Below are 144,179 nucleotides of genomic sequence, written 5' to 3' on the forward strand. Positions count from 1 at the left end.
GGCTTACCAATGCCCCAGCACCTTTCAAGGACTCATGAACTCCATTTTTGCCCCTTACCTCAGAAAATTCATATTAGTCCTTTTTGATGACATACTCATATATAATCCTGATCTCTAATCCTACCTCGAACACCTCAAAACAGTCCTGGAAATCAGTAGTTGCATTTGAAAAACTGAAGTTGGCCATGTGTTCTACTCCGCTGTTGGCTCTATCTGACTTTTCTAAACCTTTTGTGTTTGGAACAGATGCCACACTAGAGCAATACGGGCAGTTCTCATGCAAAAGGGAGGCCAATTTCCTTCCTGAGTTAGGTGTTGGGGCCAAAGAACCAGGGACTTTCTATATATAAAAAGGAGCTATTGTCTTTAATCACTGCAGTGACAAAATGAAAACATTGTTTTCTGGGGTTTTATTTTATTATTAAAACAGACCATGAAAGTTTGAAATACCTCTTGGAGAAGAAGATTTCCACCCCTTTGCAGCAAAAATGGCGTATGGTATGAAATAAAATTATGGAGAAACTCACAAATATGTCTTCAAAATTTTATTGGTTGTCATGGTTTTTGGTGTTCTAAAAGTGTAAGATTTCTTGAATTCACATTTTCACCATGAATCCCATTTAATTAAGAGAAAGAAATCATTGTGATATTCTTTTTGGGGGTGAAATCGTGTTGATGAATGTAAAGAATTACATATTATGTTCAACAGATCACCAAAATATTCCTACTTCTAATTAATTGGCAGAGTGTTATGTCGATGACTCATTGAATCAATACGGTCCTAAAGTTGTAATATTGTTTTCACAATTTAATTTTTGCAAATTCGAGTTGCAATAGAAAGATAATGCTTTGAGAAATATAAAATTCTTGTACATGTTTATGGTATATAAAGAAAACACCATCAAATTCCGTCACGTCACATTCTTTAACTATAGGCTAACTTGGTCTAGAAACCAAGTCAGCTGATTAAGACTACAAAGAGGAGCTCATTGCATTAAATTCCGTATGCAACGAATAATGAGAAACCAAAACAATACGTCAAGCACAAAATGACATCTGTTTCTAAGTCTTCCTTTCTCCTAAACCACAAATAGCGACTTCTATTCCTTAAGTCTCCCGTGACCACGTACTGCTCGTTATTAGTGCCAATGGCTGAAAAGGATGGCATGCTACCCCTTGAAAGTTTTGTAACTTTGGCAAATCAGCTAATTCGCCCACGGAGCGTTTAATGATGTGTTTTTTCAACGGCAGCTGGCTAATTATCCAAGGACCAGTCACGAATTTGATATTTCTTAAAAATTGCATCGTTGCTGCACTATAAGTCCGACTCACTCAATACGGAAATCAGTATCAATTGCAGCTCCATTTTAGCGTATCTTGGCTTTGTGCTACAACCAAAATACAAAACGAGCTGCACAGTTCTTTGCCCCATCTAGGGCTCAGACAGATTACCTACAGTTAACTAACAAATGAAATTAGAAAGCAGAAGCTTTGATCAATCTTTTTTCAAGATAGCTATGATGGCTATTTCCACTTTCATTTGGATGTTCAGTTGTTGGAATATGCAACTTCACTGTCCATTTTTTAGTACTAAACTAAATGAATTAGTTGTTGAATAAATCTAGTAGTTAGGAATAGTTTCACATTTAGTATCTTTTGACATGTTAAACTATTTTGAATTACAATTCTAGATTTGTTGGCAAAAGATTATGTTAGTTTATTTCTTAAATGAGCTCTTTGGAGCCAAATTCTTTACAAAAATTGACCTTCGAACTGGTTATCACCAGATTAGAATTAAACCTGAAGACATTCCTAAAACGGCATTTCGTACTCACCAAGGGCATTTTTAGCTTTGGTAATGCCCTTTAGGCTTACCAATGCCCCAGCACCTTTCAAGGTCTCATGAACTCCATTTTTGCCCTTACCTCAGAAAATTCATATTAGTCCTTTTTGATGACATACTCATGTATAATCCTGATCTCTAATCCTACCTCGAACACCTCAAAACAGTCCTGGAAATCAGTAGTTGCATTTGAAAAACTGAAGTTGGCCATTTGTTCTACTCCACTGTTGGCTCTATCTGACTTTTCTAAACCTTTTGTGTTTGGAACAGATGCCACACTAGAGCAATACGGGCAGTTCTCATGCAAAAGGGAGGCCAATTTCCTTCCTGAGTTAGGTGTTGGGGCCAAAGAACCAGGGGCTTTCTATATATAAAAAGGAGCTATTGTCTTTAATCACTGCAGTGACAAAATGGAAACATTGTTTTCTGGGGTTTTATTTTATTATTAAAACAGACCATGAAAGTTTGAAATACCTCTTGGAGAAGAAGATTTCCACCCCTTTGCAGCAAAAATGGCGTATGGTATGAAATAAAATTATGGAGAAACTCACAAATATGTCTTCAAAATTTTATTGGTTGTCATGGTTTTTGGTGTTCTAAAAGTGTAAGATTTCTTGAATTCACATTTTCACCATGAATCCCATTTAATTAAGAGAAAGAAATCATTGTGATATTCTTTTTGGTGGTGAAATCGTGTTGATGAATGTAAAGAATTACATATTATGTTCAACAGATCACCAAAATATTCCTACTTCTAATTAATTGGCAGAGTGTTATGTCGATGACTCATTGAATCAATACGGTCCTAAAGTTGTAATATTGTTTTCACAATTTAATTTTTGCAAATTCGAGTTGCAATAGAAAGATAATGCTTTGAGAAATATAAAATTCTTGTACATGTTTATGGTATATAAAGAAAACTGCCATCAAATTCCGTCACGTCACATTCTTTAACTATAGGCTAACTTGGTCTAGAAACCAAGTCAGCTGATTAAGACTACAAAGAGGAGCTCATTGCATTAAATTCCGTATGCAACGAATAATGAGAAACCAAAACAATACGTCAAGCACAAAATGACATCTGTTTCTAAGTCTTCCTTTCTCCTAAACCACAAATAGCGACTTCTATTCCTTAAGTCTCCCGTGACCACGTACTGCTCCTTATTAGTGCCAATGGCTGAAAAGGATGGCATGCTACCCCTTGAAAGTTTTGTAACTTTGGCAAATCAGCTAATTCGCCCACGGAGCGTTTAATGATGTGTTTTTCCAACGGCAGCTGGCTAATTATCCAAGGACCAGTCACGAATTTGATATTTCTTAAAAATTGCATCGTTGCTGCACTATAAGTCCGACTCACTCAATACGGAAATCAGTATCAATTGCAGCTCCATTTTAGCGTATCTTGGCTTTGTGCTACAACCAAAATACAAAACGAGCTGCACAGTTCTTTGCCCCATCTAAGGGCTCAGACAGATTACCTACAGTTAACTAACAAATGAAATTAGAAAGCAGAAGCTTTGATCAATCTTTTTTCAAGATAGCTATGATGGCTATTTCCACTTTCATTTGGATGTTCAGTTGTTGGAATATGCAACTTCACTGTCCATTTTTTAGTACTAAACTAAATGAATTAGTTGTTGAATAAATCTAGTAGTTAGGAATAGTTTCACATTTAGTATCTTTTGACATGTTAAACTATTTTGAATTACAATTCTAGATTTGTTGGCAAAAGATTATGTTAGTTTATTTCTTAAATGAGCTCTTTGGAGCCAAATTCTTTACAAAAATTGACCTTCGAACTGGTTATCACCAGATTAGAATTAAACCTGAAGACATTCCTAAAACGGCATTTCGTACTCACCAAGGGCATTTTTAGCTTTGGTAATGCCCTTTAGGCTTACCAGTGCCCCGGCACCTTTCAAGGTATCATGAACTCCATTTTTGCCCCTTACCTCAGAAAATTCATATTAGTCCTTTTTGATGACATACTCATATATAATCCTGATCTCTAATCCTACCTCGAACACCTCAAAACAGTCCTGGAAATCAGTAGTTGCATTTGAAAAACTGAAGTTGGCCATGTGTTCTACTCCACTGTTGGCTCTATCTGACTTTTCTAAACCTTTTGTGTTTGGAACAGATGCCACACTAGAGCAATACGGGCAGTTCTCATGCAAAAGGGAGGCCAATTTCCTTCCTGAGTTAGGTGTTGGGGCCAAAGAACCAGGGGCTTTCTATATATAAAAAGGAGCTATTGTCTTTAATCACTGCAGTGACAAAATGGAAACATTGTTTTCTGGGGTTTTATTTTATTATTAAAACAGACCATGAAAGTTTGAAATACCTCTTGGAGAAGAAGATTTCCACCCCTTTGCAGCAAAAATGGCGTATGGTATGAAATAAAATTATGGAGAAACTCACAAATATGTCTTCAAAATTTTATTGGTTGTCATGGTTTTTGGTGTTCTAAAAGTGTAAGATTTCTTGAATTCACATTTTCACCATGAATCCCATTTAATTAAGAGAAAGAAATCATTGTGATATTCTTTTTGGTGGTGAAATCGTGTTGATGAATGTAAAGAATTACATATTATGTTCAACAGATCACCAAAATATTCCTACTTCTAATTAATTGGCAGAGTGTTATGTCGATGACTCATTGAATCAATACGGTCCTAAAGTTGTAATATTGTTTTCACAATTTAATTTTTGCAAATTCGAGTTGCAATAGAAAGATAATGCTTTGAGAAATATAAAATTCTTGTACATGTTTATGGTATATAAAGAAAACTGCCATCAAATTCCGTCACGTCACATTCTTTAACTATAGGCTAACTTGGTCTAGAAACCAAGTCAGCTGATTAAGACTACAAAGAGGAGCTCATTGCATTAAATTCCGTATGCAACGAATAATGAGAAACCAAAACAATACGTCAAGCACAAAATGACATCTGTTTCTAAGTCTTCCTTTCTCCTAAACCACAAATAGCGACTTCTATTCCTTAAGTCTCCCGTGACCACGTACTGCTCCTTATTAGTGCCAATGGCTGAAAAGGATGGCATGCTACCCCTTGAAAGTTTTGTAACTTTGGCAAATCAGCTAATTCGCCCACGGAGCGTTTAATGATGTGTTTTTCCAACGGCAGCTGGCTAATTATCCAAGGACCAGTCACGAATTTGATATTTCTTAAAAATTGCATCGTTGCTGCACTATAAGTCCGACTCACTCAATACGGAAATCAGTATCAATTGCAGCTCCATTTTAGCGTATCTTGGCTTTGTGCTACAACCAAAATACAAAACGAGCTGCACAGTTCTTTGCCCCATCTAGGGCTCAGACAGATTACCTACAGTTAACTAACAAATGAAATTAGAAAGCAGAAGCTTTGATCAATCTTTTTTCAAGATAGCTTTGATGGCTATTTCCACTTTCATTTGGATGTTCAGTTGTTGGAATATGCAACTTCACTGTCCATTTTTTAGTACTAAACTAAATGAATTAGTTGTTGAATAAATCTAGTAGTTAGGAATAGTTTCACATTTAGTATCTTTTGACATGTTAAACTATTTTGAATTACAATTCTAGATTTGTTGGCAAAAGATTATGTTAGTTTATTTCTTAAATGAGCTCTTTGGAGCCAAATTCTTTACAAAAATTGACCTTCGAACTGGTTATCACCAGATTAGAATTAAACCTGAAGACATTCCTAAAACGGCATTTCGTACTCACCAAGGGCATTTTTAGCTTTGGTAATGCCCTTTAGGCTTACCAATGCCCCAGCACCTTTCAAGGTCTCATGAACTCCATTTTTGCCCCTTACCTCAGAAAATTCATATTAGTCCTTTTTGATGACATACTCATGTATAATCCTGATCTCTAATCCTACCTCGAACACCTCAAAACAGTCCTGGAAATCAGTAGTTGCATTTGAAAAACTGAAGTTGGCCATTTGTTCTACTCCACTGTTGGCTCTATCTGACTTTTCTAAACCTTTTGTGTTTGGAACAGATGCCACACTAGAGCAATACGGGCAGTTCTCATGCAAAAGGGAGGCCAATTTCCTTCCTGAGTTAGGTGTTGGGGCCAAAGAACCAGGGGCTTTCTATATATAAAAAGGAGCTATTGTCTTTAATCACTGCAGTGACAAAATGGAAACATTGTTTTCTGGGGTTTTATTTTATTATTAAAACAGACCATGAAAGTTTGAAATACCTCTTGGAGAAGAAGATTTCCACCCCTTTGCAGCAAAAATGGCGTATGGTATGAAATAAAATTATGGAGAAACTCACAAATATGTCTTCAAAATTTTATTGGTTGTCATGGTTTTTGGTGTTCTAAAAGTGTAAGATTTCTTGAATTCACATTTTCACCATGAATCCCATTTAATTAAGAGAAAGAAATCATTGTGATATTCTTTTTGGTGGTGAAATCGTGTTGATGAATGTAAAGAATTACATATTATGTTCAACAGATCACCAAAATATTCCTACTTCTAATTAATTGGCAGAGTGTTATGTCGATGACTCATTGAATCAATACGGTCCTAAAGTTGTAATATTGTTTTCACAATTTAATTTTTGCAAATTCGAGTTGCAATAGAAAGATAATGCTTTGAGAAATATAAAATTCTTGTACATGTTTATGGTATATAAAGAAAACACCATCAAATTCCGTCACGTCACATTCTTTAACTATAGGCTAACTTGGTCTAGAAACCAAGTCAGCTGATTAAGACTACAAAGAGGAGCTCATTGCATTAAATTCCGTATGCAACGAATAATGAGAAACCAAAACAATACGTCAAGCACAAAATGACATCTGTTTCTAAGTCTTCCTTTCTCCTAAACCACAAATAGCGACTTCTATTCCTTAAGTCTCCCGTGACCACGTACTGCTCGTTATTAGTGCCAATGGCTGAAAAGGATGGCATGCTACCCCTTGAAAGTTTTGTAACTTTGGCAAATCAGCTAATTCGCCCACGGAGCGTTTAATGATGTGTTTTTTCAACGGCAGCTGGCTAATTATCCAAGGACCAGTCACGAATTTGATATTTCTTAAAAATTGCATCGTTGCTGCACTATAAGTCCGACTCACTCAATACGGAAATCAGTATCAATTGCAGCTCCATTTTAGCGTATCTTGGCTTTGTGCTACAACCAAAATACAAAACGAGCTGCACAGTTCTTTGCCCCATCTAAGGCTCAGACAGATTACCTACAGTTAACTAACAAATGAAATTAGAAAGCAGAAGCTTTGATCAATCTTTTTTCAAGATAGCTTTGATGGCTATTTCCACTTTCATTTGGATGTTCAGTTGTTGGAATATGCAACTTCACTGTCCATTTTTTAGTACTAAACTAAATGAATTAGTTGTTGAATAAATCTAGTAGTTAGGAATAGTTTCACATTTAGTATCTTTTGACATGTTAAACTATTTTGAATTACAATTCTAGATTTGTTGGCAAAAGATTATGTTAGTTTATTTCTTAAATGAGCTCTTTGGAGCCAAATTCTTTACAAAAATTGACCTTCGAACTGGTTATCACCAGATTAGAATTAAACCTGAAGACATTCCTAAAACGGCATTTCGTACTCACCAAGGGCATTTTTAGCTTTGGTAATGCCCTTTAGGCTTACCAATGCCCCAGCACCTTTCAAGGTCTCATGAACTCCATTTTTGCCCCTTACCTCAGAAAATTCATATTAGTCCTTTTTGATGACATACTCATATATAATCCTGATCTCTAATCCTACCTCGAACACCTCAAAACAGTCCTGGAAATCAGTAGTTGCATTTGAAAAACTGAAGTTGGCCATGTGTTCTACTCCACTGTTGGCTCTATCTGACTTTTCTAAACCTTTTGTGTTTGGAACAGATGCCACACTAGAGCAATACGGGCAGTTCTCATGCAAAAGGGAGGCCAATTTCCTTCCTGAGTTAGGTGTTGGGGCCAAAGAACCAGGGGCTTTCTATATATAAAAAGGAGCTATTGTCTTTAATCACTGCAGTGACAAAATGGAAACATTGTTTTCTGGGGTTTTATTTTATTATTAAAACAGACCATGAAAGTTTGAAATACCTCTTGGAGAAGAAGATTTCCACCCCTTTGCAGCAAAAATGGCGTATGGTATGAAATAAAATTATGGAGAAACTCACAAATATGTCTTCAAAATTTTATTGGTTGTCATGGTTTTTGGTGAGAAAGAAATCATTGTGATATTCTTTTTGGTGGTGAAATCGTGTTGATGAATGTAAAGAATTACATACTATGTTCAACAGATCACCAAAATATTCCTACTTCTAATTAATTGGCAGAGTGTTATGTCGATGACTCATTGAATCAATACGGTCCTAAAGTTGTAATATTGTTTTCACAATTTAATTTTTACAAATTCGAGTTGCAATAGAAAGATAATGCTTTGAGAAATATAAAATTCTTGTACATGTTTATGGTATATAAAGAAAACACCATCAAATTCCGTCACGTCACATTCTTTAACTATAGGCTAACTTGGTCTAGAAACCAAGTCAGCTGATTAAGACTACAAAGAGGAGCTCATTGCATTAAATTCCGTATGCAACGAATAATGAGAAACCAAAACAATACGTCAAGCACAAAATGACATCTGTTTCTAAGTCTTCCTTTCTCCTAAACCACAAATAGCGACTTCTATTCCTTAAGTCTCCCGTGACCACGTACTGCTCCTTATTAGTGCCAATGGCTGAAAAGGATGGCATGCTACCCCTTGAAAGTTTTGTAACTTTGGCAAATCAGCTAATTCGCCCACGGAGCGTTTAATGATGTGTTTTTCCAACGGCAGCTGACTAATTATCCAAGGACCAGTCACAAATTTGATATTTCTTAAAAATTGCATCGTTGCTGCACTATAAGTCCGACTCACTCAATACGGAAATCAGTATCAATTGCAGCTCCATTTTAGCGTATCTTGGCTTTGTGCTACAACCAAAATACAAAACGAGCTGCACAGTTCTTTGCCCCATCTAGGGCTCAGACAGATTACCTACAGTTAACTAACAAATGAAATTAGAAAGCAGAAGCTTTGATCAATCTTTTTTCAAGATAGCTTTGATGGCTATTTCCACTTTCATTTGGATGTTCAGTTGTTGGAATATGCAACTTCACTGTCCATTTTTTAGTACTAAACTAAATGAATTAGTTGTTGAATAAATCTAGTAGTTAGGAATAGTTTCACATTTAGTATCTTTTGACATGTTAAACTATTTTGAATTACAATTCTAGATTTGTTGGCAAAAGATTATGTTAGTTTATTTCTTAAATGAGCTCTTTGGAGCCAAATTCTTTACAAAAATTGACCTTCGAACTGGTTATCACCAGATTAGAATTAAACCTGAAGACATTCCTAAAACGGCATTTCGTACTCACCAAGGGCATTTTTAGCTTTGGTAATGCCCTTTAGGCTTACCAATGCCCCAGCACCTTTCAAGGTCTCATGAACTCCATTTTTGCCCTTACCTCAGAAAATTCATATTAGTCCTTTTTGATGACATACTCATGTATAATCCTGATCTCTAATCCTACCTCGAACACCTCAAAACAGTCCTGGAAATCAGTAGTTGCATTTGAAAAACTGAAGTTGGCCATTTGTTCTACTCCACTGTTGGCTCTATCTGACTTTTCTAAACCTTTTGTGTTTGGAACAGATGCCACACTAGAGCAATACGGGCAGTTCTCATGCAAAAGGGAGGCCAATTTCCTTCCTGAGTTAGGTGTTGGGGCCAAAGAACCAGGGGCTTTCTATATATAAAAAGGAGCTATTGTCTTTAATCACTGCAGTGACAAAATGGAAACATTGTTTTCTGGGGTTTTATTTTATTATTAAAACAGACCATGAAAGTTTGAAATACCTCTTGGAGAAGAAGATTTCCACCCCTTTGCAGCAAAAATGGCGTATGGTATGAAATAAAATTATGGAGAAACTCACAAATATGTCTTCAAAATTTTATTGGTTGTCATGGTTTTTGGTGTTCTAAAAGTGTAAGATTTCTTGAATTCACATTTTCACCATGAATCCCATTTAATTAAGAGAAAGAAATCATTGTGATATTCTTTTTGGTGGTGAAATCGTGTTGATGAATGTAAAGAATTACATATTATGTTCAACAGATCACCAAAATATTCCTACTTCTAATTAATTGGCAGAGTGTTATGTCGATGACTCATTGAATCAATACGGTCCTAAAGTTGTAATATTGTTTTCACAATTTAATTTTTGCAAATTCGAGTTGCAATAGAAAGATAATGCTTTGAGAAATATAAAATTCTTGTACATGTTTATGGTATATAAAGAAAACACCATCAAATTCCGTCACGTCACATTCTTTAACTATAGGCTAACTTGGTCTAGAAACCAAGTCAGCTGATTAAGACTACAAAGAGGAGCTCATTGCATTAAATTCCGTATGCAACGAATAATGAGAAACCAAAACAATACGTCAAGCACAAAATGACATCTGTTTCTAAGTCTTCCTTTCTCCTAAACCACAAATAGCGACTTCTATTCCTTAAGTCTCCCGTGACCACGTACTGCTCGTTATTAGTGCCAATGGCTGAAAAGGATGGCATGCTACCCCTTGAAAGTTTTGTAACTTTGGCAAATCAGCTAATTCGCCCACGGAGCGTTTAATGATGTGTTTTTTCAACGGCAGCTGGCTAATTATCCAAGGACCAGTCACGAATTTGATATTTCTTAAAAATTGCATCGTTGCTGCACTATAAGTCCGACTCACTCAATACGGAAATCAGTATCAATTGCAGCTCCATTTTAGCGTATCTTGGCTTTGTGCTACAACCAAAATACAAAACGAGCTGCACAGTTCTTTGCCCCATCTAGGGCTCAGACAGATTACCTACAGTTAACTAACAAATGAAATTAGAAAGCAGAAGCTTTGATCAATCTTTTTTCAAGATAGCTATGATGGCTATTTCCACTTTCATTTGGATGTTCAGTTGTTGGAATATGCAACTTCACTGTCCATTTTTTAGTACTAAACTAAATGAATTAGTTGTTGAATAAATCTAGTAGTTAGGAATAGTTTCACATTTAGTATCTTTTGACATGTTAAACTATTTTGAATTACAATTCTAGATTTGTTGGCAAAAGATTATGTTAGTTTATTTCTTAAATGAGCTCTTTGGAGCCAAATTCTTTACAAAAATTGACCTTCGAACTGGTTATCACCAGATTAGAATTAAACCTGAAGACATTCCTAAAACGGCATTTCGTACTCACCAAGGGCATTTTTAGCTTTGGTAATGCCCTTTAGGCTTACCAATGCCCCAGCACCTTTCAAGGTCTCATGAACTCCATTTTTGCCCCTTACCTCAGAAAATTCATATTAGTCCTTTTTGATGACATACTCATGTATAATCCTGATCTCTAATCCTACCTCGAACACCTCAAAACAGTCCTGGAAATCAGTAGTTGCATTTGAAAAACTGAAGTTGGCCATTTGTTCTACTCCACTGTTGGCTCTATCTGACTTTTCTAAACCTTTTGTGTTTGGAACAGATGCCACACTAGAGCAATACGGGCAGTTCTCATGCAAAAGGGAGGCCAATTTCCTTCCTGAGTTAGGTGTTGGGGCCAAAGAACCAGGGGCTTTCTATATATAAAAAGGAGCTATTGTCTTTAATCACTGCAGTGACAAAATGGAAACATTGTTTTCTGGGGTTTTATTTTATTATTAAAACAGACCATGAAAGTTTGAAATACCTCTTGGAGAAGAAGATTTCCACCCCTTTGCAGCAAAAATGGCGTATGGTATGAAATAAAATTATGGAGAAACTCACAAATATGTCTTCAAAATTTTATTGGTTGTCATGGTTTTTGGTGTTCTAAAAGTGTAAGATTTCTTGAATTCACATTTTCACCATGAATCCCATTTAATTAAGAGAAAGAAATCATTGTGATATTCTTTTTGGTGGTGAAATCGTGTTGATGAATGTAAAGAATTACATATTATGTTCAACAGATCACCAAAATATTCCTACTTCTAATTAATTGGCAGAGTGTTATGTCGATGACTCATTGAATCAATACGGTCCTAAAGTTGTAATATTGTTTTCACAATTTAATTTTTGCAAATTCGAGTTGCAATAGAAAGATAATGCTTTGAGAAATATAAAATTCTTGTACATGTTTATGGTATATAAAGAAAACACCATCAAATTCCGTCACGTCACATTCTTTAACTATAGGCTAACTTGGTCTAGAAACCAAGTCAGCTGATTAAGACTACAAAGAGGAGCTCATTGCATTAAATTCCGTATGCAACGAATAATGAGAAACCAAAACAATACGTCAAGCACAAAATGACATCTGTTTCTAAGTCTTCCTTTCTCCTAAACCACAAATAGCGACTTCTATTCCTTAAGTCTCCCGTGACCACGTACTGCTCCTTATTAGTGCCAATGGCTGAAAAGGATGGCATGCTACCCCTTGAAAGTTTTGTAACTTTGGCAAATCAGCTAATTCGCCCACGGAGCGTTTAATGATGTGTTTTTCCAACGGCAGCTGGCTAATTATCCAAGGACCAGTCACGAATTTGATATTTCTTAAAAATTGCATCGTTGCTGCACTATAAGTCCGACTCACTCAATACGGAAATCAGTATCAATTGCAGCTCCATTTTAGCGTATCTTGGCTTTGTGCTACAACCAAAATACAAAACGAGCTGCACAGTTCTTTGCCCCATCTAGGGCTCAGACAGATTACCTACAGTTAACTAACAAATGAAATTAGAAAGCAGAAGCTTTGATCAATCTTTTTTCAAGATAGCTTTGATGGCTATTTCCACTTTCATTTGGATGTTCAGTTGTTGGAATATGCAACTTCACTGTCCATTTTTTAGTACTAAACTAAATGAATTAGTTGTTGAATAAATCTAGTAGTTAGGAATAGTTTCACATTTAGTATCTTTTGACATGTTAAACTATTTTGAATTACAATTCTAGATTTGTTGGCAAAAGATTATGTTAGTTTATTTCTTAAATGAGCTCTTTGGAGCCAAATTCTTTACAAAAATTGACCTTCGAACTGGTTATCACCAGATTAGAATTAAACCTGAAGACATTCCTAAAACGGCATTTCGTACTCACCAAGGGCATTTTTAGCTTTGGTAATGCCCTTTAGGCTTACCAATGCCCCAGCACCTTTCAAGGTCTCATGAACTCCATTTTTGCCCCTTACCTCAGAAAATTCATATTAGTCCTTTTTGATGACATACTCATATATAATCCTGATCTCTAATCCTACCTCGAACACCTCAAAACAGTCCTGGAAATCAGTAGTTGCATTTGAAAAACTGAAGTTGGCCATGTGTTCTACTCCACTGTTGGCTCTATCTGACTTTTCTAAACCTTTTGTGTTTGGAACAGATGCCACACTAGAGCAATACGGGCAGTTCTCATGCAAAAGGGAGGCCAATTTCCTTCCTGATTTAGGTGTTGGGGCCAAAGAACCAGGGGCTTTCTATATATAAAAAGGAGCTATTGTCTTTAATCACTGCAGTGACAAAATGGAAACATTGTTTTCTGGGGTTTTATTTTATTATTAAAACAGACCATGAAAGTTTGAAATACCTCTTGGAGAAGAAGATTTCCACCCCTTTGCAGCAAAAATGGCGTATGGTATGAAATAAAATTATGGAGAAACTCACAAATATGTCTTCAAAATTTTATTGGTTGTCATGGTTTTTGGTGTTCTAAAAGTGTAAGATTTCTTGAATTCACATTTTCACCATGAATCCCATTTAATTAAGAGAAAGAAATCATTGTGATATTCTTTTTGGTGGTGAAATCGTGTTGATGAATGTAAAGAATTACATATTATGTTCAACAGATCACCAAAATATTCCTACTTCTAATTAATTGGCAGAGTGTTATGTCGATGACTCATTGAATCAATACGGTCCTAAAGTTGTAATATTGTTTTCACAATTTAATTTTTGCAAATTCGAGTTGCAATAGAAAGATAATGCTTTGAGAAATATAAAATTCTTGTACATGTTTATGGTATATAAAGAAAACACCATCAAATTCCGTCACGTCACATTCTTTAACTATAGGCTAACTTGGTCTAGAAACCAAGTCAGCTGATTAAGACTACAAAGAGGAGCTCATTGCATTAAATTCCGTATGCAACGAATAATGAGAAACCAAAACAATACGTCAAGCACAAAATGACATCTGTTTCTAAGTCTTCCTTTCTCCTAAACCACAAATAGCGACTTCTATTCCTTAAGTCTCCCGTGACCACGTACTGCTCCTTATTAGTGCCAATGGCTGAAAAGGATGGCATGCTACCCCTTGAAAGTTTTGTAACTTTGGCAAATCAGCTAATTCGCCCACGGAGCGTTTAATGATGTGTTTTTCCAACGGCAGCTGGCTAATTATCCAAGGACCAGTCACGAATTTGATATTTCTTAAAAATTGCATCGTTGCTGCACTATAAGTCCGACTCACTCAATACGGAAATCAGTATCAATTGCAGCTCCATTTTAGCGTATCTTGGCTTTGTGCTACAACCAAAATACAAAACGAGCTGCACAGTTCTTTGCCCTATCTAAGGCTCAGACAGATTACCTACAGTTAACTAACAAATGAAATTAGAAAGCAGAAGCTTTGATCAATCTTTTTTCAAGATAGCTTTGATGGCTATTTCCACTTTCATTTGGATGTTCAGTTGTTGGAATATGCAACTTCACTGTCCATTTTTTAGTACTAAACTAAATGAATTAGTTGTTGAATAAATCTAGTAGTTAGGAATAGTTTCACATTTAGTATCTTTTGACATGTTAAACTATTTTGAATTACAATTCTAGATTTGTTGGCAAAAGATGATGTTGATAGGGTATTAATTATTAGTATTTTTATTGTTAATTTTCCCCTTTGTCCCCGCCAAATATTGTTTTAAATTGTTAATATATACTTATATTTGGTATTTGGGCCTATCTACAGGAAGATGACTGAAAAGTGCTAAAAAGGGAGACCTGTTAGAGAAAATTGCTCAACACGTGGGAGACTTCAAAGAGCTTCAAAAACCTGGCCCATATGCGGCAGAGGGAGTGCATTTCCTTTTGCTGATTAGGAATGGTCTGAGCAAGGGAGTCTTTGATTAGCAATAGGAAACAAAAGAGAAAAATTCGGCAGAGAGCCCTCATTTTTTGTACTTGGACTCCCAATTCGTTGGGGACCACAGAGAGCATTATGGAGTCATTTTGCTTTTAAGAGACAAACGTATAGAGGCGGGAGAGCTTAGTTTTTAGCATAGTTTTTAGTTTTCTTTCTTCTTCCTTGTCAGGTGCACGCCTACTGTTCGACAATATTCCCCAACGGGAAAAACATCTTTTAATTTCTTGCTTTCTAGTGAAAACTTGATGCCTTTGCAATCAATTAATTTGCGTGGAGATTTAATTATGCGGCGTGGCTAAGCCTTTCATCTAGTCAAGGATCAAGTCGACGGCGCAGTCCTAAATATCTGTGAGATCTAATTAGTTTTCACGCGTTTCTTAATTTGTTAATATTTGCACGTTGCCTATTTGAATTTCCATGGGATTATTTTGTTAATTGGATGTCGAGGGCCCGATGTTCAATGTGACTTATTAATCTCCTGCCAAATTAGTCAATTAAATCCGTAACTGTTTGATTGATTAATATTAGTGGCAATTGGCGTGTTTACACACGAGGGGAACGTGCAATCTAATTTAAATAACCCTCGTAGCGTGTTATTGATTGGGGTTAGATTTTTCTAGATCTTAATGCAATTGAAAAATTAATTCCTACTGTCGTACCTAGGAGTATTTTTTGGTTAGGGAAATCAATGGTTGTACCTTGGTTATCAATAAATTAAGAAAAAATTGGTCGTTAGAGTTCGTCGGCGACTATAACTAGCCTATTAATAAGTTAAGTGAATCTCTCTTGCATCAATGATCGGGTAAGTGGACTGTGTCTGAATAGTTGTATCCTTGGCTAGAATTTATCTATTTCTGATTTAATTCCTGCTATATTCGTGCTAGTTAATTATTTATTTTTAGTTGAATTTTTTAATTGTTTTTAGTTTCATTCCGATAAAATTTCCCTTTACCAATTGAAATTTCAAGAGACGAATATCCCTAGTCCCTGAGGAGACGATCCTACTTACCACTGTCTACTATTTAGTAAAATTTGTCAATTAATTAATTCTGGTATATCAAATTAAGCAAACTCTTCGGGAACATGGTGAATCAAGTAACCCATTGCACACCTAGAATCCCTGCTCCAGTGCCTAGGATTAATTATTGACTGCTTTTAGTGGTAGTTAGGTTTTTATTATTATTATGGTACAGGTTCGACACCTGTCAGATTTTTGTTTATTTTTTAAATGAGCTCTTTGGAGCCAAATTCTTTACAAAAATTGACCTTCGAACTGGTTATCACCAGATTCGAATTAAACCTGAACGCATTCCTAAAATGGCTTTTCGTACTCACCAAGAGCATTTTTAGTTTTGGTAATGCCCTTTAGGCTTACCAGTTCCCCAGCACCTTTCAAGGTCTCATGAACTCAATTTTTACTCCTTACCTCAGAAAATTCATATTAGCCTTTTTTGATACCATACTCATACATAATCCAGATCTCTAATCCTACCTTGAACACCTCAAAACTGTCCTGGAAATCAGTAGTTGCATTTGAAAAACTGAAGTTGGCCATGTGTTCTACTCCACTGTTGGCTCTATCTGACTTTTCTAAACCTTTTGTGTTTGGAATAGATGCCACACTAGAGCAATACGGGCAGTTCTCATGCAAAAGGGAGGCCAATTTCCTTCCTGAGTTAGGTGTTGGGGCCAAAGAACCAGGGGCTTTCTATATACAAAAAGGAGCTATTGTCTTTAATCACTGCAGTGACAAAATGGAAAAATTGTTTTCTGGGATTTTATTTTATTATTGAAACAGACCATGAAAGTTTGAAATACCTCTTGGAGAAGAAGATTTCCACCCCTTTGCAGCAAAAATGGCTCACCAAGCTATAGGGAATAGGTTATGAAACACAATTCAAGAGGGCGAAAGAAAACTTGGTAGCTGATGCCCTCTCTAGGAGAATTTCAAAGGAAAATCCTCTGGATAAGGGGAAGGGAAATGCTGCTTCCATATTGGCTTTGTCAGCAATTAAACCAGTATGGCTATCTGAAGTTCTGATTCTTATACAATGGATAGCAAGGCCACTTCCTTGTTGATGGCTCTAGCTCTGAAAGCAATGGAGATGCCTGAGTATTCTTATAAGGATGGTATTATCAAATTGGAGAAGGCAGCGGATTGAGGCAAAAATTGCTGGAGTAGCCATTTCACTTGGCCACCCTCCACCTCAGTTAGCCATTTCACCTGTTGAAAATGGCCAACGAATTTAGCCAAGGTAGAATTGGTCATAATTTAAGATAATTTAATCTTCCAAATACACGTGTAAATTGATACAACTTATTCAAACACGATTAAAAAAGTGCCTTCCTATAATAGGGAGTATGATATGAAATAAAATTACGGAGAAACTCACAAATATGTCTTCAAAATTTTATTGGTTGTCGTGGTTTATGAAGTTCTATAAGTGTAAGATTTCTTGAATTCACATTTTCACCATGAATGCCATTTAACTAAGAGAAAGAAATCATTTTGATATTTTTTTTTTTGGTGGTGAAATCATGTTGATGAATGTAAAGATATTACAGATTATATTCAACAGATCACCAAAGTATTCCTACTACTAATTAATTGGAAGAGTGTTATGTCGATGACTCATTGAGTCTATATGGTCCTAAATAGAGGTGTCAAAATGGGTGACTTGGGCGGGTTTGGGTTGGGTAAAATGGGTAATGGGTATAAGTGAGTCAACCCATTTATACCTATTTAATTAGATGGGTATAAATGGGTAAGTCAAAAAATGAATTGGGTAACCCAATTACCCATTTATAACCCATTTATTTTAATTTTTTGTAAATTCATTTAAATTCATTTTTGCAAACTAAGTTATCAATTTATACCGCTCTTTGTACCCATCATTAGTTTTAAATATTTACTTTTACTATTCAATAAGCCTAATTACCAAATTTTTTTCATTTATACTCTATTTCACAAAATTACATATTATTTAATAATTGAATAATAAGAATATAAAAATTTGAACTAAATACTATAAAAGTTAATATAAAAATTTAATCCAAAAATTTTTAACCCCCAACATTTTTTCCATATATAAATTTAAAATTTCATTTTAGAAAGATAAGAAAAGAGGCTCAAATTTATCATAAATTGGTAATGCTGAAAACTGAGCAAGTTAACAAAATAATAAAATAAAACCAACAAATAATAATAATAATGAAACAAAAGTAGTTAACATCATGACAAAATGAAAAATTTGAAAAAAAATGGGTGGAGGAAAATAAGAGATTTAGGGGAAGAGAATTTTAAATGGGTTAATTGGGTTTGATGAGTTACCCAATAATACCCATTTAATAAATGGGTATTATTGGGTAACCCATTTATACTCATATACAAAAATTTAAGATACCCATACCCATCTATTCATGGGCGGGTATGGATAAATTTAATTAAGTGGGTTGATTTGACACCTCTAGTCCTAAAGTTGTAATATTGTTTTCACAATTTAATTTTAACAAATTCGAGTTGCAATAGAAAGATAATCCTTTGAGAAATATCAAATTCTTGTACATGTTCAAGGTACCTAAAGAACACTGCCACCAAATATATGGGCTTCATTTTCCTGTGCCATAAAATGTCATCAAATATATGGGCTTCATTCTCTTGTGCTATAAAATCGTTTTGTCATATTTGATTGGCTTAATCTAATTCGATACTTCATTTCCATTACAAATTATACACGGAAAAGTAACAAGCAAATTCGAATTACATCGATATGACCCTTCAGAAAACTAAAAAGAGTTGGCCAAAAAAGATATTTGCATATAAATCCTCAATGTTAAGGAGGTCGGCCATTATGGTCCCTAATGTTCCTCCACAAGACAAATTTGGTCTCTGAACTTCTTAATTCTTACCATTTGAGTACAACTAATGGATCGAATTTCGCAATTCCTAACGGAGGTAACACATGTGACTATGTGAGTTAGATTTAGTGCCAAAAAGAAAATTAAGTTGCAATTTTGATCTGTAACGGCTAAAGCATGAATCAATATGTTCCTGAGCATGTCATAACTTTTTTAAGGTAAAGTTTATCATACTAATCTGAATTAGTTTGTTATTTTGAAAAATTATATTGGAAAATGAATAATTTTAAGATCTAACTGGGATTGTTATATAATAATCAAAATCACGGAGAAAGAGTAGTGAACTAAAAAGTGGAATGTAATCCGATTCTCCCAAAATTTGGACCGTTAGATTACAAAATCCATTACAATCATTCTAAAGAATAGTGGAACTTGAAAACTACACTGCAATATAAACTAAAAGTTGGCAGGGACCAAGTTGTGCAAGTCACTTCTAGGTAGTGGAGATACAGTACTCACTAATCATTACTTCACTTTTTCTATAGAAAATTTTAAAAAAAAAAATTTTTTTTGTTATATTTCAAAAAAGACCACAAGGAAATATTGTAGAATTTGGCCTTGTTATTACCCCATTTCAATGGTCTGAGTCGCAACTATTCTTCGGCTAAGTCAACAATTTCTTTACTGTTCTTTTTCCCTCACTGAAACAAATCATTGACATTTTGGTTGAATTAATTCTTACACTCTTTTCTGTTTCTTTCTTATCCTTATAACTTTTTTATCTGCTCCATTTTATTATTCATTTCTTGACTATTTTCCTTTAATTTTTTAAGCGGTGGTGAACGATTTCAATTTGCAAACAAATTCACCAAGACACGTTACAAAAAGCTAGAAAAAAAAGTAAAGACAGTCGTAGCTTTTTTAATGTAACCGTTGTTCAACGGCTTAATACGCGGCAACAAAATTCAAAATCTAATAAAGGTAAAGACAGCTTTTAGTCCTTTACCTTCTCTTGAACTATTTTATCCAATACACATAAATCACTTTGTCATTTGTCAATGTCTACCCATCAAACATTTGTATAGCGACATTATCTCAAAATTTTCAAGCAAAAATGGGCTCTTGCATTAGCAAATGCAGGCCAAAAAAGAAGTTCAAGAGAGACTGCAATTGCATGGAAGAAGATTTTAGCCATGTTCAAGAAAAGCTTGTGATTTCTCAACCACCTTTACCAATTCAGAATCCAGTTTCCCCATCCCCTTCTGTTGCTTCTAGTACTTCATTTTCTTCTGTTTCTGGTGCTAATAGTAGCACTAGCAGTGGATTTTTAATGGCTTCGTCATTATCATCTTCGTCGTCGTGTTCATCTTCGATTCCGGTCTCCAAGGATAGGTCATTTTCCAACGAGTTCTTGTGGTCTTGTGTGAAAGAAAATCCACAAATAATTGGCAGGAATTTGATCAAAGGAAATCTTGAGAAGTCTAATATGAACATGTCAAGTAAAGTTCATCCTTGCAAGTTTGATTTGCCCATCAAACAAGCGATTCCAGAGAGGCATGGGGTATCAACACCAAAGAAAAGAGCTCGAGCAAATTCGCCCACGCTTGTCAGACAAAAAAGCTTCAGGAAAGAGCCTGAACATAAGGTGAGTTCTTCTCCTACATATCAACTTCCAAGCAGAACTTTGATGATGCGATCGCCTTCACCAAGTCGAAGATTCACTGGCGACAGCTTTAGAGATTCACCGATGAATACAACAAAAGAGATTTACTCCAGAAGAGCAGCTGTTCCTAAAGCAAATTCCATTAATCCTATTCCTACATCTTCTTCAATCATGAGGAAAGACAGTTTTAGGATTCCGCCTAGTCCAAGTTATGATCTGGGTAAAAGTAACACAATCTTGAAGAGTAGGGAGGCTTTGATCGCTCAACAGATTGGTTCAAGGAATTCTCCAATTGCCGTTGGACACAAGGAGGAAAACCAAGATGTGGAGTCAATGGTGGTGGAAGATGTTAACAATCCGCTTATTGCCTTGGATTGTTTTATTTTCCTGTAAAATTTGATTCAGTGTGGATATACGCTCTTTATGGTGTGATAATCATGTCTTTTTCTTTTTCTTTATTTGTAAACAGATTGTTAGTAGCATGTTTACTGAAAATCTACAATCACGTAGATGAAACAGAGATCAAATGCAGCTTTTTTTTTTTTTGGGTTGAATTGACAGAAATTGAGTGAATGTCTGGATTTCTTATGTTATTGTAAAACAGAAATTCCCTGGAATGGATGCAAGTCATGCTAAAACCAAGGATTATATTCCTAAATCGATCTATACTTTAGTATTCTTTCATTTGCAGCTATTAGCAGTTGGTTGATCAGTTTACGAGATAAATGAAGCGGACTACTATACCAAATTTTTTTTATTTTAAGAGTTGATGTTGTTGTGGGACTGATAGTTTAGTGATGAGATGACTGCACCAGTATATTGGAACTTTAAACAGAGGGGAAAAAGAAAAGCACAGCATAAGAAGAAAAGGTATTCATCGCCTATTAGATATATTGGAAGCAAATCAGTGACAGTTCATGGCAATGTCATATTTTCACAGTTGCAGTTCCAGGGCTCAAATTTTGCAATAACATTTTAAAGAAAATCAGATTAATAAGGGTACATTAACTTAGGAAAAGACCGTATGTAACTGTTAGAAAGGTTTTCCAAATCACAGAAGCTTTCAGATATATTTATTAATAAATCAAGATTACGGAAAAGAAGAGTAGCAGAAAAGGCACATTGAGTTTTTGTCTTGCCTAATTTGGTACTTTAGTCCTTTTATTTTATATTTGTCTCAATTAGTCCCTGCAACTTTTATTTTCTGCCATTTGCTCCCTTACCTATTCAAAGTTAGCCAACTTATTTCACATAAAAGAGTGACTCTCAAAAGTAAGTAGACAAGAAAAATCTATGCAATCATGGGCTGCTAATTGAGCTATATAATTTTTAGGATATAAATTAAGCCCATGGTCAAGTAGATTTTCATGTAACCTTCTTACAGTTTCAAAATCCATATACAACTTTCTCGTGCTATATATTAAAGTGTCAAATTGATCGAAATCACCCTTCCCAATTGAACACGTTGAAATTTCAGCATTACCTCATTTGAAAACTAAAATGATTGATGCGGCAAGAAATATAAGTGTGTTATAAATTATATTTTGTTCCCTTATAGTTTTGCACTTTCTACGTAAACTTCATGTAGTTTCAAATCCATAATCAACTATGGTTAACGAACAATTTTCATATTGACATTTTGGCACCCTTGACATTTCAATTAATGTCTTTAAGAAAGAAAAATTCCATTACTTCAACACTTTCATTCAAAGCATAGGAGACTTACGTGTAACTTTTGAGACCATAAAAATGTGATGAAACATTAAACCATAGGATGCTAACTTCTAAAGTATAAATTACCCTAATCTGGTATCTTATTCGTGAATTACTAATAGAATAGCTGTTAATAACAACGAAATTATGTGTTTGCATGCTTTTTAGACTTCACTTCTACGCATTAATCCTTTATTATGGTTGAAAATGCCACTATAATATGTTTATTTATTTATCTACTTGTTGCCTCTGAATGGCTTCTAATGGTTTTCTTTGAAGTGCAAATGCAATTTTGGCAATCAAATGTGAGGTACATCGATCCATGTAAATGTGACAATATTGTCTAAATATTAGTCATAGATAAGGGTCAAACTATAAACAATTAAGAAATGGAGGCACCAAATTGGAAGAAGGCCAAAGAAAAGAACTTAAAATTTAACAAACGAGAATTCACATTTTCTTTTTTCCTTTTGTTGGGAGAAGAATTGCCCTTTTATTGCTATCGCCCTTCACAAGATGGCACGCCAACATTCTGGATCATGCTTCGATGCTTTCAGAAACGCACCATTTTACACCTATTATATACTATACCTTAAAAAAAAAAGTTCCTGATAGTTACTTCCAAATTTTATCTGTACCAGTCTGCAGTAACTAAAAACATGAAATTATAGCTGATTTTGTAAATTTTCCGCGTTTACATTCAGAGCCTTTCAGCATAAGAATTTTCAAACTCCTAACTTCAAGTCATTTTTTCAGACCTAGATCAACGACGAAAACCATGAAAAAGGAAGGAAAAAAACACTAATTTGGGAAAAGATTTTGACTTGTGCATACACATTTATACCGCCATAGAGGCTAGTTCATAACTTCAATTCATAACGCTGAGAGACAAGCTTACAAGCAGTGAATCCAGCTCCTTTTACTAGATTCTTGTACTCCTTACATGTCCTCTCTTTCCCTCCAGAAGTAACAATCAACATAGTAACGTCAAAACGAAAACCAAATTTGGACACGAGATCTGTCTTTGGGGATTCCCGAAGTATGGTCTCGATAATTATCACTTTGCCGGAATCAGTCAATAGCAGATTTCATCCGGCCAGTTGTGATGCGCATTCTGCACAAGTAACCTTGGAAGTGGTTATGGTAAAAGTACATAACCCCATCTATCTACAGTAAGATTACTTTCAAAAGTATATTTAAGTTTCTGAATTTTCACTGGCAGATATTCTTTTTCATATGAAAAGGAATTAGGAATTCTTCTTGGATCAGTTTCCAATTGCCCTACATAAAAACGTTGCCAACTGCCAATTTTTCATGCATTCACCTAAATGGCGCTTGATTCAAAGGAATGACCACAACTAGACAGGCAATACTAACAAAATTGGAAAAAAGAATACACTTTAAACTGGGTCATTTGAGAAAAGAAAAGGCAAATTACACTTTACTCCCCCGTGATTTAGTATTTTTGACATAACCCTCCTATGGTTTCAAAAACTATACATAACCCCCTCATGATTTGGATTGAAGTGTCAAAGTGACGGAACTAGTCATTCGTAATGGAGTCACCTAAAATATCAAAAATACCCTTATGTAAAGTCGAAAATTATTTATTAACCAATGGGGGTTATGTGTATATTTTGAAAATAATAAGGGGTTATATGGTAAAATATTAAGCTATAAGGAGGTTATATGATAAAATATCAAAATCATAGGGGGTTAGTGTGTCATAAATTTATAAGGGTAATTTTGATATTTTTAAAAGTTCCGTTACAAATCACTATTTCTGTCACTTTGATACTTTAATCCAAATCATGAGGGGTTTTTATATAGCTTTTGAAACCATGGGAAGGTTATCCAAAAAACACCAAATTACCGGGGGGAAAATGTAATTTGCCCAAAAAAATAGTCAGAAGGCCAAAATCTTACGGTCAAACCAAAAATACGAAAAGCATTGTTCACAGAGACAGTATATACTCAATAATATAAATCTATACTAGCCTCAAACATTAGCAGCAGCAGAACAAAACTAAACAACTTTAAAAAATTGGCTGTGATCAAATCCCCACTCCAATGCTAGATCCATCCCTTCCAATCAGCCATATGCATCTCCTACCATAGACCACAGAACTAACCACCTAAATTGGCTGGATAACTCGGGCAGTGTACAAAATTTTTGCTAGTCTTATAAGTAGTTTAATCTTTAGGAACCTATTACATATCCTATATATATATATAAAAAGGAGTTGTTGTGTGGCTGTTAGATAATTTTCATCTAATCATTTTGAGGGGTACATTAGGCATTTTAGTACCAGTGTACAAGTCATTAATGTTAGGGTACTAGCAGTCTTAGGTGTATTGGTATGTACATTACCCAGCCTACCTTTAGTGGCTTGATGCTTCCACTGCCGATGCTTAGTTGTTTCAGCTTGACTGTGCTAAACAAAATTATCTCAAGTTCTCAACAGCCTGCTATAGTTGACATTTGAATGTCCATGGATGACACGACACGCTCAAGACAGTGAGGGAAAAATGACAGCAGAGCTGAAACAAGCCGTTATCTCAACGGATGCTCTGTTCTTTTAGCTTTACTCTTCCTACAGCTATGGCGGTTATGCTGGTCCAAACACCTATTACACTACCTCTCAGCTGCCTGAACCTGCCTTCTACAACTATTACAAGCATGGTTATGAGCGTAGCAGCCAAGATTATGCTTATTTTATTAATTACAGTAATGTTCAATCTGGGCATTCGCCCACTTCCGGCAGCCGGGCTGGCTAGGTATTTAGCATGGTTTTGAGGGGTACTATTCATGGTTGTTCTATTATGCAATTAGTTATCCTCAAGATGAAGAAAGGCCAATTCAGTGCTGCAATAAGAGTGTTCTATTATGTTCTTGAAAACATTGACCCCATTGGAATTTCTGAGAATAATGATTGGAAACTGAAATAACTTCAAGTTCATGTCATGAAAATTTTGAAAAAAGAAAAAGCCCCCATGTCAGAGCCAGACCATTTCATAGTCCAAACGTTCCTTTTCTGAGTCATTGATGGCTCACCTTAAGGAAGGCAAAGGGTGATGCTTACACTGCCGATGTGTAGCGTACTAGCTGTTGTTTCAGCTTTATTCTTCTAAGCAGCCCTTGCCATTGATGTGTCATTGCTGCAAACCATCATTGAGAAGAACATTAACTCAAACCTTTATTGTGCAAGTGTAACTGCTAGCTTTTTGGCTTCTGAATTTTCCACCAAATGAGTTCAGCTGATGTGATGAATTGGGACATTACAGTGAGCAATTATTGCTTCTTTACTACAATACTAATGGTTGGAAGATGCGGGACTTGTTGGAAGGCATGCATGAACAAAAACTGAAAGCCGTTTGCTCTTCTAGAGCATTTGTTGATCAGTTTTTTTCCTAACTTGCAATAATACAGGCTGTTAACACACATAACGGTTGCATGACTTGCTTAAACTCTATATTACCAAGGTGATCCCCAAAGAGGTAAGGTCCCTTCCACTGTGTTTTTCAGGTAGATCCTATCTGTGTGTATATCGGATTTCTGAATGAAACAATCACAATCTTTTACAGTTTACAAGCTCTAATTATATTTGTAACTGTATTCTTGCAATTCCATGTTTGGCAGCAACTGAGGTACAATTGTGAGGCAAAGGATTTGTCCAGCTCCCGCTTTCTGATCAAGGTACTTTCCAAACCAATTATTCCAATTAATGAATGTATATCGGTGTGCATATATTGATGTACTAGAATTGTAATTATTTTTGAATAACACAATCCCTGTGTTTAATATCCTCATCTTCACTCATTTCTAGTGCCATTAAAAAAATCCTGTGCGACGGTAAAATAAAAACAAATGACTTTGAAACTTTTATTAAAAATGCAATAATTTTGTGACCCTAATCAGTTTATCAAAAACAACAAACTATACCATAGCAATTCTTACAACTACATCACTATTAATTGCATTTTCCGCTTACAAGCTACATCCCTCACACAGGTTACAACTCCCACGCTGAGCGCGGGTGCCATCCCTAGTATACATTTAATGAAAGCAGATTTTTCTATGAAATAGTTTCTGTCTCCCATGTGATACAACCAGTTAACTCATCAATCTCTTCAATTATATACATCACATTTGAATAAGTTATAATTTGATTATAAACCTTACTTTCATATGAATGATACGAACGGAAAAATATCATTCTTATGGCCATGTAAAGCATACATAAATTTGTACGAATATGATTTGTTGCTAAATTACTTCTAAAGGAATCCAGTTTAATTATAGAGCTGACCTTTTGTAAAACGAAAACATGATGGTCTGGAAGTTACGGTCGTCGGACAAATAGCGGCCAAATGTTCTGAACCTTAGTTAACCTGCAACCTTTCACTTAAAAAATTTGCTGAAAAGTCACCTAATTCTCATTATTTAAGGCGGCGCCCCTTTCATTTATATACACATGTTATAACGAACTCTCGTTTAGATGTCGCAAATCTGCAACATTAACACTGAATCAAAATTTTTAAGTCAGTTTTAGTCCAAACTACTAATATGACTGGTCAAAATTTTCTAAGACGCATTGCCCGGGCTCAATTCTAATGTTTCTGGAAAAAAAACCCAGAAATTTAATTCAAAGCTAGTTATACAAGATACAGATATATTGTTAAACAAGACTTCTTACCTACACGGTAGGATGGTAGAGTATACATCAACAATAAAATATTTCGTGAGTATATATCAACAATACAATGTTTAGATGTTTATCATCCCGTGAAATTAAAAGTAGAATTTTTTTTTATATATCAAAAGCGTTTTTAGAAAAAATCAAATTTACTGAGTTTAGAATAGCTTATGTACTTTAAAAAATAAAAAAAAATTAATCATTTTATAATATAAACTCAGTAAAGAGATAAATACATTTCAAAAATCAAATCACATTATTTAACACAATATGTACTTCCAAGTATGTATTAGTACAATGCACTTAAAGCATTCAAATAAGTGCTTTAATTTAAAGGTCTACTACATGCATTACTTTTTTATTAGCTACTAAAATCCCAAACGGGTCCTAAGAAATAAATAAAAAAGGGCAAATTACACTTTACCCCTGTAGTTTAGTATTTTTATACATAACTCCCTTATGGTTTTAAAAACTATACATAACCCTCTCATGGTTGAATTAAAGTATCAAAGTAACTGAATTTACAATCCATAATGGAGCCATCTAAAATATCAAAAATACCCCTATGTAAAGTTGAAAATTATTTATTAACTATAGGAGGGTTATGTGTATATTTTGAAAACTATAAAGCGGTTATATAGTAAAGCATTAAACCATAAGGTGTTATATAGTAAAACATAAAACCATACAGAATTAGTATGTCATATATATTATGTTTATATATTTTGGTCACTTCAACCATTTTAATTTTTAAATAAGTGTAATTTCGATATTTTTAAAGGTTCCGTTGCTAATGATCATTTTCATCGTTTTGACACTTTAATCCAAACTATAAGAGGATTATATATAACTTTTGAAACCATAGAAGGGTTATGTACAAAAACACTGAATTGTTTGGGGGTAAAATGTAATTTGCCCTAAAAAATTGACAAGATAATTTCTTGTCTATTGATTTTTTTTAGCAGATTTCAATGGAGACGATGGTCCAAATCGTCAGCCACCATATAATATATCTATACTGGCTGTATCCAACTTCAACCCTCCCCTTGTTTGCTCGACTAGTGCCCAAGCACTATTTATGGCTTGATGAATATGTCCATGGCCAGATATTTTAGAGATCGATTTCTCTGCATAGTTGTCAAGCTTCAGTGCAAATCTGTTTTTGAACCATGTCGATTCTGAACTGCAAACCATGGAATCCTCTAACAACGACAAAAAATGCCTCTTTGTCGTCCTTCAAAATGGCTTTGAACCTTAATGCATTTGGGTCCTTGGAAAGTTTTTTCTCCAAGGAAATGCTCAAACTCTTTCTCGTGATTTTTTACTCTGAAAGGGTGTAACTTAAACAACTCATCGGGTTTATCCATCCACAAGGATATTGAACTTCGATTAAGAAGCAAAAAGAGTAATTGGTCAATGGTGAAATGTTGCCGTATAAACTTGGTTAGTGTAGCTCTATACCCTACTTTATCATGAGGCAAAAATGATATTTCAGTCCTTGATATTTATGGTCTAGACCCAATTGGTCCTAAATGTTTGGGCCAGGAAAAAATATTGCTAAAGCACTCAATTTAACAGGATGTCTAATTAATAATTGGGTAAATTACAATAACTGCCTTGTGGATTCACTGATTGTCACATCATTCCTCTAATATTTCAAAATATCTACATGACCTCTTTATGATTTTATGTAAAGTGAAAATTTGATGAAAAATAACTTCCATAATGTGATTAGTTGAAATGCCTAACATAGTCTTTATCTAAGTAGTAAATTGAACAACAGTTTGACCCACTTGCATAAAATCATGGGAGAATTATGTGGATAAAAACTAAAATCACATGGAGGGAAAGTGGATATTTATACAAATCAGTGTGGAGATTAAGTGAATATTATGATCATCATGCACAATATTAGAATGTGTTTGGTTCAGTCGCTGTAACTGTGTTAATATTTTCTATCTGTTTTCAACTTTATACAAAATCACAAGAGGGTTATGTAGTTATTTTGAGACTTTGGGGGCCACGTAGCAATATAAAATGCCACAGGAAGATTATATGTAACTTATCCTTAATGTTTTGAGGTAATGGAATGTAATCCTTTATTCAATTTTGACTAAAGGGGTTCCTGATGTTGCACGTTTGCGTAAAAATTTGATGCGGTTCATAAAAAAGTAAAAGAAAACTCAGTTCATAAACAATTAGAAAATTTATGCATTCACTATTCAGTATTCTTGATGGCAAAAGGCCATTTCCTCATACTAGCTTTTTTAAAGTGGCTTCAATTCCTCAACAAAAAAGAACCATAAAACTCAAGTAAAATGACTATTTCAATCAATCAGAGAATGTCCTCTGCTTCTTAAAATTATTCCAGTGTTGGCAACTGGGGACTGGCCAAATATGAAACTAAAACATAGGTCTATGCTTCACTTCATGTAACAAAACCAAACAAAAAGAGCTGCAGATATAAACGCCACAGTACCTAGACTTACTTCGGAATCCCCTTGCTTATGGCTCATATCTGGATGATCAACTCCCTGAAACAACTTGATCAACGTTTTTATGGCTCTCCAATCATCGCTTATATGATAACTCTGCTTCTCTTTTTGGCTGATCAGTGCTTCAAAAACTTGGGCACATTTTGGAGACCGAACTTTCTCCCCAGCAACCATCAACAGAATGGCCACACCATCGACTGAAAGATCATTCAAGAAAACTTCAAAGGTTCTCTCAACAACACTTTTGTCATTTGTGAGCCGCTTAATTGTGTTCAAATCTTCTCTCTGGTGGTAAGAATTCAATCAAATTAGAGTTTATTCGAAAACATGGAAACTTAATTTGATCCACACATAAGAAAGAATATAAGTAATGATCATACATCTTCTAAGGAGCGCAACTCTTGGAGCAATTTGGCCACGGATTCATCTCTTCTCCACTTGAGCTTCTTGCTACAGTAATGAGACCAATTGGTTCATGATGTATCAGCCAACTAAACGACATTAAAAACAATATCGAAATAACACTAGTCTACGAAAAAATAAAAATGAAAAACACTGGCCAAGTGAATAAGAATGTTCGTGTGAATATATGAAAATTGATTGATATCCAATGAGAGACTTTTAAGGTGAACCTTACAAAATTTCAATAAATACTTCTTCCAGTGAATGTTCGTTAAAAAGTTCTCTTGAGTACTAAATAGAGACTATCAACTCAATCTCAAAAAACAAAACTCATAATCTAAAAGCTTATGATGCAGTAATACTCTCACTTTATTCAAGATCATGAGATTCAAAGAATATGCATTGTTAATTATCTTATATTACAAAGGTTAAGTTAAATAGAATATCTTACCTTCAGTCATTTCAATTTTCAATGGGATTTTTTAAAAATTAAAAATCCAAAAACAATTGAGAATGCGACAATGAAAACAGTTTTGAATAAAAAAAAAAAAACCGAGCTTGTTCTGCAATTATTTTTTTTTTTGCGCAGTTTCCAATATTATAAACAAACCTAACCTGACTTTGTCAAACGTCATAGATTCCAAAAATAACTTGTATCAAATGTATGCTTCTTGAATGAGAGCTTATTAAAATGTCTGTTGTGCTGATTCAAATACACAAAGGATTTTTTATGAATTGTTAAAAGATAATCTTCTAAAGTTAACACTTAGACGAATGAAACAAGTAAAGTTTAAACGCTAAACAATTATCTTTTTGTTCTTGCAATTAGAAACTTGGTCGGTACATGAAAATTTTTGTCATAGCTAAAGAATATGCCAACATCAAATTTATAATTACTGAAGTTAAAATGACAAATAATGCGTATTATATTCAGAAGAATAATACAAAATCCCCCAATTATGAAGTATATTTATTATTTTATGAGGCATATGGCCACTGTATTAATTGCCCTAGTAGATAAATTTTTACTAGCTTATCTAAATCAAGAGAACTTGGATGATCTTTTACTGCCTAATAGTTTGTAAGCTATTACAACCCTCCAAAAATAATGTAATTACAACTTCTAATTTAGGACGAAGGTTGCAAAGCAATATTTAGATAGTACACAAAGTTGTACATAAATGTAATATTAAATTAATCAATACCGAAATCCTGCAATAGCGATCTGAAGTTCAGATTCATCTACTCGAGCCCCATGGGATTGAAACAATTTTGTAAATTCAGAATTCAACTCCGCCGCAGCCCACTTCAAAGGCGTGGTTTCATCTACGAATTTACGACGTCCTAATCTCCCATGCCATGGAATTTGAACGTTGACATTCACGCCGAAGCCTGGTTGAAGTAAAACCCTGGCACAATTCATGGCCTTGTTCCTGCATATATAGCATAAAACATTCTTTATGCTAACCTCTGCATATCCCAGATTCAGTGCCTGATCCCTTGTGGGGCGTGACCACCAATCTTTCTCAGTTATCACAGTTGACTTGTTCAGCAAGGACGAAAAGGCTTCTTGATCATCCTTAGAAATTGCTTGTTGCAATAGTGAGTCTAATTCTTTTGAGAATTTGGTTTTCAAGAAATCCCTGAAGTCTTTCTCGTGATTTTTTAGACTAAAAGGTTCAAAGCCACAAATCTTGTCTATTTCATCAATAGGTATGGGAGGTTGATGATCATCATTGTTAGTTGAATCTTCTGTTGATGATCTTCCATCGACGCGTCTTGCTTGATTTGAGTCCATGAATCCAAATCGAAAGCTTTGAGATTCCTTGGTGAGGTCAAGAATTTTGCATATTATTGGTGAGGGTTTCAAGCCGTTATAATAGTAGCTTTGGCAACAAGTTTCGTTTAGGATGAAATTGTACTTAACAATTATAATTGCGGAAGAAGAAAAAGAAAGGAATTATATTTGTTTCAAAATTGGTAGGGGAAAAACCTAGAGACATTTTCTATCCAAAATTTGCTGTATTTTGAGCATATCCACAACCATAATTTTGAAGGCATATATGTTGGCATATTAAACGAATACTCAAAAATAGAAAATTTTATATTATTATTTGACTGTGTTTGAACCAAGTTAAAATTTTAGTAATTCTATTAGAATCAAATTTTATTATTTAGGAATTAGTATTCTATTAGGAAATTTCTTCTGGTTTTCAGTCCATCTATAAATATATAAGTTAAGATTTTGGTTGTCATCCATCTATAAAAATTGGAATACTCAAGTTAAGATTTAGTAATTTGGTTGGAGTCAAGAAAATTCCTGTGGTTACCATCCATCTATAAATAGGGAATTAGTATTTTATTAGAAAATTTCTTATAAACTCGAGTTGCTGTCCATCTATAAATGGAGAATTAGTATTTTACTAGGAAATTTCTTATAAACTCAGGTTGTCATTCATCTATAAATAGGAAATTAGTATTTTATTATGAAATTTCTTATAAACTCATTTTTATGATGATATTTATGTTGTTTTGTGTGTAAATTAATTCTTCATATATATTGATTTTATGAAATTTATCTCCTATAACTTTTTGGTAGAATTTTTGGAGTTCTACAATATCAATTTAATATAGGTTGGAGAATAAATGTATAAAGATTCAATTTACTACAGTTATAGCCATTCGATTTCAGATACTTCCTTTTGGTATGCCTATAAGGAAGACAACTGTCGTTGAAAAAATTTCTTAATTCTAAGCTATTATACACTTAATCAAACCTTGCAGAAATTGCTACCTTACCCAAAGATTTTTGGCCCCTAATCCCAATGTTTTTAAACTCGGACCGGCCAGTGACCCAGAGAGGTGGCCGGTTCACGGTCGGACCGGTCGGACCGGTTGGACCGGCCGGTTCAACGGTTCTCTGTTTTTTTTTTTTTTTTTTTTAGTGTTAAGTACTAAGCAGGTTTTATTCTACACTTGAACTTTACCAACATAACTTAATTTAAGTTATGATAATAATAAATTTTCTAAAAGTTATACATAAAACATGGAATGATAAATATAATTAAAATATCATAATTCACCACAAGTTTTCATAAATTTATTATAAACATAAATAGATACAATCCAAATGTTCACCAATTATCACAAATAAAAACACAAAAAATAAATAAATTAAATATTGAAATTCTTTTACAACCCTTAAAAAAATCCATGAAAGAATTCAAGTTAAGACAAACCATTTGAATAGCAAACTTTTATCAGTGGCATAATAAGCAACCACACCACCTTCACAATTTCATCAACTTAAGCTGAAAAAGTTAAAATTTTATTATAAAAATATAAATCTAATTGCTCAAACTCAAAAAAACTAAAAATTTTTGAAAAACAAATATACAGTTAAACACATAAAAAATTAATTGCTACTAAACATTACTAATTAACATGTTATATTAAATTCAATGATCCTATACCATTAATTATTTTAAATTCAATTATCAATAGCTTCGATTATGTGCCAACTACCATATTTTTGACCAACCCAATGTTATCATTTGTAATTCCAACCCAATTCCTACACAGATGTGCACTACTTTTGCAAAAATTTCATCCTTAATTAATCAAATAAAAATAAAACAAAAATGAGGGAAACATATGAAAATTGAGGGGAAAAAGAAGAAAATGCAAAAAAATCAACTAAAGATAATAATATAGAAGAAAAAACCTTGAAAAGAAAAAAATTAAACTTACCAAGATGTTGGAAAACAACAAAAGTTGAAATTTTCAACTTGTTTACAATCTGCTAAAGATAATAACCTGATAATAATGGTGAAGACTTGAGAAAATCTTGTTGTGGATATTTGGGTTAAAAATGGTTAAGAAGAAAAAATTGAAAAAAAAAATAAGAGAAGAACTTGATGTTTTAATATATTTTTTAGTCAAGTAAAATTCTCAACAAACTTAACTATAGTCTAGCGGTAAGATTGTCATATGCAAACTTGGAGACCCAGATTCGAATCATAGCTATACCATTCTTGATATTTTGTTGAAAGAATTTAAAAAATCGTCGATTCACGGTTCTAAACGGTTCACACGGTTTGTCCGGATTTCAACGGTTCTCCATGAACTTCCGGCTTTAGCATTAGACCGGACCGGTGACATGGCCGGTTCGCGGTCCAACCGGTCGAACCGGCCGGTCCGGTCTGGTTCTGAAAACATTGCCTAATCCACTTAAGTCACGAGTAAAACACTCGCTTCTCTGGCACCTACCCAAAGAAATGGGCTAGATCTAAATATAAGGGTAAATTGCTTATTACCCTCGATTTTACAAAATTTGTGATTTTATGTAAAGTAGAAAATAAAAGGAATGCACGATCAGTTATGGCATTTATAGGTGCGTGTGATAAAATCTTAATATCCATATAATCTCCTCATAATTTGTATAAATATCAATCCACTTCAACCCCTGTGATTTTTGCATTTATCCTTTGGTTAAGTCATCTATTAATTTAGCATTTAAATAAGGGCACTATTGATATTTCAACTAACAATGTTACATAGATATTTTTCGTCAAATTTTCACTTTACATAAAACCATAGAAGAGGTGAAGTGAATATTTTAAAACGTTAGGGGATCATGTGGCAACAGATGAAACCACAGGGGGTTACATGCAATTTACCCTAAATATAATGCAATCACGACTTCCTAGACCAATTATAGCACCAGTCCTAAGTCTAACCTCAAATAACAAATTCAAAAATTAAAACGGCTAAATGGGGTTTGTTTATATTTCAAAACTGCAGATATCATATGCGTAGAGTCCTCCTAAATCATGAGGCAATGAAGGGCCATCCTCTGCACAACGAATTATGAACAAACCCAGCCGTATTGACGCTTCTCAAGCTTTGCTTCAATAGTTTTACCTTTTCTGAACGTTGGGGTGGAAACTTGAATTTCTTGATGCAATTACCACATGAATTTTGTATGTCCTTAAACAAAGCAGAAGAGTGATAAAGCCTTGTTCCAGGAGAAGCACTTGCTTGCCGGCCAACTCTTTGCTGCATGAATCAGTGCAATGCATTAACTTACTTTGTTATAAGAAGCCTAGCAAGACAAAACTCCTAGCTCCTATTGAAAAGAATCGAATGATAAATTAAGGGCATCTATAAGCATATTTTGATGTAATTCAGTTATACTATTGATGGCATGACAAAAAAAGTAAAACTATAAAATGGGGCGGTTAAAAGAATTAGACACGAGAAATACCAGCAATAATAACAAAAGAGACTCATCTACAGTTATGACCTTACTTGAACAGGATCTGTTCTATGGGCTCGTACCTCTGTCCTTGAGTTCTAAGGAGACTTCATCTACAGTAAGAATGGTGGAAATTTTTGTTTTAACTATCAGCAGTAGCACTAAGCAAGAATCCGCGTGATTAGAAATTCAAAGTCTCTCTTACTCAACTTAGACTTTGGAACGTAATATGACCATAATGCCTGATAGTGAGATTAGAGGCACTATAACGATACCAGCATAACTACAATTCAAAGAGTTACCTACAAATTAATACTACATCAACTACAGAAATTGCAGTAGTTCATAGTATTTTTCCGTTTTTTGTAGTCTTCTAGCACGAAAGCAGCAAAATCTGGAATCATTAAGTGAAATACTAACCATGTTACTGGTCTGTTTCCATTTCAGTTAACATGAATAGAACTGCAAAAATTACAGTGACAAAGCTGAATGCTGTCCAACACACAGCAAATCGTGCGCTTGACCATTAACTAGTTTTCAAAAGCTTGGCAGTAAATAAAATGTAATCATCCTGATATTTGACTCTATAGCTCAGATCTGGTTTTAGTGTTAATAGCACTGGCATGCAGAGGACTGGCTCTGACTGGTATTCGACGTAGTGGTACATGGCAAGGTCAGTTGCTGTTTCAACAGCCTTTGTGCTCTGCACTAGTGATCTGATGAAGGCCATTGAATTCCTCTGCCAAAATTTCAAGCACAGACAAAATTTTTTGGCTAAAGAATGCGTTCCATTTAATCTTTGAACAGTAAATATCATTTGAAAGATAATAGAGCAAACCTGTTGAGGAAGACAAAGAAAGGTAATGGATTTAAGCGCTGTTTCCAGAGTTGATGATGACATTAACTCCTGCAGTTTTCCATCAAATCTACAGAAAAGGGCATTCCCTCTGATATAGTACAGAAGAGCATCAAAATATCCCAAAACAAATAAAAACATATATCCTCTTTCATTTCTTTTTAGTGCGCATCAAATTTACTGTTACAAAAGAGAACCATATTTTACAAAGTTTGGTGCAAGATGCTCCAGTTTCTCAATGATGTTGGAACATGCAGCCATTCCTTTATGAAGTTAATACTCTGAATTTAAAAGGCATAAGGGAACAAATTGCAAATGCCTAAAAAAATTTATTTTTAGATAAATACTAATGTAATGAATCTTTAGACATACATATGGATACTTGAATAATGTGTTTAGAAGTTTCCAAAATAAGTTTCTCTGTGAGTATTTCCGATTGTTTATTCCTCAAAAAGAGTTGATGACTAAACAGCAATAGTTTCGATCAGAACTCCAAAATTCAAATTCCTAATTATGCTTCTAATTTAACACACAACGACATGAGAATAGTTGACATAATATAGTCATAGATCTTAGATTGTAATTTGTTCATCAGAGAATTTGATGATGTTGCACTCATATCAAGAAACAAGGGTTAATATAGTGCTTTTCTCCTATTACAGACAATTAATAGAAAATATAGAATGCTCCACAATAAATTGCATTTGGAAAAAAGTTTGAAACACAGGTCCTTCAAGTGAAAGTATGAAGCAACTGCTGATTCGGGAGTACCTGATTTTCGAAATCTTGTAAACTAGTGACCCTGGAGGCACTTCAACACCATGACGAATGTACAATTCAACAAATTCACGAGATGACCGTTTTAAAGCATAATACAATGGAGTAGTTTCTTCCTGATCTTCGCCAAAATGGTCAGCCATCCGTAATACATGTTTATTTTTGCCAAATCCATACCCTTTGTTTTGTCGGATTCAAGGAACGCCCTAGCACAACCTATGGAATTATGTGCATGAATATAGTAAAAGATTGTCCTGACCGATATCTCTGCATATTTGCCGAATTTCAATCGTAGCTGATTTCCGTGTAATTTACAATAGACGACTTCTCTAATAAGGACGAGAATTCTTCATTGTCATCTTTGGATATGGCTTCGTACCACAATACATACATGTAGGTCATTGGAAAAGGTCTTTGTGAGAAAATACTCAAATTGTTTCTCATGATTTTTAAGACTAAACGGGTTACACTGTAACAACTCATCTGTTTTATCCATCTAAAATACGTAGTATGGGAATATTCTTGTTGCCACTAACGAAATCTTGAAATTCGAAAAACCTTTTTTCTCTCCTTTGATGTTGTTTATGGTTCTAGAGGAAACGGGTAATCACAAGTATAGGGAGAAAAAAATTGGGCAAACATCCGTACCCTAACAAGCGGATCGGGAAAGATAGTGGGATTGTGGGGTGGCTACTAATGCACCAATGAAACTTTCTCAGTTGACTGGTACCTATATGTTCTGCTTTCTTGATACCATCCAACCTCATAGTTGTGGCCTCGTTGTCTCGGGTGCCATGAGATCCACAAACTGTCCAGCCCGGCCCGTGGATCCTATAAGCCAACAAATGGATTGTTATTTTTAGGATTTTTTTTTTGCAAAAAAATTGTATTATGAAGATTTGATATATATAAAGTAAAATAGGGATGGCAATGGGGGCGGGTGACCGCGGGGGGCTAATGGGGAGGGGGTTGGGGTAGGGGGTGGGTCGGGGGCGGAGGGAATTTTTTTCCCCCCGCTTAGAAACGGATATATAAAATATTTATGTATATAATTATATATATAATATATAATTTAATTAGTTACAAACTTATGATAATGATATTATTAGTTATATGTATTATATAATGTCTATTAGTATATTTAATATAATTGATATTATTAATTATACTAATAATTATATATGTGTACTAATATAAATTATTAATTGATTATACTAAATTTACAAATACATTTATACTAATCCCTAATTACACATAATACAATAACATTTTTTTTTAAAAAAAAGCACAAGCACAATAATGAATTAGTGATTGTATTTGTGCCAAAAGTGAAAACTTGACTACTTTAGTTATATTTATTTCATCATGTTGGATTGCATTCAAATAATTTTTATTTGATTGTTTTTATAAGTTTCAATTGTAAAATTATATTGAATAATAATTTGATGATGTGTTGATATTTTAGTACTTGATTATTTGCTAAATTTAACCATAATAAAATTATACAACAAATTTTTATTAGCCCCGTGGGAGCACCCGCGAGAGAAGCGGGGTGGGGCGGGGGGAGTTTGTAGGCAGCGGGGCGGGGGATGGGGGAGGGGTCTCCCGCCCCAACCCCGCCCCGTTGCCATCCCTAAAAAATATAAAAAATTTTATACGGAAAACCACAATCTAAACAAGGCGCTTTAATTACGTTACAAGGACTAAATTCCATTTAAATTCAAACCCCATGCCAAATTTCCTAGAAGGACAGCAGCTTCAACCATTTTTCACCTTTTTTTTTTTCATATATAAGAAATCTTCTTTGTCATCTTTGGATATGGCTTCGTACCACAACTATGAGGCATCTAGGCCCTTGAAAAAGTTCTCTCTAAGAAATATCTCAAATCCGTTCTCATGATTTTTAAGACTAAACGGGTAAAAGTGAAACAACTCATCTGCTTTATCCATCTAAACTGATATTCGAAGACCTGTGAAGGCAAAAAAGTATGAAATCTTGAAGGCCGAAAAAATGGATTTTTCACCTTTGTTGAGGGTTACAGTTCTGTAGATAACCGGTAATTACAAGTAAAGGGTGAAAGAAATGGAGATATATAACTATTCACCCTAACAATTACTAGGTGGACCGGACAGTAGCCCTTGTACCCATGTTGAGGTTTATGGTTTTATTCGAGACACAATTTCGCACCATGTAAATCATTTCAAGAATCCAAAAATTAGAGTTTGGTGTAATTAAATTGAATTTAGATATAAACAAGTTAAATTCAAGTGTAAATCAAGTACAGTAAATATTTTCCAAGATGGTTTAAATTACTATTTTATCCAAATATTTTTCAACAGTTTAAATTACAATTTTACCTCCAAAGTGTGCAAAATGGGATTTGTGAGGCCACATCCTGGTAATTACTAGCATGGGGGGAAATTATATAGGGGAAAGAAAAATGGAAAAAGAACAAAGATGGTAAGCAAAGAGAGAGAAAGTAAAAAAAATAACGAAGAAAAGAGTTTTTTCATGTGTTTGTGCGCCTGTGATGAAAAAAAGAAGGAAGGTTGGTATAGAGGAAGAAGAAGAAGAAACAAAGAAAAGAAATGGTAGTAGGACTTCAACCCAGTGACGACGCACAGTCCAAAAAATTCAGCATCTGAATAAACCAAAGCATAATCTAGGGGTGTAGTTGGTACGAGAACTTCACATCCAGGCCCCTCAAAATATATATCTATTTTGCTCAAATTCAAATCCATACCCTTCATTTTGTCGGATTCAAGAAACATTCTGGAAAAATCTATTGATTCATTTTCATGCATACAATTGGGGGAGGGTTGAATTGATTTGAGTGATAAGGTGAAAGAGATTATAAATAAAAAGTTTTAATTTTAAAACCTTCCACTTACTATCAAATAAATTAAAAAAAAAGATTCTATTGATCGATATCTCAGCATAATTGCCGAGTTTCAATGGAGGCAGGTAGGGGAAGGGGTGGGAATAAAAATGGGAGTCATGGTCGTAGATGCCATGGTAATGTGGAATAGGAACTATAGACGACTTCTCTAACAATGCCAAGAATTCTTCTGTCATCTTTGGAGATGGCTTTGTACCACATCTCGTTCATGTCCTCGGAAGAAATCTGTGTATCAGAACCCTCAAATTCATGCTCATCATTTTCAAGACAAAATGGGTCAAACTGACAGCACTTATCTGGCTTCTTGGTCCATCAAAAAATAATACTCCCTCCGTCCCATTTTGATAGTCCTGTTTTCCTTTTTCGCCTGTCTCAAATTGTAGTTCACTTTCCAATTGAAGAATGTAGTTGTATTTTAATTTTCCAAAAATGCCCTTATTCAATATAAGTTGTTGTTACTATAAACCTACCCCATTTAATGAGAGTTGATTCTTTTTTTACCATCAATTCAAGTTCCCATAAAGTTGTACTCTATTTAATGTGAGGGTATTTTAGAAAAATAGCAATCTAAATTTACTTTTCCAACAAAGTTAACTACTTTTTCTTAAACTGTGTGAAAAAAGAAACAGCACTATCAAAGTGGGACGGAGGGAGTATATAAATCCCTGTGAAGCCAGAAAAGTATGAAATCCGATAAGGCCGAGAATTGGGGTTTTTAACCGTTGCTGAGGTTTGTGGTTTTAGAGGTAACTGGTTAATGCAAGCTAGAGATTGTAAAATGGGTAGGATAGGGGGATCTGCTTAATATAAGATGAGACTGAGTAATATGAGTTTAGACCCAATTTTATTTATATATATTTTGAAATTAATTTGGACGGAATTATTTTGGGATGAGTTAAAATTGATCCAATCCAATATCCAAATCTATTTGGTATTCAGTCATATATGAAGCTACCAAGTACCTGCATACCATAACAAATCGGTGCTTGTAAGCTGCACTCTATCTTCTATCCCACTTCAAAATAATCTAAGAAAAGGATAAACTAAACAACAAATAAAGTAACAACATCATCACCAGCCTGATCATGAATTTGACATATCAAATGACTATTCCACCAGAAAGAACACACAAAATCTGTGCTACAAACTTGGCATGGATAGGCTCAAAAATAAATAAATAAATGAAATGACTTGCACTTTCTAACCAAGAAATGGTGAAGACCCCATTCCCTTCTCATACCTGGCTACAGAATTCATACATTTTTTTAAACATTTATCATCCTCATTAAAATAAAAAATAAAATTTCCAGAAGAACTCAAAAAGTAAGACTACATACTATTCCACAGAAGTTAGGTATTGCCAAAGTCTAGTTGCAATCTTATGAGTTCATATTGCAGAGTATATTTAAACCCATATAACAAAGAGCTGTATAATTTGTTTATTTATTTACTTTTATATTGCTTTACAAAACGTGACCACAAAAAGACATATATATTCAGTTTGTGCTATTTATTGCAAAATTTTCGGATACAAACCCAAAACATGATGCCAAGAAAAAAACCATATGAGTATGGTGTGTCAAAGATGGTAAAGAAGATACTCTCCATTTTGAAAAAAATACGATTTGTCAAAGAATTAAAAATCTCTCTTTTTCACGATTGATGGTACAGAAGATGGCTTGATTCTGCGAAGACTGCAGTTGTGCATTCTTCTTCCATCGAGGTCTCTGGAGGCGTATTTTAGTTTGCAGATCATTTTAATGGGAGTTTTTTGAACAAGAATTTTCTGGTGAGATGTTTGGGTCCAATGGATATGCAAGCATTTTTCAAATATTCCCAATAATTGATGGATATAGATGGAATTAGTCTCATATCAAGCCCAAACTCAAAATTAGTAAACTCGTCCCATCCAAAGTTTTGTTAGGCATGGGTAGCTCAATTGGAATTTTGGACAAATTGCCATCTCTAATGCAAGCATAGGAGTGAAAGAAATTGAGATATATACTTATCCTAGCAATTATTAGATAGATCAAACCTTGTGCCCTCTCAAAACCCAAACTATGCGGTATTCATATCATAATTGTGATTAGGTCTTTTGTGTGTCCCCAACTCATAAGGTCTAAATATAGGCCAGTGGATTCGAACCCTTGACACATTTGAAGTTTTCAATTTACTTTACAAGGACTAAATTATAAATAAATTCGAATGTAGACGGTGCCTAAATTAGTGGGGGGGGGCAGCAAATTCGAGAATTCCTCACTTCTTCACACTTTTGTGGAAATTAATTCTAGATTTACCATTGACAAACTCTTTGACTAGTTGTCTAGTGCCCTCTCCTCCTAGGCCTTCATCCTAAAAGTGACTGGCCTTCTTACTAATTTGGTTCTGTGGTTGAGAACATGTTACAAGACCTATTAGAAACACATTTAGGTAGCACTCAAAAATATGCAGGATGGCAAAATTTGTACACATCTGGATGTATAAGCAGTATAAATTTCTCTGAAGTCCTTTCGAGAAAAAGAATTTGATCTGAATTGATATTACTAAGAACTCATAATTTTCTGAGGGTGGAAAACCTAATATTCTAGGAGTTCTGGGGGTGTAAGTGGTCCCTCCCAGTTCCTCCAAGTCCCGTCCCTGCTCAATATCCTGGATGATGCACCCTGTGCTGGGGGTATGCACCAGATACAAGAATGGTACAATTTATCAACTTACCCCGGGATGACATATGTTGCCTATCAAATGCCTTCAACTGTCGAAGTAAATGATTTATATTCTTCACCATAAAAATAAGTTCAAGGCAGCAACAGATTCTTTGGTAGAATGCCTACCCCAAAAAAAAAAAAAAAAAAATTTCTATGGTAGAATCATTTTTAAGTCTGTCAACAGGCACCGATGAGATACTTGATTAGATTGCTTTTTGTTTTTCGCTAGGAACCTAAGGTAGATCGCGAGAACCAGGCACTTAAGATGCCACTTCTATGCAGAATCTGCAATAACTACAGTTAGAGATTACTAATTTACCAATCCATTTGTGTTATATAGTTTACAGGAGTTCCAAAGAATAATTGTCTTGAAAAAATGGAATATGTTTCCGGAAGAAGTTAAAATGCAGAAACCACAGTTTATATGAGAAGGGGATTGCACATGTTTTCGAATTCTTTACCAGAAACTATCTGCCTAAAGTTAAAATGCCAAAAAACTTGGCATCTGGTAAAAAATATGAAGTCAATTTTTGGAATCCCCCATATTTAGTACTTAAGGTTTTGTTTTTCTTTTGCATGCGTGCGTGTGTGTATGTTTGTTAGAGAGAGAGAGAGAGAGAGAGAGAGAGTTAAAGCCATATGATTTGTTGTAACAAGGAGGCCAAGCTAAAAAGAAGAATAGGCACATTGCACCTGAGGGTAAAGAAAAATATTGTCTGGAGTACAAGAAAATAATGATTAGGGAAACTAGTGAAGAAGGACATAACTTATTTGCTGAGTCTTTTTTGGTTGAACATAGAACTTTGGAATCTGAATGCCATAAAATTTACTGAAGATTTATGGCATTTTTTTTAGCTACTTCAGACCAGATTATTCCATTGAAAAGAAGGCATTACACCGTCTGGAAGATTGACCATTACAATGTAATTTCATGTTACTTGAGGCATCAAACTTGTCTTCTACATACAAACTAAATAATTATGCCTCCTCTATTGAATCTCTATCTCTACAATCGTGCCCTATGCTGTCTCTGATGAGTAGCGGCTCAGCATCTTTACAGGAGATCCACTTATCAGACGGCCTTCAATCAATCTCCTCATCGCTTGATCAGTCAGTTTTGCCCTTTCATCGATGTGATGAGAGCAAAATGTATGTACCAGATCATGTACAAAATCTGCAAGTATCCTTCCTTTACAGTTAGAGATGTCAAATGTGAATAACCCTCTTCACTATCTGCTACACCTTGCCTCCATCAGATGAATTAGGAAGCTTTCTCTGGGCTTCAATATCTGTAGATGCAGTAGCTACAGAATTTGATCCTCTCGAGGGAGCTGAAGAAGGAGATGGAAGCCTTTTAGGCAGCATCTGTTTCCACATATCCTTTGGAAATCTTGATGCCTCTGATGAGATGAGAATCAAAGCAAGAAGAAGACTGAAGAGCATGAACTTATGCCTCCTACAAGAACCTGACATGATGAATACTTCAAGAAGAACTACAGAGCCTCTTTTAAGCATCCCAACATATAGCTTTTAAGATAGCTATTGAAGCAGACAGAGTTGAGCACTGTGTGAAGGCTGCCAACTTTCTTTGTTTGAGTAAAGGTGAGTCAATGGCAGACAGTTTGACATTTTATAATCCTAAACTGTTAGCAGTATATGCTTCTGTTGTTGGAATCAAATACAAGAGAAGACTAGCAATGTTTGAAAGTTAAGCAAGTTATGAAAAGATGCTATTTCTATTACATTGTATCCCACAGCAGTTGGGCTAATCTTAAAAAAACAGGGGACAAATCCTTGCTGTCAGGCTTGATAAAGTAATAAAGTAAGAGAATCAGTAATGTTGGTCTGTTAAGGTCATATAATATTCAAATGAACTGTTCTTTGTCCATTTTATGCCAATGCATGCATGCTAATGCTAAAACAATATTCCAGTATAAGTATGTGCTTAGCAATAAAATATGTATCCACTTCCAACTATGATTGTTTGAGCAGTTAAGATGTAACTATAATGTATATTTTAAAGTACAAAAAAAAAAGAGAATAATGCTGTTGCGTGCAGAAATAAGATGCATCTAATGAATATACGACTTTTTCTTGAAAACTAGGACCTCAACCAACTGTTTCAACCCACAACCCAAAAAAAAAAAAAAAAGGTCAACTGTCTAATATGAGTTTTGAGAGCCCATACATGATACATTTGTTTTACAACAAAATGTATTTACCACTATGTCATTTTTTAAGCTTGTACTATATAACTATGCCAGACCATATATTATGTGTTACCCTTTAAAACCATGCCAACCAAATACTACTTGTTTTGATTCTTGAATTGCAATCATGGCAACACGAGGGGAGTAGCTTTTGATTAATTTTAAGTTGGTGAGAAGCCAGACAAGGTGCATTAGAAAAGGTAAAAGGGTTTTGGAAGAAGTCCAAAAGGCAGCATATTGCAACTGTTCTGCACTTTTTGTCCAACCGGGAGAATTGTAAAATGAACACCAAAGATAATAATGAGTATCAGAAGCATAGCATAGTTTTTACAATCATTCTTACAGAAAATACGGTCTTCTGGCACCGCTTTTTGGCTCAATAGGGCGGCGCTAAGAAGTTTAATCTTCCCTTTCAATCCCATAAGCAATCTGATCAAATTTACTATCAAAAAAAAAAAGTAGCAAAAAGAAGAAGAATGTTTACTTGCATTCATCAAATTATTACAGGAAACGAATTATTGATGTCATTTTTCTCCTTTTTGGCTCTATAAGTGATAGATGTTTTCAATGGTATAATTAAACCTTCCAATAAAGCGATATTCACAGTACATATTCTCTTTTTTTCTCTTTTTTTTTTCTGGGCTCACTTTATTATCTTATTAGTCTAATGCTGAACACTTTTACCCAGGCAGCTTAGTCATACAAAATTTTGTTTTCCATTCAACGCTTAGAAGGGGGAAAAGAGGAAAGTTTCTTGGCATAAGGGACATGTATTTGCAATTTTCAAGAGCTTTTCAATCATAAAATATTAGACAACCAACAAAGGCATTTCAAAGAAAAATATGAATAGATTACTTCCCCACCTTTTTATATAACAACTCAAGTGGCATGTCATTCTTTCTCTCGACTATGTTACCCTTTCTCTAGCCTTGTCAAAGAAGTGACCACCAAAAGATTAAATTGAAACTAGAATGATTAAACTATTTATCTCATTAATTCACTTTGAATATATGAAGCCCATGTCTTCTTCAGGTTAATTGGTGAAAACAATTAGTACACTTTCTTGATTAGTTATTCCAGTTACTATATTTGTCCTTGGGAATGAAACAGGAACAGTTTGGATAAGGAAAATAAAGGGTTCATTGGATTCTGGTAGTTTATGCTAGTGCAAAATGATAATGTTAACTAATATTGAACAAAATGTTGGATTTTAGGCAATTGGGAGTAGGCGGGTTGGGGAATTCTCCAAACTCTCAAAGTGGTAGGGTCAATGTTAGGCAATTGGAAGTGTGTTTTTGTGGTTATTTAATAATTTATTGGTCATCTCATTTGAATAATTTGATTGAATAAGATAAGAGTGATTAATCTCATGTTCCATTTTTTGTATGACTACTAATTTTTCACTTAAAATCATTATTTCGTGGTGAAGTTACACTAAAAGGCCCTTTTTTATATATATATATATATAACAAGGGATACAATAGCACAGAACTAAGTGTACGCATCCTTTGATGATTTTCCCTAATTGAATGAAGAAGATGCAAAACCAGTCGATATAGAAAATAAAGTATTAAGTCAAAAAATAGGTGATATATACAAATAAAGGTAAATTTAATTTAAAAAATTTGTTGTTCTACTGGAAAATACCAATGAAAGAAATCAGTCTTGTAATTTCAGAGGAGAAAAATAAGAAATTGGGCTGTAATTCATCTGATTACACAAATGCATGCTGCCAAAAAATTGAAAAAAAAAAAAGAAAAAGAAAAGGCTACACAAAAGTTTTTAAAATTTCTGCACAAAAGTCTTGTGCATTTGAGAAAATATGACCATTTTTAATCAGTTTCAAAACAAGAATTTGACCTAAAGTATACCTCACTTGTTCTATTCATTTGCTTATAAGTTCATCAAATCAAGGCTAAATGCGGAAAAGTGCTCATATCACAGGATGAAATGCAATACGACCAGCAGCCAACCTTGAAACGACAAGATTATCAAATCTGCATCCATATGACCACAGGCCTGTCCAGAAACTCAGCTTAGAGACATTAATCTTGGGCCGGAGGAAAAGCAAAAGAGAAATTTAGGCCCGTTGGGTTTTATTTTTATGAGATGTTTATTATTGGACCCGAGTTTAAGTTTTAACGTCACTATCCAGTTGGTCACCCATTCTAAGGTTCCTGTTCCTTTTTTTCTTCTTCTTTTTTTTTGAAAAAAAAAAAAGCCTCGTTTATTTAGGTTCATAGACACACAACTAAAAGATAAAGGAACAAAAGATGAGCTTTTTCTCGTAGTGAACTTGCTATTGTCTTTAGAATTAAGATTATTTTGTCACTTATATACTAGTACAATTTATACACAAAGACAAGTACTTTTCGAGAAAAGAAACAAGAAACTACACCTACAGCAATCATTTCGAAACAATTATGAATTCTATGTATAATTCCACTTACAAGAGTGTCATTAATCTAATTAAGCATCCTAATTAAATAAATTATTCAGAGACACACCTTAATTGGAAATAATGTGTTTGGATAGAGGATTATTTGAAAATTTTTCGATGATGACAATGTAACACTTTTTGTCACTTGGTATGTACGAGGTGAAAATATGTTTAGGAACGTAAAAAAAATGATTAAAAAATATGTTTATAATGCGAGCAACAAAACTTTTTCAATTAATAAGGTATTCAAACACACTACTAGTCTATTAATTGAAGAAGCACTAAAGAATGAAGCTCAAAGTCATAAATGGAGAAAGACTTACAACTCTGTCTAATGTAATTAACTTGGAAATCAATATCAAATACAATAGTTGCACTTAATGAAATGGAGTTATTTATACTCCACTTTTTGGATAATATATTATGTGATAAGAATAAAATACGCATAAGTTCTAAAATCTCATGTTTTCATAACATGAAAAATAGTAAAGTACATAATTGTAAAAGTAAAGTGTATATATTACAACCTAAATAAATTATGAGTAAATCTTATATATACTGATAATATATACACTATTATTATTAGATCCATGATATATGTGTAAAAATTAAATTTTAAATTCAAAATTTATATAATTATCATTCATCCAACAACGCTGACAGTGTATATGTAGAAAACATTTATTCATAAATTATTGCTAAAACAATAATGTATGCATGCCAATGTAGTGTGTGAATGTGTGAGTAAAGAAGCTGAGGGGTGAGCCACTGAGCCTAAGAGGACAAGCTTTCAAAGACAAGTGGTGTGATTGGTTTGTGATGGATTTGTGGGTCCGAAACATGACCCGAAAACTTTCCAAAATCGCGAGTCACGTCTTTCCACATCCACACACCTCTCCTTCTCTCTCGAACACCTTTCTCTGTCACACAGATTGACACGCAGCCAAGAAAACAACATTCAGAGAAAGAAACCGAAAGGAAAGAAAGAAAGAGGGATTGGCTGTGATGAATTGGTTAAGGTAAATAGAAGAGTATTGAAGCTGGAAAAAGGAGGATGAGTTGTTTGTCATGCAGTCCATGGCCTACAGTCACTTTGCTGGTTCTGCATTTTCTTCACATTCTCCTCAGAGAGACTGCTGCTGCTCTCCTTATATCCGTAATTGCAAAATCAAGAATCCTTCACCTGCCGTTCTGGTTTCCTCTTTCAGTGATAGAAGACCTCCCTACAACACTCTTGTCTTCCAGGTACTCGTATATTTTTATCTCCTTTCTTCTCTGGAACAATGGCATTGTCAAATTTTACTGCATTTTTATTTTTCCAATTACACCAGTTGCTATTGTGTTACTATTATTCTTGTTTCTGATGCAGTATAAGCAAATAAGGCTATCTTAGTGACTTCACCACATCTATTGATTATATGTTGGATAATCTGCTTGGTTCTTAACTTCTTATAGTTCTGTTTTTTTAGGACAAATAAACCAATGTGGGAATTGTTGCTTTTCTCTGAGCTGGTCTTTATTGGATTTTTCCTGCTTTTATCTTCAAGATATGGCATTCAACAGGAGAATTGCTGTCCGGGTTTTCCTGAGTGGACACCATCTTGAACTATCACTTGATAATGTAGGATTAGTTCACAATTGGTGGACAGAGTTGATTCTGTTCATTTCCCCTACTTCGTGCAATGTCAGTGATTATGCCACAGGTTTACCATAGAATTGATGTTCTGTTGTTGGTTTCAGTTGTTTTTGACTTGAATTGTTTGACATAACTCCAAATAGAAATTTCTAGTTCAACATTAATCGAACTTGACCTTAAGTACATTCTAATAGCCAAAAGTACTGCTGGTTAGTGTAAATTATGAAGCCTAAAGTGTTTGGATTGAGGAATTTTCACCTCTTCCTCTCTTCCCTGAAAATCTTCTCAACGTTAAGAACTCTCTCATGAATGAGATGCAGTAGCTTGCAGGAACCAAGAAGAGTAGTAGCAGAGGAGATGTATAAATTTGTGCTTTGCTTTGTTAGCTGTCATCTGAGAATGAAAACAAGGATTAGGGACATTTTTTCTACTCGTTTTGGAAATCTTGTAAAACATGATGTGTCGTAACCCTTTAATTCTTGTTATCTTATTTTCTGCGTGATTTATATATACATTTTGATGTTGGGGTTAATTCTAAAGATTGAATCATTGGAGAGCATTACTCTAGAGAAATGCCACTGCCATTGATTACTCTGAAGAATGTCAAAGATTTGTTCTCAAGACTCTGAAGTTTCATGCATACACAAGTGAATTTTCGGTCACATTGTGGTGCAATTTGTGACTTGAGAGACGTTTACTTTCTTTCCTAGGCTGTCAGGCTCTTGGGTCCTCCAGCTAGATTTGAAGCTTCAAAACTGAAGGTTGTATTCTCAAGAAAAGAGGCAGATACTTACGAGAGAATTGTGCCAAGGACCTACACCCTCTCCCACTGTGACTTTACAGCAAATTTGACACTAACTATCTCAAATATTATCAACCTAGATCAGGTAAGAATTTTGCTGCTTCGTTTGAGGAGAATTTTTGCTGAGACATTTGACTCAAGAACAGACTGGTTTTCCCTCTTACCTTTGCTTAAACTATGATAGCTTTCCATTGGTTATTAAGCTGGTGAAGACTAGCACAAATATATACAGACATCAGAACAGACATTTTTCTGGCAATGATTTAGACTCTTTAACAGATGTTAAATAGAAAATCTGACATGTTCATCATAACATGCTAATATCTGCTTCCAACATGGCAGCTGAGGGGGTGGTATAGCAAGGATGATGTGGTTGCTGAGTGGACAGAAGTGAAGGGGAATCTGTTCCTAGATGTTCATTGTTATGTCAGTGGGCCAAATTTTTTGCAAGAGCTGGCTGCAGAGTTTAGATACCACATATTCTCCAAGGAATTGCCTTTGGTAAGTCCAATTTGATGCTGATCACTACTATCTTTTAACGTGGCAGCCAGAGAACATTTGTCGATTCGATTAAAGTTCTATTCGAATTTAACAAGTTTGAGTTAACGTCCACAACTGAATTTATCAAAATGATGAAATCAGTACTAACCTTATTCAAGACAAAATGTTGCCATTCAACATACATTGCAATTGGTTGATATAAAAACATCAGGTTCTTGAGGCTGTGCTATATGGGGACTCAGCTCTTTTCAAAGAGAATCAAGAACTAATGGATGCCATAGTTCGTGTATACTTTCATTCTAGCTCAAAGAAGTACAATCGCCTGGAATTTTGGGGGCCACTCAGGGAGGCCATAAAGGTAGTCAAATTTCTTGATGTAATGCATAAGGCCATAATAAGATGAGATGAATTTCTCATCCATCCTGAGGGAAAAGCAATTAAAGTATTATCATTATTATTTTTGACCTGGTTTTCAGGGTAAACGAGAAGATAAAAAACATGGGTTCTTACCAAGAGGCAATAAAGAATCTCCACGTCCAAAGCTTTGGGGGAGTCCGAAATCAATCTTCCAAGCACTTTTTGCCTTCCTTCTATAATTTGGTCTATGAAAAGTACTAAAATAGCCACTGGAGATTGAAGCCATTCTCCACGAGGTACTTGAGGGCAGCAACCAGAATATCATGTTGTAGGGAGCTGGTAATCGGTCGATAAGTATTGGACACTAATTGATAAGAATTGCTTTCAAGTTCATTTGATTATTTCGTATCTATAATGTTCTTTCAAATGAATTCTTGTATAATCAAGACATTACCTTTCAAATGTGCAAAAAAAAAAATAAAAATCATCTCAGAGTTCCCAATGTCACATCCAAGATTGATACATATGCTGCTAAATTCATAATAATAAGCCAAGATCCGCTATACAATTAGTCACAAAAGCTTTTTGGAGGATTGGAATTGATCAATTAAAGAGACAACTAAAAGGTTGGAACTCTTTCTAACTCCTATTCTTTTCTTCTTTTTTCAGTTCCTTGTCAAAAAATTTGTTTAATTTCTCTGTCAAGAGTTAAAGGTAACAGAGGGTTGGGAGGGTTAAGATTATTAGTAGTAGCAGTATAATTTACATGAACAGATGTACAGATGTTGTGACTACAAGTGTTTATTTGATTTGTTGGGTATTGTTGAAGTTTTACAATATAATTCCTATTAATTTCTTTAAATTAATGTTAAATACACTGTCGGTGTAAAGATTTTTTATACTAACAAGTATAGATATGTGACACATAAATAAAAAGTTAATTTAAAATTTTGAATGATGATGATATGTCATTCATTTAAGCCTGAGTGTGAAAAAAATTTTACACTGACGTTGTATAAAAAGTAATCCCTAATTTTTTAGATTGATGGTATCTATTCACCTGTCTTTGTTTAGATCTATTGTATCTTTATTCTTCATTCTCAAATTCTAGTTGTCTTCATGACTTGAACGAAAGCCAGGAATGTCATTGAACTTCAAAGCTAGCTAGTAGGTAACTGACCGGAAATCGGGCCTCTCCAATTTCAACTCTATCCAGTTATGTAATGAGTTGAATATTTAGTATAACGTGTACAATTTTAATTATTACACCAAAATTATGTTAGTTTACACAGTTGGATGAAATTGGATAAAATTCAATTGGAGAGCACCGGAGCTAATGGCTAAAGTGGGCACTAAGTATATATACGAGATTTTAATGCCTTGTCCCTGTTTGTGTTTAGTGCATTAAGGATATTGAAAGGTATAGACATTTTCAATTTGCCCCAAAAATCATAAAAGATTTTATTTAATTTATTCTTCTTGCATTATTTCTTGCACAAAAACATGTTGGACGATGTAACTAATATCGTACTAGAATTTGATCTTGTTGCTAACATAATCTTTGAGTAAATTTGAGATTAGCTCAAGTAGCCACATGTGGTCAAACTTTTACATCACACATATTTGTTACCAAAATGGCAAAATAAAAACAATTTTGGAAACAAGCCAAGCATGAAACATTGCTATTCTATAATGTCACTATTCTAGACTTCTAGCGGTGCTTCCTTTTTTACTGCTTGTTAATGGTGCACAATTTGTTACTCAAAATTAGAAAATGGTCATGTTTATAAGGTGATATTTTACAGTACATATTTTAGGTATCTCAAGTTAAATTTACTTTTGAATAATGAAATGAGTAATTTTTTTTTATCCTTAGATTGTAAGAACTTCAAAAATTTTAAAATAAACCACTATCATTAATCGTAAATATATATTGAGAAAATGGTACCTAAAATGACCATAGAATTTTCCGTTAACAGTTGTCAGTTTCTTGAATTTACCACATCCCCACCATCAAATCATATACGAATTTAAGCAGTGTACTCCAAACTCAAGCAACACGTGTGATTTCTGCATACCATTCGCCGGATTATGTCACTTTGGAAAAAAAAAAAATTAACTCAGGTGATCTAAGCTGCATAAAATCTAAAATTTGATTTAGCTATCAAATTTAGATCGCCTTCAATGGTGGGGAAAGGGCAATTCTGGCCTTTCTTCGCTAGTGCCAGGCTTGTGTCATCTTCGTTCTCCCAGGCAAGATGCGAGGAGGAGATTGTTGAATTTATCCCACATATATTGTTGAAGGGGTAAAAATGTAGGATGCTTGGTTATAAGTGTGAAGGAAAGTCTCACCCCTCGAACAATCTTTGAGGTGGGAAGAGCCACCCAATACTCATTGACATTCAAGTAACCAATCGAGAGAAAGTGTTGCTAAAACCCTATAAATTTATTATTAAAAACTCAAATCTTGAGTTTTAACTTCCACTAACCTCAAAGTTCAGACCAAATATGAACCTAGACGAGAGTTGAGAGTGTTTTCTTCTTTCTCCTGGCAAGTTGTTTTAAATTTATCGTCTTAGTTTTGTCTTAAACCCTTGGTTAAATCTTGATAATTTTTCAAGTTGTTGCTTCCTCTATTTTTGCTTCACTAGTTCAAAGTTGCTGACGCTTTAATCTTCTTCGATAGTTTATGGCGTTTTGTGTGCATCGTATTTTATTTTAACTACTCTTGGCTTTTTTTTTCTTTATTTCAGTTTTATTCCCCCTAAAAATTATGTTTTACTTAATGGACTTTAAGAAAAGTGGAGAAAGTTAATAGGTGCTTTGGCCTGGTCAAAAATTATTTACCTAAGTTGACACTAAACTATTTATTGCATTTTAAAGTCCCATCTCAACTTTTTTGATCATTTAATATTGACCCCACTATTTTTTTTTTTGGGAAATGGGGCAAAGATCCAAAATACTACTATAACTATATGAAATTTTCAGAAATTTAGTGGAGTCAAATGACCACACCTGGAGCAACATAGCTCCGCCAGTGTCTTCGACCGTCTCCCGAAAAAGAGTTCCAGATAACTTTGACGAGTTGTTGTTAGTGATTTGCCCTTCCCTGATTGTTCTACTACAATCTGTGGAAACTCACTCAAACATAAGTTATGTGCATATCTCTATACAAAATTAGAAGCTAGTTGTGACCTCCTATAGATTGAAGAAAACAAGACTAACTACGCCAAATGAATAGGAGTTTTATGCTCCATTAGTTGGACAATGGAAAGCAGCAACATTAACGCAATAGTGATCCTGAAAATTTTAAACTAACTAGATTTCTTTTACAGCTCCTTTCTTTCTAAACTATTTTCTCCATTCTAAACTTCTACATAAATTAGAACATCTTAGAATTTGCAATTCAAAAATCCGGCTTTTAGTTAGATATTTTATTCTTATTTTAACAATTAATAAATTAGTAATTTGTTAAATTTATATGACATTATTATTTTTCTTCTTTTATATTTTATGCTCCTTTTTTATGTCTATATATTTGTAAAATAACTTATACACACTCATATCATATATATATATATATAAACTAAGTAATGAAGAACGTGACAAATTTTGAGGTAAACAACTCTTCCAATAACACTAATCAATTTTTCCATAACTTTCCGACTAAACGAACACAAGAATTTGTATTTTCTTGCATCATTTTCTTGTTAACCAAACACATGTGAAAAAGTTAGTTTCCTTTTCCTTTATCTTACTTCACTTCACTTTTTCTTTCCCATCAAACAAACAAAGCCTTAGAGAACCGTAGAGAAAGACAAAATAGGAGGCTTTTTTCTTCCGTGAAAATTTTGGAGTAGAATAGTAGAACACTTGAATATTAATGTGGAGTGCCAAAAAAGATGTTTCAAATACTCTTGAAGTATAAAGCTTTCATTTTGAGCTTAAACAGTATCAAGTCATATATTTTATTCGACTTTAAAAGAATGTATAAACATAAATTTGTAAAAATTTCGGTTCTTTTCAGTTTATTCCGAATAAAATCGGTAATAGAACCAAAACTTTGGAACAGTTTGACAAATGCCCAGAATACATGGCTGCTTAGGACCTAATACAGCGTGCGTTGTTCGTGCTTCATCCGTCAAACCATTTAGGTTTTGTCCGTCATTTATTCTAGTGTTTTTATGGGATAATTTTGTTTATTTTTATACTATATCGTTGTAATTATGCTCACAAAATTTTTCTTATACTTTGTATCAAAACGTAAATAATATATAGAACAAGGCTTGGAAACCTTAAAAGATTCCTATATAAGCTCAAATGATTGACAGAAGTACCCAGATACCCTTTTAAGTGAAGTTCATTGAATCATATATATTTCTGTTGAGCTTAAGAAGCTGAGGCGCAGGTGCTAAGGTCAATTTCTCTAGGATTCTAGATTGAGCCTATTGAAAGTGCTACAGGTTTCAAGCTTAAATTCAATGAAAGTCCCTGATAAGTTGATCCATGTGCTACTTGTCCTTTTTAAATCTTATTTTTTTTTTTCAAGTACTGCTGCTTGAGTTGCCAAGCTTGAGCTTGCAGCCAGTGATAGATGTTGAAAAGGTCAGCTGGAGGAGCTGGGCAAGGGCTAGATTAGTGGAGTTTAAGCCTAGCGTTGGTAAGCCTTGGCTTGGATACTGGGATGTGAAACCAGTATCAGGAGTGCTGCTGCAAAGAATAAATTAGCTCATAGAATAAAGGTACAAGCTTGTCTCAATCTAGAGGAATAAATTGCTAGAACTAGTATAAATAAAACTGCATGTCCTCTTTTGATGCATTTGCATAACCATACATGGGATCTTAAAACAAATGTAAAAACCAAACAAAACATTATACAAAACTCATCTGACCGGTAGAAACTTGGCTTAACAGGCTCACATACTCGCATGGATCGACGTAGTTCTTCACAAAGTACTGTTATTTATTTGCGTTACATTCAATCAATCGTAAGGCTTGGTTTTTTTTTTTCACTCTGAATGAAGAAAAAGAAGAAAATTGCCAACCACAATCTAAATTTCTTCTGCTTCAAGTCTCACTTTCAAGACTAGTCCTCGTGCTTTTTTCGTGCTCTGAAGTTCAAACTTTGTTCTGCATGCTCACATGAACCTTCGCAGTCTCTAATGTTAAGAAATCACCTGCTGCAGCAGCATAAATTTTTTAATTTATTAGTTTGATTTTGACTTTTTACTATTGATAGTTAATTTTAACAAATCTTTTTTTATATATATATTGACCCCACTGAATTTTAACAAATTTTCTTTTCTACATATATTGGCCTTAAATAATTGAAAATTCATAATTTTTTCCATCACAAGAATTTTGAATTTATTTCAAGTTATTTATGGAAGTTATTTCAAGAATAAATTCTTCTAAAGTTTCTCAAAATAAGGAATGAGCTTTCTTGAGTGGAATGGAAAAACCAATTCTTTCAAACTTCAAAGTTTCCAAAAACAAGAATTTTTGAAGTGGATGCAAAATTTTTATTTACAATACGAAATTAAGTTATTATGATTTTCATTCATAATAGGCTATAGATAAATTTCTTAACAGAAACTCATAGAATACCAAGTTAATGGTAGTTCGCAGATTATTTTAATAAATTAAGAGTTTCAGTTACTTACATTGAAAAAGTTGTTTCAACAAAATTGATAATGTATTGATTTTACAAAATTTTCAGAAGATGAGTACTTGTAAGGTACAATTATGAACATTTTGAAGATCTATCATTTTTAGTGCCTGTTCAACTTACCATTAGGATGGAGTTGTAAACTAAATCATGCTGGATGATTTTTAGCAATATGTTAATAAAACTTGTTATATATGTGTGTCTTTTCGATATTTATATATAAATGTGTGTATATATATATATGTATATGCTCTTGGCTCTGCCTCTGCCCTCTCCCAAATCACTCAACCAATCTCTCCCCCATCCAATTACATACGATCCAAACTGTTTTTTTTTTTTTGAAATCATTATTTGTAATCTAAACAGTTTATTCTCCTATGAAAATTTATCAAAAGTCGATAATAACAACATAATAGCATCCAAGGGATTCATTGCTGCTAACAACTCAAATTTTTTTAATCTACAAATTTTGAACTTTGCTTTAGGTACAGAGACTACTAAGCTTGTTTACCTACCTTGAGCGGCGTGTATACAACTTCCTTACATTTGGAACGGATCAAGGGCCTGAATAGTTTGGGCAAGAGTGTCATTTTCCTAAACGTGCAGAGGTGACACAGAGGCGTTATAGACTTTTCATGGAATGTCCATGGCCACCAAATAATGAATAGAATAGGTAATCCATCGTAGGCACCAAAATTTGCATTTATTTTTATTTTATTTATTATTTATTATTTTATTTTATTTTATTTTTGTTTTATTTATTATTTATTTATCTATTCATTCATTCCATCTCATGATATTTTTATTTCTTAAGAAAAATCATTTAAATTCATTTTTTTAGAAAATTAGGGAAAGAAAAGAAAAGAAAATAAAAGGCAAAAAAGAAAAACTAGAAAATCAAAATCAAATTTTGTTAAAAAAAAATTCTCATTGCACGTGCGCGTCTTCTTCCTTAAGCTGGTACAAGAACTAGCAATGAAGCATCAGTACAGGAAATTGATGCAGCATTTTGCACCCCATTTCCACTCATTTTTCTCATTTTTCTTTTTCTCAAACCTTTTGCCACCTAGCCTTAATCTGAAGCGCCAAGAAAGTTCCAGAGTTAATAGCCATCTGATGGCTAAGATTGCAGCAAAAATGGGTATTCATATGAACCCTTGCGATAAGAGTTTAGCAACCCTTGTCTCGTATAAATGGAACAAAAAACGCGGCACTAGGGAAAACAAGAAGGAAAAACAAGAGGGGAGGTGGCGGAAAATAAAAAAAGAGAGAAAAAGAGAGAAGAGAAAGAAAACAGAGGGAGAAAAAAGAAAAAATTCCGGCTGCGTTTTCCTTGGATAAGGCTGATCATCCCGCCTTCTTGAGCAAGGATTTTCTCCGTCGATTTGGCTTCATTCACAAAGCCATTGATTTCTGCACACTCTCTGACGTTGGGAGAGCAATTTTTATTCAAAATTATTGTAGAAAAAACACCTGGAAAACCCTCGAATCTGACCTTCAAGTTGCTGGTGCATGTCTGAAGGTTAAACAAGTTGACTACAGCTGCTCTTTGTGCGTGTTTCCTTGTTCTAGTTTGATCCGAAAGGCTTCATCAGGTACTCCCCTAAACTAATGTTCTAGTTCCTTCCATTTCATTTGCTGTTCTCTTTCGTTTCCTTTTGCTGCCATTGGCTTGTATCTTTCATGTTTTGTCTTGATTTTCGATTTTTTATTTCCTTCAATGTTGAGTTATGAGAATAGGATATGAGTCAGTCATATGGTTTTGTGTGTTTAAGGATTATCTGGCATTTTTGTTGAGTTGATGACGAACTTTCAGAGTAGCAGAAGAAAGCCTTCGAACAAGATGCATGGAAAGTTCTAAAAATTGCGTTTTGGCCGTTAAATTTTTAAATAATTTTACTATAGCCCAAAATCTGGAAAAATAGAACCAATTTTGCCTCTTTTAAGTTTTAATTCTTTTTTTCATATTTTAAGTGGGTTTTTGGGTGAATTAATTCTGGATTTTGACACATAATTAGGCCTTAATAATTTTTGGAAAGATTTATTGTCTTGTTGGGTTTAGTAAATAGTTTAACAATTTGGGCAATGATATTTGGCTGGGCTTTAGAGAGTGGATTTGGTTTATTTTTGGGTTTTGGCTTGGGTTTGGAGGATGAAAGCCTACGCAATTTCTGTTGGGTTGGGGTGGTGAAAAATGGCAGGCCAATCTACCCTTTTTCTTAGGGCTTTCGTTGGGCCAAATAGCTTTTGGCCTAAAGGAGAAATACATGGCCCAATGGCCTGATGTTTTAAGAAATCTGGTAATGAAATTTGCATATCAGTCCCTTTTTGAGTAATTGTATTGTGGCTCTAAAACTTTGGAATTATTTCAATTAGGTCCCTAATTTAATTTTAATTTGATCCCTAAACTTTATTTTTCTTTAATTTTGACCCCTAACTTTATAATAATTATAATTTTACCTTAAAAACTTTGTTAATTTTTGCAATAGGTCCCTAGTAGCTTTGATTTCTTAAAAATAAGTTGTTTATCTTCTTTCATTGTTAATTATATTTCATGAAAAATGCTTTAATTGGTAGATTTCATGGTTATTTCCACTTCTTTATAGTTATTTGTTAATTAAATTAGTGCCTTGAACATTTTCTTGATTTTGGAGTATAAATAGGACAAATTCAACCTCATTTAACCACTACTTCAAGCGAGTTACCTTCTTTTATTTTTTAAACCCTATTATGTGCTCCTATGTGTTTTTTAATGTATAATTGCATGTTTTGAGTGCTTTTCTTTTAATTATTCATTTTAAGTTTCATTTATTCTATTTTGATGGATTATTTGAGAGGCATTTAAATGCCAATTTGTAATAGATAGATGCTCAAGACATGTATTTAGTTAGATTATGTAATAGATAGGCTTTAGTTTTGTTAAAATGTAATTAGTTAAATAAATGTAATAGTTAGGTTATTATTTTTTCAAATTCCACCCTTAGATTGTAGGTAGGGCCCCAAATATAATAGTTAGATCTTTATGTGAGTTTTTATGCTTGTGTGTTTGCATGCTTGTGTGCTTATGTGTTTATTTGTTTTTTTTAGGGCCTTTGCATCTAAATATTATACTTATATGTTACGTGCTTTATGTGTTTACTTGCTTTAATTATATTTTATATGATTTATCTAGTTATAATAAATGCATGACGTCACTACATTAGTCCAACACTAGTTGTGGCCTTTTTCCCAATTTCTTACTAGTCCAACGCTAGTGAAAACTTGTAGAAATGGACTAGTCCAATACTAGACCCTTTAGGCCGTTTTTGCGCTAGATTCACATTCTTTGCGTGACATTCATCGCATTTCATACATGTTTTTCATTTTTAGGCCATTTTCTCATTTTGCACGATATTTCCTCTATTTATTATCTCCCTTACTTCTATATGTGCAAAACATGACATTTAGACTTGCATTCCATTTAGGAAAATAGAAATAGACTAGTCCATTTGCTTAATTAGGTTAGGAGAGTCACTCTTCAAATATGGAAAATGAACGAGTATGGTTTCTTAGCCATAGCACGCTTGTGTCCCTTCTTTGAAAAGAAAAATTGAGTCACGAATCTTAGTTCTCAATACCCGTTATGTTGCATTCTTCTCTTTTAGGTCACGTATATTTATATATTATAATTCTTATTTTATTCGAATCTCGTTTTGCTTATTCATGACCTCTTCTAAGAATCATTTTGGATATCATAATCAATGTAATTTGCACCAATTAAGTTTTGAAGAGATATTTCGACCCTGTCGATATCCTTCAGGTCTAGATTTGCATCCATGTAGAAACATCCAAATGTGATAAGTTTTATAGGTTAGTTTAGAAAAATTTTTGATTAAATCTGGCAACTAGTCTTGGTTAAATTGAAAGGGTGCCTTAGGTTTGATTTTATCAAATCTTTGCCTTCACTTTCTTCAACAGTGACTCCCGAACTCTTTTATCTTATTTTTAAAAATCTGGAGTCGTCTAAAAAGAGTTTTATCTATTTTTAAAAAAAAATACATTTTTAGGTGATTTGGTATACATAAACTCGATACCAAGTGGCAGCTCCTATTTTTTCTTAAAAAGCCTTTTTAGACTATTATTTTGGGGACAAATCATCGTACTTTTGAAGTCCTATTTTGGGCCTTTTTTCTTTATTTATTTTCTAAAATCAAAAACTAATTTTTCAAATAAAAACCATTTTTTAAATCATTTATTTTATTTTTCAAAAAATAGGGCGCGACACCATCAATTTCATTAAACATTTTGTCTATTGCTTCAGGCAACAAGTTAAATATGTTGCACCTTGCATGTTTGGAAGAGTGCATCACCTACCGATCATCTCTCTGTCTCACCAAACAATAGTGCTCTCGTGCATTTTTCTGGCCTCAAATGGGACAAAGCATAATGAAACTTTCCCCAGCCCATTACACGTTTATGCGTGACGCTTTAAAGAAACAACAGAAGAAAAAGCCAAATCAAAACCATGCATGACGTTTTTATGTTATAATGGTGACAAAGAAGAAAAAGACAAAAAGCTTCTATGCATGACGTTTTTATGTTATAATGGTGACAAAGAAGAAAATGGCAAAAAGCTTCTATGCATGACGTTTTACACTCGGCAAAAGAAGAAAATGCTAATCCAAAATTTACTATAACGCTTTTACGTTACATTCATGGGCGATGAGCCTCGTGATTTTTCATTCAAATAGAAAATGATTTCGGCACTTTGATTGTCTTCAATCGGTTTGAGACCACTATAAAATTGTGGTAATCTTCTTCAATCTTCACCATTCAATCAAAAAAGAAATCCAGAGCCCCCTTAAATTTAGAAGTCCATAAAGATTCCCAGAAATGGTTAAGATGTGCACCGTCCCCAATAGCCCAACCTGGGCTATTGTAATCGTGTTCTTGGCACTGATTGGCACCCCAGCTTATAGCATCTCTTGTGCGAATGCCATGGCTAAGTTGTTCCCTTGTCAGACTTTTCTGAAGGGTTCTGGTGCCAACAGTGCTCCTTGCTGTGCAGGCCTCAAATCATTGCAAGAATTAGCTTCATCCGAATCATCGACTAGATTTATCTGCCGGTGTCTCAAGCAAGCGATCTCCACGGGGCTTAGTGACTCAATGCTGGAGAATGCTAAGCTCCTTCCCCAGCTTTGCAAAATTAATTTTCCATTGGTCTTTGATCCTGCTATGAATTGTAACAAGTAAAAGTTCTTTCTCTAACTTTCTCAGTCAAATTGAGTTCACGATAGCAATTTGTCATCTTTGAATTTTAATTTAAATTGGTTTTTTTTTTTTTTGTAAGGTTCGGAATGGCATATGAATCCTTGAACTGGAATAGTTATTACAACGTAAAGGAGACCAGTCCTGGTAGAAGTCCGGGGATGGGCCATGATACTCCTCCTCCTGGAAGGGAGAAGACTAATTAACCTAAGGTTTGATTGCCACTCTGCTTATTTCTTCTAATATCATTTGGCTTAAGGCACCGTAATATTTTTTTTTTGTTGAATTTCTTTCATCTAAATTGTCACTTGATTTTGACTCTTGTGTTTTGCTAATGAATTGCAGCTTGAGCTGGATGGAGCAAAGTGGACGATGCATGGTCATGAAGCTTATGGAAAAATTTTGGCTTGTTTCTTAATATTTGTATCAAATCAGTTATAGAAATTAAGAAAATTGCATCTCCATTTTGTGTGAAATATATGGTCAGTCCCGAGTATTTAATAGTGGGATTAATATTATCTTTCTTATAATAAACAATCTAGTATGTGCTCTTAAGTATGTTTGTTTTTGCTTTTTGGTAGAAAATAGATTAGACAAAAATGACAAAAGAGGGTTCCATTTTGCCTCACAACTTAGCTAATTTATTTGCTTTCCGAAACACATGAGAAATTTTAGCATCTCGCAGCCGCGAGAGAAGGAATATGCAAGCTAGTATGTGTTGTAGTCTAGAGTTGCAACGGAGCCAAATTATCATGTAGCCGTTTAACCTGATGCTTAACCTATTACAGGTGCATTAGAAATGGTTTACACTTATATTTCTTGAAGTTTATTGATCCTTAATAACTTTTGTTCTTCCTTTACTAATATTACTAGGCAAGCAAGATGAAGGGCAAATCTGACACAAATTTCTCGTCTTATTCCTTTAAACAATTTTTTAATGGGACTCTTTCTAACTTGGACTGAAACTGCAATAGATTCCTTAAGTTTAGGGGTGGTCGATACAATTTCTTAAATCAGAGGGGAGATAAATACTACTGTCAAACTTTAGGAGAGGTTTCTGCAATTTTCCCTTGCGGAACTCTGTATGAATCAATAAGAACTATTTGAACCCGATTAGATTTCATCCAAATGTACTACAATTGTAGTAGTATAACATATCAACGAAAAGAAGGGTAAAAAACAAAAAAGCCCCCTGTGATAAACCTAATACACAGAAAAGCCCCCCATGGTTTCAAAATATACAACACGACCCCTCATGCTTTGAACTAAATTGTAAAGGTGACGGAATCCGTTAAACTTAACGGAAATGGTCAAAATGACCAAAATACCCTGATATAATTCAACAAAAAAACAGCTCAAAAAATCATTTATTTTATTTTCTAAGTAGAGAGAATTGAGAGTTAAGGGGTAGAATAGGTATATTTGATAAAAATTAGGTATAAAATTTTTTTTTAGGTTCCAATATGTCATTTCCGTTAAGTTTAACGGATTCCGTCACCTTTACAATTTAGTTCAAAGCATGAGGGGTCGTGTTGTATATTTTGAAACCATGGGGGGCTTTTCTGTGTATTAGGTTTATCACAGGGGGTTTTTTTGTTTTTAACCCCGAAAAGAACTATGTCAATTTTTTCAATTTCATGGAATTATGATCCAAAGAAGAAAAAAGATCGACTAATCGTTCTATGATGAAATTTTTTTTATTTTTATAGTGAAAATGGATTAGTCGTACCTATACAATAATCTATTATTAATATAAATGACTCGTCATTCACTCGGTTTGGGATCATAATCATTATATAGGAGAGATGGCCGAGTGGTTCAAGGCGTAGCATTGGAACTGCTATGTAGGCTTTTGTTTACCGAGGGTTCGAATCCCTCTCTTTCCGTTTTAATTTACCGATTTGACTAAGAATAATGGGAAATGAATAACACTATTCCAACTGTTAGACTTTTCTTTTATATAGATTCCCTATTCCTAATTGTTGTGACACATAAAATACTAGAAAAGAAAGTTCTGTAACTATCAAGAGTAAAGAAGGAATGAAAATATTCCTTTATGATAAATAAAAGCGAGAAAATTCAGGTCAAACCCGAATTTTCTTACTTAACTTTAGGTTAATTTACTTTGACGAAAGGGCAGAAAAATGTCCAAACCCTTTTTTAGTTTAGTTAGGTTTAAGTCTGTCGAGAATAATATTCTACGACTAACAATTCATTTATTTTCAAACCGACCCATTTACTATCTATTATTTGATTGACTAATCCTTTATATTGGAATGGGTGAAGGGTCAAATGGCTTGGCAATTCCTCTTGAGGGGATGAATCCAGAGATTTTTGAATCAGAGCTCGGGATTTTTGTTCATCCTTCCCCGTAATAATATCTCGGGGTTTGCAGCGATAACTTGGTATATCTACTATACGACCATTAACTAAAATATTTCTATGGTTAACTAATTGACGAGCTGCAGGAATAGTTGAAGCCATACCCAATCGAAAAAGGATGTTATCCAAACGCATTTCAAGTAATTGTAGTAAAACTTGGCCTGTTGACCCCTTGGCTTTTCCGGCGATACGAACATATTTAAGTAATTGTCGTTCTGTAAGACCATAATGAAAACACAACTTTTGTTTTTCTTCTAGTCGAATACGATATTGAGATTTTTTTCCCGAACGTAATTGGTTTCTAAGATCATTTCCAGCTCTAGGCTTTTTATTAGTTAGTCCTGGTAAAGCTCCCAGACGGCGTATTTTTTTGAAATGAGGTCCTCGGTAACGCGACATAAAGACTCCTTATTCTTATTTTGCTTATTCTTATTTTGAATGAATTTCATTTTTTTCTATTTTATTTATTAAATTTTTTAAAACCTAAACTAATACAAAACTAAACTAAATGAAGCGAAGTTTATTGAAATAGCATGCTTGTGTACTATAAAAAAGAATGAGATGAATTGGATAAATATCCACACTCCTTTCTATTTATTTTTCTATTATAGAAAAGGATATCCCCTTCCTGACATATATAGTTGGAAGTTCTTATTCTTATAACTTAATAAATTATAAATTGATGGCTTTTGGAAAAGGGGGACGACACCCTTTTATTTAATATTCTTTGAGACATTATCAATTACGTAAAAATTTGAATAAATAGGAAAGCCGGCTATCGGAATCGAACCGATGACCATCGCATTACAAATGCGATGCTCTAACCTCTGAGCTAAGCGGGCTCATATAATATCCATTTTATATGGATAGGAATTCCATAAACTATTAGAATCTTAGTTAGTAACTATTACTTCTTATCTATTCATAATCGATATGGATCTAGAAAAGAATAAAATAGAATTTCAAATAAATTATTGAATATTATAGAGCACAACGATTAATATAGCGATATAGAATTTCGATTTTTTTATCACTCGATTAAATTCGAATTATCATCTACTATTAGATAGTAAATAGTTTTAGTATAGTTAAATTAGTTAAATTTTTCATTTTTGAATTCAAATGACATTTGGAATTCTTTTTTTATACTTCTATATATATTTATATTATTTGATTCTATATCATATATTTCTAATTCTAATTAGGAGTTCTAACTAATGAGACATTCTCCGTTTTCATTCATAAAGATGTAATTAATGTTGTAATGTAAAGTAAATAAATCGTAAAGGCGAAAATTAAGACGACAAAAAAAAAAGAATCGACCGTTCAACTATTCAAAATTGCATTGGAAAGCTGACAGGGAGATATATATATATATATCTAAGATATATATTCATCTATATTGAATTGGGGATACAGAAATGATAAAATCATATTGGATTGAACCAAATGGGGGTTTCCTATAGAAGATAGATAAGAAATCAAAAAAAAAGAAAACAGTTTTTTAAGATAGGAATCGGTATCAAATGCATTCAACGATTTCAGTATAAAATAAAGGAAAGAAAAAAAGCATCATTTGATCAATGAATATTCGATTCTTTCTTCAATGTGGAATCTATTCACACCAATTCTTCCATTTTTATATAAAAAATACATATTCAGTTGAGTCGTCATTAATCATTTAATATAGTATTCAATACGTATATACGTTTATCTTTCACTTTATCCTTTCGAAATTTTAGATGGAAAGATTTCTCTACTAATGCAGCCAACTCCATTTGTTAGAATAGCTTCCGTTGAGTCTCTCCACCTATCCTTTTTTCACTTTCTGAACCTTTCCTTTGGTTTCGGAAAACGGGATTTAGCTCAAGATTGCCCATTTTTATTAATTCCAGGGTTTCTCTGAATTTGAAAGTTATCACTTAGTGGGTTTCCATACCAAGGTTCAATTCAATTAAATCCGTAGCATCTACCGATTTCGCCGTATCCCCATCCCGTAGGGTCAGTTTTTGGAGTTCCGTAATCCCAACTTTTCTTGGTCAGTGGAGTTTCGTAATCCCATATAATTTGAGCGTCGTACTGGTTAGCAACTTGGCATAGATTGGGCCAACGGGCCTTTTAATCCACAAGTTTACTTTCCATTTTGTCGTGTAAATCTGTATCCATAGGGGCCCAATATTTTTGAAAATTGGATCAGATTAACCAGTCGAACTCAAGAATCGGACATACATGTGATCCGGTTCAGTGATTGACCCAAAAATCAATTGAATCAATAAAAACTAGTAAAATCGAGAAATTCAATTGATTTGCATTAATTTTTTATTTTTTAAAATAGATATTTCAATTTTATTCAAATTTTTTAATGCTAAAATAAATAAAAATTTATCACACTTTGAACCGGGATTAAATTGGTCGAAATGTAAATCGAAAGCTCTTCCAATTCACTTTCCGATCTCAAATTAAGAACATTGAATAGCCCAGATGCACCCTATTCAACATGGTTTTGCTGCTAACAAATTCTATTCTCTCTCCATCTTTATTTATTTATTTATTTATTTATTTTTTTGGGTGGGCAATGCCACCCTGGGGCTTCTTCCACAAATTTCCTCATATACCTCAGGCAAGATTTTTTTTTTCCTTTTCAACGTACCTCAGGCAAGTTGCATTATATTATTAACTTAGAACTTTGGTTGGTTCAATTCTCACAAATTTTATGAACTTTCTATTAGGTCTATGCATGGGTAACAAAGAGTTACTATAACCAGAACAGAATCTCACACGGTATATACCTTAAGAATGATCAAGAGCTCAATCTCCAATCTTTTTCACTGTTTCTGTACGCTATTATATCGCTAAAAATCTATTTCTCATCTAAAGCTACTGTACAATTCCATTAATCCCCAAACACCAAAACAATCTAATATTAATTCTTTAGTTATTATCTCATAAGTTAGGATGATGATTTAGTAATGTTATCAAATTATCGGGGATAATTCTGATAGTTCATTCACTTATCCACTAATAACATGATAAGTCTCATCTATAGATTCGGACATAACTATAGTTTCACTATGTCCAACCAATGTAGTTCGGGCGTGACAATTCGGCCATAATAGCTCGGCCATGACATTTCAGTTATGATACAAGTCAGGTATTATTTTTTTCAGCCTCTACACTGTTAAAAAGATTCAAACTGCAAACACCAAAACAATCTAATATTAATTTGTGCAGTCCGATGCCTATGAAATTTCATATATAGGTTTTAAAAACCCTGCCTATTGGATATAAATGATGCAGAAAATAGCAAATAAACCGAAAAAAGAATGTATTCAATGACTACTAGATTAGTGAATTTGACTATTTTCCATAGGAATTACAGCAAAAGAACACAAAATTCGATAAGGGAGAGACCACTAGCTAAATCACTCATAAACTAATTGACTGAGAAACAAAATATGAACTCGGCTTCTCCTAATCAAATCAACTAAACCACTCCTAATATTAAATCAACTAAACTGCACCAAATATCGTATATTATAGTAATATACGATAATCGAGTTGGAGTACATCTTGAGCCTAATATTCAAATGAACCTACATAACGAGTCACCTAAAATGGTCCAAATATTCGAATGAGCATACATCTTGAGACGAGTCAACTGAATCTACGATATTTGGGTTTGACTAAATCTTTAGATGAGTTTTTTGGGCTTGTGGTTGTTGCATTGTTTGGTTTTGTTTCCACTTTTACCCTCTTCCATTGAATATAAATTCGATTTTTTTTTTTTAAATTCATATAGGGTCACTTTGTCTAGTATAAATTTACCAAAAAAAAAAAAAAGCTCAAAAAGCTCAATTCTCCACCATCATTATTAAATTTCGTGCATTTTTCGTGCTTCATTGTTCGAAAAGTCTCCCTTTCGTGCTTCATCATTACTAGATTTCGTTGCACTTTGCGTGCATTTTACACTCAAGCAACAGGCTATAACATAATGTGCTGCATTTTGAATTTTCTTAAACCGTAATTTTTTTAGACAATACCATAAATTGAGAAAAGACAAGGTCAAAAAAATGTAACGAAACAATTTTGTTATAACTTAAAGTGCACACATACATTTGCAAAAGAAAAAAACAAAAAATCACAGAGAAAATAAAATTAAATGGATGGTGTTAAATCATACATAACACTTTAAATGATTTCTAGGGAACTAAAAGAAGTTGCCTTAGTCTATTTCTTGAATTAGCATATGTATAACTTTCATCTAACCACAAGTTTCTAAATTGAATTATTGCCAAATAATTGGAAACCCTTGCGTACCAGAATTAGCATAAATAAGTCATGTAACAAAGTTATAATATTGATCTTTTACCTTTTACCAGGATCCCTGATGTTGGCCAAGTATCTCCCAATGGCCTCTTCCTCGTACCCCCTAAATGCACTTCTTTTGCAGTAGTAGTACAGTCGTAGTTGCTTTAGTGCGAAATACCTCACTTCCCTACCAAAAGAATGGACAAGAGAGCAATTTAACACCTTCACTTGAATAGAGAAGCTTGCTATTCACTTTTTAAAACGTTTTTTTTTTTTTTGCTTATTTACATCAATTTTTCATACTTAAATGAAAAACAAAACTAATTAAACCTATTTCACATTACACAAAGAGATATACTAATTCTGTTGATTTTTCTTGCTATTTCTTATTTGAATTTTTGGTATTTTTTTTGGTTCAATATTTGCACTCACACAGTGCATACATACTACCGAAATTTCTTTGTTTCCTTATAAATTTCAATCATAATAGTCTGAAAATTGGTTGAGGCTTTCAAAAAAAAAAAACCTTTTATTTTCTCACAGACAATAGCATGATAAGCATGGTAGGGCAAAGCATAATAATAGAAATGATTGGTAGGACACATAATATAATAGGAAAGATCACAAAATTCATCAAAAGAGGAAATGCAATTTAATTTATTTATACTGTTTCTAACAATTTATTCAATTAAATTGAGGCAAGCTTATACCCTTATTCTATGAGCTAATATATTCTTTGCAGTAGCACTCCTTATACTGGTTTCACATCCCTCTATCCAAGCCAAGGCTCACCAACGCTAGGCTTAAGCTCCACTAATCCTGGAGCACTTTCAATAGGCTCAATCTAGAATCATAGAGAAATTGACCTTAGCACCTGTGCCTTAGCTTCTTTAGCTTAACAGCTATATGATTCAATGAACTTCACTTAAAAGAGTGTTTGGGTACTTGTATCAATCATTAGAGCTTGTATAGGAATCTTCACGGTTTCCAACTCTTGAACTACTCTTGCTCTATATATCATTTACGTTTTGACACAAAAGTATAAGAAAAATTTTGTGAGCATAAACTACTCCATAATTACAGAGATGAAGTATAAAATAAACAAAATTATCCCATGAAAACACTCAGATAAATGACAAACAGAATGTAAAGGGTTTAAAGGATGAAGCACGGATAACGCACGTTGTATTAGGTCCTAAGAAACCATCAATGTATTCTGGGCATTTCTCAAACTGTTCCAAATGGAATTCATACATTTGCACTCAGTCTTTATTGCCTGATAATGTTTAACTAAGAAATAAGGATGTAGTTTTGATTTATGAGGATTTCCAAATATATTCATTTCAAATGCATCCATTCAAATTCTTTTGCTAAATCCAAATGGAGCCCTACTTAATTTCTTGTCTCGTACTTTGCATCCTTAGCATCCTTAGCGATCTTGCCATTAGCAGGCAAGGCTTTCTTGATGCTCCCAATATTGCCAATTGGGAGAAACCAATCCTGCTCGCTGACGTTTGATTGATTGCTTAAGCTGTTTCTCCTCATTTTCATTTTCTTGCTTCCTCACTCAAAACTAACTACTTTTTCTTCTGGACTTGCATGGGTGTTAGGGGTCTGGATTTTGCATTTAAAGTTGGAAACTAAACCATTTACTTGAATTTGATGCAATCAAAACATTACACTTCCATTCTTTTTCTTGCTCAAAATTTTTTTTTCTGAATTATTATTTAATAACCTGAGGTTGAAGTGCTACTTCCTTAAACATTCTTTTTGTGTCATTTAAGGAGCTGGTTTTCAAATTTCTTTCGGACATATAGCCAGTTCTTTTTTCTTTGGTAGAGTACATTTAGTCATCCTTTAACAGATTTCGTGCGCTTTTCGGGCTTTGTCCTTCAAATAACCTGTCAAGGATTTTGTGGCTTTTACAAGAGTTCAAAATCACGTATGGTCCCAAAATTATGCTGGAAATATAAGTTACGAATTCAATGAACCATTTTCGTTTTCACTCTTAATTAGTTCAAGAATAAGAAGAATAAAAAGAAAAGAGCAAAAAAGAAACATCTACTTCTCAATAAAAGAATGATAAAACTGAGAAAGCTTTTCTGATTAACAAACGTTTGATTTTCCTTATCCTAGTTCCATCTGTATTAAACTTATAAAGTTGTATATGACTCTATTCTACTAATTGCTTCAAATAATGTTTTTTTTTTTTTTTTAAAAGTCAGTAAAATGAGGCAAGCGGTACTAGTTATCTCCATCCAAAAATTTTCGAATTCTTTCAAGTTTTGGGATCTTTTTACATTTACAAATGCATGAAAAGAAAGAGTTGTTCGCATTACTTGATTCATTAGACTAGAAAGCTTTAGTTTACATTTATATTATGAAAGATTTGACTAACTTTGATTTTTTGGATGTTACAAGTTTTATGAAGACTTCTATGAGGTGGATCCTTAAGTAGCTGGTTATCTGTTCAACAAATTCTTTCATTATAATTGTATATTTGTAGAATATCTTATCTACTAGTAGAGGTGGCAAAATGGGCGGGATGGGCGGGATTTGATTGGGTTTGAGATGGAACCGCGTCATATCAGTTTGGGCCCAACCTTACCCATATGTGTTTTGGGACTAACTTGGGCGGGATCACTTTGGGATGGGTTTAGATTGATCCCGCCCAATATCCAAATCTATTTTCTACATATTTTTTTTCCTTTAATTCATTTTTTATTTTTAATATAAATTTAATATTTTTGATTTATTAAATTTCTTTTAGTTTTATTAAATTAACATGCAAGTGCTTTATACTCAAGATTCCCACCAAAAATTGGATTAACAAGTAAAGGAAAAAATAGATATACAACCATATTCCAACATATACCAAGATGGTCAAGGTACTTAGGGTGTTGAATATTTATCATCATCATTGTCCAAGGATGACAGGTCTAAATTGACTGAAATGCTGGAAATTCTTGTGGATAATGACTAGGAAGACTACTAAATTATATTCGTTGGTATGACTATAAAAATTGTTAAAGATAATTTTTGAATCTAAGACTCCGTTTCGATTGGCTATTTTTAAAAAAAATAAGTTTTTCAAATACAATATTACAGTAATATACAATAATTCAAAAATATCCCATCCATATTAGTATATCAAATATTTTAAAAAAAAAAATTTGTAGTAAAAATTTTTCATATACACTACTGCAATAAAATATTTCAAAAATACACCCCAAAAATAACTAATCCAAACAAAGCCCTTGCTATTTGAGCCCAATGGGTACCCAAGTATTTTCCAAGATTTTCCATCAATTAACGGGTACAATTGGAATTTGTCCCATTTTAAACCCAATATCAAATTTCAGTACCCATCCCGCCCAAAGTCCCCATGGGCATGGGTAACCCATTGGGACTTGGGACAAATTGCCACCTCTATCTACTAGCATAGTACTTACTGATTGAATCTTGTAAAACAGGATTAAATACATGAAACTTTCTAATAATTCTTTTATAAGCACTCACTAATTAGACACGTTTCATTTTTTTGCCGTAGCACTGCTGATACTGGTTTCACATCCCTGTATTCAAGCCAAGGCTCACCAACACTAGGCTTAAGCTTCTCCAGCAGACCTTTTCAACATCTTTCATTGGCTGTAAGCTCAAGCTTGACAACATATCAGGGGCTTTCATTGAATTTAAGCTTGAAACCCGAAGCACTTTCAATAGGCTCAATCTAGAATCCTAGAGAAATTGACCTTCGCACCTGTGCCTTAGCTTCCTAAGCTCAACAGCTATATGATTCAATGAACTTCACTTAAAAGAGTATTTGGGTACTTCTATCAATCATCAGAGCTTATATAGAAATCTTTACGGTTTCCAACTCTTGAACTGCTCTTGCTTTATATATTATTTACGTTTTGACACAAAGTATAAGAAAAATTTTGTGAGAATAAACCACTCCCATGAAAACACTAGGATAAATGACAAACAGAATGTAAACGGTTTGAAGGATGAAGCACGGACAACGCACGTCGTATCATGTCCTAAGCAGCCATGTATTCTGGGCATGCATATCTCAACCTGTTCCAAAGTAGTGGCTCTATTACTAATTTTATTCTGAATGAACTGAAAAGAACTGAATTTTTTACAAATTTATGTTAATTCCTTCTTTTAAAGTCGAATAAAATAGGATTTAATACTATTTAAGTTCAAAATGAAAGCTTTATGCTTCAAGAGTATGTGATAAATCTTTTTTGGAACTCCACATTAAGATTCAAGTATTCTACTCCAAAATTTTTACTAAAGAAAATAACATTTCAGACCATAGCTTCTTGTTTTATCTTTCTGTACGGTTCTCTAAATGTTCAATTTTTGCTTAAATCTCTTACTCTTTTTTGAATGTACTATTTTTTTTAAAGCAGTCTTTAAAAAAAAAAATCTTATACTATATATAAAAGAGTTTGAATAATAGTGTTTTAAATTGTACTACATGTACTTAGTGTTTTAAATTGTTTAAACTTTTCTTCCCATTATTAAGATCAATATTAGTAGTTGAACAGTAATCATTTTACACAAAATGCCACATGCAACCTAGGTACACATAGAATAGTACAACTATAGTAAGCTTCTTTTTTTTTTTTTTTTACATGCTGTTTACACACCTTGAGTCGTTGGTTATCTACCAGTGTCGTGGAGAACGAATTGCGGGCATGAACAGTTCATAATTGATTTGAGTATAGGTGGAACGTACCAAGAGGTTTATTTTGAGGAGCCAAATTCTAATTCAACTAAAACTTAAATATATAACTTGAAATATTTTTAATTTTTTGCTAGGGCAAAAGATCAAATTTACACAGTAATTTTTTTAAAAAAAAAATTCAACTTTTCAAGAGAAAAAAACGTTTAATGGTTTAAAACTTGTAGTTCCGCCCATGGATTTGGACATATTACCTGCTCTAACCAGCTATTGAAGACTATCTTGTAGATACATGTTTCTTTGTACCTTTAGTTATTCTCTGTAGTCTATCTCTGTATGCATTTGTATCTTTAGTTCGTATCTGTGGTTGTTATCCCTGAAAGTTCTCTTAGGAGTAGTTGAGGTATGATAGAACTCTATCATTGAAGCGTGATAGGATTCTAATGGGTACGTGATAGAACACGGCCCTTGCTATTGGTATATATGAAAGGCATGGCCACAAGAGGGACGGGGGGTCCCAGGTTATTTTCACATGGTATCAGAGCCATGGATGACGATGGGAAACACAAGAATGTTGGGAAGAAACTTGTCTCACCATACATCTTGAGTTTGAATGACAATCCTGGGACTATCATTACCCAGGTACAGTTGAAGGGTGACAACTATGATGAATGGGCTAGAGCCTTGCGCACCGCATTAAGAGCCAAGAAGAAAGTGGGATTTATCGATGGAACAGTGGAGCAACCAGATGATGATTCTGCCGATCTGGAGGATTGGTGGACTGTCAATTCAATGGTAGTTTCGTGGATACTCAACACGATAGAGCCAGCCTTGCGATCCACCATAGCTCATGCGGAAACCGCAAAGGACCTGTGGGAAGACATCCAAGAAAGGTTCTCTGTCGCTAACGGGCCTCGGGTACAACAGATCAAAGGAGAGATTGCAGAGTGGAAACAAAGGGGACTTCCAATTGTGACTTACTATGGGAAGTTGAAGCAATTATGGGAGGAGCTTGCAAACTATGAACAAACTCCGACATGCCAGTATGGAAGATGCACGTGCAATCTTTCGGTCCAACTTAACAGGAAACGTGAGGAAGAAAAACTTCATCAGTTCTTGTTGGGTTTAGATGACATGGTGTATGGAACAGTTCGTTCCAACATTCTTGGCACAGAACCTCTGCCCAGCGTGGGTAAGGCGTATTCGTTGATATGCCAGGAGGAGCGCATCCGAAGCATGTCTAGAGGGAAAGAGGGACGTGGAGAGCCTGTGAGTTTTGCTGTTCAGACTAGCGTAGGAGGTAGGAAGCTTGGGACTGCAATAAAGGACAAGTCTGTGCTGTGTTCATATTGCAATCGTAGTGGACATGATGCTGGGAATTGTTTTCAGCTTGTCGGATACCCTGAATGGTGGGGCGATCGGCCCAAAGGAAATGGACGCAGCTCAGGACGAGGACGCGGAAACCAGAATTCAGGACATGGACGTGGGGGTGCGCCTAGGGCTAACTCCATTCAGACGATTGGTCAGACCTCCTCATCAATGGTAGCCGCAGAAAGGGAGCATACGGCACAAGGATTGTTGAACGGTGAACAGTGGGCAGCTTTCCTGAGTCTGCTGAATTCTTGCAAACCTGGTACCAATGAAAAGCTAACTGGTAAGAATTGTTTGAACTGGATAATTGACTCGGGTGCGTCTCATCACATGACTGGCAGTTTAGAGTGTATGTCTGAATTAAAGGATTTGACGGGGTGTGCAGTAGGATTGCCTGATGGCAGCCAAACAAAGGCACTAAAGGAAGGGTCAGTTCAGTTGGGGAAATATTTGAAGTCGAAGAATGTGCTTTATGTTCCCAATTTGAACTGCAATTTAGTTTCAGTGTCACAGTTGCTTGATGAATTGAATTGCAATGTTTTATTTACTAAAGAGTTGTGTGTTATACAGGACCGCACTTCGAGGATGGTGATTGGAGCGGGTGAACGACGTGAAGGGCTTTACTACCTCAAGACCATGGGAGAAATTAAGGCATGCAATACAACATGTCGGGATATCAACGGGCTGTGGCACAGACGAATGGGACACCCATCTACAAAAGCAGTAGGATTACTTCCTGATGTGAGTTCAAGTAGTAATAAGTATGATAAGAGAAAACCTTGTGAAATTTGTTTAAGAGCCAAGCAGACAAGAGAAGTATTTTTTCCTAGTGATAATAGAGCAAATGCAATTTTTGAGATGATACATTGTGATATATGGGGACCCTATCGAACTACTGCTTCTTGTGGTGCCTCGTATTTTTTAACTATTGTGGATGATTTTTCAAGAGCTGTGTGGATATATATGTTGGTCGTTAAATCCGAAGTAGAATATGTACTCCGTAATTTCTTTGCAATGGTCAAAAGACAATTTAACAGGGAGGTGAAAATTGTTAGAAGTGACAATGGCGTAGAATTCACTTGCTTAGATAGTTATTTTGCTGAGAATGGAATGATACATCACACATCATGCGTTGGAACACCCCAGCAAAATGGGCGCGTTGAAAGAAAACATCGCCATATTTTGAATGTGGCTAGAGCATTGCGTTTTCAAGCAAATCTTCCTATTGAATTTTGGGGAGAATGTGTGCTGACTGCCGGATATTTGATTAATCGGACTCCATCCAAACTTTTAGAGAATAAGACGCCTTATGAATGTTTGTTTGGACAGCCACCCAATTACAAACATATTCGTGTATTTGGATGTCTGTGCTACGCTAGAAATGTGAATCGAGAGAGAGATAAATTTGCTAATAGGAGTCGGCGTTGTTTATTTGTGGGATATCCCTTTGGTAAGAAGGGATGGCGGCTGTATGATCTTGAAAATGGTGACTATTTTGTATCCCGAGATGTGGTGTTTTCAGAAGATGAGTTTCCGTATGCAGATGCAAGTGCAACTAATACAACCAATGATGTTCTAGGGACACGTCCAGTTGGGCCAATTGATCCTGCTAATGATGAGGTGGTTGATGCAAGGGAATATGATTTGCTTGCAGAAGTTACGAGTATAGTGCCGGAGATCACAAATCGGGATCACAATTCTGAGAATGACGATGAAAGGGGGGGCACCACCGGCGACGAAGTTGAATCGGTTGATGAGCACCTTGGGAGAGGTCAACGATTGAAGCGCCCATCTAGTCGTTTAAAAGATTATGTGACATACACAACTCAGTGCATAAGCCCTTCCGCACGTTCACCCAAACCAACCCCATCCTCAGGTACTCCTTACCCTATAGCACATTATGTCACGTGTGATAATTTTTCTGTGCATCATCAGTCTTTCTTAGCAGCTGTGACAACCGGCAAGGAGCCAAAGTCCTATAGTGAGGCAGTGAAGGACTCTCGGTGGCGACAGGCCATGCAAAATGAAGTCGATGCACTTGAGAATAATGGAACATGGACGGTAGAAGACCTACCACCGGGGAAGAAAGCCATAGGTAGCAAATGGATATACAAAATTAAGTACAACTCAGATGGCACTGTCGAGCGGTATAAGGCACGTCTGGTGATCCTTGGCAATAATCAAATTGAGGGAATTGACTACCATGAAACATTCTCTCCTGTTGCAAAAATGGTGACTGTTCGCACTTTCTTGTCTGTGGCGGCAGCAAAGGAATGGGATCTTCACCAGATGGATGTCCACAATGCGTTTTTGCATGGTGACTTGGCAGAGGAAGTCTATATGAAGATGCCTCCGGGTTTTACAACTCCACAATCTGGAAAGGTGTATAGGTTACAAAAATCTCTTTATGGGTTGCGACAAGCTCCTCGTTGTTGGTTTGCTAAGCTCACAACTGCCTTGCGACAATATGGTTTCTCTCAATCTCATTCCGATTATTCGCTATTTACTCTGAGTCAGAATAACATACAAATTGGTGTGCTTGTGTATGTTGATGACCTTGTGATTGGGGGCAATAACAGGGCTGCAATTCAACAATTCAAGGACTATTTGTGCCAGTGCTTCCATATGAAAGACTTAGGCGTGTTAAAATACTTCTTAGGATTAGAAGTTGCTAGAAATAAGGCTGGAATTTTCTTATGTCAACGGAAGTATGCGCTGGATATTATTACTGATGCTGGGTTATTGGGTGCTCGGCCAACAGGAATTCCGATGGAACAACATCATCGGTTGGCAATGACAGAAAGCATGCCTTTGATAGAGCCAGAGAAGTATAGGCGGTTGGTGGGCCGGTTAATTTATTTGACATTAACGCGACCTGAGTTGTCTTATGGTGTCCATGTGCTCGCTCAGTTTATGCAGCAACCCAAAGAGGAACATTGGGAAGCTGCCTTGCGGATGGTTCGCTATTTGAAAGGCAATCCTGGCCAAGGCATATTCCTTCGATCAGATTGCAATTTGCAATTGCAGGCATATTGTGATTCGGACTGGGCCGGTTGTCCTTTGACACGTCGATCCCTCACTGGATACTTTATTTCATTGGGCAACTCTCCTATCTCTTGGAAAACCAAGAAGCAACATACAGTGGCAAGATCATCTGCTGAAGCAGAGTATCGGTCTATGGCCGTGACTATCTGTGAGCTGCGCTGGTTGAAGGGTCTGCTAGCTTCCCTTGGAGTGGTACATTCTGAACCTATGCAACTTTACTGTGACAGTCAAGCAGCCATGCATATAGCAGCTAATCCAGTGTTTCATGAGCGGACAAAACATATCGAGGTAGATTGCCATTTTGTGCGTGCTGAAGTTCAAAGTGGAAATGTTACCACTAATTATGTGCGTAGTTCAGAGCAACTAGCCGATATTTTTACCAAGTCGCTTGGGAGACATCAGCACGAGTATCTTCTTCGCAAGTTGGGCGTTCGAGATCTCCACGCACCAACTTGAGGGGGGGTATTGAAGACTATCTTGTAGATACATGTTTCTTTGTACCTTTAGTTATTCTCTGTAGTCTATCTCTGTATGCATTTGTATCTTTAGTTCGTATCTGTGGTTGTTATCCCTGAAAGTTCTCTTAGGAGTAGTTGAGGTATGATAGAACTCTATCATTGAAGCGTGATAGGATTCTAATGGGTACGTGATAGAACACGGCCCTTGCTATTGGTATATATGAAAGGCATGGCCACAAGAGGGACGGGGGGTCCAGGTTATTTTCACACCAGCCAATTTCATTTTACATTTTTCTCCTATGATGATAATTCATGGATACATACTTTCCCTGCAGTATCCATGCCCACCAAATAGTAGAAAATAGGGTTATCACGGACACTGTAACTTTTAAAATTAAAAACAACCTTTAATCATTATTTTTCACATTTCTATCATGATGATCTGATCTCTTATTTTTATATTTAGGTATTTTCACTCTCTAATTTTCCATGCAGCATCCAAGCCCATCAAATAAAATATGAGATATGCATTTAATAAATTTGTTTATACATTTCAAGCAAACATCTGCTAAAATTTGCACATTGTCTAATGCCCAATAGTGATTGTTGTTGCCCCAAATCCTTACAAAGGTTTAAGATACTTCAACTAAGTTTTATCGTATCACCTATTGATCTAATCTAGCTCGTTAGCCTCATCCTTCAACAGTGCTTGTGCCCTTCTCGTGCTTGAAACTCGATTCTTCATAGATGGATGAAGTTCACTAAATTGAAGTCGTCTTCACCCGGTTTAAAAACACTTCCAATCCTCAATCCCAATATGGAGCCCCCTTATCAATCCACACTTTTTAAATCCTGACACGTGTAATAAGTCGTATTGTAGGAATTGATTTAAGTGATCTCACGTGATATATGTCAGGATTTGATAAGGAAACTCCGTAGTGGGACTAAGGATCAAAAGTGGTTTAAAACCACTATAAAAATTCTAACAGTTTGCTTCACTCTTCAATCAATTCAAGAAGTCTCTTTTAAGGTTTAGAAAAGCTAGTTAGAATTTACAAATGGCCAAAAAATAGCACAGTGAACGTTTGATAATCATGTATAAATTGTTAAAACAAATATAATAGTCAAACAAAATCGGATACAACAAAAGCATACCTCTTCCATTCTCACTAAATTTTATCAACTTTAACACAAAGAAACTTGATTTAACATCCACAAATAGTCACATGATCCTACCCAATTCTTCAGAAATTACAAGAAACTGCAAAAGAAAAAGCCAACCAGAATCTCTTCGTAATGGTTTTACGTCACGTTCAATCGTACCTAAGCCTAGTGCTTCTTTTCTAGTTTGAGGTATGAAGTTTTGTCCTTCTCAAGTCTTAGGATGCATTTGATAAAACTGAAATTTAAAATCTGAAATCTAAAATTTGAAATATGAAATATGAATCCATTAAATTATTGAGTTATTAAGTATTGAAATTTTTTAACTTCTTAAGCATATACTGTATTAAGGCCCCATTTGGGGTTGCGGTATTTTTGATAAAAAAAAGTATTTTTAGGTGTTAAAAGTACTTTTAACGTGTTTGATAATCACCATCCCACAAAATTAGGAGTAGAGTTTTTGGTTTTAAAAGCACTTTTAGCAAAAGCTCAAATTTGGTGCTTTAGAGTAGCTTTTGTGATTTAAAAAATAAAACATCAGATTTAATCATTTTATCCTAGATTATGAACCAAATAAAGAAATAAAAACTTTTAAAAAATTTTCAAATTACACATTATTCAATACAATAAGTACTTATTAAATTATGTTTTCATACAATATATTTAAAGGCACTTAAACAGTTGATAAGTATTTTTTTTTAAAGTTCTACTACAAAAGTACTTTTCAATAAGCTACCGCAATCCCAAATTTTTTAAATAACTCAATATGGTTAAATGTTAAAATTTATCAATAGTTTATCAATATGCTTAAATGTTAAAATTTATCACTTATTTTTTAAAATAAATTTAAATATTAAATTGAATTATCAAGCAGGACCTTGCGCTCAACTTTCAACAGTAACCTCGTGCACTTTTCGTGATTCAAAGTTTGTTCTACGTGCTCACATGAGCCTCCTCAATTTCAGGAGAACTCTTTTTTTTTTTTTTTTTTTTGTCAGCAACGATACATTTGTATAACCTATTCTATCCTAATCTAGGGGGAATGGGAGCCTAAGGAGGCTGTGATAGGGACTAGTGGGTATACAGACCCAACTAGACCAAGGGAGTGCTATAGCACAACCCTTAGATTTTTTCGCTGCTGGTGAGGTTTGAACCCTCACCAACAGCCCAAGGAGGGACTTAAGTCCCTCCCTGGTGGCCAGTGGTTAATTTCAGCAGAACTCACATGACACAATAAGAAGGAAGGACGAATCAAGGGGGGCACGAAGAGGCAGGTGTCGTGGAATTTTTGTTATAATCATACACATAGTAATGCAAAATATTGTAAATAAAATATATCAAATTTAAAAATTTACAAGATAATAAGTAGCATTCAATTGTTTTTTATAATAAAATAAAATATCAAATGTTTATATCACATGGAAGTTAGGAAAACCGCCAAACAAATCCATATATAGCAGCTTATGAATGACAATCATAATATTAAAATCAGACCAAAACGTAGAACAAACAATAATAGTACTTCTTATCTTCAAAACAAGAATAGTTTTTTTTATTTAATAAATGATTAAGATGTAAAGTACAATGGAATTGAAGTACTTCTATTTCCTTCTATCTTTGTTTTCCTTTTTTTTTATTCTATAGCTATTTCCTTTTATCATTAGTTGTTATATATAGTTGCATTGTACTAATTATATTGAGGAGACTACATCAAGAAGAAAGAGGGGCTACATATAATAATAATCAAATATGCTTGAGGCCGGGGAAAGAGTACTAATATAATTTTAAAAAAAAATTGCACCAGAAGGGAGTTTGGAGAAAAAATCTTGGCCGTGACTGCCTCTCCACGAGTCATCAGTGAGAAGCAAAAACCTCCTCTCTCATTCATGTTCTCTGTTACTTTCTCTGTAGATATCCAACCATATCCATATTTCAAAAAAAATTTCATGAAGGATCTTGACAGGGTTAGTGATTACATATAACTGAAAGTTTGACTAGGCAATTTACTAGCTTTAAATTTATTGTACACACCTATGATAACTAAAACTAAGCAAATTAATCAGTGAAAAAAAATGATATCTGGAAGGATTTTCTTCTTTATAACATCATGATTTAGTATAGAACCTTGAAATATCTGAAAGGTTTAGCTTCAATACAGCGTCCAATATAAAAAAAAAAAATTGGATTACTTTCAATAAATACCCTCGAAAAATACTCTCTTCTCACCTTATATTCGTTAATCTATGTGTTTTTTTACACTCAATTCAAGTATGAATCACCATGCCAAATGATCAAACTATCTGCGGGCAATCGGAGATGAATGTGTACTTCTTGCGTTTTCTTGATTTTTGTTCCTCAACTTGACTACAGATGCCAATACCACACCATCTTTCATCAAGTGTGGAAGCTTTTCCACCAGTTACAAGGGCTATGGCTCCAAAACCTTGGTTTCTTTAAGCTTTCCCTCAAGAAGTAGTCAAGTAAAATCCTAACCTTGCCAGTTTTCAACCTACAGAATCTCAAGATTCATCTGCTACAGTCATTGATGGAAGGATTAAGAATAAAGAAGAAAGGAATTGAGGTACATTAGAAATGTAACAACAAAAAGACAAACAAATAAAGAAGTGGTACAATCATTAACAAGAACAACCTTGAAAAAGACAAACAAAATCCAGAAACAAATAAAATCTAGCCATTACAAGGTTACACAAAGGCAATTAGATGACTGCCCTCATTTGTCAAGTAAAGAATAATGATTGAGCATACCTGGATGATCAGCTAAGGAAGAAAGATAGATCTAGAAAAATTCCATTCTTTTTACACAGAAGCAATTGCGTGCGCTTTTCGAGCTCTTAAGGATTCTTTTTTTTTTTCCTTGATTTTTGTCCCTCAACTTGATTAAACATCCCAATATGATCACCATCTTTTATCAACAAATGTCAAAGGTTTTCCACCAGTTACAAGGGTCATGCAAAATCCTAACCTTACTATTTTGCACCTATAAAATCTCAAGATACATCTGCTACTACTGTTGGTGATGGAAGGATTAAGAGTAAAGAAGAAAGGAGTTGAGGTACATTCAAGATTGAACAACAACATTGACTTGGAGCTGCGACTATGTAGGAGTATGAGATCTCTAAGAACGTAGTAGTGAGGTTTTTTCAAGAAAATCCTTCAGAACTTTCCTGTATTTTGGTAACTTATAAGTCAAGAAACTCATTTAACTTTGGTTTTAATAATAGGCCGGTCCAAATAGTTCATTATGAATTAACAAATCAATTAATTCACTTCAATTTAAATGGACATTACAAATTTAATTTAATTTAATAGTCCGTATAATATTGATCCAATTCGTTAGTCCAAAATATAATGGACTTTCATAATTAAATTTAATCAAGATCAACTCAGTTTGTTTAATTTTGACTAAATAAATTAAATAAATTTTCTTTTTCTACACACGTGCCATAAAGGTGCTGAGTTTTAGTACTAATACATCTAACCCAAATAAACATCATGCTTATGATCATACCCGCTAGGCTCCGGATGGTCATTTTGTTGATCTCCATTTGTGCCACTTTGAAGTCAGCAAGGAGTTTCAGCAAGTAACACTATACTCTCCAATCCAAATCCCTAGACATTCCTAAAACTCTTTTGTTTCTTTTAAACAAAGGGAAACATCATTCAATTATCCCGTAAAAATATCTAGTATGAAGTAATTCCAGCAAATTTGATACTCCACCAAAACAGTGGATAGAACTTTACACAGTGGTGCTGATGGAAACAATCGGAAGTGATAGTTACAGGGCCTAATCAACTTCTTTCATCCCAAAAGCTTTTCCCTGAACCAGTGGAAGAGAAGTTTGTTGACTATCCATTAGTCAGTAGATCTTTTTTATCTTTTAAGCATTTTACACATTGTTCTTAGTATGAGGAAATCTTTTATGTTCCTGAATTGGGATTTGAGCCCAACTTGGGAGACAACAACTCAAATGGCTGATCATGGTCCAAGCCTTTTACAGTAAAATGTGGGGAAAAAATCAATTTTGCATCAATATTTTTCTTTTTCAAATTCTCTAGAATGGAACCGCAATGACTATTCTCCCCGATCAACTTAATCTAGATGAAATTGGAACCAAATTTCTTTCTGCATTTCTATGAGACTACTTCTTTTTCTAATTGTTAATGTCTTTCTTTCTGTTATTCATCTTAAAATAAGTCATTGAACAGTAATCAATTTACAAAAAAGAAAAAAAAGGCATGCCACATGCGAACTACTTAAAGAGATGACAGTCAATACACAAATGTACCCTCTTTATTATCTTCTTGTCCTTTTGTAGAAAAAAAAAAGTTATAATAAGTGTAGAGAATGCACATCTATCAACAGCGCTATTTAGCGTAATCCATATAGAACATGTCAATTGACATGCAAGTGAAATAATCTGAATTATGTAAATCATTCTTCACCCTTGGTGGTCCAAAATTTCATGTTGTGAGGATATTTTGGCTCAATATGGAAGCCAGAATAAATTTTCACAAATTAGAAAAGTTCTTTTAGTTTCATCATGGACTAAAAACGGATAATGATAGCATCTACATGCCATGGTGTAGTATCCATAAAAATATGCATTTAAGAAATAGCGTAAAATGATGCAACTAGAGACAGTCCAAGTTCAAATTTGTGTATGGAAAAACCCAATGGTGAATTAAATTCTTTAAAACCTTAGGCTTGTACTTATAGTCAACATCAAAGTGACGAGCTACGTGATTTATTTGTTTATTTATTACGAATTGTGTGATATTGATTCACTTCTAAACACATGTATCTATTGACTCTTTACAATGTATTAGGGATCAAAGTAAACTTTTTAAGAGTTTAATACCTAAAGTGAGTATTTTTTTTTTCTTTTGGCTAGTGGTAGCACAATTACTAATTCGTATGATGAAAATGAACTCTGTCACAATTTTTATACCTAAAATTGAAGTGTTTCTTTGGCTAGGGCATGCCACTTATAGCTCCGCCAGTACTTTGGCCAATATTTAATTGGCGACTTATGAAGCTAGAAGCCGATGCAAATGTGCTGTTGGTGTACATTCTATAAGTTTGCTATATACTAATAAAATTCACAAATATAGTAATTTTACATAACCATTCATATAATTTTAGAGTAAATCTTATATTGGTGGGTGTCAAACCAGCAAAAATAAAATTCCTACTCTTAAGTCACGAATTAAGTCCACTATGGTACTGGAGCAGGGACTTAGGCTGTGCAATGGGTTACTAGTTTCACCCTGGTGCCAGAGTTTGCTTGATCCGATATACCAAAGTATCTTAATTACGTGAAAGATAAAATTCGAATATAGCAGTGAGTAGGGTCGAATCCACAGGGACTTGGGAATTTATTTTAAATGAATGTAACATTAAATAAAAATGGGGGGATTGATATGAAACTACCTAATTTAATTGCTCAAATTAAAAATAAGACAATCGCAGATAAAACAAATAACAATAAATATAAAGTAAATTAACGGAAGGAAAATCTCTAGTCAAAGGTATAATCTCCACTAATGGTTCGAATCATTGATCACAGATGCAGAGATAAAATCTTTCATTTACAAATAAACTGGTTATGATTGTCAACAAGGTCTGACAACCTGCCTAACCTTCCTGATTCGATAACCACAACAAACTCTGTGGTTATTGCCCTAGCCAATTAAGCAGTCCTAAACACGCTCTTAGGATTTAACCTATTGACAACATTAATCATTAGACTGGCCACCAATTATAACCAACAAACACACACGCTCGGTTTATTTAGGCTATATCATATATTTCCGCAACAACAATTCAAAAGTTTCTACTACAATTGAATCATGTCACTTGCCACATGCACTAAAATTACCCAACAATTACGGATTGAGCACTCTTAGATGGCTGTTAATTACTCACACAATTAAACAGTGATCAAGTATTTAATTGCAAGAAATAATCATATGCATAAGTGAACAGGAAATATATAAATACTTGCAAATTAAAGAACGTAGGCAAATCAATTCGATCTCACAGTTTTGTCGAACCAAAGCTTCGATTTAACCTCTGACTAGATGAAGAAATTAGCCACTCCTCATAGTTGAATTGCAGCCAAAAGTACTACTCGAGTTCTTAATTGAAAAAGGAAAATAAATTGGGAAAAGGAAGGAAAAACGGAACGGAACAGAATGGCCTGCGTTGATTTTCAGAGTCTTCTCCCCTGCCGTTTTCTCCTTTTTCTTTTTTCTAATCCTCTTCAGTTGAACCAGAGGTCTTCTTTTACCTAGCGTCCCCCCAGGGCTTCTTTACCGTTTCTTTCTTTTCTTTCCAAAAATTGGCCTCGTGTGCAATTGAAGCTCAATGGGATGCGGGCTTTCTACTGCATCAGTTGTACTGTTCTTTGCTGTTAACTAACCAAAAGCAAAAGCCCAAAACGCTTGCTAACTTGATGCAGTAACAATCATCAACACCCCATCATCCCTGATGTAGCGGTTTTCAAGTATCAACTAAGAAACTTGTATCAAGATTTTTTTAATGGAATTTCCTCAATTAGGCTTCAATTTCTCCTTTTCTGCCTCAATTGACTTGAAGTTCCTAGAAATCATACAAAAATTCAAATATAAGTAGAATCTAGCAAATTATCACAACATTTGGTCAAAATAAAGGGGAAAATATTAACAAATAAACTGCCTAATTTGCGCATTAACATATATACATTGACAAAATACACATTTACAAAATTGATTTCAAATTCTCAAATTATGTATCCGAATAGTGAAAGTGTTACACTGTTAATATATAGAAATTAATCCATAATTTTATGGCACACAAAAAAAATCGGATACAACAAAACTATATATGTCCCATTTTTATTTAATTTAATCAATTCTCAGCCGAGGAAACTTGATTTTATGTTCACAAATAGTGGCATACACCTACCTAGTTCTTCACACATTACATGGAGCTAAAGAATAGAAAGCCACCACAATAAATTCGTAACTGTTTATGTTACGTTTAATCATATGTAAAGGTAGTGCCTTTTTTATTATGAAGTAAGAACTTTTGTCCTCCTCTAGTCTGGTTTCAACAGTGTAATTCTCGTCCTCGTTTCGTGCTTCAAACTTTCTTCTACATGCTCACATTAACTGCCTCAAGCTTTACGATTCATAAATCATTCAAAAAGCAAAAGTGCATAGATCAATCCAGGACAGTACTACAATGTCATGTAACTCAAGGAAATTAAAAATCAGATTATTTCCTAATATATAATGTTCCCAAAATGGTATAAATATACTAGACCTATTACACGTACATTTTTAATGAATTTTGTCAGTCATGTATTTAACAACCATTTCTCTGATTGAGACTACAATAATGAATTAATTATAGGAATCAAGATAAGATTTTATAAAGGGATAATTTTAGAAACTTCCCTGAGGTTTTGGCTAATTTCACTAAGCTCTCTATTTGAAATTACACATGCCTCCACTGTGGGTACGAAAATAATTTACCATCTCTACTGAGATAGTCATATGCATGCAAGGGCCAAAAAAAGAAAAAAAAGAAAAGAAAGTCTAGCCTTACTTAAAAAAAAAAAAAAGAAAAAAAGAGTCAACACGGTCTCTCTTGCGCTTCCATCTTCCTCCCAATACTATTTCCACTTGGTGCTTTCCTTCTAGCCAATTTTTCTCCTCCACTCCTTGCCTATTAGTGTTTGTTTTCTTTCATATCATCAACTAGTGTCTCTCTTGGCTTTTGTTCCCTTCCCTTCTCCTTTTCTCTTACCTTCAATCAACATCCATTCATCCATCCCTCTTGGATTTGAGTTATTTTTTGTTGTGGCCAGGTGGAGTTGGTTTGATTTTTCCTTTTCTTTTGTCATTTGGTTGATAGAATTGGGTGTTATCAAAGATCAAGAGCTTAAAAGGTGGAAATTTGGGCTTCAAGCCTTGCGTTGTTTCACAAAATGCAGGTTACTCATTGGTTGTGGACAAAGAGAAACTGGCAAGAGGATTTGGAGTCCAGATTGGTTGTGATTGAGCTTAGAGGTCCATAAGCAAGAGTGAGCAAAATTGCGTTTTGATTGAAACTTATGTCTACAAGAATTCCTTTGAAATGCGGGTGTTTTAGGAATTCAGACTCTACAGGAGTTGTTATTTGGGAATGGAAAAGTGTTTGCTTGGAGGATAATAGTCTACAAATGGAAGAAGGCAATTCGCAAAATTTTATTTTTGGTCCCTGTTTTTATTTTCACAAAAATGGTATTTTAGAGTAAATGAAGCAAATTTCAACCTATTGGGCCCATATTGTAACTTAAAATCAATTTAAGGGAGTTATACGGAATTTTTAAAAATAGAGGGAAGTTTCCTGTAATTGTAAAAAACCTCAGTGAGAATTTTGTTATGTCAGATCATTTAACCGACCAAGCCGGTAATCCAAAACAGAGTTACGGACCGTAATTTAAGTATCTTCCTTTGTTTTTTTGTCGTGTAAGTTAAACTTTAACCAAAGCAAGATAAAAGGTGCATTGCAAACACTAGAAAAAGGTTCCTCCTACTAGAAATGGCAATAACTATAAAGAAAAAACAACGAAACCAAAGTTATACAAGATTACACAAAAAGGCAAGTAGAAAAGTACTCCCCTTCGTGGAGAACAACACATGGATGATCAGCTAAGGGAGAAAGATGGATTAAGGCAAATTCCATTACGTGCATTTTCCGTGCTTCATCCTTGAATCATTGTCCCCATTTTGTCACACTACTCAGCCCAGATCATTCTGCTCTTTGCTAGTAAAAATGATGCTAAAATGGCAGCTATCATTAAGGATGGTGCTTGGGTTTGCCCCTATATATCTAGAATTAGGCATTTCTCCTAAAATTTTTCTATTGAGTTGTTGAATAGCATAGTGTCTCTCATGAAGTTCGAGATATAAAGAGAGAAATGTGATGGCGTAAAAAAACAAGGAACAGAGAAATGTGGTGACGCTAATAATCCAGGAAATTTGCAAGTCTGTTAAGCATTCATCAGCCAACCAATTTTTGGTATTTAAGCCAGAAATTCAGCAAAATCCTCTCCTTTGAGCTGTGTTGTGAAATCATCACGATCAACATTTTTTGGCAATGGCTGGTTTGAAGGTCCTTGCCAAGTATATCGGCAATGGCTGGTTTGAAGGTTCTTGCCATGTATACTTACAATCATATCAAGAAGTGCACTTACTATCAGCACAGTCAATGGCTCAATGCGAGTGCTTCTGATCACGCCTTTGGCACTGATTTGCACATCAAGTTATGGCATCTTTGTCCCAAAACTCTCAAATTATTGGTGCCAAAACAAAACTTTATTCAATAAAATACTGTTTGCTAGACAGCAAGAAGATTTTACTTCAGGCTGTGTAATCACATAATCATACTTTACAAAAATAAATAAATACAACACAAAACTTACAATCTTAACCTCTAATGTCATGAACAAAACCACTGAATTAGAAAACAAGAATAATCTTAAAACTTTTCCAATCTTTCACCAACTACTACATTTTTTCTTTTCTTAAAATGAGTGATCAGCTACACAATTTAAAATTATTTCCCAAGCATAGAAGTTCAAGATATTAAAAGAGAAATGTGGTGGCCTAAATATGAGAAATGTGGTGAAGCCAACTGATTCTCTTGTTTGAGCCAGAAAACCAGCCCAACTAAACAACATCCTCATCACTGTCTGGAAAGATGTCAAAAAATTCGAACATGGGCAGGTATGGTTATAATCTTACAAGGTTGTGCCTAGTTATTGTACTTCTCATAATAAGTAATGGATCACGTGCCTTGCACGTGAACATGATGTTTTTAAATTTTTTCTTAAAATTTTTAGAAAATCAATTATTTTGAAGGAATAAATAGAATTGAGAAGAAAATGTGATCTTTAATGTTTATATTATTATTATTATTATATATATATATATCTTTTTTTAACTTGGTAACCAACATAGATGCTCTCAAGAGCACTTTTATTTTGTAACAGTATCAATATTTTTATCTTTCTATTAAATTTGGATGACTTGAATGTTCTTTTTTTATGTCACTTGAGTTTAAATTTTTAAATTTTTGAATAATTTTTTGTTCCTCTTTAAGTCATTCCATGGAATTTTTTGTTAGTTTTAGTGAGCTTTCTAATTTTTTTTTTTGCTAATGGTGGATTGTAAAATGATCTATAGTGCTATTATAATTATAATAGTATTTAAATATATTGAAATTCCATTGTTTGAATTTAAATAGCTTAACTTTGGAGAGAAATGTTTTGATTTTGTGAAACTTATTTGCATTTCTCATTGATGACATGCTTTATGATTATAAAGTTTATATGAATAAAAATTATAAGTCGTTAAGATTATTTATTATATAATAGTCAAGCAAAACCTGGATATATTTTTATTCATCTTTGAAGTACTCTTTGAAATTGGACATTTTATTAAAAAAAAAATTTTTGGTTTAATGTACCATAACTCAAAGGGATGTTTAACCTTTGTAACTATTATTATGCTTGGCATTGATGTATATAATATTCATTAATTGTAGTTTAATGTTGTCAGTCATATAAGAATATCATTAATAGAGTTCACTAATTTTAATTTTTGTTACAATTTAAATAAATAAATTCCCAACATAAAACTCTTTGCCTATTATTATACTCCATCTTCTATTATATTTTGCATAAAGTTTCTTAGTCAATACTAATATATGCACGCTAAAAAGTGCTCTTAAGTAGACTCATAGTACCAATTTATTATATTTTATTTCATTTTTGAACTAGTCTTCAAACCTGGATATTTTGTAAATAAAATTTGTTCTTCTTTCTTTTGGTAAATCAAAAAGTAAGAAATCTTTTATTTTTGTAACTACAAGCATAGTTGATATTATTTGTTAATGAAATGCAATGCAATTTGTCCATTTATCAGAGAGAAGTGTGATTTTGGCATCATAGAAACTAATATCATTTTTTGTTTACACTATTAACCATTAAGATTCACCAAATTTTTTTATAATCTATAAATAAAAATGTGTTCTTCTTTTTTGATTTAATTCACCATAACTCAAGTGAATGTTTTTTATTCTTGTCATTGTTGGAATAATTGATATTAATTATTGATGAAATGAAATGAATTGGTTGTTTTTTTCTTTGGTTTAATTCACCACAGCTCAAGGAATATTTTTTCATAAATGTTAGCATAATTCTTATTAATTATTAAAGAAATACAATGCAATTTATCTATTTATTGGTATCAAGGGCAATTTTAGTATCACAAAAACTAAAATCAACTTTTGCTTACACGCTTACACACCAAGACTCATCATACTTTTTATAGGTTAATAATAATAGATAGATAGATGGATGTGTTGTTCACACTGCATATACTGATGTGCTTCTTATAATGTTTGATGTATTCAAACAAAATCTACACCATTGACAAATGAAAAAACAAATATTTGCGCGTACAACTAATTGATACAAGTATGCATCAAAACATGGGACAAATACAATAATCATACACAACCACACCTAAATCCGTGTCTGGCTTGCTCCAAAAAGCTCAGAAAAATCTTCTCTGTGCCATGTTGTGAAATCATCATAACCGACACTTGTCGTTCAATGGCCGGGTAGGAGGCTCGTTTTAAGTATATTCCAATCACGTCAAGATATGTACTTACGATCAGCACAGTCGATGGCTCAATGTGGGTGCTTATGAGCACGTTCTTGGCACTGATTTGCACGCCAAGTTATTGCGTGGCATCTCTTGTCCAGTTGCCATAGCCAAGTTGTTTCCTTGCCAAGTCTTTCTTGATGGGTTCTGGCGGCATTAGAGATCCTTGTTCTCATGGCCTCCAACCCTTGAAACAATTTGCTTCTTCCAAATCCACAAGTGATTCCGTTTGCCAGTGTCACAAGCAAGTGATTTTTGCTGGCATTAGAAATGCAACCGTAGAGAAAGCTAAGCTTCTTCACCAGCTTTGAAAGATCAATTTTCCTATATATAGTCATCGACCTTGCTACCAATTCTGACAAGTAAATGTTCCTCTCTCTTTCTTTGTCCCTCCGGCCAGGTCAATCCATTGATCCATAATTACATTATGTCATGAAAAAAGTAGTCATTGAGCACGGATTACGTGCAAAAAATATAAATATTTTGACCGTGCGATTTGACAATTTTATCCGTAGTATTATGATACGTATAAAACTACGAGAAAGATAATTAAAATATTTAAGAGCCATGCTATGGATTTAACAGCCGTATAACTATTTAATTTGGGAAAAAGCACGGACGGCTTAAGAAAGATATCATGAAGGACGAAAGACGTCTTTTGCTACTCAATTTTGTTGAAGAGTTAAGATTGCTATGTGGATGTACTCAACGTTCGGTTTCTCAGAGAAAGCCAATTAAGAAGTTAATTGATATGAAATAAGTGTTGGACTACGTTGTGAATAAATAATTTGATTTTGTAATCTTGAATGCATAAAATGATAATAAATTAAACTACTTTAAGTTATTGATAAATGTCATATTTATTTGTTCAAATTTTGTCAAAACTTACCATATTCGAGACTTATTTATAGGGATAATCCAAATATTTATTTTCAATATATCACCATGATTTTGTATTGTGTTTGCAGTGAAACTCGTGGTCATTTAATTGTAGTTTTGATGACGTTATCTTACATTAGAACTTTTAAAGATATGGATGCAGTACAAAAAATGAATAGACGATTAACTTAAAGAATTTTTTAATATATATATAAAAAAAAAATTCAATAGTGGTTCTTCCATTGTCTGCCTTAATGACTTGAATGTTGAATCCATAACTTCTCAATTATAGAATAAACATTTTACCAACTAGACTATACTTTATTGTGATCTAAAGATAGTAACTCGAATTGGAATGGTGTTACCATGTCTCATTTTTATCTTTATCTCCGTCACTTTTTTTCTTTTATAGTGTAATTAGTCGGAACATTCGAACTTGGAACCTCTTAATTTTTAATTTTTTTCTCCTTCACTTGTTTGTTATTAATTTGAATTAGTTCTTGAGCTAGTTTGAAATGGCACTTGAAGAATCAGAATGCAAGGACAAGACAGTGGCGAATACCGGAAGAATGCTACGGTAAGCACGATGAAGGCATAAGCCCATGGCAATGGTGAAAAAGAAACATTTCAAACTGGGAACCCAATAAGGCATTTTTCATGGCTGTTTTGCGGGAGTGTACAGTGTATATGGCATGAAGACTATCATTTCTACTACTATACAAACTTATACGGATAATTTTGAAAATCTCCCATGATGTTTTTTTTATAATATCACTAAACACCCCTTGAGATTTCTAAAATCTCACCTGCCTCTCAGATCAGTTTCAAACAACCACACGTCCCAATCGAAGGTGGCTAATTTATGGCAATACCCTTGCATTTTAATAATTGTTTAACCAAAAAGTCAAAAAAAAAAGGAGAATTTTCAACCAAAAAATGTGGACAAATATAACTAAATATCCATCCTAAATTCGTTCATATTTCTCTATATCCAGGTGCTAGTACACCAGAGGTAGTTAAGTTGAATTTTGATAACATCAACCACTTGAAGAATTTTGATAAATAATTAACACCTAGACAAATTTTGCAAGACAGATTTAAAGAAGCCAACCAATTGCCTTGGGAAGTTTGTTTTAATGCATGATATTATTCAAGTTATATTCAAAATTAAAGTAATCTTTTTCCATACTTGTGGTTTGCATACAAACCCCGCTCATAGAACATAAATATAACTTAGATAATATAAAAAAGATTATTTTGAAAATGATCTTTGTACAAATTATCTAGAATTTGCCTTTCTTTGTAAATAGTTTTTATGTTGTTGCAACTTTACTCTTGATTGCATTTACAACCCTTCATAAATCACATTTACTTTTTACCCGTAACTTAATTTTTATTATTCTAAGCTTGGTGACAAAGAAAATGTAGGGGTAGGATGGGAGCCAAACGTCATCTCTCTTGCTTTTCTCTCCAGTGAGGCTAACATGTTGTAGAAAAAATGTCAATCCAAGAGAGATAGATGAAATTTTGAAATTTTCAAAAGCACTAAATGATATTATGAAAAACCTCGGGGGAAGTTTCTGAAATTATCCTAAACTTACAAGTAGTTAGATAGCCTAAAGTATAGAAAAGGCAATTCCACCGTATCAAGGTAAAGAAAAATTATCAATCGAATACCCAATTTTTTCCAATATAATTTTTGTTGCATTATATACACGTTTCTCAAATACTTTTTATTTCTAATCATCTTTTTTATCTCACATATATGGTATTAACAAAAGTCTTCCAATATTATTATTCTAGATTATCTCCTATCAAAACATGCTTCCTTTATCAAATGTTCTACTTCTAGTAGGAATGTGGGTAACTCTAGTTATACTCCTTCTCTAGGCCCCATTGATAAGTGACTAATTTACGTAATAATTGTATGACATTTTATATTATTTTTAGTCACTTTGGTTATATTATTGGAAGAAAATGAATCATTTTGGCTATAATTGGTGAAAAATGCTTTTAAGTGGTTAAATGAGGTTTTTATCACTTTTTACTTGGATTTTGTGTATTTTGACAGTTTTGACACATTTTCGTATTTCGGCTATAACTTGAGTTACAGTGATCGGATTAAGATGATTCTTGAACCAATTTTAAGATAAGAGATAGATCTACAACTTTGGTGAAGACATCGAAATTCAGTTTGAAGGTTTTCCAGGTCAAAAAACCGAATTACAGTAGCTAATTTCTATTGGTCGAAGCTGAAACAGGGCATTGAGCAGTCAAGGGTATTTCAATCATTTCTCAGCCTACACAAATCCAAATGAGGTGATTCTTGATGCATTGGAAAGATAACTCAAAGGGTTACAAGTTTTATGTTTTGGTCAAGAGTTAATTCTGCTTCTATCATCAAGAAATGTTCAGTTGAAATTGAGGCAAAATCGGAGCAGAGCTGGAAATTGAACAGAAATTGCACAAAAAGTCAATGTAGCAATCCGGCCGGAACTTGGCCGGATTGTGGTCAAAGAAGGCTGCTCTTTACGCGAAAAACTCAATTTCACCTCCACTAAGTCACATGTAATGCTAGACACGTGAGAAACATTACCAGCTGTAAAAGGGAGGTGTAAACCTCATTTCTTGACCATCTTTCATCTTTATATAGCCAAAACTTGCAAGATTGAGGAGAGACATACGGGAGAGAAGCTTGGAGTTTGCAAACATGTAGCTCTTCCATTTTTCTTAGTGTAGGATAGTTTAGTTAGTAGTTCATCCACTCTTGTATATTGGCTAGATTAGGATAAAGATGGAGATTAAAAACGAGGAGTTGAAGCTCAAGTGACATGGGTTATCTCTTCTCCAACTCTTTATCTTTTGTACTTGATTCCAAGTTTAGTTAATATGCAAGTTCTGGATTTTATGTTTATAATGTGTTTCTAAAGTTTATGCCTTGGGTTTGGTTGAACTTCCTATGATTGTTAGTGTTTATTATTTGGCTATTTGATTGCTATGATTTGAGCAAGTTGTTTAGCACTTTAGATCTATAAATCATGATTAATCGGGTACCATTGATTGTGATTATCTAAGGTGTTGTTTCTGCAATGAAAATTGAGATTTAACACTAGTTCAAGAAGTGCTAAACATAGGGAGTACACTCACGAGAGTAGAGGTGCACCTATATGGTTTTAGTGATTCATTTCATGCAATTTCATTGAAAAAATGAACTTGTAGCTAATTTCATAACCATGAGAATAGGTATGGATTAGTTATGAGTATAATTGATTCACTACGAAAGTAGGATTCATATGCATAAGAAAATTACACCATAGCTAGCCAAGATAGTAGTTCTCAATGATCCAAAAATAGCACTTGCATGAGTAGCTAGGAATACCATAACCTAAGGAGCTTTCATTTGTTATTTTCTTGTATAAATGCAGTAGGTTTCATTTCTTATCATTCATTGATAGTCTAAATAATAGAGAAGTTTTAGTAGTACCGGTAATTGTTCAATTTTTCTCGTGGGATCGACCCGATATATACCCTAAACCACTTGTTGACCTGTATACTTGCAGTTAAACGGGTGTAAATCGAATTTTTTAACTTGTACGTATATCAAAAGCCCGTCACCCATTACATAAAAATTTTGCACCTATTTTGTACGTGCATTACCCTTGCTTCAAGTATGAATTTACAAAATTAAATTATCTTTACTCTACACAAAACCACTAACAAAATGAATCACCAGCTGCAGTACTTAAAATAATTCTCCAAGCATAAAAGTTCGAGATATTAAAAGAGAAATGTGGCTGCCTTGCACACAAAAAAAAAAATTGTGATGAAGCTAACAATCTAGCAAATCTAATTTGTAAGGCTAGGAAAATTCATCAGCCAACTGATTTTCTTGTTTAAACTAGAAAACCAGCCCAACTAAAGAGCGTCCTCATCACTGTCTATAAAATAAAATTTAGCAAAATCTTCTTCATTGAGCCGTGTTGTTAAATCATCATTTTTTGGTAATTGCTGGTTTGGAGGCTGATGCTAAGTCTTTTTTAAGGGATAATTTCATAAACCTTCCTTGAGATTTTTGACAATTTCACTTAGTTCTCTTGAGGTTTCAAAAATTATACATACCTACCTTGAATTTAGCATTTTGGTAACAGAAACTATTCAATGGTCAAAATTTTGAATGAATAACCCAAAACGATATCATAAAATTGTGAAGTTCATTTTATCTTCTTATAAAAATTTTTTAAAAAATCTGGAATATGTACAAAATCTAAACCAATTTTCAACGCTCATCTCTATTATTTTAAATCTTTCATATTATTACATCTCAAATTAGTACCATTATCACTATGACCACCACCACCATCAGTCCCTAAATTCTAAAACCTCAATATTAGTTACAAAAGAAGAACATCAGTACTATTTGAACTCAAAAAGGTTCACTAACTATATTAATATAACATCCTATATCTCAAATGTTAGAATACCAACACATTTCCCATCCTTTCTAAACCTTTAGCTTACATCTTCTTTTATTCATTTTCAAATCCTCCAAACAAAGCTAAAATTAATTTCTAATATGTTAGACTTGTGTTTAGAACATAATTAGTTATTCTATAAGTGAATCTTGTTTTTGTTTCCATTAAATATTTAATTGTGTGGTGCATTCGTATGCACAAGACCAGGAGCGTATTGTTTAACTGCATGAAAAATATTAATATATTAAGATTATTGTGGTCATTTTATAGGATCAAAGGAGATCAAAGGAGATAAGTATAATATTAAATACCTCAAAAATATTAGGGAAAATTATCAAAAACCTTGAGGGAGGTTTCTGAAATTATCCTAATGATATCGAGAAGTGTACTTTCGATCAACACAGTCAATAGCTCAACAGACTGCTTATGATCACGTCTTTGGCACTGATTTGCACGCCAAGATATGGCACCTCTTTAACAAATACTCTCAAATTAATGGTGCCAAAATAAAATTTATTCAATAAAATACCTGTAATGTTATGAACAAAACTACTGATTTAGAGAAGAAGAATAGTCTAAAAACTTTTCCCATCTTTCATTAGCTACTACATCTTTTTTTTCTTTTTATTTTTAGAGAAAAAAGAAAACTCTCAAAAACTCTAAACAAAGCTCATAGTACCATAGGGAGATATACAAAACTCATCTTTCTTTTACGTAGAGCACAATTAGAAAATTACGCCTTTTAGGTGCCTAAAATTGGTGCCTAATTTGTCAAGACAATTTCGTTGACGGTGATGTTAAAATTATGTTCTTTGTTTTCATATTATAAAAACAAGGATAAAATTCAACTTTTGTCCAAGTGTTCTGATAGTAAAGTGCCTAAATTTGTGGCGAAGCTAACAATCCAGGAAATTTTCTAAGTCTATAAATATTTATCAGCCAACTAATTTTCCAGTTTAAGCCAGAAAGACAGCCCAACTAATGAGCTCATCCCTGTCTGGAAAGATGTCAAAGAATTTAGCAAAATCTTCTCCATTGAACCTTGTTGTGAAATCATCATAATTGACATTTTCTGCCTATGGCTGGCTTGAAGTCAAGTATATTTCAACCATCCGAGGAAGTGTACAAATGATCATTACAGTCAATGGCTTAATGTCGGTGCTTAAGATCACGTTTTTGGCACTGATTTGCACGCCTATATGGCATCTCGTCTACATGCCATAACAAAGCTGTTTCCTTGCCGGTCTTTCCTGATAGGTTCTGGCAGCACTGGTGAAACCGGATTTTGTCCAATTCTACCAGACGTAACTCATTTTTTTCATAATGTAATTCACTTTTAACAAAAGTAATTATAGAATAAATTTTTGTGAGCCCTACACATGACGTTCAAAACGATGTACATGCAGTGATATGAACTTTACATTTTCTTTTTAGCCAATTTTGATCGTTAACTGTTCCGAAATGGATTGCTACCCCGCTTCCATGGAGGTGGGGAGAGGCAGCGTGCCCATGAATTTTGGTTTTTTTTTTTTTGATGTGGCAGGTGTTTAGAGTTAAGGAATTATTATGATTTCAGTTTTTGCCCCCCAAAATTCTTTTGTTTTTTATAAAACTCCCCAACAAACTTGATGATATGTATATAATGGTAATACAATAATAGTAGCTAAGATCCAAATTCTAAATTATGATACGCATATAATGGTTATACACTGATAGCAGCCCATATCCAAATTGCAATAATTTACCAAAGAAAATAAAATCAGTAAGTTGTCCTCTTATTGAAAAGAATGGTGCTTGAAGTTTCGATACAGATGATAAGGGTTTATTTTACGTATTTTTAAGTACATTTTATTAGTTAATTGTGGTTTTATTATTCAGTTTTATAACTAAAATAACTAAGGTTTTGGTAAAAATCTACATTTTATGTTAAAGTGGCTAACATTACATTTCTATTGATTTTTATGGTAAAAACTTCATATTTTGTAGGTCTAATGATTCAATCATCAAATGAAGTGCATTGAGAAGATATTTGGATGATTGACGATGGATTAAAGTGGTGAAAATAAAATATGAAGTGTAAAACAAGAAATGCAATTTGAGAACAAAAGAATCAAGAAAAAGTCAGCTTTGACAACTCAGATACATTTTCGTATTTTGACTATATCTGGAGTTACACAGATCGGATCAAGGTGATCTTGGAACCATTTTGAAGCTAAGAGATATATCTACATTTGGTATGAAGACATCAAAGTCCAATTCAGCTGTTTTCTTGGTCAAAAAGTCGAAATACAGAAACTTATCTGGATGGTCAAAAGCTGAAGCCCAGAATTGACCAGTCTATGGTATTTCGACCATATCTCCATCCACCGATCTCCAAATTAGATGATTCTTGAAGCATTGGAACGGTAATTCAAAGGGCTACAACTTTGGTGTTTTGCATAATAGCTAGTTCGGCGGCTATCATAGAGAAAATTGCAGTTGAAGTGAGGCCAAAAGTGAAAACGCGTATGGCAGCCGAATTTCTGCAATTTGCTCAATCATTTTTCTCATCTTCACACTACTTTCCAGCTAGAGTTGGAGAGAAAACGTAGGCTGAACATGTTTCTGATGCACAAAGGAAGAAAAATAGCTCATTGTCAAGTCAAAAATAAACGGTAGAATCAAGAGGCTGGAACTTTGTTTTGTTGACTTGGTTAACACCAGATTTAGAGAATCAAAGGAGAGAAGAAAAATATGGTAGGGGAATGGAGGATATCAGAATTTTAGGATAAAAACTGAGGCTGGTCATATTCTCAAAACTAGCAATTTTTGCAGGAGTTTGGAGAGTGCAAAAATGTAGTTCTTCCATTTCCTTAGTGTAGGATAGTGTAGTAAGTGTAATTCATCCATTCTTGTATTATGGCTAGATTAGGATGAAAATGGAGATGAAGAAAGAGAAGTTGAAACTCAAGTGACATGGGTTATCTTTTCTCCAACTCTTTATCTTTTGTATTGGATTCTTAAATATGGTTAATATGCAAGTTCTGGAATTTGTGTTTATTATGTGTCTTTAAAGTTTATGCCTTGGGTTTGGTTAAACTTTCTAAAATTGTTAGTGTTTATTATTTGTCTATTTGACTGCTATAATTTGAACAAGTTATTTAGCACTTTAGCTCTTTAAATCATGATTAATCTGGTACCATTAATTGTGATTATCTAAGGTGTTGTTTCTACAATAAAAATTGAGATGTAACACTAGTTCAAAAAGTGCCAAACATAGGGAGTACACTCACGAAAGTAGAGGTGCACCTATGTGGTTTCTAGTGATTTATTTCATGTAATTTCATTGAAAAAATGAACTTGTAGCTAATTTCATAACCATGAAAATAGGTATGGATTAGTTATGAGTATAATTGATTCACTACGAAAGTAGGATTCAAATGCATAAGGAAATTACACCATAATTAGCTTAGATGTAGTACTCAATGATCCAAATATAGCACTTGCATGAGTAGTTAGGGATACCATAACCTAAAAAGCTTTCATTTGTTATTTTGTATAATTTCAGTAGGTTTCATTTGTTATAATTCATTGATAGTCTAAATAATAGAGAAGTTTTAGTAATACCGGTAATTGTTCACTCTTCCTTGTGGGATCGACCCGACATATACCCTAAACTACTAGTTGATCTGTATGTGAACGGGTGTAATTCGATTTTTTAACTTGTATGTATGTAAAATACCCGTCAAGTTTTTGGCGCCGTTGCCGAGGAAGATTTAGCAATATCGGTGTGAAGAATAACTTTATTAGTTTAGACATATTATTAGTTATACTGTGAATGTTATTTTCTGTTATTTTAGTGTTTTATATGTGTACGTGTTTTATCACCTATTCTTCTTACTAATTTTGTTCTTAAGTTGTTTAAAAGTAATTTTAGGTGATGAGGAGGATAGGTCAATTTGGAAGACAATACTTAAGAAATGGAAGTTTGGCAATGGATGGTTGCCAAGTGCAAAACTCCTTCAACAGAGGTAACCAAGAATTTACTGAATGTATGTCTTTTGAAGATGGTTTAAGGTGCTTAAAGGCTAAATTTGATGTTATGATACTACAAGTTCAAATGGACACAATTATGCATGAAATTGAGCAAGGGAGGAATGTTAATGCTTTTAATTCTTATCATGTGATTTGTGACTTGTGTGGAGGTTATCATGTTACTAATACATGTATGCAAGCACAAAATATGGATTATTATGATGAATTAGAGCATTACAATTTTTGTTTTGATCAATACAATGCTAATTGGAGAAATTTTTCTACGTATGGTTGGGATAATCACTTGGGATAACCAATGTACTTATAGTGATTATCCATATTTTTATGATTGCCAATCTGAAAGTGTCAAATATGAATCAAAACCATCTTGGGAGTTGGCAATAGAGAAGTTAGCTAATGCATCTCTACCTTGGGAATTAGAAAGTGAACTATTAGCTAATGATTCTAATGCATCTTGGGAGCTAGCTGTAGAAAATTTTTTAAATCAATTTGATTCAGCAATAGAAAAGCTAGCAAATGCAACTTCCGACCGTTTTGATAGGATTGAGGAAAGAATAGATGAATTAGCTTCTCACTTTGGTAGAATACATGAGCAATTGAATGCATTGTGTGAAGTTATTTTCTCTAATAATTTGCAAAAAGATCCTAGCATGAATGGTGGGAATGGTATATGTGAAAATGGGTTGCATTTTGATCAAAATGATGATTCTAACTTGTGTTTTAATGAGGAAATGTCCATTTTACATAATAATATCTTTGGAGCTAACTTTGAATCTCAAGAGGTGAGCTTTAATGACTCATTTTTCACCCCTCTTGAGGAGTGTATAAAAAGTACAGGTTTTAAAGGTATTCCTACCCAAGATACTCTCATGGTATTTCCTTTGGTAAGTTCTCAAGTGGTGCATATTCAATGTAATATCTATGAAACACTTGAAATATGTAAGTCACTTCCATCTTTCACATCATTAGATCATGTGACTTTTTCTATTCAGTCACCGTACAATGATCCACCACGGCCTAAAATGGTAGATTATTCGTTAAATAAACCTCCTTGAAAAATGAGGTGATATAGTCAAACTAATGACTATAAAGAAGCGCTTATTGGGAGGCAACCCAATGTTTTCGCTATTTATGTTATTTTGGTGTGATTTTATGTTTAAAATATGTGTTTGAGTTGTTTTGTTATTTTTCCTTTGTAGGTTTGGGAAATAGAAGCAAAAGTGACCTGACGAGCGCGGGGTATACTTATAACATTTAGTTCATCCCAATCAAGTTTTACATTTATAAATTCCTAAATACCCCACACGCGATTTATTACAAGTATACGAATCGTGAGCGAGTATAGGGTATTAAGGGTCGATCCCACTGGGAAGAGTGCAATTACCGGTGTTTTTCAAACTCCTTTATTATTTAGACTACCACAAATATAAAATTTATGAAAATAACACTAGAAAACTCCTAGAGATATGGAATTCATTACTACTCTTGTAAATGAAGTTACCGATTAAGTGAATGCTATTATCTTGGCTAGTTATGGCGTAATTTCCTTATGTATGTGAAACCTACTCTCGTAGTGAATCATCTATACTTGTAAATAAGTCATACCTACTCTCGTGGTTATGAATTAAATACAAACTCATTTCTTATATGAAATTACATGAACAAGTCACTTAAGCCACATAGGTGCACCTTTACTCTCGTGAGTGTACTCCCTAGGTTTATCACTTCTTTGAACTAGTGTTAAATTCCAATTCTCATTGCAAATTTAACACCTTTAGATAATCACAATTAATGGCCAGTTAATTATGATTAGAAAATCAAAAGTGATAAATAACTTTATCAAAATAATATCACCAAGTAGCCAAGTAAATATCACAAACAAAATATAGCAAGTTCAACCATAACTCTAGGCATAAACTTTAACTAAACATGAAGAAAATTAAAAAAAGATCCATACTTATATTATAACTAAACATAAGATGCAATACAAGAAATAAAGTGATAGGAGAAAGTCACCCATGTCACTTGAACTTCATGATGTCCATCTTCATCCTCAACTTCATCTAAATTTAGCTACAAATACAAGAAGGAAACACTACCCTAACTAATGAACTAAAAACTAGTGAAAATTACATTTCTGGTGAGTTTCTCTAGTCTACCCAAGTTATTTTGAATCTTGCAAGTCCATGGCTATATATAGGTGAATGCAATCAGAAAATGAGGCTTGAAACATCCCTTTTACAGCTGCTAATTGGTTGTCATACGTTCATCCATAGCTGTAAATTATTGAAGGAGAAAACAGGTTGTACCAGTGGAAAGCAGCTATTTCTGACCAGAATATGGCTATTTCAACTGCTATTTTCTCTATGATTGCGGATGAATTGGCTCTTGTGCAAAACATAAAAGTTGTAGTTGTTTGACTTAGCTTTCCAATGCATCAAGAATCATCCAATTTGGAGTTCTGAAGACCAAGATATGATAAAAATACCACTAACTGGTCAATTCCGCGTTTTCAGCTCTCAGCAGCAGACTTTTACTTCTGTATTTCGACATTTTGACCAGGAAAAAAGCCGAATTGGACTTTGATGTCTCATACCAAATGTAGATCTGTCTCTTAGCTTCAAAACTGGTTCAAGAATCATCTCAATCCAATGTATGTAGCTCAAGATATAGCCAAAATACCAACAGATGCCAAAGCTGACTTTTGTTTGATTCTTTTGTTCTTAAATTGCATTTCTCAGCTGAGTTGAATTTCGGTATTTCAACTTTTGGACTATGAAAACGGCTGAATTAGATTCTGATGTCTTCATACCAAATTTAGATCTATCTCTTAGCTTCAAAATGGTTTAAAGATCACCTCAATCCAATCTGTGTAGCCCAGATATAGTTAAAATACCAAAACGTGTCAGAGTTGTCAAAGCTGACTTTTCTTGATTCAAATTGCATTTCTCCTTTTACACTTCATATTTTATTTTCACCATTTTAATCCATCTTCAATTATCCAAATATCTTCTCAATGCACTTCATTTGATGATTGAATAATTAAACCTACAAAATATGAAGTTTTTACCATAAAAATCAATAGAAATGCAATTTTCACACTTTAACCACAAAATGTATATTTTCACTAGAATCTTAGTTAATTATTTATAAAATTAAATAAAACACACCAAAACTAATTAATAAAGTACACTAAAAATACGTAAAATATACTCTTGTCATGACCAAATGAGGTGAAAAAGGCGAAATTTGATCAAGGAATTCAACCCCTCGATTTGAGTAATTGTTGTTTTTTATTCGTTAGAAGGGGTTAAAATGCATGTTTTGATCATTTTACATGTGCATGCATTGAATATTTTAGCAAACAATTGATCTATGATACATTTTGGGAAATTGGGGTATCATTTGTAATTATTCAAAAGTTGAATTTCTGCTAAATTTCGCAGCAGAAAACACGTTTTTCAATGAAATGCGCCACTGAATCGCGTTTTCAATTCTGCGCCCATACTGAAGAAAATGCGCCTTCAAAACGCGACATAAATTCTCGTTTTCTACCAAGTCGCGTTTTCAAGCCTGATCAGAAACCGAAAACGCGCTTTTAGAAACGCGACATGAAGTCGCGTTTTGAAGCATAGCTGCGTTTTCGATCCTGCAAGATATGTGAAGAAACGCGACTTCACAAAACGCAGCTTGGTGGCACGTTTTAATGAGTCGCGTTTTCTGAGCACGTTTTTAAAAAAAAAATGCAGTTTCCTTGATTCTCTTTTTCTTCTTTTCCTCATATATTTTCTTGTACCTTAAGTTGCTTATTGTGTATTTTTTATAGGTACATCACCAAAACAAGGGTTTGAAGTTACGGATCGCCGTTTTGATGTCTTGAGCCTTTGTTATCACTTTTGCTTCTCATTTTCCATTTTTAGGTTTATATCACTAATGGTTATCAACTGGAACTCACGAACCGTGGGAGATAGGTGAACAACATATCTTGAAGGTTCATATTCAATCCCAACAATAGGGGAGTATTACTTTTTTTTTATCTTAATTTTCCTTTTTACACATTGAAGACAATGTGCATGTTAAGTGTGGGGGGAAGAATTGAGATTATATACATTGTATGTGATTGACTTGTTGGTTGCAAATATTGGACTTGTGTTTAAATTCAAAATTTTTTCAAAATCTTGTCCAAATTTGCGAATTTGGCCCAAATAGTTTCAAATTTTTTCAATTTTATCCAAAAGGGTAACAAGTTCCATACCATTAGTAACTCAAACTCCTTCTACATTTGAGATAAATATATGTGGCTTAAGCACTTCTTTTCTCATTTAATTTGGAAATGACTATTATGTGATTATAATTTTTGCATTTGTAGGAAAGTATATCTTGTAAAGTGGAGAAAATTATGCCTTTTTTTTTTTGCATATTTAATGAAATTTCTTCTCTTTATTTGATTTTAGAAGTTAAGTGATAAATATGGTCACTAAGTGCAATACTTTTCTCATGATTATTCTTTTGAGGAAAAAAATGGAAAAAAAAAGAGAAAAAAGAAAATAAGATTTGTTCTACTCCAATGATTCTTGTACTTAGTAACCGGGAGTTTTCATCTACATATGTCGACTTTCGTGTAAAACGGTACTTGAATTAAGAGTATGCAAAGCAACTTGAGTATGTGAAATGTTGAGTAACCGGCGATCTTCATCTAAAAATGTCGATCTTCGCGTCAAAAGGCACTTTCACAACTTAAGTAATATTTAGCTATATTATATGAATAAATCCCTCTTTAAATTTGAATAAGAAATGATCATGAGTTTAGGAAGCATATTATTGACCATATGAGTTACTTGCATATGAAATTGGGTAAGGATGAGAAATTGACTTGAATTTGTTATAATGATGGTATAATTGGCTCTCCTTTACTTGATATTATGAGTACTTAAGGATTAATGAAAGATTGCATAATTGTTATTTACCTTGTTTTGAGAATATGAAATTGATTGTGTACATATATTTATTTTTAAATTTTGGATCATTGTTGGTTTGTATTTCTTATTGCTTGAGGATAAGCAATAGTTCAAGTGTGGGGGTATTTGATAAGGGTTTATTTTACATATTTTTAAGTACATTTTATTAGTTAATTGTGGTTTTATTATTTAGTTTTATAACTAAAGTAACTAAGGTTTTGGTAAAAATCTACATTTTATGTTAAAGTGGCTAACATTACATTTCTATTGATTTTTATGGTAAAAACTTCATATTTTATAGATTTAATGATTCAATCATCAAATGAAGTGCATTGAGAAGATATTTGGATGATTGAAGATGGATTAAAGTGGTGAAAATAAAATATGAAGTGTAAAAGGAGAAATGCAATTTGAGAACAAAAGAATCAAGAAAAAGTCAGTTTTGACAACTCAGACATATTTTCGTATTTTGACTATTTCTGGAGCTACACAGATCGGATCAAGGTGATCTTGGTACCATTTTAAAGCTAAGAGATATATCTACATTTAGTATGAAGATATCAAAAAGTCGAAACACAGAAACTTATCTGGATGGTCAAAAGCTGAAGCCTAGAATTGACCAGTCTATGGTATTTCGACCATATCTCCGTCCACTGATCTCCAAATTAGATGATTCTTGAAGCATTGGAACGGTAATTCAAAGGGCTACAACTTTTGTGTTTTACATAACAGCTAGTTCGGCGGCTATCATAGAGAAAATTGCAGTTGAAGTGAGGTCAAAAGTGAAAACGCGTATGGCAGCCGAATTTCTGCAACTTGCTCAATCATTTTTCTCATCTTCACACTACTTTCCAGCTAGAGTTGGAGAGAAAACGTAGGCTGAACATGTTTCTGATGCACAAAGGAAGAAAAATAGCTTATTGTCAAGTCAAAAATAAACGGTAGAATCAAGAGGCTGGAACTTTGTTTTGTTGACTTGGTAGAATCAAAGGGGAGAAGAAAAATACGGTAGGGGAATGGAGGATATCAGAATTTTAGGATAAAAGCTGAGGCTGGTCATATTCTCAAAGCTAGCAATTTTTGTAGGAGCTTGGAGAGTGCAAAAATGTAGTTCTTCCATTTCCTTAGTGTAGGATAGTGTAGTAAGTGTAGTTCATCCATTCTTGTATAATGACTAGATTATGATGAAAATGGAGATGAAGAAAGAGAAGTTGAAGCTCAAGTGACATGGGTTATCTCTTCTCCAACTCTTTATCTTTTGTACTCCCTCCGTCCCAATATTAGAGACGTTTATAGGGAATGCAACTTTTTATGTACAGTGGTATCATTATTGACAGCCAAGCCTTTGTTCCAAATTTACCCCGTCGCAAGTACAATGGTCAGCTGCACTTTGTGTTTTTCATGGAGTAATGATTTCATGGGTCCCATCTTAACCAAAAGCATCCCTTTGTATGTTAGAGACACGCGCTATTATTGGCCTTATAAAGTGAGAGTTAGTCTCACGTACTCCTCTGACTTCTCCAAATGGATAATAAATAGCAGGTCCCACCAAATTTATTTGGATTTTCTAGCACATGCACTATGAGGGCAAGGACGGAACATTAGAAGGAAAATAGTGTAGCGTGACTCTAATTTTGGGACAATGAAAAAGGTGAAACATGACATTAACAATGGGACGGAGGGAGTATTAGATTCTTAAATATGGTTAATATGCAAGTTCTGGAATTTGTGTTTATTATGTGTCTTTAAAGTTTATGCCTTGGGTTTCGTTGAACTTTCTAGGATTGTTAGTGTTTATTATTTGTCTATTTGACTGCTATAATTTGAGCAAGTTATTTAGCACTTTAGCTCTTTAAATCATGATTAATTTGGTACCATTAATTGTGATTATCTAAGGTGTTGTTTCTACAATGAAAATTGAGATATAACACTAGTTCAAGAAGTGCTAAACATAGGGAGTACACTCACGAAAGTAGAGGTGCACCTATGTGATTTTTAGTGATTTATTTCATGTAATTTCATTGAAGAAATGAATTTGTAGCTAATTTCATAACTATGAGAATATGTATGGATTAGTTATGAGTATAATTGATTCACTACGAAAGTAGGATTCAAATGCATAAGGAAATTACACCATAATTAGCCTAGATGTAGTACTCAATGATCCAAATATAGCACTTGCATGAGTAGTTAGGGATACCATAACCTAAGGAGCTTTCATTTGTTATTTTGTATAATTTCAGTAGGTTTAATTTGTTATAATTCATTGATAGTCTAAATAATAGAGAAACTTTAGTAATACCGGTAATTGTTCACTCTTTCTTGTGGGATCGACCCGATATATACCCTAAACTACTAGTTGATCTGTATACTTGTAGTGAATTGGTGTAATTCAGTTTTTTAACTTGTATGTATGTAAAATACCCGTCAACAGATTCTATCATTGATGGTTTTAATTCCACGAGAATACGATGTGCACCATTTAGATTGTTCAGAGTTGACACATTATAATAAACTAGTTCAATTCCCATATTGTTATATACAAATGTTCTATTCCACATATTATGCTATACTTGATTAATTTTTTGAGAGTTTATAACTTTATCATTTACATACTTTGCTTTGTACTAAATTATTTAATAACTATAATTATCTTAAGACATTACTCTTATACATATCAATTCCCTCTCCCCCACCCCATCGTCTCAACATTCGTTCATGCTATAGTTATTGGCTGATGAGGTATTCTTCGGTCCAGAGAAGATTTGAGTTGCTGTCTCGAATCATGCATTTCTCCAAAAAAAAAAAATTATTGAGTTGTTGAATGGCAAGTGTCTATTACGAGCTCAGAACCTTAGTCCAAAAAAAAAATTTCACCATTATATTATCTTTACTTGATGCAAAACCACTAATAAAATGAATGATCAGCTCCAATACTTAAATTTATTCCCCGAGTATAGAAGTTCGAGATTTAAAAAGAGAAATATGGTGGCCTAAAACCATAAAAGAGAAATGTGGCGAAGCTAACAATCCAGGAAATTTAACTTGTAAGTCTGTAAGCATGCATCAGCCAACCGATTTTGTTGTTTTAAGCCAGAAAACCAGGCCAACTAAAAAGCACCCTCATAAGTTTCTGGTAATATGCCAAAAAGTTCAGCAAAATCTTCTCCGTTGAGCTGTGCTGTGAAATCATCACAATTAACATTTTTTATTTTTACCACGGCTGGTTTGGAGGTTCATCCTAAGTATTTTTTTTTATCATATCAAGAAGTGTACTCACGATAAGCACACTCAATGGCTCAATGTGTGTGCTTATAATCACGTCTTTGGCACAGATTTGCACGCCAAATTATGGCATCACTTGTCCAATACTCTCAAACTATTGGTGTCAAAATATAAATTTATTCAATAAAATACATTTCTTGCTTTACCAAACTGCAAAAATATTTTAATTCAGGGTGTCTAGGCACATATTTATTATTAGGGGACTTAAGAAAGATATTGGGAAAGTGTTTTGCTTTTCAATGTATATCTATATCTATATCTCGGTTTAGCGATTTAGTTTTTACTTTCTATTTACAACTTTATCTATACCTATGCTATATCTCTGTCTCAATCTGCCTAACCTCACTTATTGCTTCTTAATTTTCTTAATGTAATTACTATAACTATTAAATTCTAAAGCTAATTTAACATCCATAGGACAATAACATTAAAATTATACTCGAACCAATAATAGTTAATTAAAAAGTACATAAACCAATAACTTTTGTTAATAGTAATATATCCAATTAGTTCAATGTACATGAAAAATAGTTTTAAAATAAAAAAATTTAGAGTTTAAGCTATGAATTACCACTATTGACTCTCAAGAAAGCATTAGAATTGTTGATTCTAATTCATAACTCATAAGTATATTTAGGACTTTGGGTCGTTGCCTATGTTTTAAATCTTTTGACATATTTAATATTTCTTATACATTAATATATTTTGACACATAACTCATAATATAAAGTATTAATATTATATATTTAGGTATGTAATTATATATACCAAAATATGAATATTATATATATATATATATATATACAGATTAAAGAGTCAGACTTATATCAGGTTTGAGTCCCAAACTTGACTCACATTTAATTCGGACTTAATATTTAGGGTCAAACTCAGCCCAATTCAATAAAAAGTTAGACTCATTCGGCTTTTTTTGGGCTGAACTTGGATTAGCCCGACCCCATTGATAGTCCTATATACTACTTATTAGTATTCTGAAAGGGAAAATATTTCCGAACAAAGTTAAACCAAAAAATTTTGGAATCCTATTTAGATCTGGAAAGTAAAATAATTACTTACAATAATTAGTTGTAATTGAAAATTAATAAAATAATCCATGTTTAGAAATAGGCTAGCTGGAAATGGAAACTATATCACTTAAAAGAAACGGAGATGGCTACTCATGGTTATAGATTACTCATGAAAAGTCACTTGTACCAAGAGATATACATATCCATAGGTAAAAAGTCCCAGACTAATTGCCTTCTACTGCTTATTAGTAGTCTAGAAGGAAAAGAAATTCATACATGTAAAGTAAGATTCAAAGATGTATTGAACACACAAGAACGCGGATAAAATATAATAACGCTACAAATTGGTTGAAATAGAATATGGGTTCTTCATTATTCGATGTCCATCCCTTGAAAGTTTCAATAGGGTTCATCAATGTATTTCTATCCATCACCTTTTTCATAAATTTGAGCCTGAGTATCCCCAAGAAATGGAAAATGACCAATTGCATTGCCTATGGTGGCATATGGTTTGTTGTAAAAGGCGCCAACTGATCAACATTTGCTGCTTCTATCAAATGCTGTGCTGATTGAGTGCGACTTATCTTTAGGATTAGTGGATTTAAAACGTCCAATGGTGGATAGAAAGCACCAATTCTTTGGGATGAGATGATAAGAAACGAGAATAATCCCCTTGTAAATCATTCTGCAATGGTAAGTTAATTAGTGCAAAAATAATGTATTGTTTTTATAGTTGTTGAGATTTGACAAATCAATATATATATATATATATATGAAGAGGTACAAAAGTGATGAAGCATGCTTAGATACGATCTTTCAATGCAAAAGAAGATTAAACGGCTAATTTCTTCATTCCTGTAAAGATTTTACAGCTTTTATTCAGTTTAAAAATTAAAGTGATGCCCATGCCTTTTATTCGAACGTTGAAGGTCTTTTCCTTTTATCTCAGAAATGCATAGGACTTGGATGCGCAGAAAATGTTTTAACAAGAAGAACTAAAAAGGTAGAAAAGATCACCATATAAAATGCAAAGTAGCAAGTTAAGAATTGTATTGTTAAAGTTGTCACAAGAATCAGGGATTGATAGGGGCTACAATTGATCAATTGTACAATGGTTACAATTAGAGGTGGCAAAATGGGCGGGATAGGCGGGATTTGCTTGGGTTTGAGATGGAACCGAGTCATATGGGTTTGGGCCCAACCTTACCCATATGTGTTTTGGGACTAACTTGGGCGGGATCACTTTGGGATTGGTTTAGATTGATCCCATCCAATACCCAAATCTATTTTCTATATATATTTTTCTTTAATTCATTTTTTATTTTTTATATAACTTTAATATTTTTTATTTATTAAATTTCTTTTAGTTTTATTAAATAAACATGCAAGTGCTTTATACTCAGGATTCCCACCAAAAATTGGATTAACAAATAAAGGAAAAGATAGATATACAGCCATATTCTAACATATATCAAGATGGCCAAGGCACTTAAGGTGTTGAATATTTATCCTCATCATTGTCCAAGGATGATAGGTCTAAACTGATTGAAATGCTGGAAATTCTTGTGGATAATGACTAGGAAGACTGCTAGATTATATTCGCTCGTATGACTAAAAAAATTGTTAAAGATAATTTTTTAATCTACTTGTTATTTGAGCCCAATGGGTACCCAAGTATTTCCCAAAATTTCCCATCAATTAATGGGTACAATTGGGATTTGTCCCATTTTAAACCCAATATCAAATTTCAATACCCATCCCGCCCAAAGTCCCCATGGGCATGGGTAATCCATTGGGACTTGGGACAAATTACCACATCTAGTTAGAATGTTAAAGTTGTTATTAGAATCATGGACTTACTCAATAATCATAAAATCTAAAGTCTGACTTTGAATTTCACCAAGTCAGTAAAGAACTATTATTGACATAAGTACCATCCATGAGGTTAGAGAATGTGCGTTGACATAAAAATAACAATTTCATTGAAATAAATTTTCTTTTGGGATTAGTTCAATTTGGAAACTATTGGAGGATTATTTTTTTTTTTGGAAATTAAACAACAATGGCAAAGAAAATTCCCTTACAATCAAGAAACCACTCCATTTTGTTCCTTTTTTGGTCCATATGAAATAGAAGACAACATACATGATGATAAACATACATACCTATCCAAGAATTAAAGCATTCAAATCTCCCCTTCTCTCTTCCTATTTCTTAAATCCTATCCCTCATCTGCTGATAATACACACATACACACACATATTCGAATAGTTAAAAGTTCTATTCTTGTAATGAATTTTAGATATATGATTATTATAGTATGTATCATAAGAACAAACACACTTATAACATACATTGCACGTGCTCTCATACTAGTTTTGTTAATGAGCTAGAGTGTAATGTGGATGTGCTCAATGTTGGTTCCTAGAAAAAAGTCAACTGAGAAATTGGTTTGACAGGAAATAGTTAATCTAATTCCATAACCTTACATGTCCTTCCGTTGTTTACACATGACAATGATGCAAAAAGAACAAAAATCCAACTCCAAAAACAAATAAATGAGCAAGTAATCTTGAGGGTATAGGTACATTCTACGTGTCATGATCATCATTTTGTGTCATATGTGAAAATCTATACAATGATTATAGTAATCCTAAATGCAATTAATAGTTATGGTTGCTATAGTTTAATTAGATGTGCAATTGTGTTCATACATTTAGTTGTTACATAAAAACAAAACTTGCACATATGACAAAACTATATCAATGTACACCAAATCCTGTAAGTAATACAAGGGCGTGAAAACCTCAACTATACACCTAAGTCCCTTCTGACATCCCACACGTAGCTAAGCTCTTCTAACTTTGTGTATCTCCTATTGCTCTTGCTCCTGTTTTGTGAAGGGGGTCCAAGCTTCTGGTCTACTGGACAACTTGGGGCAACGGACATTAAAGGATGGCTTGGATTGATTATGGGCAATTGAAGATGAGTATGTCTTGCTTTTTCCCAATTTTTTTTTCAAGAGTTTGTATGTAGATATATGAAGAAGAGAGATTGGCAGTATCACTGTTCATTTTCTGTGTCTAAAAAATAAAAATAAAAAAACTAAACAAAATTTAGATGGTTTAATTTTGACAATTTTTCAATTTTTTGACCTTTATCTTGGCCCTAGATCCCAATAACACCACCTTTTATCAACAATTGAGAATGATATTTCACCAGTTACTAGGGCTATTCCTCCAAACACTTAGTTCGTGCAAGCTTTCCCGCATGAAGTGGTCATCCAAAATCCTAACCCTACCAGTTTGCAGCCTGCAGAATCTCAAGATTCATCTGCTACATTCATTGATGGAAGGGTTAAGAATAGAGAAAAGGGGAAAGCTTTTCCTCATAAAATTGGTCATACAAAATCCAAACCCTACCATTTTGCAGCCTGCAGAATCTCAAGAAGATGCATCTGCTACAGTCATTGATAGAAGGATTAATAATGTGGGAAAAGGAATATGAATATATCAGAATCTGAAAAACAAAATTGACTTGGGTAATGCCTAAATTTCTCCACCTCTTTCTTGAAAAGGCTACTAGGGAACTTTTCCAAGCCAAAAAAAAACGCACGTTTTCTATGATTCATCCTTCCATTTCCACAAGCTCATATGCCCCTTCTTTTACTAAACAACAATCGCACAAAAGAACAATAATCCAATATATGAATTTTTTTTTGTGAACCATGCATATTCTCCGTGACAACCTTTATATCATCACATTACACGGAAGTTACCACGTATTCTACAAAGTCAAACCATGACTTTTGCCTATTTATTACAGTGCTGTCTCTAAAGTATCTAATTTTGCTTTGACATTTACACAGGGTGTTCATATCTCGGAAAAAATTAAAAAAAAAAATCGATCTAAATGGGATTCAAGATTCAGATAAATTGTGTTTCTGTAAAAACGATTTATATCCAAACTTTACTACTATTTGGTAAAATGAGTTTAGAATGAATTTGAAAGTTAGATTCCTGAATTCCTAATTACTAGCTAAATTTCCAAATTACTACTAATAATATATTAGATTACTATAAGTAATGAATACTGAATGCTAATCTAATATTGTAATCTAACTAAATAAGTACACTACTATGGTACTACTAATAGATTGGTTATGTTGATAGCTGATAAATTGCAAATTGATTTGTATTGCGAATTGATCAAAAACAAGAAGATCAAGTATTTTCAAAGGTAGTTTACTGATAAAGTTTTCGGACAACAAAATTGCCAGATGTAGCAATGAGCAGGTCTAGCAATTGGAGTAGGGTATTGCATTGTGTCTCCTTTCCTGTTATTGTGCAAGGGGCTGATGATGGAAACAATTGGAAGTAACAACTACAGGGCCTAATCGACACTGTCTCATGAAGGAAAAACTTGAATACCTGTGGAAGAAAACTTTGTTGGTTTGTTTATAAGTCTTTTGTTTTTGTATATTTTAAGCATTTCAAACATAGTCCTTGGCATTAAGGAATTCCATTTATACTTCCACGAAATGGGAATTTTTAGTACAACTCGGGAAATTGTTAACTGAGACCAAACAACAACTCAAATGACTAATCAAAGTCCAAGCTTCTTACGTGCAAAATTTGGGGAAAAACGCTTTTGAATCAATTTTTCTTCCAAAATTCTGTTGAAAGCATCTAGAATTACTATTCTCACCGACCGATTTACACTGTGAGAATTGAAATCATACCCAACTATTAATTGGTATAAAAGTAAGACCCAACTTGTCATATTTGTTCATTAATCTATCAAATTATGGTTATCTTCTAAGTTAGGATTTTCATTCACAAATGCCTTTAGGTAAATGATTATCCTGCATTTTTTAAATTGGATGAGAAACAATACAAAGGTGTATGTGTATAAATGTATCAAACTTTCATTTCATTTTGGTACAAATTTTGCACGTGTAACAAATTTTAAAAATTGCATACAAATATAGGCAATGTTGTGAAACCATGAGAGAAGGTAATACATTGAGTTTGGAATGTTAAACTATTGTTTCCAATCTTTATAAACCAAAAAAGAGGTTACGAGATTAAGAAGGATTGAGCATTAGAAAGCTTAAAGATTAAACATTGAACTCAACCAAGGTATTGCACCCGTTTTTATTTGAAGACTTGGCTTTTGCAAAATCAATCAGATCTTTGAAGAGGGCATCTTCCTGTTTTTCTTGTTTTGTTGTAGTTGACACTCTCAGGCAAGTGTTCTGGGTCTGCCCAAACCAGTACCACTCAAAGGTGGGGAACTAACAAGAATATGCTTTTGCCCAAAAAATGTTGTCTCCGGTTGTACCTTTAAGGTGATGGTAGTGGAATGCTACCCGGAGGAGGAATATTCCAGGGTGAGAAGGCAAAAGGGTCAACAGATTTGGCCATAGAAGTTGGTTCATCATATGTGGATTTTGGGGTGAACATAGCTGCTGGGTGGATAATTGAACCATGATCAGGAGGTGATGATGACGTTTGGGAAGGACTCGACATCCGAAATAGAGAGTTTTTGCTGTTTCAATGAGTCGGGACTGCAGCAAGCATGGATGCTATCGCTCCTTAAAAATTTCTCAGACTGGTAAACATCACCCACTAAGATGATCAACCATTCCAACGCTGATGGTAAAAGATTTTGTTGAAGGCCAAAAAGGAAAAATGGGGTTAATTCATATAGGTTCAGTGGCCTTCATCCTGTCCTTGTGATGCATCCCTTAAGGTTCTGTCCGTGTGTAACTTGGTCAGCTCAAATATGTTTAAACGTATTAATATGAGAAGGAAAGAAAAAGAATGCGGAACAATGTTAAACACGGAAGAAAAAAATATCAAACACAAGCACATGGATGAGGATGACATGGCTGCCACGTGTGCACATGTTACTAAATGACATGTATGCTGGTCCCGCAATTAAGTGCACACGCCACTGATGACTTGTTAACCACGTCACCATATGCTGGTCCCGAAAACAAATATAATGACACATAAAAAATACTTCACTCGATCTTGAACTCATAATGACATGACAGACGTGTCAACGCCACCTGTTAAACAGGACATCAATACTTTGAGTCCACAATGACATGATCGCCACACCTGCACACGTCACCAAATGAAGTGCACACCACATTGAAATATGTGCACATATCATCAAAATTTGATCTTACAATAACACATAACAACACATGGAAAGCACATCACCCATTCTTGGAGCCCACAATGACATGGCAATCACGTTAATGATGCCTAGCAAGTATGTCATCAGTATTGCGAGCCCCTGATGACATGGCCACCATGTGTGCACACATCACCAAATGATGTGTACCCCAAATCGACAAATGTGCACATATCATCATTGACACAATGACATATAAGGACACGTGGAGAACACATCACCCATTCTTTGGTCACAATGTCAAAGCAGACCCGTCAATGACACTGGCACGCACGTCATCATTATTACGAGCTCATGATAACATGGTCGCCACAAGTTCACATGTAAACAAATGATATGTACACGACATCAATAATGTACACATATTATCGAGGATGTCAAACACGTTACCAAATTCCAATCCCACAATGACGCGTAACGTCAAGTGGACAACACATCACCAATCTATGACCCCTAAATGACATGATAGACGCGTCAACACCACTTATTGATACATTATTAATATTACAGACCATGTTGATATGACACATCACCAGATGATGTGTATGCCACATTGACATGAATGCACACATCATTGATAATGTGTCGGCCACATCACCAACAATTGGGCCCACAATACGGGCACACTTTTATATAAAACACTTTAATTTTATGTGTTTTTTTTTCTTTTGCTTATTTATGCAAATTGGATACTGAAAACATGTACTTTATATTGTTACATAAATTTGAATTAGAACAAAATTTATAAATGTGTGCATATTTTGTTTTGTCATCCATTCAAATCAAATTTCATTTTGAAGGCATATTTTTTCTAAATTTATTACTACAATTTAATAACTAAATGTAATATTACATTTTAGTAGTTCATAATTTTTTTTTTGGTAACACAGGATAATTCTCCGTTAACTTAAAATCATTTTGAGTACATTATGTAGATTATATTAATAAGTTTTATGCAATATAAATTAAATTAGTATACTTATATGATTATATTCGCCTTTTTTTCAAGTATCTATTACTGGAATAGTTAAATTTATACGTCATTTTAAAATAACACACTATCTTGTTTAGCGCATGCCTACCTTGTTTGTGTACACACAAATATTTCGTTATGTTACAAAATAAAATTAAACACAATTCAAGCAAAATGAAACAATTTTTTGACCTCTCCAACGACTAAATTGAGAAAGTGAATTTGGTGGGATGCAGTGCCCTATGATTTGATTGCCATTTTGGAATTAACCCTAAATTAACAAAACAAAAGAAAACGAAAAGCAGTGAGGAAGAGAATGTCGAAGCCTTTATTTACCCAAAATTTTTCTTACTACCAAAGCTTGACACAGAATGCTTTGACAAACATAGTCATTCAAAGACAAAGAAATCAAAGCTTTCAAGCCAAACCCAAAAAGGAAAAACAAAAAACAAAATAATATATATTCACAAAAACTCAATGTAGGAAACAATTCACATCATCTCAGCTACACTACATGTCACTGGGCAGCAAGTGCAAAGACTATAGATACCATGTCACAGGAAAATGCACCAGCCGAATTCCCATCCACATTTATTTAAAGACTAAATAAAAGACTCTAAATGAAGTAAAAGCTGATAAGAGTTAAGATATCAAAATCTGTACCACCACGAATAACAATATCAATGACATCACTCAATATGACCTATTATTAGCTTTCGAGGATGATGAAGACTTGGCTTTTGCAAAATCAACCAGATCTTTGAAGAGGGCATCTTCTTGCTTGTCTTGTCTTGTTGGGGTTGATGTTCTCAGGGAAAGGTTCTGAGTCTGCCCAACTAAGCTGTCGTAAGAGGAACCAGATCCACTGCTCGAATGCGGGGAACCACCAGGAATAGTATTCTGTTTTTGCTCAAAAAATTGTTGTCTCTGGTTGTGCCTCGATGGTGGCGGTGGAATGCTGCTTGGAGGAGGAACGTCCCAAGGTGCAGATGGCAAAGGATCAGCAGATTTGGCCAAAGAAGTTGGCTCATCATATGTGGATTTTGGAGGGAACATGGTTGCTGTGGGGTTAATGAATTCATCAGGAGGTGATGATAAGGGCTGGGAAGGGCTCGATGTTCGAACAGAGATTTTGTTGTTTGACTGAGTTGCTACTGCAACAGGCACAGATGCTGATGTTCCTGAAGATCTCTCAGACTGGTAAGCATCACCACTAAGATAATCAACCATTCCAGTATCAGGGGTAGAAAATTTTGTTGAAGGCGGAGGAGGAGGAAGAATTGGGTTAATTCGTGAAGGTTCACCATATGCATTTGTGGGCTTTCGTCCTTGTCCTTGCGATGTATCCCTTGTGGATCTGTCGATATGTAACTTAGTGAGGCTCCAATAAAGCTTCAATGAAGCATGGGAGGGAAAGAAAATGAGAAGGAAAAATAATCCTCAAGAACATAACAAGGAAGAAAAACAACAGATGTTTAACAGCATGGCTTTCCCGAGCACGACACCCAAACAGTTACAAGTGAGAATCAAAAGAACAACACCAAAGTCATTGTATTTTAAATGGTAAGACAAATTTATTTTCTTACATTGGAAACATACTGTATATTGAACAGGAGAGAATCAGTGGAACTCCTTCAAAGCCTAAACTTGGGGAGAAAAGGTAAGGATTGATCTGCAAATTAATTCCTCAAGTAACAGAGACCTAGAAGAAACCTGATTGATTCATGTAAACATTTCTTTTGCCTTGAAACTAAATCAAAAGTAAAGACAATGAATTCTATCCTCTGAAGACATGGCCTCGAGCACAAAAGAAAACATCTATACTAATTCCTCTAAGTGTCCAATCAAGTGGCTTCATCAACAAAAGCAAACATCTATACTCGTACTAAATTTTGTTTAGCTTTGCTAATCTTGGGGCAAGCATGACATCTAATAGTAAATTCTGCTCATAGACGTACCTGTCGTGTTATTCAAGGCAAGCCAGATTGGTAAATTCCAACTTATACATACATTAAAACTTGAAAGATAGCGGATTACTGTGGGCAAACTCATTTCTGCACAAAGGAGGGTACAAGCTTGGTTTCAATACTCTTTAGCCACTAAAAGTTTTTGTGCATAGTTCCTTCTCCTGATTCCCCAAGTACAAATTACTTGTTCAGCCCTTCTTTCAACACTCCCCTCTTGCCCGTTTCCCAAGAGGGGGAAAAAAGAAAGACAAAGGAAAAAAAAATAGGTAAAGAAAAGTTGAAAAGAAAAACTCAAAATGTCCACTACAAGCCCTCCTACTTCGCCTACCTCATAAACATGAGCAGGTGTTTAGTAACAATCAACTCTCAGGCCAGATTTTTATTTAACATAAACATTGACATGGTATCAAACAAGCAATTCGACTGAAAGTGATTAGTCAAAATTTGTTTTGGATTCCAATACGGTACTAAATAGCTGCAAACTCAAGGCTAGAACTTTTATCACGTAAAAGATAAGCATTTGTGTCTATCTGATTCAAGTATTTGTGTCTATCTGATTCAAGTGCCACAAATTCTTATTTAGAAATTTTTTTCCATATCGAAGTACCAACTTCTTTATCACTCAAAGATCAACTGCAGTGTCTCATCTTATAATGAATTTAACATTCATGCATCTGCCAGCAAGCATGCTGGTATTGTCATGCCCCATGCAAGGAAAAATTAATTATCACCTGTGTGCCAACTGAGAAAAATCATCTTCTGGCTCATCATCCTCATGATTGACATTCATAAGAGCTGCAACTGGTGTTTCTGTAGTCCTTACTGCAGCAGTAGGGTTTCCTTTGGCTATGTCATCGTGTCGGCAAAGAACGTGCTGCAACTTGTCGTTAAGTGTCAATCCTTGCAACAAAAGCTCCTCATCTCTTGAAGGAGATTAAAACACAAACAACCATTAGCTTAAAAACAGACCAAAAACAGAGAGGAAAAGGAAATGTAAAAGAAATTGTGTTATATACTTACGCAGTGTTGTTAACAAGAACCATAACACGCTTTTGATAATTACGGCATTGTTCAACAAGGTCAACAATAATCTCATCCTTTATTCCCTGCATTAAATCCATAATATGTCTGAGCAAGTATTCCTGATCCATCACACTACATACTGAACAATTAAAGACCAAACAGATAATCAAACACTGTCTCCAGACATGGAACAGCATAACCTCCAGGTCAACATCAGTCTAACAATACTAATTTCTCCTAAGAAAATCTGAACTAGCAAAGCACCAGTTATATCTATTAATATTCGTTTATTCAGAGGCTTCAAGTAACAGTAAATTTAAATGTAACTTTTTTTTGCATAATCATCTGCACATCAACATCCTATTCTAATAAGTGCCCAACCCCTTTTCACACTGGAGTATGTTTTCTGTCTTCAAACAAAATAAAGCATTCTAAATCTGATAACACAATTCTATGTAGTAAATAGTTTGATCTTGGATAGAATATGCAAGCACTTTCCTAAAGTCTGAATAAATGTTACACATTTATCATAAATGTTACTTGCCCAAAGTAGTTTTGAATTTTATTAAAAACTGTTGGAGTTGGGGAACACGTCATGCATCTTACTTGCCAAGATATCCATTAATAAAAAAAAAAGAAAAGATATCCATTAATTAGGGTTGTAAAACCTAAAGAAGCAGAAAGGAAGTTGATAAGAAGACATTACATAAATGCAATAAAACACCACACCAAAAAGAAGCTACGATACATGAAAGGTATAACAATGGCAGATATATATTGCCAAACCAGGAATGAAAGATGCCACCTCACCATGACATAGAAAAATGTACATAAGATCTTCAGAAAATTTCCCTTAATCAAGAAATCAACAATAATAATACAAATTTCTCTGACCTCAAGTTGAAAATCAAGGAAAGTCTGTCAAGGATTCAACGAGGAGGAAAGGATCAGTTGGAGTATGTGAAAAGCAAATCTCATATTGTGGGAAACAAGTGTTAGCCCTTAATTTGATTGGCAGATTGTGTCTTCTAATGAATGGATCATCACATATACGGGAGTAGGAAAAGTTACTGAAAGGGAAAATTTGGGAGGGAAAAGAAAAGCACAAGGTCATATTTCCTATAAATAGAAAGTTCAACCTGGTGGAGTCACCATCTAAATTTCAGTAAGCAGTGCACAAACACTTGCATATCCAAAGTACAAAACTGAAAAGAATAATCAAGCAAAAGACAAGGATTTTAACCTCACGATTGTGAGGATCCAGAGCGCCCAACATCTCCATCAACACATCTGAAAGTCCTTCAGCATTCTGAATCTCTGGCAAGCTGCATTAGAATCACACCGAATTTACAGAAATGAAACCACTTTGAACATTGTCATCTATTATGAAGAACAATCACCCGGAAGATTTAATATGCAGTCTCAATACATGACTATCAAGACATAAAACAACTAGTAAAAGACATTATATAGTCAACACTCTTTTATAAGTGAAGAATGAAAACTTGCAATCAGAAGAATAAATTGATTGGAATAAGAATGCAACAAGTAACAGGCATAATTGCCAGTTTGATGTCTTAGAGTATTGCTATCATGAATAAGTCAACACTAAGAACTAGAAAAGAGATAGCAGCAAGAAAAACTGCATAGAAATGAACAATACCTGAGTCCAGAAGGATCAGACTGAAGAGACGCCTGCACTGCAGCTTCCTCATATTCTGCGGTAGGTTGCACAATAGGATGGGTCTGTGGTGGGGTAAAAAGTGGCACACTGTTGTCCTCTCTTGGCGGAAATTCCACTCCAGCAGACTTGTAAATTAAAAGATAAATAAATAAGCACAAGTATACAGGAAACCAAAATCAATGCTGATTTGAGGTATTCAGAAATCCTCTTTCTATAATTCTTTTGCCATTGACAGGGAGAAGCTGCTTGCAAGTAAGAACGACATAAATAGAAAGGTTTAATTACTAAGAACAACATAAATAACTGCTCGCAAGTAGATTTGACACGTGGCTAACCCATCTGCACGCTTCAGAATGCTATAAATGACATAACCCCTCTCATCCCAATCTCAGTGCCAGACATCCCAAGCAAAGTAAGTCCAAAAAACACAAATTCACAGACTAGATTTCACCTAACGTATTCCAAATCAATCATATAAATTGGTTTCAATTACTAGATTAAACCATTGAATACACTTCAAAACAGTAATTTCAAGCAGTACTCAAGTTTTATGGCAATATACTAAGAAAATGAGTAAATTACAACATTTACTAGGTATCTCTTTCTTCTCAATTGTCAATACCGAATACTTATTCATCTTGGATAAGACCCTCATGTTTTGATAGGAAGAATAAGCTTAAACCAAGGTTATACTACAAGTTTGGTTTTAATAAGAAAGAATTACCTTGTTAGCACCGAATACCAAAATTCCATGAATAAAAAACAGATTCAAGCCTAAAAAGATTTGCACATTCACTAAACACATGGAATAACGAGATAAAAATACCTTCAGTTCATTATAGGCAGCATGATATTGCGGAAATCTTCCCCTCGGACCTCCCAAAGCTTCTTGCCATGTATCAATCAAAATCAGAATCTTCTCTCTTACATTTAAGTCAGGCTGCACAAGACAAGGTAAGCCAAGGCAAAATGTTTCAAGATATGAGGACTACATTTGAGAAGATGCAAAACAGTGCCATGAATGACAAGATAGCGGCTTACCTTCTTCTTGACAATTTTAACCATGTCATGTAAAACGTCCCGCTCAACAATCTGCTGAAACAGATTCTCACCACAGTTTTTGCTCAGAGTCTCCAGCACCTGAACCGAGTACAAGAAATCAGAATATTATCGTACTTACTAGAATTATTATTATTCCATATTAAACTATTGTGTAACTCCTTGACATCATGCTAGTTAGAAGAGCACAATACTAAAATATCATGGCACTAATGAAGTCTGAGATAATGAGGTGTTAGCCTTAGCATTTAGAGGCTATAATAATGATATTAGCATATAATAGTTGCTTATACTTAATATGCAACACAAAAATTCTTTTAAAATCTACCATGTCTCTGCCAAGAATATCTTACAAAAAGCAATGACTTGTATGCACAGACGAACTATAACATATTCAAGATTTGGGAGCAAGTATTAATGTACTTATTTCAAGCTTAATGAATTCCGATTGCCCTCCTCTTCGATTCTGATAGTTGCAACATCACCAGATGCCTGTTAAGGCACTACACCAGTACCCAACTTCTTAATTATTTTAATTAAAGCTCATAAATATCACAAAAATATTCTTTTGACACTGTAGCTGCCTTTAATAATTCAAACGCTGCCAACACTCATCTTAGTCATAAGCAGATAAATATGTCTATGATCCTAAGCGAAGTAGAAAAATTCTTCTAGCACATCAAGTTAAGCATCAGAGTCATCTTACACGAGCATCAGCAGAACAATCAGATGCTACTCTTATATGCTAGCAACAAACTGTAGATATTTGCTTCCCACACATATTTAAGACTTCTAATGTCACTGTTTCAGTAGTTTATGAAAATTAAATGATTCCATAAACTCAGGTCAAATGTAGATTGGATATATGAAATGAGCCAAGTAAAAAAAATATCAAACAGAAAGGCCAACGAAAAGCTTACAAATAGCGTAAGCAGCTGTATCTTAGGATTTTTGCTCCCAAGACGTTTCTTCAGTATCTTCAGAGCATCCTTTGCCTGTCTGCATTCAACTTAAAGAGTGAGGTAAAAGAAAAATGCACTCTATGTAGTTAAGTCGTTCAACAACATTTCCTGCTTGCATTTACTGATATATATTGGCCAATACAGAAGCAGTTACTCAAATTTCAGAAAGTAAACAACCAATTAAAAGTGGGAGAAGACCAATCTAGACCACGTCTGTAAGTCATTTTAATCTTACACCATGCTTTGATTTCTCATGCCATTTTGGCCCTGTTCTCAACTGACTTTTTGGACCTCACTTCTGATTTTGGAAAATCCAGTATGTAAAATTTTCAAACTTTTTGTTCTAGCTTTTGGCTTTTTCAAAAACTAATATAAGCCAAAAGCAGAAGCTATTTTTTGAATAGTGGTTTTGATATTTTCTAAAATCAGCTCTGATAAAATTCAAAATCAATAGAAAGGCGCTTCAAAAGTCAAAAACTGCATGGTGGATTTTCTTTCATATCTACTATCACCTATCTACCATATTTTATGTTATTGAGGGACACAAAAGCATGATAACCAAAACAATACTAATGTTCACAAATCTTTTTCTTCCCGAGAGTTACAAAGAATTGTCTATTGGGTTGTCTAAAATTAACACTATTATCTTGTAAAAAGTTTCAACCATACTCAGCTGACTAGAAGCTAAGCTTTAACATCTTATCATCTTGAGTGTACATTAGAACAAAAAGCCATACTACCCACAGATGTCCTTTGTCTACAACAGATCTCCAAGCAGAAAACGTCTATCTTTAGCATATAGTACAGAAAAGCAGTATATCAGTATCGTCGGAAAGGTGACAAATACACTACCCAGGGTTCGAGTTAATGATATCACATAGCTCAATATTTATTGCCCAGTCTGGACCAATCAGCATCTCACTAGTAGCTCTTTCAGCACAAGCTGCTGCATTATTGGCCATAATTTTGTACTTTCTAACCCTGCTTCAAATGCCAAAATTCTAATCTCCTGAAAAAAAGAAAAAAAAAACCGGATCACTATGTCAATCCAGTCCAGAAAAGTTCTAAAAACACGTATGGGAAGAATATCAACATTTCTACAACCACATAGTTCATCTGACCGAGGGAGTTCCCAATCAACACAGTAAATCATAAAGGCCAAGTATACACAGACTCAAACCCACAACTATTTAACCTAGACCTCCCATGTCAAAATGGTGCAACTTTTATCATTGTGCCTGGCCTTTACAAAACAAGGCAACAAGCAATACCAAAACCCAAAAAATTTAACATAAGCCCCACAAAACTTCACCCACCCAAAAAAAGAAAAACATAAAATCCCACATTAAAACTGATTTTGATAAACCATAGATCATTCGAATCACAACCGACTAAAACTGATCAAACTGTCTTTCAAGACGTACAAGTAAAAACCCTCCAAACGTTCAACAATCCCAACACAGAAAAGATCAACGATTCCAAATTCATGATCATAAACCACACCATCATAAACACAATTAAAAGTAATCAGAACCTAATTCAGAGCATGAAACAAAAAACCCACCAAGGAATTTACGGAACCAATTACAATAAAAACAAATAAATCATCAGAAATTAGAATAATTACACTTTACTTCTCAATGGGAGAATGCAAACCAACACCCTATAAGAAGTAAAGCTTCAAAGTCCAAACTCCACAACAAAAGTGAAGCAAGCCCAAATAATAAAATCTTAAAGATCATACTTTATAAAGTTAAAAACATTAAAAACAAAAAAGAGAGAAGAGCCCAGTTCATAAAAAGATTTAATTTTGCAGAATCAGAAGAAATAAAGCAAAGGTTCAGCCCAGAGAAAAATCCCAAATAAGAAAAAGTCAGGATCTTTAGCAGATTACCTGTCAGAGTACCTACTCTTCTTTTCTTAGTCTTTGAGGATAAACTAATAAATCAAGTGCATATAAAATTACCAATATGTCATCAATTATACTTTTATCTGTTTATGCAAAGAAAAGAAGAAGAAATAGAGAGATTTAAGGATGGTCGGTTACTGTGTGATGTGTGTGTTTTTTGCTACTTTCCTTATGCGCGTCAGCTTTAGAGTTTTTGGGCTGCTAAAACCTTCTCTCTTCTTTCCTTGGGTGTTGAATGGACTTTTACTTTTTCCAAGTATTTCTTGTTTGGATTTGTTATATTTTATTGAGTGTTATACTTTATTTAGAGGTAGAAAATAAAACTTTGGAGATATATGAAATTCATTACATTAAAAAAAACGCCGTTTTAGGTGAATGGAGTTGTGGATTAAAATTAAAAGCATCCTTCGATTATATTTTATTCTTTTGGTATATGTATTTGTTGTACACAAATTAAAAATAAAATGCACAATAACTCAATTGTAAATCGAATCGTATACTATGTATTTATTTAACCTTATAAATTGCAGGTGTACAATCCCATATTGTGGATTTTTTTTTTTTTTTAACAATCAAAAGAAAAGTACATCACTCCTTGTTACACTTGATAATTTGAGTGATTATTATTATACATGGACAATTCATGGTGTGTTTTTCTTTTTCCTTTTTTTCTTATAGACACTGTAAATGAATTAAATAAAATTCATAGTTTACATTCACTTTGTGTTTAAAGCCTCTGAGGGTTGTAATCAATTTTGTCTTTCTACAAGAACAATCCATGTGTTCTTGATAGTTTTTCTTTTACACGATTTTTTATTTGTTCAAGGTTTTCAATTGTATGGTTTTTTTTTTCTTTCTTGCGTAAGAAACTAAGAGCAACATGATTTTCACCAAGATAGTTGTCCTGCATTCTTCATTAAATGAGTTAAATGTGAGATGACATCAAGTTGGAAAAAGTTTGTCAGAAAAACTGCAGAAAAAATATTACATTAATATTTTTTTTAGGGAAAGATGTCAATAAGATTAAAAAAGGTTATAAGATAGCGTTTTATCATGTTTAATAATGACTCTCAGAAGAATTTTTTTTTCCAAAAAATAGCAATGACCTTTGTTTTGTTTCATATGTATTAATAACAAATCTATAGAAAATATTTCAAAAGTTCAATTAATATAAATATTTTACTAGTTTTGCCATCATTAAGTTATGTATTATCATACCGAATAAAATAGTCTCTTATAAATAATAAAATGGTTTGTCTAAAGTGTGCCTATTAGGCGTTCATTAAGATATACTTCAAGTGCCAGATTTTTAGAAATGTAAAATTAATTAGAAAAAGTGCATAGGTACAATGGAGGGTAACAATTGTGAGTGTGAATGTATAAGTGATAGGTTGGATGAAATTTAGATGTATTAACAAAATGTCTATAATAATTGGGTACTTGTTAGAAAAATCCTAATAAGAATGTATATGGCAGAATCACTTACCTGCAATTAATTTGAAGATTTTTCTACCAAATATGCAGTGGACAATTTACTTGTACAAAAAGATTTTGTCACCCAAAATGTACACAATCACATTATTAACTAATCTAGTACTTAAGATAATTTTCCAATTCCAACTTCATTTAATTTCTTGCCCAACACTCAGGATTAGGCAAAACCTTAATTAATCAACAAGGCACTGCTGGGGTATCCGAAATTGGAATTGCCTGTCCTGTACAAAGGTAAGCAAGAAAATGACGCCTTGCGCTGACTTTTGCCTCACTAGGCATCTGGGAGGCGTCCAGACGACTTGGGCTGTCACACTGAACGCTTTTGTGCGCAATGGTACAACAGCAGCACGAGTTTAGCTTTTGACTTTTCCTTTGAATGACGCGACGGATGAGCGCATAAGAGAAGTCGTTTGCGCGTTTTGAACCGCCGTCCATCCAGACCATGCCTGAATGAATGGTGTGAAACTGGCGATGGCTCGTGCAGTTGACCAATTTTAAGGTTCATCTACTTTGACCTTTCAGCGACCATGACAATTGATTAATTGGACTGCCACTTCAAGACCAGAAACTAATTCCCCACTTTTCGTGCTTTTTGATGTATTGGAATTTTCAAAACCCAAATATTCCATACTTACATTCGCCAAAAATCAATTGGTAAACAACAATTTGAGGTACAATTTAACTTTGAAATGTAGATTTTAACCTTTATAGACCCAAAAAAATAGTTCTTGTATGGTTACTAAACAAGTAAATGATAGCAGTGAAGTTTGGAACTTAGACAAAATTTTGATAGGATAATGTAATTAGGGATTCTTTCTTGTTTGTTTCAGCTTAGGCACACCTCATAAAACAAAACAAAAAAAAATTTTGATGCAAATCTTTGTTTGGTTACTTTCAAATTAATATTAGATTATCTAATATCTAACAATTGTGAAATTTCTTGTATTTTTTTAGATTTGTTGATAATTTTTCAAATCTGTTGTATATGTTCAACTACAGATATGTAATTTTTAGTGCATGTTTAATCTGAATGATTTTATAAAAAAAAAAAATCTTGCTGGACGATTTCCAATAATTAGTTAATAAAATTTTCTTTTATAAAAAAATTTTATGTAATATTCTAGAACAATAGAACAAGTGGACCGATATGCTTCAACAAAAGTATTGGTCGTACTCATTCCTATTGAAGTAATAAAATATTATTGTATGTTTTTAACTCTCCAGCTTGCGCCATAGATAGTATTTTGTTATTCAAGTAAATTATTTCGTGAAAACTCTACAATCAAATCGTATTTATACTACAAATTAAAAATTAATAGTATTATATACGTATGTTCTGGTTAACATTTTGAGTTTTAAGAGAATAGAGAAATTAACAAACTTATTTAAATTTTCATGTTCATGCAATTTTTGTATGTCTTCTTTAAAAGGGTGCTGCTGCGCCTTTAATTAAATTGGTTCATGATCATGTACAATTTGTCAAAAGATTTGTATTAGGATCTAACGCGGATCCTACGTCTCTAATTCTCTCCATGTATCCTCAAACACTTTCTTTCACAATCGAATATAGTCCAATTTTTCAACTAAAATAACTTTCTTTATTCTTTTGACCCATCAATTCCACACACACCCCCTCCATGGTTAATTAAGCACTTTTTAAGATACTCCTCTTATAAAATCTCTACTTTGCTTCTAAATGGGAAAAAAAATGAAATCAGTTATAGCGTGAACAACATGATTTAGGGTGCGTTTGATAAAATTGAAATTCAAAAACTAAAATTTTGAAATTTAAATTCAGTAAGTTACTGAATTGTTACGTTCTAAATTTAATACATTTGATTATATATCATATTAAGTAATAAGTGAATAGTTTACCACTTTTATTTAGAACAATTTTTGCCAAAAAAAAAAAATTAGTGTCACTTAATTAATTCAAATATTTTAATTTTTGTTATCAAATGCATTTGAACAAGTTAAAATCTGAATCTATTAATTTTAAATGCTGAATTAAATTATCAAATGGATTATTCATTTAGTCATACATGAATGAAAAACCAAGCGAAAAAAAATAATTTTTCATGTCTATAATTTGTCTGACTCCATACCGACAAAAACTGTCCTATACTTTTCCAGCACAAGAAGAAAGAAGGGAAGAAAAATGACGACAAAAGGACACAAGTTTTGCAAGTGAGAGGGGGACATTGGGAGTCTTTTACTTCACGAGTTTGTTTGGTCATTCATAGTCGACATGCTTCCCTCCACCAGCACTAAGAATTTTGACAGCATTGATTCACGGGCACTCACTGGCCCTAGTCACCTATCACCCTTTCAAGCTTTAATGAAGAGTAATAGATAGCATTATAATGTTCCTCATAATTCCTTTCTGGACGTGAAAGGCTTTCCTCTTCTCCTGGACTTCACTCTGTCAAATTAGCTTCTGGCACTTTTCTTGCGATACCCTCATCTTGATGCCATTTGGCCACACTTGTTGTAAAAAATAGACCGAACAATGCTAGCAAAATTGTAGATATAATTTGAGGAAGTTTGAGTCGTGCTTAATAGCACTGTACTAAAAAATTATTTCATGAAATTGATATGTTTCTCCAGAATTAAACAAGTCTTCTTCTTATAAACAAGAAAGAACAAAACTAGCAAAAGTTGTATAAATCCAGCAAAGAGGAGGAGACAATAGAGAGAAAGAAGGAGAGAAAGTGAGCTGACAGGAAGGTTTCTGCTGGGAGTTCTGAGTGCACTTTTTAAAGTAGAAGCACCTAGGGGTGAGCAGATTCGGTTCGTACCGAATTCATAACCGATTTCAAATTCAATTTGGTAATTTGAAATCGGGTATTTGGTAATTCGGTTCCAATTCGGTGCATACCGAATTCACCGAATTCTAATATGGTATAAAATAGGTAATGAGATAATGAATTTGGTAATAACCGATTTCGAATTCAAAATTCGGTAATTGAAATCGGGTACCGCATTACCACATTCGAATACCGAATTGATATATAAAATTATATAATATATAGATAAATGCTATTTAGTATTAGTATATACTACTAATACTTTATTATGTTATATAGGTAAATGTTATTAATAATAATTAGTATATGGTATTATCATCATATCATGTACTTATAATACTAATAATATATAATAATGTACAATATATTTATATTATTTTAGTATTTATTAATTGTTATATGACTACAATAATGCATAGTAATACATTACAATATAAGATAACTATAATACTTATTATTTTATACATAAGTAACATGACTAGAATTAGATAATAATTAATACATATATGTATAATACTAAATATTAAACAATAAACATAAGTAACATGACTAGAATTAGATAATAATTAATACATATATGTATAATACTAAATATTAAACAATAAACATAATTAGTAATTAGAATTTAGATATTGGTAATTTGATACATCATTCAAAATTCACAATGTATTAGTGTATTGACTTTCACAATAACATATGTAAATAAATAAGTTTAATTTTGATTTGAATAAATTATAAGTTTGTAACTAACATAACTTATCACTAATCATTGTAATTTGTAAGTTTGTAACTAATATTACTTATTATTAATCATTGTAAATTATAAATTTATAAATTATTACTAATCATTGTACAGTCTAAGGATTATGAATAAATTTGGGCATCAAATCAGTAATAATTTTTAAATCATTGAGGAGCATAATGAATGTATTATAATTTAGGAGCCCCAATTTGTAAATTAAAAATTACAAAATCACTTCATTTGGGAAAAGTCGGATTTCATCTTCAGCTGATGAAAATTGAAAAGTGAGAAAACAACCATTGCAAATTTGCAATATTGCATATTTGGATAGTGCCGTGACTGCCGTCACCTAGGGCTTTCACAGCACTAACACTCCCAAGTCCCAAGTCCCAAGTCCCAATTCCCAAATCGAAGCTGCTCTCTGCCTCTCCGGCCTCCGCCAGTCCGCCGCGCTCTACGTCTCCTGTCGGCTGTGTCCTGCCGTGCTGGTTCATTGCTGCCGAGTGTCGAAGACGAAGCACCAAGATCTCACTAGTTCATCGCTGGTTCATCACTGCTCATCTCTGGCTCACTTAGGTAAGTGCTCCTCTGTTTTTGGCTCTGTGTCTCTGGCATTAAAATGGGCCAAGATCGACTAGGAAATTTGTTATCCTGAATTGATAAGGGGACGAAATCTGAGCTTCCAATTGCAAACTCTAACTGTTGTAGTAGTTTAGATTAGGTGTTATATAACATAAGCTTTGTATTTTATACACAAGAAGCTCTCTCCAGTTGTGCAGCCTTTAAAAGTTAAGGCCTTGGGGAAAAATTCCACCTTTTACCCGTTAGAAAAATTAAAAAGGAAAAAACTTGCTAAAATGAAAATTTTACCTCCTTGTCCGTGGAGATTCTCAATCTCTGGTGCACATCTAGTGAAAGTACGGCTCCAGAAGTTGTACCTAGGATTCTGGATATGAATTTTCTGCAATGTGTAAAAGAAGAAACATCTAATGGCTTGCGGGGGTTGGTAGTTGCTGAACTATAAAGATTGGTTTTATATATTCTCTTAATTTGCTTCAGGTTTTTTTTTAAATAATAGATGAATTCGGTTAGACCGAATTCATTACCGTTTTCGAATTTGAAATCGGGTACCGCATGAATTCGGTAATGCCCAATTCGAAATTGAAAACGGTTTAGATTTCTATATATGCAATAACCGGAAAAAACCGAATTCAGTGCACCGATTTACCGCAATTGCACCGAATGCTCACCCCTAGAAGCACCTGATATTTATAGGCATGAAATAGAATACGTTAGAGAAAGATAAGGGATAAAACTTTCTATAACAAGAAGAAGGTTGTGCCAAACAACTTGCCTAATTTTTGTAACAGCGTTAAACAACATGCTTAATTTTTGTAACAGAAATAACGTTAAGAGATAAAATCTGGTCATAAACCAGTAATAAAACTTAACTGTGCCTAATTTTTGTAACAGAGACAACATTAAGAGATAAAATCTAGTAATAAAACTTAACTTTGAAATAAGTAGAAGCAAAACTAGACCAAGCCGTGCTTAAGGGGGGTAAATCCATCAATTTGTATTGAAAAGATCCAACTTAACTTTCCTTTCATATGCGCAAATTTGCATTAATTACTAATTTAACACAAATCCAATATGAAACTAAGCATTATAAAATGATGGGAAGTCTCGTTAGATTTTCGACGTGGAACAAAATCTTTTGAAATACTCGTTTATTTACAACAACACTACTGTCTTCTTTGACTTTTTGGACCGCAGCTATATGGTGAGGAGGTACGAAACATTTTACCCTCTTTGCCAAATAATCCAATTTGGCGTATATAGACAATAAGCTCTAAATCTTGTCAGTGAAAATGAAACTTTCAAGCAAACATGTTTAAGGTCCTTCTCTAAGTTAATTGTAACTAGTCTAGTTTAGATGCTCTGGGGCATATGTTGATGGGATGGCTAGAAGATTTCTTTCCTATCGATCTTCTGTCATTTTGTGAACTGTATACTATCATCTCAAGTTGAGAAAGCATTTAGATACATGTGATTGCAGCAGAGTTAGCTTAGTTAAACTCAGTTTTTGGCAGGCAAACACATTTAGTTGGTAGCTTTCATCTCTATCAGCAGAATCCTCTGTTGTTGAAGCCCCCTTACCAACTCCAGAATCACCATAATTTTTATACAACAGATCATCCTAAAGCCACAAATCCAGAACAAGTGGGCAATTCCCTACAAGGAGAAAACAGCAAGTGTCAAATTTTCTGAACTGACATCAGTATGATACAATCAATATGGAACAAAGTCAATGTCTAATTAGGTATGCTTATCAAACATCCTTGAGGCATTATCTCATAAATTTGATACTTTGATGGTAAACAGAAGAATGTACACAATACATTTGCAGTGTTAAGTTTCCTTACAAAATGGAAACTGGATAGAGCGTACAGTAGTGGCTTACCATCAAAAGCCTCCTGCAGGAAGAGACCATATTTATTGAACCCTTTAATTGTTTCTTTCGCCTAAGATATACCATAGGCTAATCAATTAACTATATATGAAACAATCTTTCAGTCAAGAACACGTATTTAACGAACACACGGCTACGTTAGTTGTGAATCAACTTTTCATCACTGGATGGGCTCTCCATCTCTTTTTGCGCTTGATCATAAGCACGTTGATGCTCGCACATTTGCTATATCTACAAGTGTTTCCAGCGCTGCACATAAATGAAAAGGACATAATACCAAATCAAATGCAAAGGGATTTAGGAGAAGGGACTAAAAGCTCACTTGGTTGAAGAGTGTCCATGTTCTAGCAGTGAGTTGCATATCCATCACTTGGACAAAGAGGGACTTGGTTCAACATTTTTTCAGGATAGCAAAGCACAAGAAAGATCCAAGGAGTCCATTGATGATTGGAAGAGAAAAAAATTTTTAAAACCATGTATTCAACTAATACAGCACGAGCACTTCATACTGCATTTGGTTAAATGAGTAGACTGTCATCCTAAAGACTTTTATCCAAACTCTAGGAGTCAAGCATTAATCAGAAAAAGGACCCTCACTGCACCCCAGGGGTACAGGTGTTTGAGGCAAGTTTACATGGGTCATAGACTACTGAAAGAAACAAAGGCAAAGTATTCCCAGATGTAAAATAAAGCTCATATACATAACTTTTAAAAGAAAAAAAATATTGCATGAAGAAACAAAAGCATCATATCCTTTGACCTATTGTAATTAAGTGATACATATTCTTCTCTGTCTACCTGTCTCAAACTAAAGTTGGGCAGCTCGAAGCTTAGGAGGAAAGAATGCTCCAAACATCAAGAGTGCCTTGAGTCGCTCTTTCTGGACCTGAAAGTGAAGGAATTGAGATTAACGGATGATTCTACAAACAACAGCTAAGTCTTCTATACTGACATGAACATAAACAAGTAAATTTTTTCTTCAAAAGAAAATCTGTCATCATAAGATTAGAGTTGCAACACAGCGACAGTTGTAAATTCACATTGTTCAGTACTAAGGATTGGTAGTAACATGGACACTTACTTGGTGATGAACAGAAAGTGGAGAACCAGTATTTTTCCTCCCTTTAGACCCAAAAAAAAGGGTTTAGTCTCAATATATAGATGTTTATAATGCTGCAAGCACAAGAAGAAAAATAAGGGTGAAAGCTAACTAAAACTTTTGAAATGTCTTTTGCAGAACAATCCACTAGGTTAAAGGAAATTTATTTCAGAAATTAGAAATAGCTTTTGATCAAAGATTTCACGCAAATGGTCGAGTTTTACTGTAAATTATGACTCCTTCAGTAGGAAAGTATTCAACCTGTTAAAAAGATGGGAATTAAGACTGAACATCCTAATCTGAACTGGTTGGGGGAAAAATTATTCGAATATTAGAGCCAGAATGGGAAAAAAAAAGAGAAAAAGATCCTCCTCTCCGCCCACCCTCCAATACTACTAATTGGGAGGAAGAGGAGAAAGAGGAGAATATGTGCAAGGCTTTCTAGTGTCTCATAGAGGCGCGAACCTTTCACGTCTAAGTGACCACGCTTTTGTCAACATCTTCTTTAGGTATTGGGATAATTTAAAAAACATCCCCTCAGGTTTCTAAAAGTTTCACTATAATCCCCCTAAGATTTTGAAAATAATCACTAACCTTCCATTAAACCCATATCTTGTAACAATTTATCCCAATTAAAAAAAGTAACAATAAAAAACTAATTTAATTTTAGGTGTAAGAAGATCATTTGACTTCAAAAATGTCCCTCACATGTAATAATAGTTAATTTAATGACTTGATCTAACTTATTATTTATTACACATGATTAACCAAAAATTTTTACCATATGTAATTAAAATGTAATAACTTTTAAAATTTAATAAAACAAAAAATTTTTCTTACCTTAAGATTCTTGTTATTAGTTATCACCATGGTAATAAGAAGAAACAATAGAACCAAAGCCTCCTCACGTCTAATTCCTTTTAATCATCAAGTACATAAAAAAAGCAAGCATAATATTGGAACCCTTTTCTAATGTCAAATTAATTTTTTAGCATAACAAAATTATGGTTAATTATGGCTCAATTATTGCTCATGTTTGAATCCTTTTATTTATTAGGTACATCATATATGATTCCTTTATCGGTCAAGTGCATTAAACACATCTAGTATTGTTTCCCTTTTTATTTAGCCAATTAGTTGTTTTCTAAAAATTCTAAATATGGTTAATTTGGTTCAAAGCATTTTACTTGTTTCTCTCTACAAATATGTGTAAAGATATAATATTGAATTATTAAGACACTAGTGTTGTTTCACTGTTAATGATGTAAGTATTAGGTCCCAAATTGTTGATAGGGAGATGAGTTACTATTTTTAAAAATTTAGAGGAGCTAAATGAAATTGTTAAAAATCTCAGAGGAGGTTTATCAAATTATCACAATTAATTTAGAGAACTCCCGATGCCAATACAACAAAGACTGGCGCCGCCTTCTTTCATCTAAGTCCCCTCCCTCTCCTTCTGCTGCACCAACAGTCCGCCACCGCCACCGCCGCCACTTATCAATACTATAGTTTCCTCCACCATCTTCAGGTCCTCTTTCTCTTCTATATCTTGCACTCAACATTTATGTAAACATTAGTCTGTTTGAGCATCAAATTCGTTTTCTTGCACAAATTATTTCGTGTATCAGAGCTTAATTATGGCGTTGTAGAGAGGGAATTTCGTGTATCGGAGCTTATTTTCTATGTTGAATCGTTTCTGCTTGTTCCTCCTTGATTAACTATGCAATGTAATTTGTATTATTAAATTTTCTTTCAGGTTGAATATCCAACCCGAGCAAAAAAAGGAAAAAAAAAAGCAGAGGCTTTGGAATTGAAATACAGCATTTTGACATTCGTACCATATAGTATGTCTTCTTCTGTAGAGAAAGCAGAGGCAGTAAATGAATCCGAAGATCAAGAAGATGACGAGGAAGAATTATCTTGGTCCTCAGATTCTGAAATTGGAGAGGCTTTGGATTATTTGGATTCGAAGGATGATTCAGAAATAATGGATGGAGCTGTAACACTGCTCACAAGGCGTCCAAATGCTCATGGAGGGCTTCACTCTCGCCCTAATGCATCTTCTCTTCAACCTCTGTCAAACAGGAACCAAAAGTATACCAGTCACATCAGAGCTTCACCACTGGAGGTAATTCTGTAACATGTTTGGTAATAATATGCTAGCATTCTCTTGGTTGTTTACTGGTTTTCTCTATGTGCTATTGTTTCAATTAAGAGTTTTCCATGGATGAAATTGGAATCCAGTATTCTTTTGGCATGCTGACTGTATGAAATTAATCTTCTGCTCATTCCTCTGGCACGTTGTTTCAGTTTTGTTAATGTCTTGAAATATTTTTTTGGTCCATTAAAAAAAAAAAGAAATGAGGTAGTAAATACTGGGAATGTATGCTACACTCTTTCCATGCTCTTTCTCGTATTTGGTTTAAAATGTTTTCCAAGTTTCTAATAGTTTTCTTGAAAGTAAGAGATGAGTTGCCTACCAAAATTATAAGCAAAAAATCAGAATGCATGATTTCTTTTTCCTAATTTTATAATTTCCTAGTTATATAATAAACCTTGAGATTCACTTTCGGTCGGAATTGAGAAGGGCCAATGCAAAAAAGGTATTCACCAAGTCTTAAGATGGAAATCTTTGGACTTTAGAAGCATGACTTGATCGTCCATGCTGCCTCCATCTATTTCGAGATAATTGGCAGTTAGAATTTTATTTTATTTTATTTTCCTGTGTGGTTGTGTGCATTTTTGGTTATTAGAATGTCTTGATGGTACAGGAATGGGAAGGAAGAGTGAATGTTGGTATGTCAAACTCTGTTACAACTGCAATTCGTGAGAGTGTACGTGACATGGCCATTGGAAAAACCAAAAGTACAGAAAAAGCGGACCGTGCAACTGTTGAACAGGTAAAACATTTTAGCTTGTAGGTAGAAGATCAGTTGCCTTAACCAAATGTTTTGTTTGTTCATTTATTTATTTATTTTGGAGTTGAGAACCTTATGTTTACTCAGTTAATGCCATTTTGTTAGGTTTTCCTTTACTCTTATGCTAAGGGAGCAAAATTCCATTATAAATCGAAGTATGCTTTCACCATTTTGTGTTTCTGACTTGGTGACTTAAATACAAAAAATTTCTGCGCATGCTTTATGATTGGATATATACAATAGTTACAGTATTAAGTGTGAATTTTCATCCAGGTAGGCACTGTACTTTCTTTCATACTTAATTCTGTTCAGAAGCTTTAACAAGCCTTTCATTGAACTAGCCTTTTCCTTTAATTTCAGGCTATTGACCCAAGAACTCGCATGGTTTTATTCAAAATGCTGAATCGGGGCATATTTAATGATATTAATGGCTGCATTTCTACTGGAAAGGAAGTATGTTACTACTGAGCACTGAGAATCTAAAAGTCAATTATGTTGTTTCTTTGTTTATCAATCAGACTTGAACTTTCTCCCAGAAATTTTCGTTTCTGGTTGTGGTCTTGTGTTGACATATCTTCTTTTCCTTTTCTATCCCTACAGGCCAATGTTTATCATGCTACAAAATCTGATGGTCAAGAACTTGCAATCAAAGTCTACAAAACTTCAGTTCTTGTATTTAAGTATGCATGGTGAACCTTGTTTCTGTTTAACTGATGTATAAGTTCATATAATTTGTTAAGTTATTAGAAATTCTTATCAAATTAAAATTGGGCAGGTTTGTGGGCAAGATTAATTTGTTTCTAGCAAATGTTACTTGGCTTTCCTTGTGCAGTGTCTCTATCATGCTAATAATACATGCATTGATACACAAGTCTTTGCAATTCTGTGAGATAGTTGCAATATTCTGACATAAATGAAAGCAACTGAATTTATGATGAATTTTTTATGTGAAGGGGAGGAACATACCTTAATTCTGGTATAATTGAAATGGGATTAAAGATTCTCTTGCTGTGTTCCTATAAATAAGATCTTATTATTGTGCTTTTTGTTCTTTTGGATTTTTGGAAGTCTAGTTATTTATCAAATATGGTTTTCTTCTTCTTTCTACTTTTGAATTCTGACAAATCACATTTCTTTGGTAATTTCTCCTGTCCCTTACAAATCTATGACATGCTAATCTTGCAGTGTGCTATTCTGAATGACAGGGATAGAGATCGGTATGTACAAGGTGACTATCGTTTCAGATACGGATATTGCAAGCACAATCCCAGAAAAATGGTCAAGACTTGGGCTGAGAAAGAAATGAGGAATCTTATGAGGTATTAAATGTTTTGACCCTTCTATTTGTCTTCCTAGTTTTTAAATGAAGTTGGATAATTTAGTGGCTGAAGTGATATATGTTTTATTTGAGTGCTTTGAATATTTAGGATTTGATATGAATGTAGTTTGTCAGCCTTCACAATGGATAGTTGTTTTTACATTGATGGACTTGGGTAATTCCAATTTGTTGTATTATTTTTATGTTACATGTCGTTAACGTTAAGCATCTATGCATCTTTTCTTTTCATGTGATGTGCATGTCAATAGAAGTTTTTTCTTGCTTTCATTACTTGCAGTTGCTTAACATGATAATCTCTGGGCTCCGCAGCTCATTACAGTGTGTCATGCCATTTGATTTAGCTTAGATTTTTTAGGGCAGATTATAGTGATTGCTAGATCTTTATTTGTTCTCCCATCTTCTTCTTTTCGTCAATGAACCTAAACGTTTTCTTCCCCCATTTGTTTTGGCCTTTTGTTTAGAGGAATTTATTTGCTCTGCTATTTCTTTTTCTTTTTTCTTTTTTTTGGTTGTCCCCAGACCTCCTCCATCTACCCCTGGACCTTGTCACTCTTTGAGTAGCACTTTATTGCATCAGATGGAAGATTCACTGTGTACCAACAGCTGATGGATGAAATTTGAGAAACCGCATTAGGCTGATGGTAGTTACTACTGATACGCAAAATTATATAATTTATATTTCAGAGAATGTCCTTGTAGGAATCCACTTAATAAGTTCCCTTTTAGTCCAAATTATTCCAGCTATTATTTTTCTTAATCTGGTTGAAAATCTTTTGTCCTGATTAACCAGTGCCCATATGCCATATAGGTTATGGTGAAAAATCTTTGAGATTTCTTTCTTTGCATACTATCCACAGAAGGTAGAGAATTTTGGCTTTGAATGCTCCTCCTTGTAATAAGTTTGTTTGGGCTACAAGATGGATTTTATGCACCAGCTAGTGCAAGTTAAGTGTCATATATTCCGGCACTGTCTGCTTTTGAACGTGGCGGACTGTTCTGGAATGCAAAGATTCTCTCTTCCCCAACAATAAAATCAAGTTGATTAAGACCAATTCATAATCTTTTAACAGTTCAGCAATCCAAAGAGAAGCTAATGTTTCCACATGTTCCCACTTTATCTTGATGAAATCACGTTTTCAACTTTTAAACCTTTGTTGAAGTGAAGAAACACTGGAGTTATGGTATTGCATCAAAAGAGAAGGGCTATCGTGGCTAATGCAAAGTGCATTGTGAATCTATTAGCTAGTCAATTCCGGTGATTGATTTATATTTTGTGGATTATGTAGTTCAGAATAGTTATTATCTCTTGGTATCATGTGCCATTTATCTTGAAAATCTTTTTTTTTTTTCTTAATTTCAATCTCCATTATGTTTGCTATTAATGATGGTTTTTTCCCAAAGGCATGGAGCCAAGTCTATAATGAATTTGATATCATTAAGCCTCTTGCATTTGTTATATCTACTTAACCAGATATTGCTTGGAAGAAGTCCTTCATTTCATGCATTGGTATATTTACTTAACCAATTATTCTTTTGAAGAATTGATAGAACATGATCATGGTAAACTACAGGCTAAAGGCAGCAGGAATAAGGTGCCCCACTCCGATTCTCTTGAGACTTCATGTTCTGGTTATGGAATTCATAGGTACTCTACATACTTTTGTAATGCTAACGACTCGTCTTTTTCACCATTTGGTGAATGAAATTTAGGAAAAAGTTGTAGCTGCATGAAGTGCATCTCTTCCTGATATAGAAAGATTATGTACCAATACCTGGAAGATAGAATAAGTTAGATGCAGTTAGAAACTGATAAAAAAGACCTTCCTACAGAAAAGTACTGATTCACCATGCAAGGTACTCATAAGGACAATGAAGGAGACAAAAAGTTTCACCAAATTGTATAAGCTTGCTGCAACTCATGCTTTTGTATGTCAATTATGCTGTTCACATAGCTGACTTATATGTCAGTCAATTATGCTGTTAACAAGCGGACTCATATGTTGTGTCTTGTAAATTGCATGGCAAATAAAGTTTCTGATAATCAATAGTGGTGGATCCTAAAATTTTAGATGTTTTTGGTTCTGCTTAAGAGAGAAATGCACAATGGTTAATTAGAGTAAGCAACAGGATAAAAGCTTATTTGATCTAATCTAGGCATGTCCTCCCTTCTATACTGCACGTGCCTTGGTTTCAGATTCTTGTTTATAACTTCAACCCTGGGTTCTAACTCCAGTTGCTTACTGATATGCTTTTGCACATATAGAACTCAAGTAGATCTGTTTTGGGTGTTCATGGTCATTGCATGGTTTTAGTATCTAATAAAAATACTAATTAGATATTCATTGAAAGGAAGTCTTATACGTAAGCAGAAAATTGATTTCTAGCTGATGTCCGTGTTTTCAAGAGTATTATTGCATTGCTGCTGACTTGGCTGCAGCCTTTGCCGTATGTGGGTGAATAAGTCTTTTTGACACTGGAAGCATATTCTCTCAAATTGGTTCAGTTGATGATCACATTCTGTTTTGCAGGTGAGGGAGGTTGGGCTGCACCTCGGCTCAAGGACGCTGCTTTGTCTCTGGACAAGTTTCGAGAATGTTACATGGAGGTAATTATGTGTTTCTATTTCTATCTTGGATATCTGATGATGGTGCCTATGAGAAAGTATGATGGCAATATAACAAGTGCTGTGGACATGCTAGTTTCAGATGGCCCAAGTACTGTGCAAACAAAATAGGCTGTTGGCCCAACATTCGTTTATATTATTACATTAAATAAATGATTGGATTCTTTCGTGTCCACAGCTTATTCATGTATCTCGGATGCATTCTTGCTCAATATAAGCATGTAACTGATTCATGTGCTAAAGTTCTTTCATACTAAATAAATTGCTGTCAATTTCTCGAATATAACTTATAGGTATAACCAATCCATGCACTGATAACTTAGTTTCTTACCATTTATTTATCATTATTATCTATTTAGAATCTCAGCTTAGATTCAACACTTGCACATTGGTAAATTGAAGTTACGAGTTCCTCAGTTTGGTCGTAGACATCATAGCAAATACATGATGTAGTGAGTGTCATCAAAATCCACATTGCTGTAATTTTTTCCCCTTTTTTTATTGGGGTTTTTGGTTTTTATTCTTTTTTTTTGAGGGGGGGGGGGGGGGGGGGGATTGGGTTGGGTGGGGTGAGTAAAAAAAACTGAGAGAATCCACATCACTGCACAAGAAACTTGAGCATATATAAAACCAGTCATTTCCTCAAGGTTTAATTGCATGGAAGAAGCTTCTTCTGGAAGTTTAACAGGAAAGAAATGAAAGTTGCGATCACTGGCTGATTTTTTTCTCCCTTTTTTCTTTTGGATTTTTGGTCCACTTTACTCTGAAGTAGCTTTGCTGTCTTCTTTCAGTTCTCGTATAATGCAATGCAATCTTCCAATGTGATTGTTGGGCCTTAGAATAGACATGTAGCGCCAAATTAAAACTTCTCTTGTTTGTCCTTGTTTGCCAAGTCATTGAAATGCCAGATTGGTTCATTTTTTTATTTTCTCTAGCTCTCATTATGGATGTGGTTCAAATAGCTACTTGTCCTAAAAATATCATTAAGGATAAGATTCAACTTTCTTTGTCTCTTGTGTTGCAGTTGCTTTTCAAAAAGATGGATTACCTAAAAGATTTGCTATTACAGTATTTTGCTTTGTCTTGCAGATCATTATGGTAATGCGCACACTGTACCAGAAATGCAAGCTGGTGCATGGCGACCTCAGTGAATATAATATTCTTTATTTTGAGGTAGGCCACGTCCCTTTCTTTTATTTCAAATTCGTTCTTTTATACACCAAACAAAAACCTCTTGATTTGCAGGGGCACTTGCATATCATTGATGTCTCACAATCAGTTGATCTTGATCATCCTCATGCCCTTGATTTTCTTCGAGAGGATTGTGTTCATGTTTCTGTGAGTCTTATCTTTCTTTGGTTGTGGTTCAGCTGAATTATTAATGGGAATGAGCACCTGAATTGTATTGATAAATAGTTGGAATGATTTGGTGCAGGATTTCTTCAGGAAACATGATGTAGGCGTTATGACAATACGAGAATTATTTGATTTTATAGTTGATCCTTCTATTAATGATGATTCAGTGGATAGTTACTTGGAAGAGGTAGGACATGAGTGCATATATGATTTATTGTTGCATCTTGTGACTATTTGAACCTAAACTGTAATTCTATCTCGTAGGTGCAACAAAAAATTTTGGCTAGAGGCCATGTAATTTCTGCAGAAGAAGAAATTGCTGAATCTGTATTTATGCAGGTCCGTAGTTCTCACGATGTTTTTTCAATACCTGATATTGAGGAAGTTCTTGTTGAAATGAATTTTACATAACTTCCAGGAACACTTCAAAAAACAAATCCATGTTGAGCATATATCATACATGAGACCAACCCTGTACTGAATCTATTTTGGTGTTTGGCAGACTTCATAAATGAATTAGGAGCTTTGCAAATATGCATCAACTCATTAACCCAATTAAGTTTAGTTAATCATTAAAAACCTTCTGAAATTTTGTTTTTTCTTATAATTAGAAGCTCTTTAGCATGCATTTGAATGTAGAGTTGTCACCTTAGTATCAGACTGAGAACTCAGCAAAACTACAAGTCTTTGTAATTTTGGGATCTTTTTTCTGTGATTCCAGTCATACATTCCAAAAACACTAGATCATGTCAAAAATGCAGAGGAGGATGTGCAGCGGCTGATTAGTGGTGCTGACACTGGAGACATGTACTATCAAACTATTACGGGTCTTAAGCAGGCCCTTTCTATTTCTGACTCTTCCTTGGCAGAAAGACAGTCACATGAGCAGGTTGGGCAACCTATGGAAGATGTTTCACTACAAGATGAAAACTCGGAATCAGCCAGCAGTGGGTCCAGAAGTGGAACGGATGAAGATGAAAGTGATTCAACTGACACAGAGGAATTAGATTCATCATGTGGAGGCAAGCAGCCGACTGCTGCTGATAGAAAAGCTGCTAGGAAGGAGAACAAGAAGAAAGTCAAAGAGGAGAAGAGGGAGGCTCGCAAACACAAAGTTCCAAAAGCTGTGAAGAAGAAAAAGAAAAAGTTGGCAAAAGCCAAGAAGTATAGATAGGCGGCTAGTTAGCAAGTTTATCTTTCACCGAGGCATGTAAGAAGCTGCCACGGCATGCTTGCCTGAGCTATTTTCTGTTTGATGAAAGCTCTCAATTTTTGATCTCATACGTTGCTCCGCACTGTCTCTGAATTCTGACGTCCCAATAGTAAGGTGGTTATTGATGAAGTAATAATAATTCAAGAATAATCAAGGTTTATTTTTTTCAAATTTATTCCTAATGTCAGTATTTTCTCTGATCTGTTTCACATCCCTTCTATAAACGCTTATTAAGTTCCGTCCAACTTTATTCTGCCTCAGCAAACAAATAGGCTTTAATGCAGTGATCCATGATGTTCATGATTCGTTTCTGCTTTGAGTAAAAAAACTGTCACTCATCATTATTTTCTGTTGACATCATCAAGTTTTCTAGTAACGTGTTTCTAGGGTTGCTATATTAGTAGTAAAATTAAACGTGCTTCTAGAGTAACTAAACTAGTAGTACAATTAAAAACTTTAATTAAGGTTGTATAGGACTTGGCCGGTAACGGAGGTGGTGGTTGGTTGAGGTGGAAGAAGAGAGGAGGAAGGGAATTTTTTTTTTTTTTTTGTGTTTTGAATATTTTGAAGTGTGTAGGTTAAAAAACTTTGAAAATTTTTTTAAAGTTATTATAGTTAAAATCAATTAAAAAAAAATTGGTAGCAGACAAATTTGGGTAAAAAACCATTTGACAAACTGGCCCAGAATGTATGGTGAAAACACATATGTACACATAAACACATCTATATGTCTTCGCATAAAAATGCACCTCTTAACCGAGGTAGCACTCGGACCATTAAAAGCACAGTACAGTGTGATGACTTTGACCAAAGTCATCTAGCATAACTCAAAAGCACGGTAGAGTCTGTCTTGACCCAAGTGACCTAGCATAACCAAATGTAGCAGACTGACAGAGATTTAAATATCATGAACAATCTCAAAACACCAACGGAAGCTTGGCTCCTTCCATTCAGAGCATAATTTCCAGACACTGATGTCCAACTTCAGGCCTGTCCAACCCCTCCAACATCCCTGAGGGGAGAAAAGGGAAAAAAAAAAAAGAAAACAGGAAAAATGAGACCAAAGCTTCCACATGCCACCACAACATACCCAAACTACAGGCTACTCGGTCTTCAAGAATCCACTAAAAGACAGTGCAGCATAGGCACAAGGGAAAAATGACAAAGTGAACCTTTGACAAGCTCTACAAAATTTGAAAATCATCACAATTCAATGAATAAGCCTATACCTAATTAAAATGTCACCCACCAGTGAGAGTAATGCACATTAACACAAAAGTGACTCGCAAGAAAAGATTCTGAACAAAGTGATGCCTATGCTTCAGCGCAATATGC

At 34.0% G+C, this 144,179-nt stretch overlaps 5 protein-coding genes and 2 non-coding genes across 10 annotated transcripts; 5 read left to right on the top strand and 2 right to left on the bottom strand.

The window, feature by feature from the left end:
- The first annotated feature begins 19,991 nt into the window (after positions 1–19,991).
- Positions 19,992–25,031, top strand: LOC113750848. The gene is made up of 2 exons (XM_027294787.1): positions 19,992–20,929; positions 24,854–25,031. The coding sequence occupies exons 1-2, from the start codon at positions 19,992–19,994 to the stop codon at positions 25,029–25,031; spliced, it is 1,116 nt and encodes a 371-aa protein (XP_027150588.1).
- Positions 25,032–47,891: 22,860 nt separating this feature from the next.
- LOC113749127 (protein STAY-GREEN LIKE, chloroplastic-like) lies at positions 47,892–50,696 on the top strand. Its single transcript, XM_027292794.1, has 5 exons — positions 47,892–48,237; positions 49,339–49,515; positions 49,773–49,931; positions 50,143–50,289; positions 50,408–50,696. The coding sequence occupies exons 1-5, from the start codon at positions 48,061–48,063 to the stop codon at positions 50,525–50,527; spliced, it is 780 nt and encodes a 259-aa protein (XP_027148595.1). The 5' UTR covers positions 47,892–48,060; the 3' UTR covers positions 50,528–50,696.
- Positions 50,697–60,828: 10,132 nt separating this feature from the next.
- On the top strand, positions 60,829–61,409 carry LOC113750849 (non-specific lipid-transfer protein 1-like). Its single transcript, XM_027294788.1, has 2 exons — positions 60,829–61,184; positions 61,286–61,409. The coding sequence occupies exons 1-2, from the start codon at positions 60,829–60,831 to the stop codon at positions 61,407–61,409; spliced, it is 480 nt and encodes a 159-aa protein (XP_027150589.1).
- Positions 61,410–63,002: 1,593 nt separating this feature from the next.
- On the top strand, positions 63,003–63,089 carry TRNAS-GGA. Its single transcript has one exon. It is a non-coding gene; the product is annotated as a tRNA-Ser (tRNA).
- Positions 63,090–64,354: 1,265 nt separating this feature from the next.
- On the bottom strand, positions 64,355–64,427 carry TRNAT-UGU. The gene has a single exon. It is a non-coding gene; the product is annotated as a tRNA-Thr (tRNA).
- Positions 64,428–116,611: 52,184 nt separating this feature from the next.
- On the bottom strand, positions 116,612–124,974 carry LOC113749961 (TOM1-like protein 4). 3 transcript variants are annotated; one of them, XM_027293853.1, is made up of 10 exons: positions 124,919–124,974; positions 123,724–123,880; positions 122,830–122,908; positions 121,892–121,990; positions 121,677–121,790; positions 120,830–120,975; positions 120,410–120,491; positions 119,164–119,249; positions 118,875–119,066; positions 116,612–117,533 (listed from the first exon to the last, which is right to left on the bottom strand). In XM_027293853.1, exons 2-10 carry the CDS (start codon positions 123,831–123,833, stop codon positions 116,870–116,872), a joined length of 1,572 nt encoding a protein of 523 aa, XP_027149654.1. In that variant the 5' UTR covers positions 123,834–123,880; positions 124,919–124,974; the 3' UTR covers positions 116,612–116,869. The 3 variants fall into 3 exon arrangements, with proteins under 3 accessions (XP_027149654.1, XP_027149653.1, XP_027149655.1); XM_027293852.1 differs by having other exon boundaries at positions 124,766–124,952; XM_027293854.1 differs by lacking the exon at positions 124,919–124,974 and adding an exon at positions 124,506–124,549.
- A 5,183-nt stretch (positions 124,975–130,157) lies between these two features.
- Positions 130,158–142,994, top strand: LOC113750147 (serine/threonine-protein kinase RIO1-like). 2 transcript variants are annotated; one of them, XM_027294090.1, is made up of 13 exons: positions 130,158–130,399; positions 135,152–135,523; positions 136,167–136,295; positions 136,674–136,766; positions 136,914–136,993; positions 137,519–137,632; positions 139,224–139,297; positions 140,181–140,257; positions 141,365–141,448; positions 141,521–141,613; positions 141,711–141,818; positions 141,896–141,970; positions 142,353–142,994. In XM_027294090.1, the coding sequence occupies exons 2-13, from the start codon at positions 135,242–135,244 to the stop codon at positions 142,803–142,805; spliced, it is 1,662 nt and encodes a 553-aa protein (XP_027149891.1). In that variant the 5' UTR covers positions 130,158–130,399; positions 135,152–135,241; the 3' UTR covers positions 142,806–142,994. The 2 variants fall into 2 exon arrangements, with proteins under 2 accessions (XP_027149891.1, XP_027149889.1); XM_027294088.1 differs by lacking the exon at positions 130,158–130,399 and adding an exon at positions 134,717–134,923.
- The last annotated feature ends 1,185 nt before the right edge of the window (positions 142,995–144,179 follow it).

Source organism: Coffea eugenioides, chromosome 10 (genome assembly GCF_003713205.1).
Source record: "Coffea eugenioides isolate CCC68of chromosome 10, Ceug_1.0, whole genome shotgun sequence".
NCBI classification, from domain to species: Eukaryota; Viridiplantae; Streptophyta; class Magnoliopsida; order Gentianales; family Rubiaceae; genus Coffea; species Coffea eugenioides.

Bases quoted from the DNA above. Each gene is read 5' to 3' on its own strand.
- LOC113750849 (XM_027294788.1), top strand. From the start codon at position 60,829: ATGGTTAAGATGTGCACCGTCCCCAATAGCCCAACCTGGGCTATTGTA. The intron at 61,185-61,285 runs GTAAAAGTTCTT...TTTTTTTGTAAG, and splicing joins CCTGCTATGAATTGTAACAA to GTTCGGAATGGCATATGAAT.
- LOC113749127 (XM_027292794.1), top strand. From the start codon at position 48,061: ATGCAGTCCATGGCCTACAGTCACTTTGCTGGTTCTGCATTTTCTTCA. The intron at 49,932-50,142 runs GTAAGTCCAATT...TAAAAACATCAG, and splicing joins TCTCCAAGGAATTGCCTTTG to GTTCTTGAGGCTGTGCTATA. The intron at 50,290-50,407 runs GTAGTCAAATTT...CCTGGTTTTCAG, and splicing joins CACTCAGGGAGGCCATAAAG to GGTAAACGAGAAGATAAAAA.
- LOC113750848 (XM_027294787.1), top strand. From the start codon at position 19,992: ATGGGCTCTTGCATTAGCAAATGCAGGCCAAAAAAGAAGTTCAAGAGA. The intron at 20,930-24,853 runs GTAAAATTTGAT...CTCTTCCTACAG, and splicing joins TTGGATTGTTTTATTTTCCT to CTATGGCGGTTATGCTGGTC.
- LOC113749961 (XM_027293853.1), bottom strand. From the start codon at position 123,833: ATGGCCAATAATGCAGCAGCTTGTGCTGAAAGAGCTACTAGTGAGATG. The intron at 121,791-121,891 runs GTAAGCCGCTAT...TGTCTTGTGCAG, and splicing joins TTAAAATTGTCAAGAAGAAG to CCTGACTTAAATGTAAGAGA. The intron at 119,067-119,163 runs GTAAGTATATAA...ATCTCCTTCAAG, and splicing joins GTTCTTGTTAACAACACTGC to AGATGAGGAGCTTTTGTTGC.
- LOC113750147 (XM_027294090.1), top strand. From the start codon at position 135,242: ATGTCTTCTTCTGTAGAGAAAGCAGAGGCAGTAAATGAATCCGAAGAT. The intron at 137,633-139,223 runs GTATTAAATGTT...GGTAAACTACAG, and splicing joins GAAATGAGGAATCTTATGAG to GCTAAAGGCAGCAGGAATAA. The intron at 140,258-141,364 runs GTAATTATGTGT...TTTGTCTTGCAG, and splicing joins TTCGAGAATGTTACATGGAG to ATCATTATGGTAATGCGCAC.